Source organism: Candoia aspera, chromosome 9 (genome assembly GCF_035149785.1).
Source record: "Candoia aspera isolate rCanAsp1 chromosome 9, rCanAsp1.hap2, whole genome shotgun sequence".
Lineage (NCBI taxonomy): Eukaryota > Metazoa > Chordata > Lepidosauria > Squamata > Boidae > Candoia > Candoia aspera.
In genome coordinates, this window is record NC_086161.1 from 18,488,811 (window position 1) to 18,632,989 (window position 144,179).

At 43.0% G+C, this 144,179-nt stretch overlaps 3 protein-coding genes across 6 annotated transcripts in view; 2 read left to right on the forward strand and 1 right to left on the reverse strand.

Annotated features, from left to right (window-relative positions):
* The window catches only part of ENTPD4 (ectonucleoside triphosphate diphosphohydrolase 4), a 23,059-nt gene extending 3,024 nt beyond the window's left edge, over nt 1-20,035 (forward strand). For 2 of the 4 annotated variants that reach the window (XM_063311590.1, XM_063311592.1), the window contains exons 3-14: nt 139-260; nt 2,203-2,382; nt 3,098-3,303; nt 3,862-4,012; nt 4,109-4,212; nt 6,269-6,328; nt 8,557-8,711; nt 10,882-11,048; nt 12,246-12,570; nt 14,271-14,356; nt 16,100-16,261; nt 17,530-20,035. In XM_063311590.1, coding sequence (XP_063167660.1) covers nt 253-260; nt 2,203-2,382; nt 3,098-3,303; nt 3,862-4,012; nt 4,109-4,212; nt 6,269-6,328; nt 8,557-8,711; nt 10,882-11,048; nt 12,246-12,570; nt 14,271-14,356; nt 16,100-16,261; nt 17,530-17,758 — 1,833 coding nt within the window. In that variant the 5' untranslated portion in view covers nt 139-252 and the 3' untranslated portion in view covers nt 17,759-20,035. The remainder of the gene's footprint in view (nt 1-138; nt 261-2,202; nt 2,383-3,097; nt 3,304-3,861; nt 4,013-4,108; nt 4,213-6,268; nt 6,329-8,556; nt 8,712-10,881; nt 11,049-12,245; nt 12,571-14,270; nt 14,357-16,099; nt 16,262-17,529) is intronic. The other 2 variants (XM_063311593.1, XM_063311594.1) reach the window with 2 other exon arrangements.
* Nucleotides 20,036-43,686: 23,651 nt separating this feature from the next.
* Nucleotides 43,687-104,481, forward strand: LOXL2 (lysyl oxidase like 2). Its single transcript, XM_063311588.1, has 13 exons — nt 43,687-44,031; nt 46,157-46,332; nt 66,072-66,283; nt 74,239-74,458; nt 81,206-81,389; nt 85,444-85,595; nt 88,156-88,323; nt 94,564-94,726; nt 95,135-95,378; nt 99,262-99,377; nt 100,163-100,299; nt 101,829-101,940; nt 104,150-104,481. Exons 1-13 carry the CDS (start codon nt 43,716-43,718, stop codon nt 104,215-104,217), a joined length of 2,268 nt encoding a protein of 755 aa, XP_063167658.1. The 5' UTR covers nt 43,687-43,715; the 3' UTR covers nt 104,218-104,481.
* A 4,250-nt stretch (nt 104,482-108,731) lies between these two features.
* On the reverse strand, nt 108,732-124,740 carry R3HCC1 (R3H domain and coiled-coil containing 1). Its single transcript, XM_063311589.1, has 8 exons — nt 124,658-124,740; nt 122,548-122,677; nt 120,150-120,287; nt 118,065-119,421; nt 115,569-115,741; nt 112,499-112,569; nt 111,478-111,573; nt 108,732-109,322 (listed from the first exon to the last, which is right to left on the reverse strand). Exons 2-8 carry the CDS (start codon nt 122,616-122,618, stop codon nt 109,174-109,176), a joined length of 2,055 nt encoding a protein of 684 aa, XP_063167659.1. The 5' UTR covers nt 122,619-122,677; nt 124,658-124,740; the 3' UTR covers nt 108,732-109,173.
* Between the last annotated feature and the right edge of the window lie 19,439 nt (nt 124,741-144,179).

Below are 144,179 nucleotides of genomic sequence, written 5' to 3' on the forward strand. Positions count from 1 at the left end.
GGAATAACTATGCGTACCACCTTGAACTTACTGGAAGAAAGGTGGGATATAAGACATGTTGGCTTCATGGCATATCATCTATTGAGCCTGAGTGAGAATGCTACCTTTTTAAATATCTTCACCGTCTTTCATTTTCAGTTCCTGCTTGTTCCATTGGTTCCAGGGATGAATCTTGTGCCTTATGAAACTGGGCGGACTATAAAAACCTAGCTTTTTCTGCAGCCTACTTGTCCTGATCAGATAGTCCCGGAAATGGGTAGGTGAGTATCCAAATGTTGGATGGGTAAAAGCAACAAAACTTGGTGGGCCCAAATAGTTGTCAAAATGTGTTTGATTTTTAAGTTTCAGTGGCCAGAAATTTAATGATTCCCCAGTTGCTTTTCCAGAAACCTATGCGATATGGGAGACCAATGATTCTTTGTTACAAGATGGTTTGTATGGCTGAGAGGTGAGCTATACAAAAACAGCTTTAAAAAAGAAATAATGATGAACTTGAATTGAGCATGCTAAGCGCTTGTTTGAAAACATATCTTCCCTGCTTCTGCCAGTCCTGTTACATACAGTGAAGCCTGTTTTATCAAGAGTGGCTAAGGATGAAACATCCAGGGCAGCAGGGGAGCTGTCCAGCATGAGCATAACAAGAAAGCCATCACTCAGCAACAGTAGCTTTATCAATATGATTGTTACCCTATTCCTTTTTGGCTTCTCATTTGGTCCCGATCCAGAGCATGCTTTTTTGTCAAATACAGAACTTAATATCTGACATACTGCCAGATATGTCTAGAAACACCAGTCTTGGTCATCTGTCTCAAAATGCTGACAGCTTTGTTCCTTGGCTTCTGGACTATCCCTGGTTGGCTTGGAGCAGTGGGATGGGACATATCCTGGAGGATGGTCTCAGGATAGATGTAGACATGTTTAACCTCCCTTGACCCCTGCAAATACTGTGGCCAACAATGTAATCTGCCTCCTCCTCCTCCTCCTCCTCCTCCTCCTCCTGTGAAATGGTCAGTTCTAAGGTAGTACTGTTAAGAAAGGGATGGGATTCTAGATAGCCAACTGTGTTATGGAAAACTAAAAAGTAGCTAATCATCTGATTAAAATAGGAATGCCTCTTCCTAATGGTATTTGAGTTCCTCAGTTTTAATAGTTGTTTTGTTTTGTTTTTAAAAAAAACTAAAATCTGCTGCCCAATTAATCAGGGACATCTGTTTAGACACAAAAAAATATTTGATTGGTCAAATATTCTATTCCTGATTAGTTCAGTAATCCTTAAACAGCCCTATAAGTCAGTGCAGTTGTCTCCATGTTGCAGATCTGAAGACTGAAACTTTGTATTGCACTAAGTCATGGTTTGTTTTAGCCATAATACGTTTTTGTGCTAAGTGGAAAAAAATAGATTTTAGTGTGGCATGCTTGCCTTTCGCTTAATTGAACGTGTGGACTCAGTTATTCTAGTTTATAAGCTATGATTTATGACTTAGCATGTTGTGTCATCTGGATCACTTTTGCTAGTTGTGCTAATTTTGTAAATTTTATTGCAATAAAACATGGCAATGCAAATTGTTCGACATTTTAGTTCTCCTAGCCAATATATAAAAGACCTTTCTTGGGTCAGAGTTCCCTTTTAAATAACATGCAGTGCCAATAACAGTATTTCAGATGTTCACATTAGACCACATTAGAAATGCTTCTGAATGTTCTGTGTTACCCTCTATGCCTCTCCCAGCAATTCCCCATCTGGCTATTTCATTCTCCAGTCTCTCCTCCCAAAGTTCTTGCATTGTTAATTATAAAAGCATAGTGCCCTTATTTTAGTGAATGCATATATCTATAAAAGGGAGTCTGCCAAATTAGTTTGCACTTGTTAATTTATTCAACCATAAATAAATGGTTGATCCTTGATTTTCATATATTTTCTTGATGCTGATAGCATAATCTTGATATATCAGCTTGGATATTATATCTGTTATGGAAGGGCCAGGCTATAAATATTGTGAGATAAGAATATACCTACAGTATGTTGTAAAGAAAAAATTCTAAACCTGGAATTGAATAGTTGCCAAGTGAAGTTTTTTCCTGAAAAGTACTCATTTTTAAATGAATGGTGATATATTGGAACATTTGGCTTCCAACAGTTGTATCTTTGGAGCATCAGCACAGAATTTCAAACAAAAGTGTTTTTTCATTTCTTCATTCTAGGATCAGCTTCTCTTGCCTTTTTCCTGCTTCGTGGCACTTCAGCTTTTCCCCTGTTGGGTGTCCACGGATATTGAACACCACATTACGGCAGATTGTTGTCACTGGGCTCTTTGCTGCTGCATTTTTCTTACTATATTATTCTGTTTTAAAATACAGCTCCCGAGACAAAAAGCTGCACAGGTAATCTTTATCAGCTGGATTAAAAACAAGCAAAGCTATATTCCTAACAAAACACCTTACATTAAGCTTATTTATTGTGTTAATATCCCTCTTTTTCTGTGTAAACATAAATTGGCATAAATCTGGGCTTCCCCTCTACAACAGCCTTTCTCAAACTTTTGACCCTGGAGGAACCCTTGAAATATTTCTCAGGCCTCGGGGAACCCCTGCACATTCAGGCTCAAATATAGGCCAGAAGTTACAAAATAATTATATTCATTTCATGGGTAGGCCTGTATATGTGCATGAACAGCTTTCTTAAACTAAAAATAAAGAATGAAACTTACCTCTTTAATGTGAAGTTGCCCGAATTTGAAATGATTGTTTAAATAAACCGTGATCTCCCAGGGAACCCCTAGTGACTTCTCACGGAACCCTAGTGTGCCACAGAACCCTGGTTGAGAAATCTGCTCTACCGTAACAATCCTATGAAGTAGGCTGGACTGAGTGTTGGGGTCTAGTCCAGTGTCACTCAATGAAAATTATAGATGAAGAGTTGAACCTCTGAATCAAAGATGTGAGACTTGACAATATCATTGCTCTTACAAATGTGTTACTGCAGTTCTAGAATTCAGTGTGATTGGCATCAGGGCTTTGTCCTATCCTTGTTTACTCTGCAGTCTTGCTGGACTCAGTGGGACTTGCTGCTGAGCAATTCTGCTGTTGTCACTCCCAGGTATCTTGCACGAGTAACAGACACCGAAGCCACGGATACAAACAACCCAAAGCTGAATTATGGCATTATGGTGGATTGCGGTAGCAGTGGATCTCGGATCTTTGTGTATTGGTGGCCAAGGCACAACGGCAATCCCCATGATTTACTTGACATCAAACAAATGCGGGACAAAAACAGAAAACCAGTAGTTATGAAAATTAAGCCAGGTATTGAGGGAAAGTCCTACTTATTCCCTGTTTGTCTGCCTATCATGAAACTGTCACACTGAAGGCTGGCAGTGTTTGTTTCTTAAAATGCAGCAGATTTTTATAAAATAGTTTGTGTGCTTCTGCCTTTTTATTTGGGATCTGCGTAAGCTGGGTCTTCCCACATTTCCTTGGAAATTGTCCCCCTGGTTTTTACTTATTCCTTAAGATTCTTAACAACACATGAAAAAAGCCCAAAGATGCAAACAAGTTTCCATTTTATTTATTTATTGTTAATATTTTATGCTGCCATTAAAGGCCAAGATTTGTTCAGGACAATTTTTCATGATAACTCCTTTGAAGTCACTGCAATCACTGCACAGTATGTAATTTTAAGATAATATCTTGCATTGGCAGGCCCATGCTGTATTTTGGAAAGGCTTTTTAAAAGTTGCAGTATTGTGCCTTTGACTGATTTCCCATCTTAGGTGTTAGGAGAGAAAATACTCTATAAAAAAGCTGGTTGTACTTTCTCATACTGATGTATCATTAAACATATTTGCCTCTGTTACTCTGTAGGCATTTCAGAATTTGCTACCTCTCCTGAAAAAGTTAGCGACTATATTTTTCCACTCCTGAGCTTTGCTGCTGAGCACATACCCCGGGCAAAGCACAAAGAAACCCCTCTGTATATTCTCTGTACCGCAGGGATGAGAATCTTGCCAGAGAGGTAACTTGAATATCTTATTTTCTATTAATGTTTAATAGAAAGATTTGCACATACAATCGATCTTAATTTATATTTAAACCATTTGAAATCTTGCAGCCAGCAAAAGGCCATACTGGAAGATCTTCTTACTGATATCCCAGTGCATTTTGATTTTCTGTTTTCGGATTCACATGCTGAAGTTATTTCAGGAAAGCAAGAAGGTAAGAGGGCATGCTGAAAAAGATAGCTTGGAACTTTAGTCAGGAGACTGGTGGAAAATGTATCCAGGGAAAGAGTGACAACCGACTGTCCATAAAAACTGGAGCAAAGAGGCTTCGCTGTTGAGGGTACCTGTGAATTTAACTTTGCTCTTTTGCATCTCTGCCTGCAACCAATTTGTTTCAACGCCTAAAAAAGAAATATCTGCAACTGCATTAACATGTCATATTCTGTAGACATTGTAGTGGCATTGCACATAAACACTCTGTGTTAGCATGGCTGTTACTTAGAATTCTGGGACTCCACACATAAGTCGATGCTGTTTCTTGCATTAACTGGAATTGGGATTGTCCTGCATTCAAGGCAGGATCCCATAAGACGAAGGTCTTTGGCAATATTTTCTGTGACAGAAATTTAAGATTTTTAGTGACTATTTCCAGGAATGCTGCAATGATTTTGTCTGCTTGTGTTTTTGTTTTATTCTGTTTTTTAAAGCAGAATGTATTTTATGTAAAGGAGGTGGGTGGATGGGAAGTAGGATTAAAGGGTCTGTGGATAGTGGTTAATTAGAACACCTCTCTTGGGGAGGAAAATGCAAACACCTTCTCTGTGGAAGAAAGCAGATGTAGAGCTTGAATAGTACACTTTTAAACGACTTAGAATAACCACTCACATAGCTGCCGAAAACTATTTTGGTTGCTAAGCAATGCGGTTGTAAACCACATGACCAGACCCAATTTTACTACCATTTTTGCAGCGGTTGTAGAGTGAGTCACATGATCATAAAGCGAACCACGATGGCCATAAAGTGAATCAATTGTTTCCAATTGATTTTTTGGGTCAGAAGCCAGCTGGGAAGGTCGAAAATCACAATCATGTGACCATGGGACGCTGCAAACAGTTGTAAATGTCAGCCAGTTGCCAAGTGGCCAAATGGCAATTACGTGACCACAGGGGTGGTACAATGATCGTAACTTTGAGAACAGGTCATAAGTAACTTTTTTAGCCCCATCATATCTTCAAACCATCGTTAAACCAATGGTCGTTAAGTGAGGAGTACCTGTACATACTGCAACTTTTCTATGCTCTTTTTATTTCTAACCCCCTTAATTTTGTTTCCCCCGCTATTTCCTCCCCTGCTTATCTGACCTTTCTGAAACACGTGCACACAGCTGGTTGTGTGTTTCTTGATTCTTTTATCTTTTTTATCTCTATGTTTCTTTGGTTTTTTTCTCATGGTTCTTGTGATTCATCCCCCTCTTTGCACTTTTACCTTTACCCTTTCATCTGACTCCCTCAAGCTGCTCTTACTGGCTATGAACAGCTCCTAACCAAAAAGGCTTGTCCTGGTGGCAGTGTTTGGAAATGCTGGCTCTTCTTTTTAGTGTTTGCAAGATCAGGAATAATTCAGGAGAGACAGGTATCTTCTGAGCATTGACTCATTTTCGTGGCCAGAGTGAAACTGTTGGGTCCAACCAAGAATATGGTACCAGCACGTCTACATTAAGACGCCCTGTGCAGCTTGTCACAGCCTATATTCAGCCTTATACATCAGCCTGAACCTGCTCATATATTTTATCAAAATGTACAAGAGAAGCAGATACTGTTAACTGCCCTGATGTTTAAGGGCACATGGGACACAAAACAAACATCTGGAAGGAACCTTCACACATGTAACTATTATGCACAAAAGTTTCCATGTGATCTGGAATCTCACTTATGCAGGATTATGGTAACATTCGCTGATACAGTCAACATGCAAATTTTTCTTCCCTGCAAATATTTGTGCTCGGTGTGTGACCTCCAGGAACCAATTTTATTAAGTTGTGAGATGTAACGGATGAGCAAAGAAGCACTCCCCTCTTCAGTCTTTATGGGATGCTTGAGCGTTTTCACATGCGTGGATGTTTGAGTTTTCAAGAAAGCTTAGTTTGAATTTTTTAATATATTTGATATATCTCTGTTTTGCTACTGTTTCGGTTTTGTTAAGGTGTTATTTTTTAAAAGACCCCTCGTGATATTAAAACATTTACAAATGTACTCCTAAATTTTACCTAGGAGTATATGCATGGATCGGCATCAACTTTGTCCTTGGAAAATTTGAACATATGGATGAAGGTAAGAGCCTTAATGCTAATTATTTCCAAGAATTGCTAAAGTATATAGCACTACTCGTAACCCACCTGATGTTGTTAGTGCCCAGTTTCCATCCTGTACTGGCTTTATTTATATAAATGGAAATAGTTCAGCAGCAGTACTTGGTAAACTGTGTCTCCATAAAGACTCTTCAAATCTGTATTTAGGCCTGGATGGTCTATATGGAAGATTTTCATAAGGACTGGACACCTTTTTTCAAATATGTGGAATGGACTCAAAAAGTTAATATGAATATATAGTGTATAAATAGTAAATTACTTAATTGTTTAATCTCTTATTAGAATCAATGAAGGTAATTTAGAGAATTAAGGAAAAAAAATAATAACATGCTAGGATGCTAAGCTGTACGATCTAGAAAGTTGGAAACTCTAATCTTTCTTTCTTTCTTTCTATCTATCTATCTATCTATCTATTTATTTTTCATCTTGCCCCCCTTTTTTCTTATTTGTTTGTTTGTTTGTTTGTTCCCTTTTTTCTTTTTTTTTCCTCTCTCCTCTTTTTTCTTTTTCTTCTCTCTTCTTTTCTTTTTTGTATTGTAAGGTTTTATTGTTTGTATGTAATTCTATGTTTATTAAATAAATTAATAAAGATTTAATATAAAAAAGAAATTAAATATTGTTTATTTTGGTGTATTTTTTAAAATCTTGGCTTAGTGTTATCATGTAACATTAAGGTGAGCAAATATTTTTTCATGGTCCTTTCACTCCCTGCTGTACAACTAGCTATAAAACTAAGAGTTCATTTTTGCTTTAAGAGTTTACTGACCTGATACATCCAATTCAGGAACTGCATTTTAAAGGAAATTCCAATCAACTGCTAGACACAGCAACAACAATCCATGGTTTCTTTTGCTAGCTTGTTTAGGTGGTTCAATTTATTTTAAACTGCTATTCCTATTTTACAAGGCAGGGATCTACTAAAAAGAAATTGAACTCTAGCTTATTCTTCCTCTTGATAATAGGGGAAATTCTTTTCTGTGCCTGGACTTAGCACCAAACTTTGATTTAATATTTTGTGCAAGCATAGTAAAGGTAAAGGTTTCCCTTGACGTAAAGTCCAGTCGTGTCCGACTCTAGGGGGCGGTGCTCATCTCCGTTTCAAAGCCTTGGAGCCGGCGTTGTCCATAGGACACTTCCGGGTCATGTGGCCAGTATGACTCACGGAACGCCGTTACCTTCCCGCCGTAGCGGTACCAATTAATCTACTCACATTTGCATGCAATCCATGTTTTATAAATTACCCAGTATTTCCTCACAGTTACTTTTTTAACCGTGCCCCCCACAAAAAATCCAAAATATGCTGTCTTGTAGGGAAAATGTTTCATTCTCTTAGTGACTGTCTCTCAAATCAGTTTCAAATCAGTCTGAAACAGTCATCATGTCAGAAGAAGAGTCCTGGGAACTCAGAAGTTTGCACTCTCTTTTATATCATTTTCTATGTTCCCAAAAGAAGTATAACCTCTTACGGATTTTGGATTGCTCTGATTGCTTTTCATTCGATTTAGTTGCTTTTTCTGTAACTTTTCCAGCACTGTGTTATTCTTCTGACGTGATCTAAAAAAATTGGCATCTCCTTATAATGCCAATGTCACACGTGGAAACTGTTTTCCTTAATATTATTAAGAATTATTGAAATATTAACATAATTAACACAAACAGATCTCCGATCTTAATTTCTCACTAAAATTTAGCTTTCCTTTTATTTTGACAGCACTTTTATCATGCCCTGCTCAGAGAGAAAGTTAACTTGCAGTGTCAACCCACCATCACATCCCTTTAAGGCTTGCTATACTAGGAAAAGCTCGCCTTGGGCAAGTTCTATTCATTTTAGCCTCGTGTTTCTCAGCGTTGACCGCTTGAAAACGTGTGGACTTCAACTCCCAGAATTCCTTGCTGGCTGGGGAATTCTGGGCATTGAAGTCCACACATCTTCAAGCTGCCAAAGTTGAGAAACGCTGTTCTAGCCTCTGAATGCTCAGGGATCCCATTGCTTCCTTGTAAATTGCTATGCCTAACAAGAGTTTAGCTATTGAGAAGAGTTTGTTTATTCAACTTGGATGGCTGCCCATTTCAACAAGTGACTCTGGGCAGCGAACAAAATCAAAAATAAAATCAGAGCAGTTACAACGATACAAAAATTAAAAATGATGCCCCTTTTTCAACTGCACACCTTCCCATCTTGTCTTCCAGAGGATGATGCAGTAGTAGAAGTACATGTTCCTGACAGTGAGAGCAAAGAGGAAGTTGTTCGAAAGAGGACCGTGGGTATACTTGACATGGGTGGTGTGTCAACTCAAATAGCGTATGAAGTCCCTAAAACTGTAAGCTTTGCCTCTTCACAGCAGGTTATTATCTGTACAACTTTCCTTATTTTATTTTATCTTCCTGCATTTTAACCCATATCCGTTGATTCATTTTCTTCCTCACGGTATGAGTCCTGTGCATCATTGTGTGACCAGTTCACCCCCCGTGAAGAGAGGAAGTTGAACTTCTGTGTCCCATCAGCTAAGCAATCCATACATGTATTTTTCATTTCATCAGTCAGTTTAATAGGAACGTGTTCATCTATGATGCAGAGCTTGCGTGGCTGAATTTTGCTGCTTAGATTATAAATGTGTATGCTGTACATAATAGACAGAAAGTTTTGCGCTGTTGCATAGCTTGTGGTTACTATTTAATGCAATGTTTTAATGGTTGGCATATCATGGAATGACTTTTTAAAAGTGTTGTTCTAAATGTAAACATTGTCAGGAATATACTGATAGAAACTGTTATCTGCTCTGCTGGTATAGCACCAAACACAAGAAAAATCCTCCTGTTTGACCTACAGTGATGAACCAAATCAGCCTTTTGAGATGAAAAAGAAAGGTTGAATTCACTCATCATGCTTAGTAATAACATGATTTGTTTGGTATTGGCTTAGTTGGATGTGTAACATCAACCATTGTAGCTTACTGAATGAATCATGGTCAAATAGCCCAAAGTTCAGTGCAGGGTGGGAGATCACATATATTTATTTTTTGCTGTTCTGAGTAGCTTTTTCAAGAGGGGTGGGGGGAAAGATCCAGAGTTTTCCTTTTCAGTACAGCAGATGTTTCTAACCTATTATTTTTTCAGGCTTCCTCTTCTATAATACTTCTGTCTTCTGCAGCACTGTGGTTTTTTTGAAATTGAGCGCAGACATGATGCTTTATTGTAAATAGCAGTAAGCATGGTGGGTTTCTTTAACTCTGGCTAAAATCTCAGATATGGAGGAAAACCCATATACAGGTACTCTGAAGACATGCTTTGTACATGATCAGTCACACCTTTAACCACTGTAAACATGGGGGTCAGTCCTTAACTATGGTTTATGTATTCAAATACATCTAACCAGTGTTCAGAAACAAAATCGTAATTAAGTACTATAGCTACATAGGGCTTTAGGATTACATCTCTGTAGAACGTACTGATTTGGGAGGAGACAACAAGAGAAATCCACAGATTTTGAATATTAAATACTGTTAATTTTTAAGATTTTATCAGGATCGATGGCTTGGGTCTGTGAAGCCTCCTCTCTTTCAGTTTCTATCTTTGTTCTGGTGCCAGGACAAAATAAAGTTTGTCCTGGTGCCAGGATGAGCGCACCAAGAATAATTCAATTGCTTTCTCTGATGTTTCTTTAAATACTAGTTTCATATTCTTGCCACAAATTAGACAGCACATTCAAGTCAGCTTTTAAAAGAACATATGTTTAAGGTGTTTTTGTTTTTTAATTAGATAGTTCTATATCCTTATGTTTTATTAGCATTGGTATATTTGGTACAGAGAGCCAGTTTGGTGTCGTGGTTAAGGCACTAGGCTAGAAACCAGGAGGCCATGAGTTCTAGTCCTGCCTTAGGCACGAAGCCAGCTGGGTGACCTTGGGCCAGTCACTTTCTCTCAGCCCTAGAAAGGAGGCAATGGCAAACCACTTCTGAAAAACCTTGCCAAGAAAACTGCAGGACTAGTCCAAGCAGTCATCAGGAGTCAAAACAGACTTGAAGGCACCAAAAAAAAAAAAAAACTGGTATACCCAGCCTTAGAAGGGCAACTGTATTCTAAAAGCAGGATATGAATTGTTAATCATAATTATTGGAGAGGAAAGAAAGAAGTAAGATTTACCGCTATAGGGTATACTGTATAGGCATATGCATAGCTACCCCTGTAGTTGACAAATGCTTGGGCATTGGTGTTGCTTGTATTGTGCAGGACCAGGGAACCAGTATCTTTCCAGATGCTGCTTTGCATCCCTCTGCATTAGCTATGACAGCTGGAACTGTTGGAACTTGTACCTGACAACGTCTGGATGGCCACACTTGTCCCATCCTTGGATTACTGCTCAGGTGTTTACCGTAAGGAACTGTTGTAGAGGACAATCTCATGCAGAGGTTTTGAAAAGCACAAGCTGAAAGTATTCTTGAATAATCAAAAACTGGGGAATGAAAAGACAAAGCAGAACTCTGCTTCTCAATCTCTTTCTTTGGTGGCTTGCAGGAGGAGGTGGCCAAAAACCTACTGGCAGAGTTTAACTTGGGATGTGACGCTCACCAGAATGAACATGTGTACCGAGTCTATGTGGCAACTTTTCTGGGCTTTGGTGGAAATGCTGCCCGACAGAGATACGCAGACAACATATTCACCAGCACAGTATTCAGAAACAGGTGCTGCAGCGTGACAAATTTGGCTTTTGCTTCCAAATCATAGCCTTCCTTATATACTTAGCATAAAATCTCACACTCTGAAACAGGCACGTGTCAAAAAATGGAGATTATATTTCCAATTTTAAAATGCAGTCTAAGCTAGAGTTGGCTAATAGTGACTTGGGGATATGTGTGTTAATATGCTTGGTTGTCACGTCAGACTGCGGAAGGGAGAAGTCTGTTTATACAACTGATTTAACACAGCTGGTTTTCTGGATCTGCAAATCCCAGATCATGCGTATGAAAATAATTCAGTGTTTGCAAGAAAGATCCAGATATTATTGTTTTTCCAAGATGTTTCTGTGCTGCTTTTCTATTGGCTAGATCCTTCCCTTTTCAGAATTAAAACTTTCATCAAGTAAGGTGTAAAATAGAGTAAAAAAACTGCATCAAACTTAGCATGGTAATCTTCATTCTAATTAAATAAATGCCCAGGAAAAATATAATAAAACTCTTTGCTGGATGCCAAAATGAAAGAACTAAGGTGGGGGCTGAGAAGCTTTTTAAATGAAAGGCCATAGTTCAGTTGGGAAAAAAACAGCTGGAAATAGGAATGAATGAATGAATAACTGTATTGATTAGTCAAATGACCATATCAGAAAGTTGGGCATCAGCCACTATGGGATATAAAATATAAAACATAATACCATAAAACAGCTAAAATACAGTAAAATTAGATAAAATATACTACGGTAAGATAAAATATGATAAAATACAGCAGGGTAAAATAGAGATAAAATTGTAAGATTAAAATGCAAGCTGTAATAAATTCGCTGGAAATAGGAGCTAATAGTGGGTGGGATCTGAGCCGCACCTTTGCATCCCTGGCATAACGTGGTTTGCTTGGTTTGCAGTCGTGTAGCCACCAGCCCGTTTATAGATCATTCTTTGTGGCTTAGAGTTACGACTAAGTCAAACCAGCATGGCTTGTTCAAACAAGAGGATTGAAATAATCCATGGCTTGGTGCTTTCCCAATTGTAACTATAGCTGAACTGCAGTGATTTGGGCTAGATGATTATGATCCCCCATCCTTCCCCCCAAAATAATATTTTTCTCAGTACAGAAGAATCAGGTTCCATATTTCTAATTGCAATATAGTTCCCTTTGGCCGTTCCAGTGATTGCCCTTTGGTGTCCTTTGATCCATCTTGCTTGCAGGCTTCTTGGTAAACAGACTGGAATGACCTCTGAGACTCCGTACTTAGACCCTTGCCTACCCTTAGACGCCGAGGACGAAATCCAACAGAACGGGCAGACTCTGTATCTTCGAGGGACAGGAGATTTCCAGCTGTGCCAGGATGTCATTCAGCCCTTCATGAACAAGACCAATGAAACACAAACGTCCTTGAACAGCATTTATCAACCGCCCATCCATTTCGAGAACAGTGAATTCTACGGGTTCTCAGAGTTCTATTACTGTACTGAGGATGTCTTAAGGATGGGGGGAGACTACGACGCTGCTCAGTTCCTCAAAGCTGCAAAAGTAAGAGCACCCCCCTCCCACTTCACCTCCCCACCCACAAGGCTTACCTTATGACCTTGAGCCAGCCATTTTTCTCTCTGTTTCATCTCCCTGACAAGGGTGAGAGGAAATTAACACGGACTCAGCGGGCTGGGTAAGGTTTCAGCTTTACCATCCCAAAGAGGATCAGAGTTGAAATACCGTCAAAATAATAAACGTTATGGTCTAGCAAAGTTTCCTTGGAGCCATATCCAGAAATGTGTAGTCAATGGAGAAGTATTTCGGCCTTGGATTTAGGGGGCCTGGGAACAAAGTCTGGTTTAATGCTTGGTTTGCAAAGTCTGCATCATGTATAACACCAAGCCATAATTTGGTTGGTTTGTGTTTGGCAGAGCAGAAGGCAAGGGAACCTAGTCTTCTGACCTGGAGGGCCAGTGGAGGCCATCTGTTGATATATCTGAAATTGTGGAGTCCTTGGAACTATCAAGGACAAAACCACACCCCCAGCAACACTGGCAGGGCAAGCTGCGGTAGATAAATGGGGGGCAAATGCCACACTCACTCGCACTGATGATGTTACCTGGTCAAGTAATGAAACATCTGCAAGCAAACAGCCAAGCTCAGAGAGCACCAAGGACTCCACAGTTCAGCCCTGAGCTGTTGTCTTCTGTTGGATATCTAAAACTTTTCAGCCTCTTTTTTGGAGGATTTTAAAGATAAGAGATGAAAATCAGTGACTTCTGGGAGGTAAACAGTTACCCCTCCCTTCTTTAAACCTACCAGGTGTGTCACCAATTGTGATGGCCATCTATAGCTTAGCAAGATGTGGACATTTACCCATTTGGACTTAAACTTGTGTGTGAAGTCGCTGAATTTAGTTTGTTCAACAAATCATAGCTTAAGAATTCTAGCTTTTTGAACTCAGCTGAGGTCTCCTGGCCTTGGTTATCTATCTGTAAAATTAGGATGTGAAAAGACATGAAAAAAATCCTGGTTGGGTTCCCCCCCACACACTTTTTTTTTCTTAATACCACCTCTCTATCCATTCCTCCTCTACACACATTTTTTCAGCTTTCTACTGTATGACCCTTGTTACTGTCCTTACTTTCACACGTTCTGCTGGATCTGAAAGTAGCTGAAAGAATTTCATAGGCAGTGAAGTTTATGAAGTTCATGTTAAATCGTAATACAAATGATAGTTAGCACCAGTTTCCATTTCCCCAATCCATATATAAATCCATATATATTTCCCGCCCCTCCATTGTACCCGTGCAACAATCTTAGGCTGTAGGTTTGGCTGAGAAATGAAGAGTTACTTCAGTGCTATAAGGAAATCTAACCTGATTCTTCCCAGTTCAAGTTGGAGATCTGATGCATAAGTGCATCACACAATAGAACCCCCAAATTAACACATTCTGTAATATCAGAATTTTAGTTGGTAAATCTCTCATACTGTAATACTGATTTCAAAATACTCTTTATTATATAGGGTGTACCAGAAGTAACATCGTAGTCAAAATTTGGCAGTAAATCAGGTAAAAAAAATTAAGGTAATAACTATATGTAGGAGATACTACTAATGATAATAAAAACAGCAAGAAGAATAAATATTGTGGTAACTGATCATTTTTGGGTGACTGCCCTATTACTTCTGGAACATCCTGTGTGTGCATTTATATAAACAATATGTGTGTGTATTTATTTCCATGTTTTTTTCTCAGGAATATTGTGCAACAAAGTGGTCTATTCTCCTGGAAAGATTTGATCGTGGCTTGTATGCGTCGCACGCTGATCTCCATCGACTGAAGTAAGGGTTCAGATTCTTCTGTGGCTGAACATGGTCAAGCCTCCTTGCCAGACAGAAACCCCAAACCAAATTCCTTAAGTAGCTTGCTCAAGGAAGCCCCAGAAATAATTTGATTTTTTAAAAAAATAAATCTTTGAGCTTTGGAGCACACTTAAGGAGAATGTAAAGATGCTGTGTGTCCAGTGGTGGGGTGCATGTGTGGGTTTGAATTTGGGAGTTGGTAGAGACCGGCTTCCCTCACTATGTGAATGTGATTTATGCAAATTCACTATTATGTGATCAATCAATTTCATCCAATAATTTGTTTTATACAAAACAAAACAAAAGTCACTATTAAACAATTTGGGTCAGCATAATTTGCACCAGAGTCTAGAAACGTGCCAGCATTTATTTCTGCCAAAGCCCTTCTTTGCCCTCCTTCACACAGTTGCCATTGTGTCATGCACTTTTATAGTTGTGCATCCTGTTTCCCACATACTTCCGTACCCGCAATAGCTACTCCTGTTCCTGTGGGGTCAAAACAAGCGTCAACCTCTTGTCCAATCCTCTGACCCAGAGTTTAAAGGAAAAGGGCCTCTCTGACAATAGAAGCAAAGTTGGGCATACTATGTTCTGCTGAAGCTGGTGAAGGATCCTCAGTCCTAGGATGAGCTTTTAACCTGGTTGAAACTACTGGGTGCAATATAGTGAAGAATGCAAATAACACTTGTAGTATTGTGATGCATCCCACCTCTTTGGTGTGAGACAGAAGTCCCTGCACATCAGAAATCCTGCTGGAGAAAAGATGGAGATAACGACTTCACTGTACACAGAACGCAAAACAAGGAGAAAAATATCTTTGAGTAATGCAGTGTATAAAAAGAAGGCTTTCAACTATTTATGAACACCTTTGTTAAAGCAATTGGATGACAAAACTTGACACCATACCCCACTGATTTTTTTCTTTTTTTTTCCCAACTGGTTCAGTATTTTGCTTTATGCAAGTTCACTTTATGCAAAGTTTTCAGGCAATATGATCCTACAATAAAGTGAGGGAAACTTATGATAGATGATAGACAGACAGACAGACACAGACATAGAGATGATGGAGATGGAGGTGGGCAGACAGAATCTACATGTATTTATTTTCCTTTTGCTACAACTGTGTCTCTTTTACATCACCAGTTGGCTTCCTTTCCCACTATACAGAAAATAAGTGATGAATGCATAGGAAAGGAATATCTTTCATCTCAGGATGACAGTGGTGTTTTGATGATACACACACATATCCTGTCTATCCACAGACTAAATCGGCTAATATTAGTTACCACAAATGATAAACAAGGGCGCGGTTACTGAAATAGTCAGAAAAACTGCCTGAACTAACCCTGTTGAAATGCTCCCTGTCCTGAAAGCCACCCCCACTGCCAGTTGTTTGCAGCAAGTTGACATGAGCAGGACTTCAAAGCTCGCACCCCACATCTTCCATTCCGTTCCATTAATATACGAGCCCCTGGAGGAGGGCTTTCTCTTTGTCATAACAGATCTTAATTAGCCCTTCTAAGGAGGCATCTAATTATTTTGGGCTTAATCCAGAGAACGTGTGCGTAAATCCTGGTAACCGCAGTGGGATCTTGAATGTGCAATTAAGTGCTTAGGACTGATGGAATTCAGCCCATTCTTTTTTGGATGGTGCTGTTTAGATCTGTTACTGCCCAAATAACAGCACCATTTCAATGTGCTGCTTCTGTTTACTCTATGCAGGTATCAGTGCTTTAAGTCAGCCTGGATGTACGAAGTATTTCACGATGGCTTTGGTTTTCCTGTAAACTACAGCAACTTAAGAACAGCACTCCAAGTCTACGATAAAGAGGTGCAGTGGACGTTGGGGGCCATCCTCTACCGGACGCGATTTTTACCTCTGAGGTACACCTGTGCGGCTTTCCCCCGTTACCTGTGCAGTTCAAAGCCAGCTGGTCACCAACACCTAAGCTTTGATCATTTTCTCCAGAAAGTTTTGCATTTGTTTTGATTTTCACGCCTAAGGTAGAACAAACACAGTGCTTCTCAGTAATGTGGATGGAGGCTGTAGCTCAGTGGGCAGGAAATTCTGGTCAGTCATCTTGGCAGGCCAGAGGCCATTCTGGTTCCTGTGCTCTGGGGACCCTTAAATGCTGCAGTCTTTACTCCTTAATGGCTGGGCATGCAAATAAGCATGAGAAGACAACGGGAATTGGTTTTCATAGCTGTTGATGACACAGGAACACAACTGCCTGCTTAAAGTAGAAATTTCCTCTATAAAGTTCGAAGACAGGGATGGCAAATCCTTTTTCTGCCAAGAGTAATTTGGAGTATATGCTGATGATTGATGTCCCACCTGTGTGGAGCTGCCTGTTCTCTACCTTTCGGGGCATGCCTTTTTTCCCCCTCACCTAACAAAGCTGCTAAGCACGGATGCAGTTCCTCTCACCAGGGGCTCTGGAAATCCGGCGACACCCAGTCCTGTGGTCCCAGGTTCCCATCTAATAGGAGTTTGAGCAGGAGGATTCTTTCCCAAATGAAAATTGGCTTGCAATAAGATTATGGGTATGATTTTAAGCAACAACTACTAAATGTCCTGGCTCCCAGGTACCTTCAGGGCCACCTTCTCCCACTGGAGTCAACCTGCCCAGTGTGTATGTCCCAGGAAAGGGGCTCCCCACTTTTCTGAGGGGAGGGAGACTGGGGCCCAGAAACCATATTTTTCAGTGATGGCTCCTGTTTCATGCTGCAGCCTTCCCGCAGAAGAAGGCTGGGTCAGCTCCTCTCCTAAAAGCATTCCAGCAGCTGGTTAAAATGTTGCTGTTCAGACAGCACGGGGGCAATAACCAGGGTCTGCTTTTTCATTGAATGCTCTATTTCTGTTTTTGCCAGGTTCCTGTTGTCATATTTGTCACCTTGCTTTATTTATTGTGGATGATTTTTGCTTGATGTTCATCACCAGGAGCCTTTGGGATTACAGTGGTCTCCGAAACAAACAAGTCAAAAAGATTCTCATCTTCTTGGCTTTCCGACAATCTCTCTTTTGCTCAGGTTGGCCAAACTGTTGAGAAATCTGTGGGGATGCTTCAAGGGATACTAAGTTGTTGTGGTTGTCAGGGTGCTTTTGTAAAGCAGAATTGTCTTCTTCATCCTCCCTTTTCCTCCTCCCGCAGAGACATCCAGCAGGAAAATTTCCGAGGCAATCACTCCCACTGGCGCAGCTTCGCCTTCGTTTACAACCATTACTTATTCTTCGCCTGCTTTTTCGTTGTGTTGCTGTCCATCCTGCTCTATCTGCTGCGGCTGCGGCGGATCCACCGGCGAATTCTGCACAGCGGCGCATCTCCCCCCCTCTGGATCGAAGAAGGTCTCCCACCGCAGAAGATCCCTGGAGGCTTATAAGCTGCTGGCTGCAAATCTAAGACTCATCTCAGGGTTCTTCTCTCTCGCCCTTGGAGAGCCTCGCCTGAGCCCCTTGCCACAGTCCTGGAGGAATTCCCCTCTCTGGGGGACCGCGGGGAAAGCCAGGTCCACCTTGGCTTGACTAGGCTGGGGGGATCTCAGCCAAAATTATTTTAAAACTCTTACCTTAAAAGCAAATGCACTTTGACTTGGGGGCAGGGGGACAGCTAGGAAAGCAGGGGAATGCAGTAAAGACTTTATGCCAGTATGTTAAATGGGAAAGGAGCAAGCTACTCAGTGTTCAATAACTGTTGATGGGCTTGCTCTCTCCTTATGCAGCAAGCCTGCTGCTAGGGTTTTCCTGGATCTGAATGCAGGCCTGCTTAACTGGGCTACCAGTTCTTTATTCCTTGCCATGTTCTTGAGCCACTCCAAGCACAGAGGAAAGGTCGCTTCAGCCTCCCCTGCCCAATCGGAACAGCCTCAGAGACTTTAGCATTTACTCCCAGATACTTATTTATTTAAAGCATTTTGACTCTTTCCTTTCTCCAAAAAGCAAAGGGGGGGTATGGTGGGGGGAATAGCTTAGATAGAGGGTAGACAGATCAGTAATAAGTCAGCCTTTGCCACTACAGTCTTTAAAAAAAAATGACACAGAAGAAAAAAGAATTGGGAGGAAAAGACGCAAACTCGGGCGTTTGTTCTTCATTTAGAAGTTGTTACAAAGACCTCTCTGTAAAGTTTGTCCTAGCCAGGAATTAGAAGTTAGCATCTGAAGAAGCAGGTAGAGAACAGGCACAGAAAATTTATTTTACTGCAGTTAAGGGTCACTGACAAAGCTCAAGTTGTGTTGCCATTTCCTGATTGAATTACAAACCCCATGCCTATGTTAAAACTCTTGTAATGCCTCCAACAGAGGACTGCAATGTTGAGATCTCTTGCAGCTCTGGCTGGGATTATCGGACAAAGGAACAACGCTATGGCTGTCCCCAGAGAAAAAACAGGGAAAGCTAAACCTGTACGTAGTCCTTCTGTTGGGGAATATTTCTGCCAGAGCAAGAAAGGTGGGCAGGGGAGAATTGGACATGTGACTGTAAAGTGGTCAGTATATCTTATGGCAGTGTTTCTCAAGATGTGTGGACATAAACTTTAAGATGTATGGTCTTCAATTCCCAGAATTCCCCAGCCAGCCACAGGAGAATTCCGGGAGTTGAAGTCCACACATCTCAAAAGTTGCTGGGGTTGAGAAACGTCTTACGGTAACTGCTTTCTTCCATGATGCTTTCTGCTGTAAAGACTGGCAGAGTCTGGTTTATATTGGACTCTGCTTCTGGAGGAAGCTTAGAACATCTCTTAAAAGCAACTTGTTTTTCTGGAAATGTCAGGAATGGCATATAAAGTAGAGTGTGAGGCAGCATCTATACCTCCCATCCATATCCTTAACGCAAATAGAGAATCTGCTGCTGTGGGTGGCACCACCCTAGGAACCTTACCTGGTTGAGAAATGCTTGACCTGCATTACACATCAGGTCCTCTGTTGCTGTTTGAGCTGGAGAGAAGAGGCCTCAGGAGGCCGGGGTAGTATCTCAGCTTGTGCAGGAGTGAGCGAGCCAGCAGCCAACAAGGCTGCTCCCAAAGCCCTTGCTCAGTTCGAAGTGTGACCCCTCATTCTGAATTCTTGATCAGGACCATAGGTAGTGAGTTTGCAAAGCTCAGTCCCAAAAGGGCCTGCAGAATTCTGAAATGTTGGCAGTCCTGTCTATTAAGATGTGAAACTTCCCATATTCGCAAAATGGTGTGTGCTAAAGAATGCCTTGCTGGCCCTGGTGGTGCAGTGCTGTTGGAAGTAGGAGGATCACGTTGCACGGTCAACCTCCCTGGAGTTTTGTGTGTGTTTGAGCAACAGCCGGTATATGTATGGATGTATGTGTGTGTGCGTGCACACCTGTGTGGCATTCAGTGGTCTGACAGTAATTTCATATGTTCGTGATAATAGAGATTTGGGGAGGGGGAAATTGGGAAAACTGAATAGCAATGGAATGATAACAATATGCTGTTACTTCCTCTTTTCTGGATAACAAAAGTCTTTTTTACTTGAAAAAAAAAATGTGTCCACAGTTGAAAACGGCATTGATGTGGTTGTCTCATGAAATACAAGCTTTATCATCCTGGAAAGCTACACCTGGTTTCTCTATTTTGTGAAATGTTGCTTGATGGTACCTCACCGAAATCTGTTCCCAGCTAATGAAGACGGGGAGAATAAAAAGACGCGTTAAAAGAACTTGAATACGTTTGCTGAAATTCCATAAAAATACAGGGATCCTGTGACCCCTATAGCTGATGGATCTCTAGGAGACAGGAGGCCTTTCCCCCAGACTTACCTTTAGGAGGGAGGGTGGATTTTGCAGACACAGAACTTCATCCCTCCTTGCAATGCTGTTTTCCTTCCCTTTCCCTCACTTTTAATTTTGTTTTGAAGTCTCTCCACCTTGATCTTAGAAAACTTGGTTCTCATGTGACTTCAAAAAGTGCCCAAGGCATTCTCCATGAACATTTCAAGCATTTGACAACAGATGTTGCATGGTGTGTGGGAGCAGGTTCTGACTATAAAAAGCTGCTGTTCTCAAATAGCAAAATAATCTATTTTTGCTCTCTTAAATGTGTTTGGCATTTAGAGCCCAAAGTGTGCACTAGGACTTATTCTAACAAACACAATGATAGTTGCTTATTTCTTCTTAGGGATGTGGTTTTCACAGCAGCTTAAATCATTTGCATCATAAAGTTACATTGCCTAAAGAAAATACAGGTAGTCCTCGACTTACAACCACAGTTCGGACCGGTATTTCCATTGTAAGTCATTGTGATCATAGGTCGAGTCACCGCATGAATGGACCGTATTTTACGACCATTTTTACAGTGGTTGTTAAGCAAATCCAGATTCCCCAATGGGCGTTTTTTGCCAGAAAACAGAAAAGTCACAAAGCACAATCACGTGACTGCGGGACACTGCAACCGGTTGTAAATGCGAGCCGGTTGCCAAGCAACTGAAATGTGATCATACGACTGAGGCAGTGCAATGTTTTGTGATGCTTGGAAGTGATTTACAGGCTGTAAAGCACCCATTCCGAGGCCATCTTAACTTCAGACTGTTAAACGAATGGTCGTAAGTTGAGGACTACCTGTAAGCAATATGTTAACTTAATTGGACAGTGGCAAATACTTTACAGGATGTAAGTGAAGACTCTTGAAGCAAAATGTTTAATGTACTGAGCTCTGTCCTTTGATAGCTCAAGCCTCTTGCTGTCATCCCCATTCTGGCTACCTCAGAGCGTGCTGGTATTTGGAGCTGCTTTCCAAGAGGATCTTTTATTTAGAGTTCTTTAGCTTATCAGGATCCAGGCTTAAAAAGTCTTCACACACTTGAACTTTTGCCAGGCATAGCACATGCACAAGCCAAAACAGCACGGAACTGGCGTCCAGTGAACTAAGCCATTTTCTGATCCCAAACCATATCAAGTGAATATCTTGAGTAGGGAAAGCCAACATTGTTGACGCAATAAGGTGTTTCAGTTTTTAGGTGGATTTCCAGGCCTTGTGATCAGGTGGCCGCCTCCCTCAAGGACCACATTTAGATCTTCAGGTATGTACTAAACAAACTTTGCTTTCTTCCTTAAGAGTCTTAAGGACAAGGCCTACGTGGAAGGAAGGATGGAATGAAGCCTTCAAGGGAGCTGTCATTCACCTGGCCTTTGCCAATCACTTTGTCTGCCAGGTTAGTGACCCTGCGGCCTCTTGTCAGCCCAGCCACTTAGCCAGCCATCCCCATCAAATGCTCTTTTTTGCCTCCTTGCTTGCAAAACAGGTCCTGATCAATCAGTGCAGACCATTTCTGCGGACAGAGCTCTGCAATAGAGGAAGTCCCCGCCCAACAAAGTTTGCTTCTCCTTCCTTCCTTTTACTCGGAGAGCCTTTAAAAAAAAAAAAGTTGTTTGAACAAAAAACAAGCTTGACTAGTGAAACCCTACCAGAAACAGCCTAACAGAAAAGCTAGCCAAAAAAAAAAAAACCTTTATTAGCTTGGTGACAAGCCTGGTCCAGGGCATGCTGCCCCTCCTTATCTAGGCCATTGTTGCTCTTTAATGATGCATGGAGCAAGTGCCACGTATTCAGTAGCAATCCCTAAAAGGAGTTTGCTCCGCAAGAGGAGCATGTTCTGGGGAGAGGAGAATAAACCTAGTACTCAGTGGAGCCGTTTTCACACACAGCTTCTGTTTCAAATGACTTTACCTAAAAATGCTGCTTGAATGTTGTGCATTCACACAGACTTACTCGGTGACTTGAATGCACCAGCTTCCTGCCTGCGACAGCGAAATAGGGTTTTTTTAGTCTTTTAGCAGGTATTTCCCAGGGCCAAGCTTAGTTTCAGCCATATTAGTATGTCATCTAATATTTGTCATCAGCAGCAGGGACCAAGAAATGACACTCCCATCTCTTTGTGTGTTAAGATCCTGGCCAGGACACAACCTTTCTCCCCCAGAATAAAATCCACAGAGGAAATTGGGATTGTCCTCACTTTAGTTCTATCCAGTTCTTGATAACGTTTTAAGAACATTAGAGAGGCCAAGCCTTTCTGACTTCTGGTTCCTCCCAGATGTGTTGAACAACACACCTTCACAGCCCCTACAGACTGGAGATGGCAGGTAAGATCCCAAACATCTGGAGGCCACCAGCCCAGAGAAGGCTAAGCTGTTGACATCTGTTTTCTACCTGTCTGAAGTGATTCAACCTAAATCCAATTTTACTGCTGTGTCTGCTATTTATGAGAGGTCCCAGTGAGTGGATAGGAACACTCTTATATTTTCTTGTTCCTGATTTTAATTGGGAATGTGGACCAGCGCACAAGTCCAAGGAGCCTTTCTCCCCTCCATGCGTTACATTTTGAATTTTGAACAGGAGGGGATGAATCAAATAGATGGGAGTTTATAGCTTCTGTGTGGATATGGTTCTCCATCTAGTGGCCAGTGTGAGAAGATAATTTAATACTATTCTGCTGCTTGAGAAACTGATCGGATATGTAGTTCCCACTATCATTTTTGCAGGGAACTGTTTCTAATGATTTGTTAAAAAGAGTCAGACCTTTTGAGCCAAATTTTAGTTTTTGTTTAACAAATATATTTGTCTCCTTATATAGAGAGAAAAGTTCCAATGAGGGAAGATTAATTTTAAGATTAAGGTTGAAAATGGTGATCATGTGACCACAGGATCCTGCAACGCTCATAAATGCAAACCGGTTGCCCAGTGCCCAAATTGCGATCATGTGACCGCGGGGATGCTGCAATGGTCATAAGTGTGAGCACCGTCACCATCACTAAACGAATGGTCATTAAGTGAAGACTACCTGTAGCAAACTGCTTCCACACTGTTGCCCAGAAAACTACACGGACATGTTCCTGAAATCACCAGGAAGCCAAGTTCTGTATCTGCTAAGCTTTTAAAAACTATAGAAATGAAAAGATGTTAAGTTACTAAGTTCAGGGGGGATACTTTGGTGTTCAGACAATATCCACAGCCATTAAAGCACATAATACAAGCACAGCCTTATCAGTTTATTTATCTCGAAGGAACCCAACCCATTTTCTTGGGTACTTTTGTCAAAGCGGAAAATCCTCTTAGGTTTGAGATTACTTTGGGACCAATGAAGATGGAACCAGCATTGCCAGCATGTCATGAATCTTGTGAATACCAACCAAACTAGTACCTCTCCCAATTAAACCCTGATTCAATCAATAAGGGGTCCAACTGTAACCAAAGCCCATGTATCCCCATTTGGGTGGCTTCGTTGTCAAGTTACAGAGTCCACCAGCTTCAGTGGAGTCTAGCTCTTGTGGTAACAGAAATATAAGCTACAACCGGGTAAAACATCCTGGAAAAAAAAAAAAGATAATACAGTGTGTGTGTGTGTGTTCTGGCCCGTGGATGCCGTTTGCTCACCATGGAATAGTGTCAACATCCACCATAACAACAAAACCACAATGATAACAGCACAACATTGCAATCACGAAGTTTTACTTTTCTGGGCATAAATACCTTGAGTCGGCACAGTCTTTTAAAATAATTAGGTGCATAAATAAAGGTACATTAATGCCAAGTGCGCACAGTGCTCAGTCTGACAATGCCCAGCTTGGGTGTTGGAGTTCAAGCACAAACAACATTCCTTCATTGCCAATTGTTACCACGTCTCATTGTGTGAAGAATTTTTTGGTTCTACTAGTGATGCTGTGGGCTCATGCTGCTTATATTATATAAGGAAATGTCTCTGCTTTAACTGGGCCAAAGATCTTGAGCCAAACCCTCATATCTACACCTAGAAGGTTACATTGACAAAGGATACAATACCCTAGCCAGATTATTTCAAAGGCATCCTCTTTTTTCCCCCTTAATACAAAGTTTCTGCTTGAGATGCAGCGTAAGCATGATCGAGATGACCCTATAGTCATCTAAAACTCTGTTCACACTAGCAATGAGGGAGACTTGCGGGGAGGGGGTGTTTACCTTCCAAATCACTTCATTTCACAGGTTTGAACTGATGCATGAGCCTTTAGTCCTTCAAAATTCACACAGTCAGAATTTTGCAATGCATTTTTCCAATTTAAAAAAAGACTGAAATATAGGTTCATCTGCACCCATCCCTCTGCATTCTGCATTGCATAAACTGGTGAGTCAGCATGCCACATGATGAACAGACAGAAATCAGAAGTCAGATAGCAGAAACAGGGGAGCAAGACTCAACTTTTCTGGATACTTGTCTTTGGTGAGATGGGGATGGATTTCCAGAAGGATTTGTCACTTGCTCCGTTGCATTATTTGCTCAACCCTTCACCTGCTGTTCTTCCACCCAGCTGCTTATCCTGCCCTGTAGCTTTCCTGGATCACACTTCCCAGATCTGTGGGGGATCTGCTTATCCTGCCCTGTGGCCTGGCCCTTTATGGGACTTTTGTAGCTTTGGACAAAGGAAGTTCTTGTTAGGCAAGGGCAGCGTTTCTCAACCTTGGCAACCTTAAGACATGTGGACTTCAACTCCCAGAATTCCCCAGCCGGCCATGAAGTCCACATGTCTTAAAGTTGCCAAGGTTGAGAAACACTGGGCTAGGGATTAGTAGCATCATGAGCTGGTTAAGTTAATATGGTGTCAATTTAAACTGCTATGGGCTTAAATGCCAGCAACCAAAATAAAATTTAAAATGCCATTGAGAAAAGGATAGCAAACCGTTCTTTAGCCACACATTTCAAAACTCGTGTTCATTGCAGCTGCATTTAAATTCATCAAGAGATTCCATTCTATCCCCAATAGATAAAACAACTTATCACCAAATGCCAGAATCTGCATCATGACCCACAACTCTTAATGAATGGTGGCTATCAATAGGTTACTTCTACCTGTCATACATTTCATTTTGCCATAAAGTTTCTTTTCTTTTCTTTTTGTTAACACTCTCCCTTAAGCCACTATGTCTGAATGTCAACTAGATGACAGCAAAGAATGAGGGATCTTAAGTTTCAGTCTAGTGGGTCTTGGGACACTTTTAGCCCAAATCAGACAATCCTAACCTCAGACTTTTTCTGTATGTATATGCACATCTATACCCTGTATGTAGAGATAGCAGGGTAGCACTCCATGCATCTGGTAAAACAGACTGTAGTCCAGAAAACTTTGTGCCAAAATAAATGCATTAATCTTTAAGGTGCCACTTGACAGTTTGATAACAGAATAACACAGCTTTCTCCTTTGGGAAGTGTATCTCCCCAGAAGTCGATGATAATCGAATTTGTCACAGAAAATCACTACTGGGAGGAATCCTCAGCTGCAGATTGTGTTTCGTGGTTTTTATAAGGGGTTTATATTTTTTTATACAGCAGGCTGTTTTCATATCATTTTTAATTGCTGTAAGCTGCCTAGAGTCATGTATTTGAGATGGGTAGCTATAGAAATTGAATAAATATATAAATTGAATAAGTAAATAAATAAATTTGCTGATGGATTGCCAGCGCTCCCTTGCCATGCATTGGAATTTGTTCACCTGAGAGTATCACCTTAGCCATCTCTCCATGGAGAGCAGCTTGCTCAGAGGACCTATTCATGTGCTTTAGTCAATATGAAAGACCGTGGTGACCGGTGTAAGTCTTGAATCTGTGGTTCCAAGGAGTCTAGATGAGCTAGATAAAGCAAAGAGGCTGCTAAATAAATCACCCCTTCCTTGTTTCTGGAAAGAGCTAACAATTGAGAGAAGAAATGCCCAGTTAGCAAGAAAGTCTAACTAGATGGAGAAAGTCCACTAACGGATCATGATCTGCTAGGCATTGATGGCCCATTTTAACCCCCAAGAACCACATAAAAAAAAAAAGGTCTGTTTCTAGAAACATGAAGAGAGAAATCAATGCAGAGCAGCAGCTGTTAAAGGCTCAGAAATCTGCAGGCATCTCTAATTGCAAGTCTATGTGCCGTGACTTGATCAAAAATCCAATTAAGCCACAGTTATCTCTTCTGACCACTGCAGTTTAGGTGATGAAGTTGACTTAGAAGCTGTAATCAGATTCCTGAATTCTAGAAACTTGGTATCTTGTTCTGAAGACTGTTTAAATGAGAAACAAATTCTATTATCTGGTAATAACAAAGTATGGTCTGATCAATATATGTATTTCCTGACCCATGAACTAGGAAATGAAATTCAAATAGATGTTTCATGCAACCCCTTAATATTATGCTCTTTCTTCTATAAATGTCCTTTCCCGTGTTCCAAATCTCTAGCTATGATGTCTCATTAAAGGTATGCCTCAGCAATACAGCTTCACTATATTTTTATTCTGCAAGATCTAAGGAGGATTCTGCACATTAAGAAGATTATAACATTTGGGAGGCAGAAAAGTACACTTGAGCTCTGAAGGGCATATCTGGTGGGACATGGCAAAAACTCAATTTGAGTTAATTTAATTTAATGTTATTTATTTCTTTGCTGGGGCTCGTATACCACTCCAATCCAATCCAGTGTAAACTTAATGAATTATATCAATCAAATACAATTTCATCAAAGAAATATGATTTGATCAGACTAAAAATGATGACTCTGCAGTAATTTGGGGTACTGGACTCTCCACTTAATAGGAGATTTAATTTTTCATGAATGAAAAAAGACTAAGATTTATTATCATACTACATATACTGTACATTCACCAGCTCATCCACACAAAAGTGTCTTAGCTATTGTTGATAATAGATCATCTCATCTCTTCTTTTATCTTGTTCCCCTTCTCTCCCTCCTCTGCAGACTGTGATTCACAAAAGCTTGTGTGATAGTAACTTGTTAATCTCTGAGGTACCTACAAGACTGTTCTTTCTTTTGAGAACAAGAAATTAACACAGCAGTCTCTCCAGAAATGTTGACTACCTGTGATTTTCCAACGTCTCAGGCACAGAAAAGATGTCCGTCACCTGCTTTAACTTGATTGCTCTAATAGGATATTCCCAGGATTAAATTTAAATTAAATTCATGCAGAGGACAGATTCTATCACAGAGCTAAAGCAGCTTTCCTCATAGAGAACTTTTATAAGAAGTCTGCGAAACTTCCCAAAACAGATTTTCATACTGATGTATCTCTTTCTTTCTCTAAAACAGTTGCAATTTTTTGACTTTTCAATAACTCTTTAACAAGCCAAAAGTCATCTCAAATGGCTCTTGGAAACTCCCTTCAGAAATGTTTCAATAACCTATTTTAAACATGATCTAAATATGGGTTGTGGAATATTCTTTCCCTTCCACCTGCCTCAAACCTTCCTGGTTAAGATGACCACTTTTCTCTTCTCCAACTGATCTGATTTTTCTCCATTTTCTTCAGATATAAGGTTGGAATGTAACTGCAGAAGGCTAGGTTGGATCCCAAGAGGACTTAATCTCTGGGATTGGTTCTTTGGCATAGAAAGGGCAGTTTTAGAATTCCCTGGGTTTTACTTTGGTCTCTATGCCCTGAAAAAGGAGCTGTTACTGCTGTCAGTTATGACGAGATTGGCAATTTCCCCTCTGGCACTTCAGTTCGTTTCTATGAGAATCATTCATTTAGCCCAGAAAGCAAACCATTCTATTGGCAGGGGTCTGCGTGCCTTATCCTTAGGTGACCTCCCATCTTACCTAGGCATGCTGCTAGCATTCCTGAGATGGGCTTACTAGCTGCTGTTCCCAGATTCCATCCTGCAGGCAGAGCTCCATTCACCACTTTGCAACCGGTGTGCAATTTGCTCAAAGGCGCCATTCCAGTGGGCTTTTGCCCACCAGCCTGCAACTGAACCAGACGGATCACCTGTTAAATTATACACCACAAGGTGGCGTTTTGAATGTGGAGAATCTGTAGATTATGACCCTCTTTTCCACATTAGGCTATATTTTTATGAACGGGAACTTCGGGACACAGTGCAAGCAGGAAGGCAAGATTTTAGCCACAGAGGATATCCGTTTCTCAGGGGTCACCATCATCATGCATTTGATGAGAACCATACTCCTCAAGGGAGCTTCTGCTGACCATCCCCAGGCCACCAGGTTCTGCTTCAGTTCTTCCTTGCCGTTGCTGCCCCTTCAACTGCTTTCTCTGAGCAAGTGAAGAGTGATCTGGGAGAATGCTTGCAAGGACTGTGCAGAGTGAGATATAATCTGTGCTTTCTGAGCTTGGAGCTCTCTGACCAACTGCAAGCAAACAACCAAGCTCAGAGAGCACCCAGGACTCCATAGTTCAACCCTGAGCTGCATATATTCTGTTCTGTTGAGGTATAATCTGTTATACAGGAGAGGTAGAATAGCCACAAAATGCCTTTTGACTGGTAATGCCATGGGCATCAGTCTGGATGTTTAGCCTGGCAAAGAGGTGATTAAGGGAAGGCATGGTAATGCTCTCCAAATATCTCAAGACCTGTAGAGAATAAAATGGTCCTTTATTGCTCCAGAGAGCAGGATTGGAAGACCCAGTGGGTGGGAATTTCAGGGAAGCAGATTTGAACCAAACTTTGGCAGAAGATTTCTAATGCTGAAAGCTGGTTGGGAATGTAACAGAACTGCTTTGGGAGGTGGCAATATTTAAGCAAAGGCTAAGGAAGCCAACTGTCAGGGATGTGGTGGTTATATTAAATGATCCCTTCCATTTCTAATGTTGTATTATATCCTGGCCACAAAGTCGAAGAGCAATTTATAAATGTGTCAATAAATAAATGAATAGATTCATGGCAGATACATAAAGGGAAGTAGATATCTGGAAAAACAGAATGCCTTGGGAAGATCACATTTGAAAGCAGAGAGGGATAAACCCTCCAGGACAGCCTTTCTCAACTTTTTGACCCTGGAGGAACCCTTGAAATCTTTTCTAGGCCTTGGGGAACCCCTGCACATTCAGGCTCAAAAATAGGCCAGAAGTTACAACATTATTATATTTGTTTCATCGGCCTGTATATATCCATTAAGAGTGTTCTTAAACTGAAAATCATGAAACTTACCTCTTTAAAGTGAAGTTGCTCAAATTTGAAATAATTTTTTAAATAAATCATGATCTCCCAGGGAACCCTTAGTGACCTCTCGCGGAACCCTCAGGTGCCACGGAACCCTAACCCTGCTCTAAGACCAAAATAGTGTGGCAAATTCTATATCCACTTAGCTCCTCTCTTAACTTCCTGATTATGAAGCGTATATGACTTTGATCTCCTCATTTCCCACTTTTCTCTCCAACCAGTCAGAGCTTGGTGTACTTCCTCCATCAAGAAATGTTAGTCTTCTGTCACAGCTTTAAGAAAAGTTTCAATTTTTCCATCAGATGTGAAAAAATGTCAGGTGACACAGGACAAAAATGTCCAAAGGCAGCCTCAATTTTCCTACCCATTGGGAAGGGATGCTAATATATGCAAATGAAAAGCTTTCTCCATTTCTGTGCCTTGCTTGTTCTGTAGAGAAGGTTGCTTCAGCATCTTTTCTGAGGAATGAGATAGTATTTTCCCCCCTGTCTGGACCACATCACAACTCACCATTCAGCCTTGTCTACACAGGCACAGTTGTTAGTACAGGAGAGCTGCCCATACCACTGAGCTAGTTATGCCCCCATAGCTGTTTCCAGCTTCAGCAGGTTGGAAAAAATTAAAAGTAAGCTTGTGTGAGATTCGCCTTAAGAAGAAATGGTAAGACATTTCATGCTGAGAAATCATGAAGTTTGGGAGCTGTTTTATGCTCAAAGAAGCAGTTTTGAATATTCTCTTTAACATATTTATTTAGTTCTGACATGTTTGGCTACCTGGTCTCTTATTAAATTGTGAAGATCTGGCCAATAATATTAATAATTTAATTGGAAGGGATGGCTATGAAGTCAAGAGTAGCACGAAGACCATCGATGCCTTAGATGGGAAATGTATGTGCTCAGAGATGGCCTCCACTGGAGCAGCTCATAAGCATATAAAATGCATAAATAAAGAATAAATTACAGTGCCAGGTTTCTCCCTGACCAATACTGGAACAAAAGCCTCACAGGTAGTGATTCAAGGACACAGCTCTTGATAAACCAGTTTGATTGCAAGAACTAGAAAAGCCATGGATGAAGAAATCTAGCAGTGGCAGAACATAAGATGCAACTCTTCTTCATAGTAGAATTGAAGTGCCAGCCTTATATCTCTTCCATCCATCCATCCGTCCGTCCGTCCGTCCATCCATCCATCCATCCATCCATCCATCCATCCATCCATCCATCCATCCATCCAGCATAACAGTGGGAAAAGCGGTTGATACCTTTGCATTATTACTGTAATGGACTCATCTAATCTCAGGGATTTTACATCTGACCCTGCCTAATCTAACCTTCATGTTTAGAAAGCACAGAAAAAAATATTCTGGGTGAGACCAAAGGCTGATCTGGTCCAGTGTCTTGTTGCAATAGTGATTTTCCAAGGGCATTTACAAAGTTCATAGGCAGGACAGGAATATGGCAAAAAAGTATTCTTTAGCAACTGGTATTCAGCCATAATTTGTTTAACCAAGTTCTGCTAAAGATGCTGCAACAGGCTGGGTTCACGCAGCCCATTAAACCACAAAACAGAGCTTAGAACCACAACAGCAGGGTTTACATAATCCACTAAGCCAAACAAGCCACATTATCGCTGAGTATGTTGTATGAACCCAGCTTTCTTTCCTCTCAATCATACATACAATTATACGTGCACAGGATCTTGGATGCCTTCTGAAAGTGGATATAAGGTGGACTCTATGCTTCAGTTTTTTCCCCAAGTCGGCTCTCTCTTGGACTTGGGTCTGGTTCCATCCATCCATCCATCCATCCATCCATCCATCCATCCATCTGAAAAGTAAGTAAAGCCACCCAACACATCAATCAGAACCAAACCAAAAATAATGAAAAACCAAAATAATCAACCACAATCACACCCATAGCTGAAACTGGTCAAAACAGATGTGCACTCTCTAAGCACAACAAGCTCAATTACTATCCTGGCCCAATGCATGGGAGAAAAGCCTTAGCTCTTTCAAAGACTACTAGGGTCATAATTTCCAGAATTCCAAGCCAGGATGGGCCATTCTGCAACCTTAGGCTACATTGCATATTAGATTAGCTCAGCCTTCTCCAAGTTGGTGCCCCTAGATGTGTCAGGCTACGTCTCCATAGCTTCCAATCATCTATGGCCAATAGTCCTATCACCCATGTTCCACATCAACTCAAGAGCTCTCGACTAAAGAAGACAAGATTAGGCGAACCTTGGTTCTCACTCAACTCGGTGATTGCACTCACATAGCTCTCTAAATCACGAACCAACCAATCGCGTTTCACTCTAACGTGTTGTAAAATCCCAACGGTATGATCAGAGGACTATGCAAATTCTGAAGGAAGGACTAAATTGAGAAAAATCAGAGTTAAATTAAGCACAAAGTATATTAGGTGAATATAATTGACTTCTTCTGCTTCCCTCCAGTGAAGAGGAGAATGAGATCTACCTTCCAGGAATTCTGAAAATCAGGAAGAAGAAAGAAATTAAGTAAACACACATCACTGAGATTTCCAGCACACCTTGCTTTTATGCCCATTGGCCTCTCCAAGTGTGCTGGGCTATAACTCCTAACAACTTCACCAGCATGGCCAGGAACTGATAGGAGTTGTAATCCAATATTATAACACAATGTTTCTTAAACTTTTTTTTCTTTCAGGACCTCTTCCCACATTTAAAAATTATGGAGGACCCCCAAAGAGCTTTTGTTTGTATGGGTTATATTGATCAATATTTACCACATTAAAAATTAAAATTGATGCTGCTTCTCACAATTAGTTGATGGCATTTTAATATTGTACTATTTTTTCAACATGGGAGCCAGTTTGGTGTAGTGGTTAAAGCACCAGGCTAGAAACCGGGAGACCATGAGTTCTAGTCCCACCTTAGGCACAAAGACAGCTGGGTGACCTTGGGCCAGTCACTCCCTCTCAGCCCTAGGAAGGAGGCAATGGCAAACCAATTCTGAAAAACCTTGCCAAGAAGTCTTCAGGGACTTGTCCAGGCAGTGTCCGAGGATCAGACACAACTGAACGGATTTTTTTTTAAAAAAAAATTTCAACATAGGCTGGCAAATAATTTGATTTCAAGGAGAGTCTTGGGTGGACCCCCAGGGTCCTCAGACCACACTTTGAGAAACACTGCTTTAGCAGGAGCTCAGCTAGAAAGAACTGAACTGCATCTCACCCTGCAGGGAAAAATGCAAATATTCTCCATACATTCTCCAAAGCAGAAAGTACATCCTCTGTTTATAATACAAGTTCCATAGAAAGCTGTTTGTTCCCCCCTCCTCTTGTTTCACTGCCTTCCCCCCATGCTTCTGAGCAGGAAGACTCTTGGGATCCACCAAGAAGTATCAGATTACCAACCAAAAAAAAAAAATCCACAAACGTCTGATATCGCCCACTTTAGCCTCCGCTGCTGAGGGCCGAGTGTGGAGGGGGTGGGCCCTGGGAGTGGTTTGTGAGGAGAAGTCCTGTGAAATATGCTAAGCCAGCTCCCACCCCGACTCGTTCCAGATTCAGTCAAGGAGAAGCGCTCTCAGCAAGCAAACTGCTTTTCCTCAAACCCAAACAACGATAGGTAAGGCAGGAAGAGATGGAGTGATTCTGGCGAGTGAGTGAGTGTGTGTGTAGATGTGTGTTTACGTTAGCCGTTCTTTTTGTTTCTCCCTTCTCCTGGTTTTTCTTCTTCCTCCAGGGGTTTTGCTCCTGTCTGAGTTGCCCCAGATTGACAGAGATGGAACAGGCAGGATTCCTTTGCAGGACCCACAACTCAGCGGTGGGGAGTCCAGCTGTGGAAGATGTCAAGTCCTGGGTTGAACTCTTGCCACAACCGGATGTGGGGCTGGAAAGAAAAGCCTTGCTTGAAAATTTGGAAAGCTGCTTCATGACAGTAGATAGGACTGGGGGATGATAGGACTGGGGGATGATGGGGAGTAGAGTCCAACCCACAAGACATTCCCATGGTGGGGAAGGGTGGTATGGATAATGCTGAAAGAGAAGACCCTTGTCAGTTTTAGTTTCAAGTAGCTTGTGGGGTTCTTGGTCTCCTGGAAGAAGGTCTTCAGGATCTAGAGGAATGAAATTAGTAAGGATCACCTTTGATCTTTCTTTCCCATTCTCACCACTGCCACTAACCCATGTCCAGCTGTGTATCGCTGGTCCTTCTGAACTCTCTTTAGCTACTTTGCTTTACTTCCTGGAGTCATCATGAATTGTTCTATGTGTGGAGATATATTTTTGAGGTTTGGGAAGAGGTGAAGAAAGTTATTGGAGTATGGTTCTCATCAAGTCCATTAAATGATCTGTCCAACCCAATAATCTAGCTCCAGGAACGGATAGATCTAAGAGCTGAAGAAAGTTAATATTACAGTTCCATATATTCTTATAGTGGACCATTCTTATGGTGGACTATTCCTAACTCTTGGACAAGGCAAAATAAAATTATATGGTAGGCTAGGTGAAGTACTATATTTGGACTCATGGGATTTGATTTCAATTCCTAAACAACCACCACATTCTTTGCTTTTCATCTTAATGTTCCTTACAAGGTCGTTGTGATGCTGGAGGAAAAAACACATATGTGCTAGCAACATTCCCCTGGACTTTTTTTGAGGACAAATGAAATATTAATGGAGAGAGCAAAGATAATTCCATTGGCCATAAGAAAAATGAACAGACCACAACCTACCAAAGGGCCTGAAGCTAAAAGATTAAAGGTGGGATGAAACCAATATTGGTGAATCAGATCTGTGTCTGCTGCCAAGAAGAGTCAGTGCACTCTGTGTAATGAAAGAGAAGGAAACAGTTGCCCTTGCAGACAACTTGAGGCAGTATATATTTGACATCTGTCTTCCTCAGCATTAGCTTCAAGGTTGAAAGCCACACTTCAGAATCTGCCTGGCACACTGGAGCCCAGCTGTTCCGATTCATGTTCCAGTAATGCTGGTTTATGGATATTAGATGCCACGTAATCATTGCATTTGACCCTTGACATCAAAGAAGTTGTGGTAGAACAATGATCTACCTGGCAGGGTTCTTGGGTCTAAAGAAGAAAAAGCATTTTGCAGCTTAAAGGAATGGCAGGTGATGTGAATGCTAACTATTTTAGCTGAAATCCTATCTGCGTTTACCTAGGACTAAGTAAGCCTCCATGAACAAACCAAGTGTTCCTCTTAAATAGACAGGCATAAAAATTGCTTGGAATGGAGGAAACTCACTGAATTTGTACAAAGCCTTAGACCAGCCTAAAATGGGATTAGGTAGTTTGTGATTTAGCGTATTGTGAGAATCCAGGACATCACATGAAGTCATAACATGAGTATTTGTTTCAGGCTTAGTATATTGTGTGACTACTGCAGTTCTGCTTATTAACCAGGCATTAGGTTTAGTTTACTTGTGCGAACCTGGCCATTGTCTGGGGAGGGGTTCAATTTTTTTGTCTGAAATTTTGCTATCCACTTTCCCAGATGGTGAACATAGTTTTTCAGTGAGCTGTAATTTAGAAATAAATACATGGAATGGAATTAAGCTAAGTTTATTCCATTTATTTAAAATGGAAAGGATCAGCCGGAGTTTGCTGTTTTAATTATTTTATTTGGGGAATGGAACTGTAGTGGAGAATATGTGGGGTCTTGGTGAACTCTGAGCTTGCTTTTCTTCCGGCAGACATTTAATTGCCAGCTTAGGTGACCTTATCAGTGCAATTCCACACACAGTTGCCAGAGCATGGATCTATCTGGCAACAGCATCTGGAAAACCACTAACTTAACGATGAGAAAAAAGCAACTACTGTGCAACTGTAGTTATATTGGAGCAGGCTGGGCATGGGAGTGGTGGATTTTGCTAAAGGAGAGACAGAACCTGGTACCAGCCAGTTTGGCTGCTGAATGGCTGAAATTCTGAGAGATCACCAAATCCTGCAAGATGTTGGTGTTCCACCCTGCCTGAAATCTTGCAAGAATGCTAACATCTAATGAAATTAAGGAGAGGAAAACCTCTTGTGAGATTTTGTGTTCTGTAAAACTTTGACAGATGTACTAGTGTAATGGTATGTGGGAATGACCTTGGGAGACAGGAGGGAGAGCTGCAGAAGGAGGGAGGACATGGGAAGCATTTCAGAAGGGACCCTCCCTAGTTTTCCAGAGAGTAGAAGGAGAGGAGGGGAGAAGGACTTTCAGTCTTGCAAGATGCTGATAATGTAAGCTTACAATAAAGTTAGAGCTAGTACACTGGTTGTGCTTCTTGTCTGGACTACCTCACAGGGCTAACAACCAGGAACCATTTGTAGTATCTATATGGACTACCAGTGATCTATTGCCTGCAAGGTGAGAACTACTAAACTAAGAAGACAGTGTTTTCAACAAAACCATCCTATATATGTTTACTCAGAGCTCCAGAAGAGTTTATGGCACATGGGTGTGCACAGAATTACAATTTTGGAAATTTTTTTCTGTGCTGGCACTGCTGTCTCTACTTCCTTCTCCTCCTCATCAGAAGACAAGTCCAGCAGGGCCATAACGAGAATTGTACACTTTTTAAAAATGGTAGCTGGAAGAACAATCTAAAAATAAACTAGAAGAGTGAATTGTGGGGTGACAGAACCACATAGGATTTCCTCCCTGCCTATAGCCATGATTTTGCAGTCCCCAGCACCTGGGTATGCCTACTAGTCACAATGAAAGCCATTTGGTTTATTGATGACTAGGATGCTTGCAAAATCTGAACACCACTCATAGAGCACTTTCTTTATTGGCTCCCAGTAGCCATTTCCTGCAAATATTAGGACAACTTAAGATGAGGGGAGGAAACCACAGCACTAAGTATGCTAGTGACTGCTGCCCAAGGAGTACTCTCAGCCAGGACGACTGAGTAACCTGTTTGTTACTAAAAGTTGGGTTTATTGTTGGAAGCATGGAAGTAACTAAAGCATCTAAGTTTTAGTCAAACTGCATGGAGGTCAAGACGTTAGCCACAAGGGTAGCTAAGTTCCTGAGTCTTTATCTGTGAGGTGAGGTTCAGGGCCCTTGCTGTGATTCTATAAACAGATGACTCCATTTCTGCAATTGAAATCATGTCTCCTTCAAATCGAGCTTCACTCTGGGTGGATTTCATGAGCATGTCCATTGTTAGCCATTGCCTTTGTTCTGGGATGTTTTTTCCCCAGTCTCAACGATCTTCCAACTAAGGATTCACCAGCTCTGACCCTGCTTACTTTTCTAAATCATCCAAGACTGGCTACATGCTGTTACAGAAACTAGGTATAAGATGGTAATTGGCAATGTCATCTTCACTCAACAGGAGAAACAGGTGAGGTTCTTGGCAGAGCCAGGCTAACTTAGCACCTTTTGATGTAAGGGAAATAATGCACATTGGCATCTAAAATGCTCCCCTTCCTCTATATAATCAAGTGGTCAAGAGTTGCAGATTTCCTCTTGGTCCCATGATTGTATGATCCTTGGATTGTTGTCTTGACTAGATCCCAAGGATAATCACTCTTCTCTGCAGGTAAGTCACTCACCCTTCGTTGAGTGAGACTCAGATATCTCCAAGAGTAGCTTAGATTCAGTTCCATTCCAACATATGTCACGAAATCAAGCCAAATAGTCCTGATTTAAGCAAAAACCCACGCTGAGACAAGAAATTAGTCTCTACTATTTATTAACTGCTCTAGTAGACAGAAAATCCTACCAAGCTGAAGAAGCATGGGAAACCCAGACAGATAAAGCCCAAAACTCAAGGCGGTTCTCTTCTGAGTTCCTTTGAAGGACAGTTCGAAGCCTCTAAACTACGCATGCGTTTTCCTGGATAGCACCCCCCCCTGCTCACCATCCGTACTCATGACACAAATAGTTTAAACTTCCTCGCCTGATGTGTATCGTAAGATAACAATAATAGCCAAAAAATGTCCATCTTAGGCTAAATAGATCACTGTCTCAAATTCCATATGGATTTTCCATATGGTTGCTATAGGAAGGATGGTCGAATGGCTCCTTCTGAGCAGATGGATGAGTCGCATCCAGTGGCTAGAATAAAACTCCTTTGCTCTCTACCCTTCATTAGGCAATTTCCCCACCCTGTGGGAGAGATCATCTTTTTTCCATTGAGATGAGAGGGGAAAATATGTGAAGTCCTTGGTGCTCTCTGAGCTTGGTGTTCATTTGCAGATGTTTCATTACCCAACTAGGTAATATCATTAGCAGAGATGATGTTACCTAGTCGGGTAATGAAACATCTGCAAGCAAACAGCCAAGCTGAGAGAGCATCAAGGACACCACAGTTCAACCCTGAGCTACAGAGATTCTCTTCTATTAAGGGAAAATATGCCCTACCACTCAATGAATTTGGTACTGTCTGTATTAATATCGTATTCTGCCCGAGCTTGCAATCCAGCTTTGTACATCCCATGTTGTTCAACCAGGCCTTTCAGGTTTCAGACAACAGACTTAATGTTTTATTGTGTTAGCAAGATTTTAAAGCAGGTGAATTTTCAAGATGTTTCCCTGCTTTTGCATTACAAACTGCTTTGATGTCCTTCTACTACAGAGAAAGACAGGATGAGGATTAAGAAACACCCTTTTCAAATTATTTGCTGCTTATATGTGCAGGTGACAGTCTTAAAATCACCATGTAAGTGGTTGGTCTCTTGATTAGGAAAAGACAGCTTGCTTACTATATATTCAAAAATCTAGTCCTAGTTGCTGGTGCCAGGACTAAAATCTGGTCTCTTCACTATGGCATATTGTTAGCTTAAATTACACTCCATACTTCTGCATTATGCATAAAGTCTTGGCTTAGTGCAGGGGATTGGATCGAAGCCCCGGTTGATTCTTCCCAGGACAATAAACATGAAGACCTAAACCCTTTTCCATGTCACCTTGGAAAGCTATTATGCCAAGTTAATCATATCCAGAAGCAGAGGGAAGAGATCTTTTCTAATGGGTTTCCAACATGTACTTCTTCATTTTCTGTGATGAAAAGCAGAGAATTACAGCAGCTAAATGCATATGTGGAAGGATCCTTGCTCTATTTCTGCTAAGGCAAATGTTCCATGATATTTATTCTTCCTCCACTTTTCTGAGAAATGGGATACCCAGGGCTAAAATGCTTATCCAGGTTTAGTTTTCTTTGGAAGGACATCCCTGGTGACCTTGTTATGCCTATTTTTGTTGTTGTTGTTGCAAGTATAAAGATTAAATAATAATAATGTTGTGCCTTCAAGTCAGTCTTGACTCCTAGTGAATGCCTGGATGAGTCCCTGAAGTTTTCTTGGCAACATTTTCAGCAGTAGTTTGCCATTGCCGCCTTCTTTTTCTTCTTTCTTGGGCTGAGAAAAGGGACTGACCCAAAGTCACCCACGTGGCGTCACGCCCAAGGCAGGACTAGAATTCATGGCCCCCCAGTTTCTAGCCCAGTGCTTTTCACCACTACACAGATTTAGTATATTGTATACAAAGGCAGTGCTTATACAGCCAAACTCTACTCACTACTGGTAATTTATTAATTTCTGTTTCTCTGTGCCTTCTTAAACTGAATTCACACATTCTACTAAACCAAGGTATGGTCTGTTTGGATTGTCTGAGTCCAGTGATTGTGGTACTAAACCATGGTTTATAGCTTAATGGTATGTGCATGCCCAGACCATTATGGCATAATCAACAAACCATAGTTAAGAAGCAGTTAGTTTCACGGTATATGTGCTTAATCCCCTCCTTCTAGTTAGATGTGTTGGCCAAGAAGGCCCGTGACTTAGTGCGAGTTGCCACCCAGTAAACCACACCGAGGCGGGAAGGTCTTTTGTCCTCTTTTCTTTCTTGCCCAGTGCAAGAGCCCAGAACCACACGCCTGGCTTTTCTTTTACACATTTTCTAGCAAGGAAATAAGGGCAACAAAATTTCTTTATTGGCTATTTCTTTTAGCACTTGCGCAGTAACTCTACATGCTACATGCTATCCCATAATCTCCCTTAGCATGTTCTATGTTTTCTAAGACCCCCCCCCTTAGGGGTGTGCATTTTACTATGTTAATTAGCCTTTAGGTTACAGCTAGGTCAGCTGTGGTCTTCTAACCAGTCGTCCGGTGGTTCCTGCATACCTCGAACCCAATCTTCCCTGCTTCCAAGTACAGCAGACTCTTCCACCTGCTGCCAGGCACCTGCTTAACCCACATCCTCTTGAAACTTAACCACAAGCATCTAATATTGTCTTGTTAGCAAGCAAGCATTGAACAATAGTTTTTTTATGTCTACCTGGGCCCTCAGATGTGGGTGTGGGGAGAAAGAAGGGGATAAGGAGAAGCATTGAGTTGTCTTCTACATCTGGCAGCTAACTTAGTTTCTTAACAAAAGAACCACTAATAACTTGGCCCTACTTGCCTTTAACCAACATACATAATCATTTTGTCTCCATTCAACGCCTTCTCTCCAAACCCTAATTGTTTTGGGGGGAAAAGTTATACATCTGTTTTATCATTGTTGATCCTAAAGAGCATGACTAGCTCTGCTTTGTTAACCAGCTCAGCTTCTTCAACAACCTCTTAACCTGAAGTTGGAAAAGAGCTGCTCTCTCTTAGCTGTCCAGGTTTCACAAGCTTGGCTAACACTGCTGTTTGGTGCTTTGTTTCGTTTTTAATCCGTTCAATCTTGTCCAATTCTCAGAGACTGCCTGGACAAGTCCCTGCAGTTTTCTTGGCAAGGTTTTTCAGAAGTGGTTTGCCGTTGCCTCCTTCCTAGGGCTGAGAGAGAGCGACTGGCCCAAGGTCACCCAGCTGGCTTTGTGCTTAAGGCTGGACTAGAACTCATAGTCTCCCATTTCTAGCCTGATGCCCTAACCTAGTGTTTCTCAACCTTGGCCGCTTTAAGCTGTGTGGACTTCAACTCCCAGAATTCTCTAGCCAGCCATGCTGGCTAGGGAATTCTGGGAGTTGAAGTCCACACAGCTTAAACGGCCAAGATTGAGAAACACTGCCTTAACCACTACACCAAAGTGGCTCTCTGCTGTTTGGTTAAGCCTTGGGAATTGGGAAACAACAACAGGAGAAGGCTATTGTTTAGGTATGGCCATTCTTGCTCCTATGATCTTCGATTAACTGAAAAGAAATTAATCATGACAATCAAATAAAAATAAAATAATGCTTAGCGAAAGAGTACCCTTTCCTCCTTTCCCTTTCTGGTCCTCACCCCCCTGCTCACATCACAACTGATGCTCAGTTTTGAAGACTTCTCTTTCCTAGGAATCTGTTTATGAGCAGAACAGATCCTTTGCTGTGTTTTGCATGTTCTCAAGGCCAGGGAAAAGTTACTGTTCTAGGAAATCAGAAGTGATGGGCTTCTGCTGCTGCCTCTTGGCTTCACTTCACATGGAAACTGTTCCGCACATGTGGCCTTCCAGACTGTTACATGTGCAGCTTGCACAGAGGATGACAAAAGGAGTAACTGTGGGGATTGGTGGAGTTTAGCTCATGTTTTAATTCTCTTGCCTTAAGTCGTTCTCCACTGAATTGGACAAGGAGCGATGTGGTTTAACAACCAGTCTCAAACATTAATCAGCTTGTTGGCTGAGCTAGAGGTCCTACAAAGATCTGCCTGCCAAGCTGCTTTCTGTGCAAGTGGGTGCAGAGAGCAAACTCCGCTGGGTCTTTTGCTTGCATGAAGTGTGGCTAAAACCAGACATGCAGTAATGGAAATATGCATTGTGACTTAATATCTGGGAGTATCTGGGGAAGGGGAAATCTTTACCATAAACAGAGGGCTGTATTACTCTCCCCGCACAGGATCTGGCATTTCTCTCTTCTTCTATAAAAATCATGACTCATAGGAAAACAAAGAGAAACAACAAGGAGATGAACAAAGACTCCCAGCCACCAGTTAAAGGAGTTTGCATGAAGACCAGGGCGCAAAAAGCACAGCATCCATTTTGCCCCTTTCAAAGCCTACTCCCTCTAGATGGGCTGCAATTAGATCTTTGACCCAGTTCCCTTGAGGTTGCCACTTCAAACCCACTGCAGTCCTTGAGTTGATGGAGGTTGCACACCTTTGTTACAGACCCTCTTAAGATGGGTCATGTAATAGGTCAGGGGTAACCCACCCCAAAATAGGACAGGTGTAACCCACCCAAGACACACCACTCCTTCCCATGGCAGTCTAGTCCTGCCCACATGCAACATTCTTGCATCCTCTCCCACGAGGCTGACCATATTTCCTTGAGACAAAAACGGGACATTGGGGTGGCAAAATGGGGCAGGGCTGGGCGATGGGCTAGATCGGCAGGCAGGAACTTCTCCAGTTTTCTCGGGCTGGGAATCTTTGGATTCCTTTGTTTGCGAGAGGCAAGGCTGGGCTGGAGGGTCTGGTGAACAGTTGTCCCCAACGAGCCGTTCCTCCTCTGGCTGTGCTTTTATGTTCTTTTCTTCCCACCATTTCAAGGCAGGAGCCAATTGGCTCGCCCTTTGATCACCGCCTATCAGCTGATCCTGTTTTTTTCTTTTTAGGTTTCCCGCTGGGTTGAGCTCTGCAGCTTTTTTCCCGCTGTTTCTGCCGAGCTCCCCCTTCTTCCACTCAAAGTCAGACTGCATTCTGACAGGTTCGCGGGAACTTTCAAATTTTTAAGTAAGGTTTTTAAGAAAACAGGACAAAATGGACATTTATATTAAAACAACAGGTTGGTCTGGAAATGTTAAAAAAACAGGACTGTCTCATTCAAAACGGGACATATGGTCAGCCTATCTCCCACCCACTCTGGCACTCAGATGCCCTCCAAAGCGCTGATCCCAGCCAGCACAGAGGCGGCTGACCCTATGTGAGAGTTGTCCTGGAGGTCGGTCCTCAAGTCTCTTGACAGAACAAGAATTCAGCCTCCAAAGCAATCACAGGTTACAGATCCCCACTGGGTAGCCACAGCCTATCACCAAAACATCTGGGAACAGGAACATGAATCTGGGGCTATGTTGTATAATAAATATACCCAGGTGAGACTTCAACCTTTAAAAAAGGATTTTGCACCTGTGTGTGTGTGTGAGAGAGAGAGAGAGAGAGGAAGATGTACTAGAACTGTTATTGCTTTGGGGTTGTTGTTTTTAAAACATCTGGGAACAGAGACATCCATGGCAAGCTGCAATGATATCAAAATGAGGACACATGTATCAGGACTTAATCATGCAAATGATGGGATTATGCCTGGGAAACAGTGGGAGGTAGCATCTAAAGCTGCAACAGAGGTGGTGATGCAGGTTTTTTTTTTTTAAAAATAAACTTTATTTTATTACAATTTGAAAAAAAATACACAGATACAACCCCTCCCAAAATACAAGAAAAAAACAACAACCGATAAACAATAGCAAACAAAGAAAAGGGGGGGAAAAACATACACGATCTAAACATATCAACAGTAGATAAAATATTAGACATAGCATAACAATTTCTGATTCAAAAGAGAATAAGAGTATCATTGTACAATACCTTGAAATCTGTGCCAAAAGGAAACATATTGCATTATTTTTTGATTAGCAGAAAAAAATGCATTTCAAAAATGGATAAATTATACCTCTCCCGAATCTAATCCTTAATATCCGGAGTAGTAATACTCTTCTGATTTCTCAAAATAATTCTCTTAGCAATTTGCCATGCCTGATATAGCCAAAGCTTGTGCCAGATTGGCATAAAAATTAAATATGCAGAGGCTGCAAGTTTGTATCTCTTTCTTGGATAGGGGTAGGTGGAGGAAATCATTTTGCTTTTCATCTAGCAGATGAAAAGATAATTATTTCTTTCCAAGGTGAATTGCGTTTCTAAGAGAAACCTAGCAGTTCAGGGTGTTCCTTGTGCCGTAAAACAGATGCTGCCGGCTGCCTGCAGCTCCTGATCCACAGCTGCCCATCAGCCATTACTTGGTGCAGAGGTCAGAAAGGAGAAGGGTGGCAAAATCTGAAAAATAAATAAATAAATTTATCAATCCAGGCTTAGTCACGGCAAAATCAGTGGGAATGTGTGAATCAGCCATAATCTGCTACCAGTCCTCAATTCTGACTGATTCCAGTCCATTCTTATTTGGACTCCTGATTCTGTTTAGAAAATCAATCTGATTTGGAGGCCAGAATGGATTAAAAAGGAATCATTTAGCTTCATTTCACCAAATCAGTTTGGAAGCATTCAATCTGATCTGGCCAATCAAATCCATCTCATCCACCAGGTTGGTTTGAAATCCATCTGATTTGGTTTCCATCAAATCCCCTTTCAGTTGGGTCTCAAAAGTGAATGTTTACATACCCCTAAGCATCAACCTTGTTTCTCAAATATCTCCTTCATTTCTTTCCTTCCAGCAAACAGGACAGCCTGCCTTCTAACCTTTGATTGAACTTAGACTTGCTTCCAAAGGGAACTTCACGTCCTCAATGGCAAGATTCCCGAACTTCCATTTGGTCCTTTTCTTCTTCTTTTTGTGCCTGGACCACCTGATCCTTGCCCAATATGAACAACATATCCATCCTCAGCCTCAGCAGCCCAGCACCACGACTTTTATCCGGCTCCGGTTGGCAGGAGACAAGAGGAAGCACAACGAAGGGCGAGTGGAAGTCTTCTATAACAAGGAATGGGGCACCATTTGTGATGACGATTTCTCCATCTACCCAGCCCGTGTGATCTGCAAGGAAATGGGCTATGTGGAAGCTATCTCCTGGTTCCCTGGCTCTAAATATGGCAAAGGAGAAGGTAAGGGGCAGAGCAACAGTCTTTTGGCTTTCTGACCCTAGTAGAAAGCATCAGCCAGATAAAGGGAGCTGTCAATATATGGTGGCATGTTTATCCCCTTCTCCCTTTTTTCAAAAGCCTCCCAACACATTCGTAAGGTATGTTAGACCAATGTTAACCTCTGGCTTCTAGGCCCAGAGTCCTCACGGTGTCCTATTCCTGACCCATCTAGGACAGACCTTCAATCCTGCTTTGCTGCAACTTTCACAGTCCATTCCTGATGTCATTTGTTCCACCCACTTGAAGTTCTTGAAGCAGAAGACTTCACTTTCTACATAGCAGGGCCAGCCCTAAGATTGGCCAAGAGAGAAGGACTATTGTATCAGGTAGTTGCCCACTGGTGCCGTGCAACAATCCTTGCTCTGGAGCTCTGTGCTCTTCTACAAAATCAGGATTCAGCTTAGATAAGATACTCCCCCGCAGTCTGTCAGTCTTTACTGTGGTCTTTGACCAGCTTGAGAAGATTTCAACAAAGAGATAAGAAATGGTAATACTAACACCCACTTTAAAAACTGTAAGATACCCCTTCATACCATACAATTTTTTCATATATTACTAAAGATACATGTATGTATATATGTATGCATGTGGACGTGTGTTATTCATGTATGTGTATATACACACATGAACTTAACATACACACACACACACACACATGCTCCAAGGTTGAAATCCTGAAATCAGCAAGGTTTTCATTTCCTTGGTGCCACTATGCCATTTTGCCTTATAGTCCCAGCGCCTCTGCTTCTCCGGAAATTGCACCAAATTTGGGCCATGTGTATATATGGCCTATTTATCAACAGATTGTTGAGTTCACTTAGGGTGCCCTATTTATGGAATGGCAACATCCTGGTCCCCGCAATCATGCCACTGAGAACCTGGCCTCTAAGCACCACAGCTCCTGAAATGAACCTTCTTCCCTTTAGATAACTTAAATTCAGACTCCTTGAATTTAATCAATTCAATCCAATCAATTCAGTCATCAATTCAGTCCTGTCCACTGATGGCTAAATAGGGAAGGATAATTTGTAGCCTGGAAAAGTAGAGGCTGTGGATTTGGGGTGGAGTGGGGAGGGACCAGTAGGCTTTGCTAGTATGGTTGCATCATGAAGTAACCCTTGAAGATTTCTTTGTGAAGAAGTTTGGTCAGTTGTGGGAATGGCATGGAAAATCACTAGGAGTAAAATAAAACGTGGGGTTTGCATGGTGTGAAATAGAAAGTGTAAGAAAGCAGTTGGTATTCTTTTGCTGTTCAGCTACTCGTCTTGGATTCCACAACAATACGTTAAGAGGTGAAACACCTTCCCTTACAAGTGAAATATTCTTACCTTAACTGCTAACTAAACTCTTATCTATTTGTCTGTTCCCTACCAGCCAACCAGTCTAATCTGTCTACCTATTTACTTAACTTACCTATCAACTTACCTATCTAGTCCTCCTACTAACACATTACTCCAAACCAGATGTTCCAAATACGTTTATTAAAAAACAAATCGTCATTGATGTAATGGTCTGTGGGAATGACCTTGGGAGACAGGAGGAAGAGGCACAGACTAGGCAATGGTCAGATAAGAGGCAGCTGAGCCCACAGAAGCAATGGGAGTATGGCAAAAATCTCAGAAAGGACCCTTCCTAGTTTCTTGGAATGTAAAGGCGAGAGGGGAGAGATGTGGTTTCAGACCGGCAAGATGCTGTTCGTGTACCCTTATAATAAAGATAGAGCTAGTAGTCCTGGGTGTGTTTCTCATCTGGACTACCTCGTAAGGCTGACATTAGGAGGAGGAGCATTTAAAAAGAAGGAAAATAACAGGAGTTCAAAAATATTTTTCAAATGTTATATAAAGGTAGTCTCTACCTTTTCTCTGCTTTCTCTACCTTTTCTCTGCTTAGATGTGTGCCATTATGGCTATTTTTCATCTGTCAGCTTTTTCTGTCCTTCGTCCTAAAGGAGACAGCTTTGAAGAGGCTTGCACATTGCCGTAGCTGGCTGCAGAGCTCCATCCTGTGAAATTCTTTCTACTCCATGAAGTGGAGACTGTGCCTCCTAAAAGAGACCTTTGGGTCTTCTGCTCCTCTTTCTCTGTAGGCCCAATCTGGTTAGACAACCTCTACTGCACCGGCACAGAATCGTCAATAGCTCAATGCAGCTCCAATGGATGGGGTGTGTCAGACTGCAAGCATACCGAGGACGTGAGTGTGGTCTGCAGTGAAAAGAGGATCCCTGGCTTCAAGTTTGAGGACCCTCTGCTCAATCAAATAGAGGTAAGCAAAACCAGGAATGAAAAGAGCTCATTCAGATGGTCTGGCACCTTTGCGGAAACTGGCAACAGCGGCACTCAGTGCATTTCACCAATTACTGCAGCTGCATGGAGGTAAAAAGCTTCTCAGTGTCTTCATTTGGACTCCCTACCTCTTGCACAAAGAAACTTGGTAAAGGTAGAATCTCTCTCCAATCACATTTGACCCCTGGTGAGTCCATAGACACTTCCATGTTTTCTTGGGTTAGAGAGTCAAGAACCTGACTTTGATGGAGATACAGTACGTGAGCTCTGTTACCAGAATGACAGAGGGTAAAGTGTATCTTCAGTCCACAACAGAATAATAGCATTCATAAACAGCTCAGGCAGACACCTCCTTGATTCACTGGAGTGTAAGAAGAGGGAGGAGGTTCAGTACAGCCCAATCAGACTTGCAAGATTCAGTTATTATAGCCCAGGGTTTCTCAACCTTGGCAACTTTAAGTTGTGTGGACTTCAACTCCCAGAATTCCCCAGCCAGCATGGGAATTCTAAGAGTTAAAGTCCACAAATCTTAAAGTTGCCAAGGTTGAGAAACACTGTTATAGCCAGTCTCAATAAAAGTAGTTTTAGCCTTGTTTTAGTAGTTTTAGAGTTGGTTTTTTGGTCTGATCTACCTAGTGGAGCTGACATCAACCTTGGAAGTCCAATTGTGCTGTACCCTTTCTCATACTTCAGGGAATTAAGGAGGTCCGTCTGAGCCACTTACAAATGTCATCTGTCTGTTGTGGACTTAAGATATGTTTTACTCCTTGTCACTTTTATAACGGAGCTCACAGACATCCATCAAAATCATATTGCTCACTCTCTACACTTGGTCACAATATGGAAGTGATTCACAATTGCCTTCCTCTGGGTTTCTTATTTATTTACCTCCCAAATATCTAAAGCCTTGAGTCTCCCATCCAGGTTTTACTCAGGTTTGACCCTGCTTAGTTATAGTCAGTTAGATACTTCACCTGCTGCCAGCCACTGAAGCTGACCTCCTAGTAAACAGAAATATGTGTGGAAGCATAAATAAAACGCTTAGAAGAATGTTTGCTAAGTGTTAAATAAGGTAGGTACAGAAGGATGGAGATGCACCTATTTTATTTTACTAATTTTTAAATTGTATTTTACTATATTTTCTTTTGATAACTTGAACGTACAACCAAGAAAAACAGCAGGTGACTGAATGAAAGAGCCAAAGGAAACAAAAAGAGATTTGCAAGCTGAATAAAACTGAATAAGACTCTTCAGAGTAACATCCAATTAATTCTACATATAAAGGTGATCTTATACCAGTTTAGCACTTTGGAAAACCATTATTAGATCAATTTTTAAACATTAGCAAAGGCAGCCAGTATAATAAACACCTCCAGTCTGAATTAACAATTAAGAGCTTTTCTCTAATCCAAGAAATTCTATCCTTATTATAATGAATCAGATAAAATCTAACTTTTAAAAACCTTATGTTAAGAGAAACCTTCACTTTGGATGTGGTACAAGTCCATGTGCAGAATTATAATCCATAAATGGTTTCCAGATTATATTAGATTCAACATCAGACTCATGATTTTTAACAAAGAATTAATTGTGGAGTCCTTGGTGTTCTCTGAGCTTGGTTGTTTGCTTGTAGACATTTCGTTGCCCAACTAGGCAACATCTTCAGCGCTGATGATGTTGCCTAGTCGGGTAATGAAACATCTGCAAACAAACAACCAAGTTCAGAAAACACCAAGGACTCCACAGTTCAACTCTGACCTACAGAAATTCTCTTCTAAAGAATTGATTTTTGACATTGACGCATACTCCTATAACTTAATCTGCATCTTTCGGTTCTGTTTGTGATCTGATGGATGTAACACAACATCAGAGACATTGACTGGTGTGGACTCTCTGCCCTCCATCTGCTTATAGGGATCAAGTCTTTCCGTATAGGAATTCCTGAAATCATTGCCATATTCTAAAGCAGATAAGTAGGATTAGCTCTCTTGATCAGACAATGGGAAAAGTCCAGGTTCTTTTTATGACAGCCCTGAAATAATCATGGAAGAATGCAGAATACTTTGGGGTAAATAGAGATTGCACTGCACCCCTGCTGTGGAAGTTCACCAAGTATTCAGAAGGAGTCTTCGTACCCTTCTTGGAGATGCTAGTATTGTAATGTCGGACCTTATACATGTAATATAATTAATTACATTAATTACTGTAAAGTAATTAGGCACCCTTTGGTGGCAAGTAAACACACTTGGGACTCTCTCTCCCCCCCCCCCTTTTCTGTGCCTTTTTTATTTTCTGGGAACATGGCATATTTTCAAGAAAAACATGAGATTGAGCCACCAATTCTGTTTATTTTATTTTCGAATATACCTATTGGGTACAGAAACTTTCTTGCACATAAAAATAATAGGGGCTGGCACTTTGCAGCAAGCTCACTACTTCGTTTTTTTCAAATTAATTTTAAAAAATAATAATAATCAGGTCAGGTGGGTCATGGAACCTAGTGAAAGCCAAAAATGATGCCCATGTTTCTCTTGCCATAATGTTTAAATGAACATAGTTAAACCTCCTGCAACATGTAGGGTTTTCTTCTGAAAATAAATTTTGCTGTGACTCCAGTGGAGATGGAGAAGAAAATGATGATGATTTATTGTCATGTTTCTTGACTTTGTCTTTCTAAAAAGTCAACCTTAAAATTGTTTTTTAGCTTGAAACTGCTCTGATCGAAGTGGTAGATCATCCGGGTGGCCACAAAGGCCATCAAGTCAGCATTCTTTATAGCTCCATGATCAGATGGGAGAGAACTGTTCTGTGACTGCCAGAAGGGTTAGCCAATCAGCATCCTGGAAAGAGAAAGACCCTGTTCAACTTAGTTCAGCAGTTTCCTTTCTGTCCAGAAAAGGACTATGTGTGGGTTCAAAGAGAATTTACCACTCAAGATCTATGCTGCTATCCACGTTCTGAGTTTCCAGCATGCACCTTTTGAGATTCAGCATTAAAGGAAAACAAAAACAAAAAAACCCAGCAAATAGAGACAGAATGATGTGTACCCATTTCTTGAATGAGTGTGAAGCCTTTCTTTCTTTTTAATTCCAGCAGTTGTCTTAAGGACAGCTCAGCATCTGGAGGTGGTCATAGGATATCTGGGATGGCTTTTTCAGTCATCTGATTCCCCAGGGCCAAAGTTTAATTTTCAGAGCAAAAGCTGGGGAAAACGTGGAACAGTCTAGACAGAGGGCCTTCACTCGAGGATGTTTCAGCCATGAATCACTATACAGCAGTTGTTCTGACTCTGCTGTCCCTTCACAAAGGTTCAAAGTGTAGTGGGTTAATTCAAGGCCATTCCTTTCTTGACGGATGAATTAGTTGAAACTAAGCTAACTCTTCCAAGGAGGTTGCTCAATCCATCAAGACTGGGGGAGGGAAGATGGGAAAGAAGGGAAATGCTTTGTGTAGGAAGACTGTGTAGGAGCAAAGAATTTGGCTAATTTATCAAGGATGGATCAACACTGCTGTACCCATGTTTTCTTAATTTTGTTTGTACCTCATGTTGAGTTAGATTGGAAACCAGCAAAAAGCCTCCAGTTGACACTATCTGCTGCTCAACTTAGTATATATTCCTAACTTTATTAGGGTTCTCATGGGGGTATTGGCTGACTTTGGCTAGTTCAACAAACATGCGTTCCTAACTCTGCTTTCTGAGTAACAGTAATATAATATGGATATTTGCAAAGGGCAATTAGTGGCTCAAAAGAGGATGTCTTAATTCTTTCCTGCCTCCTGTTTTTTCCCCAGTTGGGCTTATTTCTGGCCTTAGCATCCTGCTGGTGCAGGAGGATAAAAAGGTTCTCATAACTGTTTTGCAAAGGCAAAAATTATTCCCAGTGATCCTTCTTCTTAGTAGCCTTGCATATATTATTTATTTATTTATTTATTTATTTTCTATCCCACCTTTATTAATATATGCCACAATCAAATACATAAGAGTGCATTTGAGGCAGCCTTAAACAAAGTCAGACCACCAGTGTGAAGCCAATTAGTGGCCTGCTAGAACCACCTAATGGAGCAGTGCAGCCCATCAAATAAGGTTGGCTGTGATTCTCCAAGATCCTGGAAGGAAGCCATTCCTAGTCTTTCACTTCTTTTGAGTGGTGAAGTTTGAACTTCCGATAGGACATATGCAGAAATCAGATTTCACACATGTGACTTGCATCTTGCCTGGAAGGAGGTACATATCCTGAGTCCACAGGAGGTACATATCCTGAGTCGGCATCCTTGAGTATAGTCCTCCGGGCCCTTCCACATCACCAGTCTACAATTATTAATGAGATAAGGGAACATGTAAGTATCAAATGCAAGGGAGCAATATTATTAATTAATTTTAATCAAAGAGAAGTAATTGGTAAATTATTTTTTTCAGGCTTCATTCATTTCTTTGCCCTGACCCGCTGACATTCTGGAATAAAGCTGCCATCAGGGTGCTCTGGGGATCAAGTGTGGCTCCCCATCCCTTAACAGTTGTGCACAAGTAGCATAGATATAGGCTAGCTAAAGATTTATCTATCTTGAGTTCACTGGATTTGGTGCTTACACTTGCCTTTGTTTGGAGGAGTATTCTAGCTCTAAAACGGTGCTTCTCAGCCCAATAATTAGTCAATACAAAATAAGCAAAGTCTCCTTTGAGTTAAGCTTAACTCCATGCTGTTTTCTTGGCAATGCTACAGAAAATCTTCTTCCAAGATTATATTTGGGGAGTGTGTGTGTAAGTGTTGAATTCCCTAACTAACCTGAAGCCCTGAACTTTATTTATGTATTTATTTATTTAATTGATTGATTTTTATCCCGCCTTTATTATTTCTATAAATAACTCAAGGTGGTGAACATACCTAATATTCCTTCCTCTGCCTATTTTCCCCACAACAACAACCCTGTGAGGTGAGTTGGGTTGAGAGGGAGGGATTGGCCCAAGGTCACCCAGCCGGCTTTCATGCCTAAAGCGGGACTAGAATTCACAGTCTCCTGGTTTCTAGCCCAGCACCTTAACCACTAGACCAAACTGGCTCTTTTTATTGGTGGTCTCTCATCTGAATCCTAAGTAGGCCAACCCTGCTTAAAAGTCTGAGATTGGCCAAGGTCAACCGAGCAGCCTAAGCATCTCCAACATCTCTTTTCTATGGATGCAAGTGTTTCAGAAATGATACTGAATTTCTCATGGAAAGGGAAGCAAAAAGGAATATTTATTGCAACTGTGCAGCTGCAGAACACTTTCCTCCAATCTGTCCAGCCACACAAGCTCTTCTCCCTTGTTTTTGTCCTCATATAAAGTGGCCTCATTCCTTCCACCTCGGGAGTGATGCCCATTCTCTGGAAGCAGCTGTTTTCTCAGCACATAGTGCTGGGCTGTCCAACATCCCGCAGATGCTTGCTGTGTATCAGCATGTGGATTAAAAACAACTCTGAGTTTCTTCCCTGGACGCTACAGGAATTCTTCCCTTAATGGAAAAGCTGACCGTCTGCAGACAAGGCTGAATAAGCAGTGGTTTCACCATTGCTCTTCATTTTTCTCTAACTACAATATTATCACTAGACATACTACAGTGGAGGTTTATTTATCTAGCTTTTTATTTCTGAAGGTCCTGGGAGAGATAGATGCAAATTCAGTTGTTTTAAAATGCTATTGGCTTTACTTAAAAATGAATCTTTAAATGGAACTGCATAATCTTTTGAGAAATCTAATTTGTAGATGTTTACTAAGTAAAGCAAACATATTTTCATTTCAGTTACAAGATGCAATGAAATAGAAAAGGTATAAAATCAAAATACATGTGTAAGAACGCAACAAAAGGTATCTGCGTTCTTCATCATGGTCTAACCTCTAACAACACTGTCTCTTTCCTTCCTTCCTTCCTTCCTTCCTTCCTTCCTTCCTTCCTTCCTTCCTTCCTTCCTTCCTTCCTTCCTTCCTTCCTTCCTTCCTTCCTTCTTTCATCAGTTTTTGACTCCTGACAACTTCATTTTTTCTTGGCAAGATTTTTTGGAAGTGGTTTGCCATTACCTGCTTCCTAAGGCTGAGAGAGAGTGACTGGCCCAAGGTCACCTAGCTGACTTCATGCCTAAGGTGAGACCAGAACTCACGGTCTCCCAGTTTCTAGCCTGGTGCCTTAACCACTACACCAAACTGGCTCTCAACAATTCTGTTCTCTTATATTAAAATTATAAGGACAGCCATGCCAAAGCAGTCTAAACACCTGCAGTTTCCAGCTGTCTTTGGACCTTGCCATAATGAAAAATACAGACCATCCTTCCTTAATCTGGTGCCCTAGAACTATGTAGAATTATGATTCCCATCACCCTCAGATACTATTGCCATTGGCCGTACTGAATGGACATAATAGAAGTTTTAGTCCAGCATATGTGCAGGAGACCAGGGTGTGCTAGGCTATTTCAGATTAAAAGGTTTAGGGAAATGAGTAGATTTTGCAAAGGGACAAATGATAGTAAGCTCCAGTCAGGACTTCATGGAGAAAAGATCCCACCATTAAGATGCCACAGCTGAAAAAGCCCTTTTTCTGGAAAATGTCAACCGCACCTTGAACTATAAGCATCTCTTGCTACATTTATAGCTGTCTGTCTTCATCTGATAGAGTCCTTGCCCTATAAAAAGTACCATCTTTTTAACCCCCCATGACTTCTTAAGTTCAACTCCCATGACTTCATGGATTCACTCACGGAGTTTTCTTGGCAACAATATGTAAGTGGCTTGCTTTATCTTCTTCTGCGATGTTTTTCTGATTTCCCGTTCTAGCCTACAATCACAGCATTCTTTGGTGGCCTCCCATCCCATCCAACTAGACCTGAACCTTCTTAGTTACTGAGCTCAGCTGAGCTCAAACAAGGTCAGCTGGGCACTGCCACATGCTGAGTGCCTATAATGCAAACCCAAGGCAAAATCAAGTGTGTGATTCCAAAGAAGCACCATTTGAGAATTGGACCTTATTGTGCTTCATCCCATAATAACTGTGTGAGGCAGGGGAGGCTGCACTTGGTGAATCTGCTCTGTAAGTTTAATCAAATTTTGAACCAACCAAATATCAGCTGGTAGCTGGAATACTTAATTCTACTTTCCCCAACCCTGGCACCTTCCAGATAAATTGGACTACAACTTCTGTAATTCCAGTTAGTCAGCCCAACCATTAATAGTGCTGGCTGAGAGTAATAGAGCTGATAGTACAATACTGTACATTTGAAGCTGGGCTATCAGAGTTTGCATCCGAGACAGAATTTGGACGCAAGCTTTTTCACAGTGCTCAGCTTATCACTCAGCATTGTCCAGCAAATGTAGTTTAAATATATTCATTATCATTTTGCCATGATATCCTGCAGCGTTATGGCAGTAGGAAATAGGAGCCTATATTTTTTTTTTTAAAAAAGATATACAGCTGCTCATACACGATTTCTATAAAGAATTGCTTCAAACATTCCTTTACAAATATTTCATGTTGACTTTACGCTTTTCTACTTAATATAGCCCTTGCTACTAGCTATAACAAGCCACTGTGCAAACAGAATGTTTCTGTGGCTTTGAATTTTAGCATCAGTTCAGCTATGAGCAGAGAACTTGTGCGTGAGCAGGTGGCATGCATCGAGGCCCCTCTCATATGCTGAAGCCTGGTTGAATAATACTTCCATTTTCTATATTTTGCCATCGAAAATATGCCACCCAATTAACAAGGGCCACAATTTTAATTATGCCAAACGTTTCTGATCTAGTGTCTATTTTAATTAACTCACTAGACTTTGCCACTGCACCCATGAGTTCTACTGGAACAGGTCTCAAAGTTTAAAATGTGCCCACTGATCCCTCGAAATGGTCTGCCTCAGAAACGGGGGGTGCCTAATTCCATCATTTGAGCACTGCTGCACGCTTATCGCAGCCATGCTGTTGGATCCAAGCTTGCCACAAACGTGTATTGTGGAATGTTAACAAAAGATTGAGATTATCTTCTGGTGGTCATTGTGAGGGAAGTCATGTCCTAAATGAAGGTCAATGGAAAGCCTGAAGGATGTTGGCTCTGCCTTCTGATGGTTGTTTATCTTCAAAATTGATTTGGGTTAGGAAGTTCTCCAGGCTAGGATTTGCCTTGGGATAATAGGATATATGGCTACTCCTAGTACTTCAGCAGGCCCATTGCCTGGAAAAATCAAGACATGCAGATCGAAAAGAACTCTTTAGCAGTACTTAAGTACTCAGTCCAAAGGGATTCTCAAGAACATTGCCAGTTGCTGCTTCCAATCCTTTTGCATATTAGATTGAGCTCCACGCAAATCAGTCAGCATTGTCACTGATCTCTGCACTTGGACCCACTGCCTCCTGCAACAATTGTGAGGCTTTGTGGAAATAGAGAACATCCATTTGCAAGCAACAGAAGCATCAGTCATTCACAGTTGTTGCTTTTCATGGGGTGACTTGTGCTTCCATAGGAGGGGACACGGGGCCTATCCTACCTTTCAACTCTTGCACTGCTACCAAGTGATGAGGAGGCCAAAAGACAAAACTGGCATATCAAGAGTTATTCTACCCCCTTAAATACCTTGGTGGCTTATTTCCTTTTACTACTTTTGTTCTTTTGGGGGAGAGGGGAAGGATAGATGATGATGATGATGATGATGATAGAGTGCAAAACTAACGGGGAAGTTAAGAGACTTATTTGTTAGCCATCAGCTGAGCACAGATTGGTAGAGATATCTCTATGCTCTGCTACTAACCAAGAAGAACAACTCTGGCACTCAGTCTCTGCACAGTTCTCTCGCACAAAAGTAAAAATGGCAATTCCTGTGGCATTCTGGTAACTTAATGCATCAGACCAGCATGTTACTTTTTTCAGTTTAGAAAACCAGACCAGCTTGAGCAATGAAAACTCTGGAAAGTACCCCACTGCCACAACTGGGGCAGCATGTGTTTTGTGTTGACAAATAGCATCTCCAGGCACTGATTGCCCTGTTGGGAGTAGGGAAATACTGGTGTGCAATGGGTTGTGTATAGCCTCCATAGCCTGACTTTGCCTAATCCTTGGAACAAATGTTTATCTGCAGTGGAAATATCCTGCCAGGCCTGGATATTTTTCCATGGATGTAATTAAGTAGGTGTGCCTACTTTAACACAATCATTAAGATTCCCCTCTTAAGGCCATCTGCTGTGCTTTATTAAGTCCATTCAGATAGTTCTGCAGTCCCACAAATGTTGTTTTATGGGTGTCTGTGTGTAAAAAAAAAGGGACCGGTCTGCGTTCAGATCAATTGCACTGCTGTGGTTTTGCATACAGAAGCACCCTGGCTCTGTTTCAGCATCTTCAGCTTGATAGGAGATCTAAAATAAAAGCTGAGGTCCAAACTAGATGAAGCAGTAATGGTGTGTGACCAATTAGCATACAGAGTTTAAACATGTTAAATGGCTACCCTGCAGGGGTGGAATTGGGTCATAGTGTGCAAAGAGAGACGCTTTATCCTTCTTCCCCACAGTGGTCTCATTAACCTCCTTGCACTCCAAAGCTGTTCTGTCTTCAGAGAAGACAGGTCCCACTGGGAGAAGATGGCCTTCATACACTGGCTTGTGCAGCCTCCCATCAAAGAGAAGATGTAGCTTGGGGCTAGTGAGCTCACTTTGCATACGGAGACCTCTATATTTGTCATCCCTCCCAGGTAAACCGGACAGGAAACACAACCAGATGAGCTACTTCTACTTCATTGTTAGGCTACATTAACAGAATCTTGCAAGTCTGAAAGTACAAATCTTCCGCCCTCCCCATTTACTGTCTGAGTAGTTAGGGCAGGTCCTTCCTAAGTTTCTTTCTCTGGCCATTACTCCGTTGTGGGCTCCTCCCCCCTTTATCTGATCATCCCCTGGACATCTCCCTCCACCACCACCACCCCGTCTTCAAAGGTCATGCTCACATTCCTTTACAATACTCAATTCCTGTCCAATCTGCTGCCAGTGCTCTGATTCTGATCCATCTCAGTCACTATCAATCTGAGCAGAGACAGCACAGAACCAGACAGGCCAGTTCTTTACTTCAGTAGAAGAAAAGTCCATGTGTTCATCTGTCAAGACACAAACCACCCCGTAGGTGCTGTCTTACTGAACTTGTCAGACAAGCAGTAAAATAAATCCTCTAGAGCTGCCTGTGGGGAGGGAATCCCTCAGACAGGGCTCAGCAGTCTTTTGGAATTTAAAGGAGAAAATCCAAACAATCCAAACTGCAGACTGTTTTCAATGATTCGTTGGGTAAATCAAACAGAATGGAATGTTGCACTGGCCTGGACCGGATTTTCCTTATCTCTATCCTCTCATACTTCTTTCTGTTACGCACAGGCATCTTATTCATGAGCTTTAGTTTTAACAGCTGACTGCTAATGGCACTCCCCCGGTCTTTCCCCAGCTTTGCTTCCCACCATGTTTGCATTTCTCTGGGGCCTCACATGCCAAGAATGTGGTTTTTTTTTACCCTACTGAGCAGTTGGAATATTCATGATACATTCCATAACTCCTCACCAGCTGAACTGAGAAGTTATGGAGCTTCCATTTATTTATTTATTTAATTTTTATCCCACCTTTATTATTTTTTATAAATAATTCATGGCAGCGAACATACCTAATGCTCCTTCCTCCTCCTATTTTCCCCACAACAACAACCCTGTGAGGGGAGCTGGGCTGAGAGAGAGGGACTGGCCCAAGGTCACCCAGCTGGCTTTCATGCCTAAGGTGGGACTAGAACTCACCGACTCCTGGTTTCTAGTCCAGCACCTTAACCACTAGACCAAACTGGGTCTCAATTAACCAAGCCTACAACTTAAGAATGTAAGTAGTGTCCTGCTGGATCAGATCCCTGGCCCATCTAGTCTAGCAGTCTCTTCTCACAGTGGCCAACCAACTGCACAAGGAAGCCTGCTACAGATAGTCCTCATTTAGTGACCATAATTGGACTGGCAACTCGTTTGTTAAGTGAAGCAGACACCAAGTGAAACCGCAACTGTGCTTATGATCTTACTTCAGCTTGCTTTTTATGTATAGACCTGTGAAGGTCATAAATGCGAGGACTGGTTGCAAAGTTACTTTTTCATCACCGTCGTAATTGCAAATGTTTGCTAAATGAGGACTACCTGTAGTCTCCCAGCAGATGACCTTCAGAAGCAGCCACACTGCCATCAAGCCTAATAGCTATGGATCCCCATGATCAAAGGGGTTGGTCCACTGATGAATTGGTCTTTTCTTTTTTAATCCAGCTGCACTGCTAGCCAGCATCATATCTCGTGGTAGGAAATTCTAACATTTAATGTGTAAAAGAATATTTCCTTTTGTTTGTCCTTATTCTTCCAGGATTCTATTTCATTGGGTGACCTCTAGTTCTAGTATTTTGGGAAGGGGAAAATAGCTTCTCCTTGTCCATTTTATCCACGCTATCCACAATTTTGTTCTCATTTGCCATCAAGGGCTGAGGTTACACATCTCAGGAAGCCAAGTTTTTTAGCCATGGCTTGATGAGTAAATTACCAAAGACTGGGCTCACACATTGAGTTAGGCTATAAACCATGGTTTAGAAACCCACAGTGACTGCTTTCACATAATCCATTGATGAAAAACCGAACAAATCATGTTATGTCTGTGTTCACATAACTCTTGACAAATGAACTCCTTGCTATTCTTATTCATATTATTCAATTTATATAGCCACCCATTTCATATATGTGACTCTGGGCAGCATGCAATAAAAACAGACCACAAAAAATATTAAAATTTATACCATAATAAAAACATTAATATTATTAAAAAGACTAAAAGAGAGCATCTTTGATATTGTGTACCGCAGGGTTTCTCAACCAGGGTTCTGTGGCACCCTAGGTTCCACAAGAGTTCACTAGGAGTTCCCTGGGAGATCACAATTATTTAAAAAATTATTTCAAATTCGGGCAACTTTACATTAAAGAGGTAAGTTTCATTCTTTATGTTTAGTTTAAGAACACTGTTCATGCATATATACAGGCCTACCCAAGAAACGAATATAATAATGTTGTAACGTCTGGCCTATATCTGAGCCTCACTGTGCAGGGGTTCCCTGGGGCCTGAAAAATATTTCAAGGGTTCCTCCAGGGTCAAAAGGTTGAGAAAGGCTGATGTACAGTGTAGTCATCTCACCAGTTCTTTCTCCCTGTCATGCTTAGCCCTGACTGAAGTTGGTGGTCTACTGTGCATGTCGCTTCGGAGTATCCAACATCTTGGATGTCTGGAAACATGTCCAGCTCCAGTGGGCCAAAATACTTGCTCTTCTGATGAGGAAGCCCTGCTCTTTAATAGTTCTTGTGCTTAGTTCGATGCTGAAGATTGGAAGTTGTTTCAGGGTTGGCTATACGAGCTGGATCACAAAAGTGTACAGCCCGGGGCAGATCTTGGTTGGAACAATAGTTATGAGTTGGATGAGCAAATGCAGCGTTACTGTAAACTGCTTGTGGAATTCCCAGGATCCCCCCACCTTCCAAAAAATTAAAAGCTTAATATTCCTGGTGCCAAAAGTACTGCCAGAAAAAATGTTACGCATGCTGGGAATGAGTCAAGAAAGAAGGGAATTCTGTGTCCAAAGATTGTGATGTCCTCCCAGACCAATGATGGAGCTTTCAAGCAGATGCTTCTGTATGTGGACCTGTCTGTCTCATCTGAGATTGTACATACTGAGAGTATGTGCCAATGCATTCTTTGGATTGTTTGGCTTCTTGAAGGAAAACTAGATTACTGTGGTGCTCTAGGCTTACAGGAGAATTTTAACAGAAGGATGGGCTATCCCAAGGAGAAAAATAAAAGCGTGGGAAAATCTGCACAAAGCAGAGGGTCAGAAAATGATCTTAGGGAGGGGGACCTTAGCTCAATGACAGAGTATATGTTTTATTTCAAAAGCATTGCAAGTCTGATCACAGCACCTTCTGGCCATGAATAGTTGGCTAAGAACTAGAATGTGAGGAACACAGCCAACCCTATCTGACCAGAGTCAGTGCTTACTGCATACGTAACCTTTTGAAGAGGGATAGTGACTCAAGATACTAATTTTTGCTATTATCCAGGGCTGAAATTTTGGTCAACAGTATGTGTTTAATAGGTTAAGTGAAAAAAATGGTACAAGTGTAACTGAATCAGAGTGTCATTGTTTCTGCAAGCAACAGGGAAGACAAGATTTCCAGGTGAAATAAGTTCAGCTTCTCCCAATCCCAATTTCCAATCCCCCCCCTCCCAATGGGGGGGGGGATCCTCTTCTTAAAAGCATTTACTTCCAGAAATTCCTCTTTAAAACACTTTTTATGAACCTTAAATATTATCTGCAGTAATATTGATACAGGCTTACTAAAAAACCATTGGGAGGGTCCAGTCTTAATCAGAACAAATGCATCCCATTGAATCCAGAAGTATAACTAACTCTGGATCAATCCCTTTTGACCTAAGTATCTAACAATCAGCTTTTTCTAGTTGACTGTGGTCCTTTCCACACCATCAACTTAAAGCATTTTCTGAAGTCATCAACCTTTCTTGTGTCAAAATTAAAAGAACGAGTAGAGGCCTTATGTCATTTTAGTGATGGGCCATTCTATTAAGTCACTGGTGAAGAAATGGTCATGCATGTTTTGTATTATATTCTACTTGTCAGATGAATTTTAAAGAAGGCTGTTATCACCACAGACTACAGCAGGTGATAGGACCTTGCCAACTGCTCCTGATCTTTGAAATCTAAACAGGATGGTTAGTACCTGGGTGGAAGACTTACCATGAAATCCCAAGGCTGTAAATTAGATTGGGGAATTTAAAAAAATAACTTAGAAGAAGGCACTAGCAAAATACTGTTGTATTTTAATATTGTTGCCAACTCCATGGATGTGACGATGTGGAACTGAGTTGAGAGAAGTGTTTACTTTTATCTTCTATTTGAGAGCATTGTGTTTTTTCAGGAACTTACCACAACACTCCCTGATTGCCATCAGTTCATAACATGACTGAAACTGTGTCTGATTATCTTTTATTTCCTTTGGCTTTGTACCAGACTAGTTTTTCCATTTGCCCACTGTCAGTGGAAAATAAAAGCTACTTTTTCTTTATACATTATAATACAAAGCTTTCAGTTCAAATGCCCCTTAATGATGCTTTTTTATTATTATTCAAACTTCCTAAAGACTTGGCAATTCCTCAAAATACTTTTCTTTTCCCCAGAGAAAGATATACAATGATAATTTTAACTCGCAGCTGGTAGGAAATCCGAGTAGCATTCCTGCATCATTCCTTCTAATTCTATTAAAAGGACGGGGAGACCCCAAGACTTTCAGAAAAACAAAATTCTTTGGGAAAAAATAGACATACAGGCAGTGAGTGTTTTGTGGTCAGCTGGGGATGAGTTAGGTCAGTGGTTCTCAGCCTTTTGTATCTTAAGTCCCACCAATCATTCCATCAAAAAATTGGATCCCACCACCTTTCTCTGAGAAGGATATTTAGATGTTCAGAGGCGTTCTTAAATTTTGCAGATATAAACATTGCAGTAATTCTGATAAAGAGAACCAATCTGGTGTGATGGTTAAGGCATCAAGTTGGCAACCAGGAGACCAGGAGACCATGAGTTTTGGTCCCACCTGAGGCACAAAGCCAGCTGGGTGACCTTGGGCCATTCCCTCTCCTCTAGCCCTAGGAAGGGGGCAATGGCAAAGCACTTCTGAAATCTTGCCTAGGAAACTGCAGGGACTAGTCCAGGCAGCCTCTGAAAATTGGACGCAATTGAACAGCAGGAAAAAGAAAATAAAAATCTGTTGATAATATTTGTTACTTCTGTAAGTGTAAAATAACAACCAAGAGCTAACTTGGGCTGAAGTACTGTTGGCTGCTGTGGGAACAGATTTTCCCTTAACCGAAATCAAGAGATACATCCAAGTAATGAAAGAGCTGGTGAGCGCTCTCTTGTTTTAATGTAAATAATGGACAATAATGCAAAACGGTATTTAGTCACCATAGGCCATAGAGACTGTTCCAGTCTCGGACAACAGAAAATGCTTTGCTGCGATGCTCAGCTTATTTGTCTAAGTATGCTTGACCAAAGAATGACTTTTGGCTCTGATTCCATTGTTGTTCTCCTCTCACCCTTGGGTGAGAGTTTGGGGTGAACATCTCCACACAACTGGCTGAGAAACTCTGGATTAAGAGGAAAAAGTAGCTGGTGAAGTGAACTCTCTCTTTCTCACTTTCTGTTTGAATACTTCAAACAGAAAGACTGGTAAAATAGACCCAGGAAGAAAAAAGGGTTAGGTCAGAAAAAGAGCAACTAGTATACTCAACTACTAATTAAATCTATCCAGATTTGCTCAAAGAAAATGTAATACTTCCAAAGGAAGAAAATGTATTTGCTTTGCTTTTAATTTTGCATATTCTATGCACCCTAGCCAATATCTGAATAGGTCCCCCATCTTTCTCACAGTTGGAAGGGAATGTCCTTCACGATGGGAACTTTTGAGTCACAGTTTTAATTGAAACTTGCACTGAACGAGGAACAATTTACTGCCAATGGAGTCAGTCATCACTTTTTATTCAGTCCAAAGGTTTTTATTCGGTCAGCCAAGGCTAGTAGCCAGCAGGAGTCACATCTTGTAATAAGCTGCATTTTGTTTAATTATGGTTTGTGGAATAAACCAGCTCTGGTTTCCTTTGCAAAACATACTAAAGGTAGTCCTCGATTTACGACAACAATTGGGACCAGAACTTCTGCCACTAAGCCAGATGGTCATTAAGTGAGTCACACCTGATTTTATGACCTTTTGCCATGGTTGTTAAGTGAATCATGTGGTTGTTGAGCAAATCTAGCTTCCCCCATTGACTTTGCTTGTCGAAAGCTGGCTGGGAAGGTCGCAAATGGCAATCACATGACCCTGGAATGCTGCAACCATCATAAGTGCGAGTTGGTTGCCAAGTGCCTGAAGTTTGATCACATGACCGTGGGGGAATGCTGCGATGGTTGTAGTGCAAGGACCGGTCATAAGTAACTTTTTCCAGCACCATCATAACTTTGAACAGTTGCTAAATGAATGTTCATAATTTGAAGACTACCTAAGCCATAAACCTTGGTTGACAAATGGCTAGTTCATTCTATACCACAAAGTGGAACTAACAAGCCCATACGACAGCTTAATGCAAGGTGGGAACTCAGCCCCTGACAAGAAGAACCATTCTTAATGAATAATTGTGCTTCCCGTCACGCTCAGCTCCTGGTGACGTCAGAGGTAGCTACAGGAGGGACGTGGTTTTTCCACTGCTTTCTTTCATGATGTGTGCCAAAATTTGGCTAAATGTTGCTCAACTGTTCTTTTGATATTAGTCGGTTTTTCAGGATAAAGTAGTTCACATTTTAGTCTTTGTAACACTACACAAAGAGATACAGACTATTGTTTCAAGGGGTACAAAGTCCAGGTTATGAGGGAGCAGAGGAGGAAATGGAATGGAGTCTTAAATTGGCTTTTCTGCTAAAACGCATTGACCTGATAAAAATCGTTAGAAAATTAGAAAATCTTCAATTTTTCAGATTGGCTGATTGATTATTATACTTTATAATACCCAAGAAATTCAGTGTTTTCTAAGGACTATAGAAAAGAAAGAGAGGTCTGTCTTTAGACATTGGTTAGAAGGTACAAAATTTACATTAAAAACAACAACAACAACAACAACAACAACAACAGGAATAATTTTGCTAACAATGGATCTGCTCAGTGGAGGAAGGAATGAAAAAGATTCTGTGTTTGGATTCCCACATTGCACTAAGGCATAATTTCTGAAACCACAATTTATCACATAATCGAAAATTGGCTGGATTTGCAGTTCATTAAGCCATAAACCATGGTTTACAAACTATAATAACTGGGTGCATATAACACACTACACCAGAAACAAGCAACATTTTGGCTATGCACAAGTGATGCACCAGGTCTGATGGACTGAAGTAAAAGAGAACCCATCCAGTTTAGACTTACATTGTAAATAAAAATTTATTTTGTTGAGGCTTTCCCAACAGAAAGTGATATATTTCCTCTGCACAATGGCTGCTGTCTTGGTTAAATGACACTTTTTGGCTCCCAAAATCAGCACTGACAGCTTAGCAGAAGCTTCATGTGTTCTGTCTATTGCATGTGAGCCCAGATAAACTGTGGATGGGGTCAAATTCAACTTCCATTTTAAAACTTTTCTTTCCAATTGACTATAATAATCATTTTAAAACCCTGAGCTATCATTTTCGCCTTTGGAGGTATTGCATTTATAAATGGGAAGAGAAGAATTCCACAGTACTGATGTAATGAAATAGAAACAAAGCCTTGCGGGGGGAGCGGGGTTGTAGGGAGAGAGAAACAGCTTATTTCGAAATCTTTACATAAACCTTCCCTGGATTTAGTTCCCTTTTTAGCTGCTTATTGGTACAGCAAAGAACATTTTTTCCAAGTAGGCTTAGCCTTCCCTGAATGAAAGCCCTGTGGGATTGGCTCTGTTGTAAGTCTCACGTAGGCAGGAATATGGAAATACATCACTTCTGTGACTCATCCCTCATATTTTCAGCTGAAAGGGCACTCCAGGCAGTTCTTCCAAAGAAAATATGTAATAAGCACAAGAGTGTTAGAAAACCATGGAATAAAATTCTCTACTGATGGTACCTCTACAAGAGGTAGCCACAGATGTGAAGGGTGGAAAACCTCTGGGCCACAGATGTGAAGGTTGCTCAGCTCAACTCCCAGGATAGTAGTAGCAGCTGAAGTCATGATTCAGCAACCTTCTGAGGAACATGTTCTTTGTCCAGCGTTACCAGAAACAAATTGACCGTTTTTAAAGCACATACTTGATTTATCCACTTTTGTATTTTGTCCTTCTAGATTTGTTTGTTTGTTTGTTTGTTTATGTCGCCCAACTCTCAACGACTCTGGGCAGCTCACAACAATCAACCTAAGGAATTACAATAAAACAGAAAAAATAAAGAAAAAAATATGGCAAGCACAATGAAGTGAGGGGCCTCTCTCTCGCTGAAGTATGATTAGATAAAGTGTTAAACCAGAGCAAACCACAAATAACGTGTGTGGGGCAGTCCCAGTTGTACTTTTTACAGCTCCTGAAGCCAACCTTGTCTGGGCTCAGAAGCTAAGCAGGGTAACCGGATGGGGTATCATTATGAAGTGCCATGGTTGTGGTTGAGACTAACAAGTCAAAAATCATCCTAGAAGATGGCAGTGACAAACCAAGCAACCAAGCTCAGAGAGCACCAAGGACTCCACAGTTCAACCTTGAACTATATATATTCTCTTCTATTGGAACCACTTTTATATTGTTGCCAAGCAAATGACATGATAATGTCATGCAATCTCTGGGAATTGAGCTTGACCTGAGGGTGTCTTTACCACTAAAACTGAATCTGCCAATATTATGACACACAGATTTTTTTCACTTTTAATAGAAATATTAAGGTCCAAAATTGGATCCGTAAGCTTCCATTAGACTTCACTCAGAGAGTTTGCCTTTCAAAACCCAACTTTACTCCCAGGACCAACAACCTGCTTCAGACATGTCATGCCATGTTCCTGTAACATGTCCCATCCCTGAAATTGAAAGGTCATTAAAGCAGCTGTGCCTTTTTTCAGAAGCCTGAAAAACATGCAGGAACTTTCAAGAGGTTCTATTCTTCATCTTTTAAATAATTTGTGATCCATGAGTAGCCCTATTATTATACTTAGTATTTATGGTAAGTTTTAGATGCTTCTTTGAAATTTCAATGATTTACTTTGCATTCCACTATTTCTAAATTCTTCTTGTGGTATGTAGATTATTGGCAGAGAACCAACACTGTAGGTTGGTTCTGTAGAACATCTTCCTTGAAATGTTCCTTCAACATTTTGCCAAAGTTAACTTTGATAGAAGTTGCCATGGCTTAAAGAGTACTAGAACCTGAATCTTTCCATTCCTGATCCAACACCTTCACCACCCTGTCTATTACATCTGGAAGATGCCACATTTTTAAGGAGGCAACTCTAAGCATGTATCTGCATTTCCAGATACACACCAGAGTTCTCCTAATTTTTACCCATACAGTATGTAGTTCTGTTTCTAAAGTTTCCCTGAGCTTTAGATCTGGTTTGTTGAACAGTATGGCATTTCTGAATATTTATATTCTGCTTTCCTCTAACAAGCTCATAGTAATAGTTCTGCAGAGTCCTTTGTTATATTAATAGATTGAGGAGGACATCAGGGGTACTTTCTGATGAACACCTTTTAGCACTGTCAAAGCAAGAGCTTTGGGCAGTTTGTGGGTTCCAACCTGGGACCAAAGATACCTCCCTTGGTGACCACTAACCTCCCTGCCCCATCTGATGTTAACAAGGCCCTTTTAAAAACATTCACACAGCCAAAAAGTCATTTTACGTACATAGGGGTCAATCCTCACAACAACCTTGTGGTGAAGGTTGGGCTGAGAGGGAGTGATTGGTTCCAAGTCATCCAGTGAGCTATGTGAAGCACTATGCCACAATACTGTGCAGTTTTTCACAACCCTGAACTCTAGTTTAAGTGTTTGTTTATTTGTTTGTTTGTTCTAAAGGATATATTTATTCTCTTTTATCGGGTCTTTATACATTCTTGTGGCCAGTACCTAAACAAGAAACTCGCATCTTCCTTACAATCCTTAGAATACAAACATCCAAGTAGAAGATGTCCGGATACGTCCAGTTTTTTCAGCCTCTCGCAAACGCATCCCTGTTACGGAGGGTTACGTGGAGATAAAAGAAGGTGGCACTTGGAAGCAGATCTGTGACAAAAACTGGACTGCAAAAAATTCCCGTGTTATCTGTGGCATGTTTGGATTTCCAGCAGAGAAGAAATACAACGTCAGAGCCTACAAGTAAGAGTGAACTTTTCAAAGGGGTGGTTACATTTTTGGACTTCAAATAATGCAATACACATGCAGATCTATTTAGAACCAACCATTTCCAAACTGGAGTTGGAAAAATGCTGGTAGTTCTGTGTGTTTTGTTGTCAATGTCTGAAGTACTTCAACTCTTAATTCCCTTCACCGTTTTTGACAAAAGAAGGCCCTTGGACAGCTGTAAAACATATTCTCTTGAGCAATAATTTGAACCGTTTGTCCTGTCCAAAGATGGAGGGAGGTCTGAAGGCACAAAGTCTCTGTTCCTCATGCTTGCTCTTCAAGTTTCCATGAAGGCTTCTTTCTAGAGTTCCTTCTTTATAGGATTTCATTGGCCTTGTTTCAAATACTTTGTTAGTGAAAGATGGTGAAATCAAAATTAGGGAGGAAAAGAAAGAAGAAGGTTCATAGAATGTATTCCTTAAAAACCACGTCACGGTGATTTCTTTAAAAGCCCATCCTGGATTCTTAAGTATAATATACTTACACATCATCAGTATGTAAGTAATTCCAGATGGCCTGCCATGTTTTGTTTTGCACATGGGGAAGAAACAATCACATGTTTATACCAATGTTCTGGCTTTCTTGGGGTCTCTAGACTCCACACTGCTTATATCTCTGCCTGCTTAGCTGCTCACTCAGAGTTGATCTGGTTGTCTGCTCTTCAACTGCCTGTCCTGAGGGAATGGGCTTCAGGCTTGGTGACTGAGTTTTTCCTCTCTTCCATGGGGTCATATGGGTCAGTTTAAAGAAGGAAAATGGCTACATCCTGTCAGTGTGATAGATTTGTTTATCTTCTTTTCTTCAACCCAAAAACTCCCAAAAATTGCTTACAAGTAAAAGCAATAGCTTAAAAGGAGATGATCATCACCAATAATATATTAAATAGAAGTAGTCCTCGGTTAATGACGACTCGCTCAGTGACTGTTCCAAGTTATGACAGCACTGAATGAGGGGGACTTACAACCAGTCCTCAAAGTTCCAGCTGTTGCAGCACCCCCTCAGTCGTGTGAACAGAATTCGGATGCCTGGCAACCAGCTCATGCTGAGGACCAGTTGCACCATCCTGCGCTCCTGTGGTCACCATTTGCAACCTTCCCAGCTGGCTGCCCACAAGCAAAGTCAGTGGGGAAGCTGGCGGGGGAAGTCACAAGTTGCTCTGGTAAGTAACTCACACTCCTGCAACTTTTTCTCTTGAGGGGTCTGGCTACGGAGTATGAGATCCCAGGGATCTCATACTCCATAACGCACACCCAGAGCACCACCCCCCATCGACAGTGGCCACCTGCACACCCAACCCCACCCAGCAGCAGCCACCCCCGGCCCCACTGTGTTTGCATGGCGCTGCACCAGCCATCTGTGCAGCCTCCCCACGCCCCCCACACCCCAGTCACAGAGGGTCTAGGCTGGAAAAGCCCAATTTAGAGAAATGAAGATTTCACCTGGCAACCAGAAACTGCGTGAAATACCTTTGATATTTCCAAAATGGGGCATTGTATCTCGGCACTGAGACAACCTGCTGTGAAGAGAATCTAAAGGCAGAGCATGCAACACTATCTGTGGCAACAGCCACACCTGGCCTTCGAGGAGTGTGTCCAAAGAGATGATGGGGCCAGGACAAAACTAAATTTGAAACAGTTTAAGTTTAATTCAGTCTGAATCCAGTACATTAACCTGATTGTTTTTGTTGCATTTAGTCATTTCCCCCTTTTGTCATATTAACCGTTACAGTTCTGGGTCAAATTTTGAAAGAATGCAGAACTTCAGGTTTAGTACCAATAAGGTCAAACATTTTAAAGCATGCGGCTTCCAAACTTCAGGGTTGATATAATGATAATTTTTTGTTCCACAGAGTGTTTGGGAAAGGGAAGGTCTGTAGTAAAAAATTTAGTAACTGCAGTCCACTTTCCCTGAAAAATGGCATGTCTTCCACATCTATTGTTTATTGCATTGTATAACCACATGAGTGTATACTAATCTTTTCATTCATCCCCAGGAAGGTAAAAGCAAAAACTCCCTTAGATCAAGCTTGACTCCTGGTGACTTCATGAACACACCCATAAAGTTCTCTTCACAGCATTATGGAAGTGATTTGCCATTGACACTTTCCAACATATTTTTATTTGCCAGGCTAGCCTACAGCAATAAGATTTCCAGATCTGCCCATGTTTAGACTTTTGAAATCAGCTAAGGTTGGTTAGGTGCTACCAGCTCCTTGTGTCCTCCATTAAACGTACCATTTGCACCGTAATATGGACTAAAATCTTCTGTAGTTTTCTGACTGCATACTGCAGAAGACAGAGAAAAAGAGGTCCTTGAAAGCAAAACAGGGCAGCCAACCATCTCCCCACAGACCCTCCTTGCTACTCAGTTTCAAAATCAAGGAAAGGAATTTATAAACCCCTCTATGTTGGGAGTCAGCCAACAGCATCTCCCTTTCTCCTTTACGAAATCTGCTGCTGTTGTAGATTCACAAGCTGTCAAGTGAAAGCTAAGATTCATTCCCATGAATTCGCCAGTCACTTGGATCCAAGTCTTTTCACACGTGACTCCGGAGGCCCTGTTAATCTGTGTCTAATTCCTCCAGTCTCATTCTACACAGTGCCGTCATAAAGTGCTACACGCACGGATGGGATCTCCCGCTTGCCCTGTGGTCCTGCCGCTGGGAAGCCAGTCTCCAGATGGGGCTCCCTTTCAAATAAACTGACTTCATGCTTCTGTAGGCAGTAGATGAACAAGGCAGCCTTGCCTGCCCAGCCAAGCGTTTTCATTTTTAAATCTGACTGCAGCATTTATGTGCTGAGGTAACCCATGTGAAGCTGGGGAGCGTCACATTGGTGGGAGGCAAAATGATTCACAGATGGGACATTTTGCTAAAGCAAACAGCTTAGTTCATCCCGCTCCTGGCTGCCAAAACGTGCTGTTTAGAATGTCACTTGATTTGTGCTTGGAGTACAATTTATGTTAAAGGAAAGATCAACTTGGAAATTCTGATAGTTTGCGTTTGTTCCATTTTCCTACTTCAGCTCAATCAGCTATGCTGTTCTAGCAGCAGAAACATGTAAGAATGGTCCTGCTGAATGGACCAAATACCATGAGCTCTGAATTTCAGGTAGTCAATATATGCTTTTAGGAAATCTACAAGGCAGTTTCAAATGTGTAAGGCCATGGCTTTTATCATTCCAGGAAGCAGAAAGGGCCATGGAGAATGGTTGATGGAGAATGTAATATTTTTCTGAGCATTTTTCCTATAGCATCCTCTTCCACCTTCTGATATTTTGGGATTACATTTCCTCAAATTTCCAGCTGGCATGGCCAGTTTGGTGAAAACTGCCCCATGTTGACTGACTTCATACATTATGCTTAATCAGAGCTTGGTTTAAATCACAGTACAGGTAGCCCTCGACTTATAGTCACAATTGGGACTGGAACTTTCATCGCTAAGCAAAGCAGTCATTAAGTGAGTCGCACCCAATTTTACAACCTTTTCTGCCATGGTCGTTAAGCAAATCACCATGGCTTTTAAGTGAACCACATGTTCATTAAGTAAATCTGGCTTCCCCATTGACTTTGCTTGTTGGAAGCCGGCTGGGAAGGTCGGAAATAGTGATCATGTGATCCTGGGATGCTGAAACTGTCGTAAATACATGCCAGTTGCCAAGTGCCTGAATTTTGATTATGTGACCGCAGGGATGCTGCAACAGTCATAAGTGCAAAGACCAGTCATAAGTCACTTTTTTCAGCGCCATCGTAACTTTGAATGGTTGCTAAACAAATGGTCATAAGTTGAGGACTACCTGTAGTGTTTGCATGTGATGCTAAGTGAAAACCAAGCAAATCATGTGATGTCTTAGCACAACGTGTGAAATCACTTTTTCTCTCTGATATTCAAAAGCATAGCCTGATCTTCCAAGTGTTTTTTAGTTATCGTGGCCACTTGACTAGACATGAGACAGAAGTCTTTCAAGCCAAGCTTAAACCTCTAAAGTAGAATTAGGGGGTGCTCACTTGTAGGTATAATTGAATGCCAAACATTACTTACAAGCTTTGACAAAAAAAGATTGACTGAGTACTTACAAGCTGAAATTGGATGGGGGTATCTTTCTTTTTTTAGCATGACAGAACTGAACTAATTTAGAAGTTTCCCTTAACTTTCATGACCTCTCAATTGCACTTTTTGTTGTTCTTTAATCATTTTTTATAAATCATTTATAAATTTTATAAACCATTTATCTGGACAAAGAAGTTACAGAAGTTGTACAGTTAATGTTCAGTGTATTGTTGATGAAAATTAACCATAAAAACAAAACACATGATTATTTTTAACAATAAGGAAAAGGATTTTAGTAATCTTTTTGAATCTCTGAGCTGAGTGCCAAAGTCTCCACTATTTTGTTATTTTCAAGTATCAATAAAAAAAGGAAAACTACTAAAACATTAGGTAAATAGTTTCTAACTTCCCTTTTGTGGTACTCCAACTGCTAAACAATATTTTTAAACATTTAAAATGTTCATATATTTCTGATTTAAATTCTCTAGTCTATTCTTTTTTCCCCTTAAAAACCATACTGTAAATGCTTAAATCTGCCTTGCTGCATAATATGTAAGGAAGCGATTCTTGCTTAAGAATATTCTTGCATATTCTCCAACCTTAAGTTCCCAGTCTGATATCAGTGACCGTATCTCTTTTCCAATGTTATGCTAAGTTGTGCTACTCAGTTGCATTTTTCAGATACCATCTTAGCAGGTAGTTTCAACACAAATTTACTTTAAATATCTGGCATTAGAAATTTAAAATAATGTTACTTGCATTTATTGCACTTTTATGCCATCTTTTTTCTGAGCAGTCAAGGTGGCTTTCAGAAGCGATGTTTCCTCTGATGGTATCCCGTAACAATAATTTTGTGTGATCAGGTTGGTTTAGAACAGGCTTTCTCAACCTTCTGACCCTGGAGGAACCCTTGAAATATTTTTCAGGCCTGGGGGAACCCCTGCGCATTCAGGCTCAAAGATAGGCCAGAAGTTACAACATTATTCTATTTGTTTCATCGGCCTGTATATATGCATTAAGAGTGTTCTTAAACTGAAAATCATGAAACTTACCTCTTTAACGTGAAGTTGCCTGAATTTGAAATATTTTTTAAAATAAATCGTGATCTCCCAGGGAACCCCTAGTGACCTCTCGCAGAACCCGAGGATGCCACGGAACCCTGGTTGAGGAACCCTGGTTTAGAAAGTATGGCTGCCAAAGCCACCAAATCAGTTGCAGGGTTGGGATCAGGCCTCAGACTTGGGTCTCTCTGGACTAAGTCAAGCACCTTCACCAAGGAGGTCTTGTAGGTCTTGGATGAGTTCTACATCTGCAAGAAAAACAGATGACTCGATGACGAAACGAGCCAAAAGTGATTTATTCTTATTTTCTTATTTACAGACGCTTATCATTTCAGTTGCAGCATGATTTTGAACCGTACAGTGTGCTAAAATGCTCCCTATCAGTCAGAATGGTCAACCTGTGTAATGGTTTGTGAGAATGTCCTTGAGAGAGAGGAGGAGGAGGAGGAGGAGGAGAGCAGAGTTTAGGCAATGGTCAGATAAGAGGCAGCTGAGCCCACAGAAGCAATGGAAGTGCAGCAAATGTCTCAGAAGGGACCCTCCCTAGTTTCCTGGACTATAAAGGCGGGGGGGGGGGGATGTACATTCAGACTTGCAAGATTCTGTTCCTGTAACCTTGCAATAAAGGTAGTGTTAGTAGGCATGGTTGGTGCTTCTTGTCTGGACTACTTCTAAGGTCTGCCAACTTGCAATATTGATGCCATATTTAGTCCTTGGGTTAATTTCAAAATCACCAGAGTGGATTTCACATACAGGACCTAAATTAAGGCCATCTTACTCCCTTCCATAGCAAAACTATTGTTGGTTTTTAATAAATAGTAATCCATCCTGATTTACTGCCCTCTCCCATGTCCAGGAATAGTATGAAAGTTTGCCACAGACATTATGGGCAGGGCCGTTGTGTCCTTTCAAATGGTTCCTATTAATCCTTTGAGCCTGCCAGAGTTGTTGACAGTCTTTTACTGAATTCCTCATCCAGATGCAACTTGGAGGTCTGGCTTGTGTCCTCAGACTGGTGGAAGAGCAGCACTGATTTCTCTCTTTCCTCCTAGCGTTATCTGAAGGACTTGGAAGCTGTGGAAGGAAATGGTTGCCTAAAGTATCCATAACATGTCACAGAGGATTTCCTTTACCTCTTGAAAGTTTCAGCAGTGAGGCCATGAAAGGTTCTGTTCTGAACTAGCAGATAAACCAAAGGGATTGTTCCCTCAGCTGATTTTTTTCCCCATCAAAACAGGCTGCATGGCTTATTGCTTAATCCTAGACTAGGAATAAGGAGGCCCAGGTTGAAATTTCTGTCCAGCCATAACATACATCAAGTAACTTCCATCCTTAACTATCTTTGCTGTAGAGCTCAGCTGGTTTAACACAGAAGTACAGCTTATTAGCATCTCCTTTGCAGCCTCCAAAACCTCCCAGAATGCGTACAGCCAAAATGTTCAACCCCTTAATTTCTGCATTTTGTTTTCTCTGAGAAAGGAACTAAGGGGCCAGATGAATATCTTAAGACTTTGGGGAGTCTAAGGTAGCCATTTCCCCCCTTAAAACTCATCTCTGAAACCATTTTGTGGCCCCTGGGCATCTGCAAGGGGTGTAGGGGAAGTAGTGATATCACACGCATTATTATGCGATTAATACAAATTATATCATTTGTGTCATGTATGCAGTGACAACATTGTGTGCGTGATGTCATCATGGCTTCTACCAGAGGCCTATCCCACCCGTTTCTTGTCCTTGACTTGTCACCCACAATCAGATTCAGCCCTCAAACTGATATAAATCACATATTCCTGCCTTAAGATTATACCATTGTCATGTTCCCCATTGCAAGGCATAAGTGCATCACAACGGGGAACATGCACATTAGGAAAGAGGAAGGGATAATCATAATCCCTTAATCACTCACATATCCCTCAAGCACCCATATCCATAAAGGAATCACCAACATAATAGAAACGCCCCTCAGACCGGACTTGGCACTCATTGAAAGATTGGGGGAATGCCTTCCCATTACCCCGGGGGACGCACCTGCACCAGACGAAGGCGAGGAAACAAAGGAGAACACCGGAGATCGCCGGAATCGCCCATCAGCAGACGCATCACAGTCCCAAGCACCCATCCGGTCCTGGCTCAAGGGTCAATGGGGGGTGGAGAAGGACAAGGTCCGCCACCGGAGTATAAACAGGACACCCTGCCAACACATAAGGATTCCCGTCTTTTTCATTGCATGCATTCTGTTCCAATAAAGCCGGAAATCCTTAGACCCTCTAAGTGAGTCCGTGTCTTCTTTGGAGCAAGGCTGCCCTGACAACCATTCTCCCTTAAGGAATAGTGAAAAGTATAATTCGACTCATTGCAAACAAAAGGTGGGATCTTAATTAAATGGTGGAGAAACCGAATAGATTGCCCTTTGCTTTTCTAGCATAAGGGCATAGAGTAAACATATTGGCCAGATTAGTTTGTTTACTTGATTTGAATTATTTATTTTATTTCATGATCATTTGCAAACCTATTGGGTATGAATGTACACGCAATGGCATGATTTGCCCTGATAACAAATCCATGTGGTTTCTTTCAAGGAATCCTCCCCTGCTTTGGGCATATACCCAACATAGTCTAAGCCAATGTTACTCATGTTTTCAGATTATTATGCTTGCCTGCTTGGTTGTGTGAACTCATCTGGCCTGGATGTGAGCTGTGTAGGAAACGTCCTGGCCCCCATGCAGGCAAACAACTGCTTCTGCTGAATGATAGATCTTCCCAGTTCTTACCTTAGTGGTGGGTTCTTAACAATTGTGGCATTCTTCCTTCTCTTCCAGGACATCAGCAAGCAGGAGAAAGCATAAATACTGGGCTTATTCTGTGAATTGCAAAGGCATTGAGTCACATCTCTTTAGCTGCAAAATCGGTGATCGTATCAGCACATTTGGTGGGAACATTACCTGTGAGAACGGAATGCCTGCAGTGGTCAGCTGCAGCCCTGGACTTGCCTTTGTCCCTGGCAGTCACAATGGCTTTGGCAAAGCTTTCCGTCTGGAAGTAAGTGGAAGAAATTCTCCTTGGTCTTTTAGGGAACTTGAATTTGGTATGGAGCATATTACTAGCTGTGAACATTCAGGCAAGGTTTGGGTTCACCTTCAAGATTGAGTACCTTGATGCTAACAGGGCCAAAGCCCTGATTCCCTTTCACTGTTTCATTGCATCAACCTGGATCTGATGCTTGACAATTTGTAAGGTATTTCTTATTATTTATCATATTAATTTCCCATCTTTTCTCCAGAAATAGCAGATATATTCATGGTTCTATCTAGTTTAAAGACCTGAAATGGAGTCAACTGAGAGATACAAAATCACAGCCAATGAGTTTCATGGCTGACTAGGAATAATCTTTGATCTTAGCAAGACGCTAATTGATCTTAGCCAGGTATCTTAACCCAGCTTTCCTCAACTCAAGTGCCCTCCAGTTGTGTGGACTTCATTTCCCAGGATTCTCAGCAGTGGCCATGTTCACTGGGGAATTAGGGAAAACTGTTGTACTTAAATTAACTATGGTACTTCATTTCTCAATAGCAGATTGCTTTCCAGGTTATTCTGCTTGGGGTCAGGGGCTGAGGTAAGGTAAAGGTCTCCCTGGTCAATCTGTTGAGACCAGGCAATGCAAGAAGATTTCCCAACTAGGAACATTCTAGTCTCTAAGTTGCTTGCCAAGAAATTCTTGTGTTGATGGCTTGCAATAATGCCTTCCTTCAATGCAAATATCGGCACTGTAGCAAATTTCAAAAATAAAATATTCTGGAAACATTTACAAATGTAAAAAGGTTAGTGGTTCCTGAGATTTCACTTTTCTCACATGAGGTCTCAAAAGATTTCAGGCTAGAACACAAGAGTCATCTGAGGTTGGATGATCCTATTAAATTTTGGCCATTTGAATTTTAAAAAATGGTGGCACCCACACTGTGATGTGGTATCACAGTGATACTCACCCTCTGAAAAAAGTAACTGATTGCTCTGGTCAATCTAGAATGGGCTCTCATTTTCTAGCCTTGAGAATGGTAGATCAGCAAGAGATCTACAAGGTTGTGGATCTCTTGCAAAAAGCCCATAGCACTGAAATCACAAATCTTCCCATTTCAAATAATCTCAGGAAAAGTTGTTACAGGGAAATATGCTTGAATCTGCACAGTATCATTACAACCCGGGTAAGTTTATACACTCACTCCTTGGCTGTATTTCTGTCACACCAAAAGTGAGCAAAAGTCTGCACAGTCAGGGGCCAAATCCTATTGGGATAAAATACCCTAGGATGGCTGATTGCAACTAATCATGGATTCTTTGTCCATCTTTGGTCACTATTTACAGAACTGTGAACGTAACTGGCTGGAATCCAATGATGGGATAAGGCACCCATTAAGTTTGTACAAGATAGTATTCTTTACAGTGCTTTATGATTGTATACTAATAGTAGGATACTACTAACTCTGCTTCTTAACTTGCCTTTTCTGTCCATGAATTCCAGCAAGTTTAATGCTGGATCAGCCTTCCATCTCAAAAACTGTGACACACATTTAATGATAAGTTTATATTTTCTCCTTAAGAAGATGATAGCATTAAAAAAATTGTGAAAATGTTTTGGGATTTAAAGGATAGGAGACATTTAAGAGCCAGTCATAAATAGTTTTTCTCCCAATTCCAAGTAATTAATGCCCCCCCCAAAAAACACATTCTCCTCTGCAGATCCTAATTTCCCAAAGTTCAGCATTCCAAGCCATACACTTGTATCTCCTGATCCCCCCAAGGAACACTATCAATATTTTCAAGCCACCACCATCATTCTTAAAATGTTGCATTTGTTTTTTGGCTGCAGTTGCTCAGAGCATCATATTTACCTGGAAAATTTTAAGAATCATATTCTGCAGAGCCTTATTTATAACTTTCTCCAGCTTTGACTCTGGATGTTTTGGACTTACAGAACAGCACAAGCTTCATTTATTGCTGGAAGTCGTGAAGCTCTTGGCAAAAAGTTGGAACTAGAATTTGCCAAATGCTTGTTCCAAATTCTTTTGTTCAAGCCAGCTGAGCGCTGCTTTGTGTTCTTCCAAACAAACAGCTATTGTTATTATGTAAATGTTAAATGTGGACAGTTGTGCATTAGAATTCCTGAACTTTACGTAAGAGTGGACTTGTGGCTTATTAGCCCACAGTGACAGCAAAAGAAACATGGGAAAGACGTATTTGTTTTTAATTTAGATGGATATTTGATGTTGCCAACTGTGTCTGGGTAAGCACCATTTTTGGATACTGCAGATCTGCACTCATATTTAAAAAGCTGAAAATTGCTGCGTTTGACCTCTTAAGTTAGTACCAAAGATAGTGAGCACAGACATCGTGGTACCATTTAGGTTGACTGGATCTGGAGTTGTGTGCCAACTGAGAGACTCCAGATTGAGAAAGTATAGTAGATCCTGATTCTTCCTATATATAACCCTGTTATATAATCCAATTCTTTACCTGGAGATGTTTACTCTTGCTATTAGTCTTGTCTTGTGATCCCAACTGTGATGCTAGTGATGGTGGATCTAACAAGGTATTCAGGTTTTGGCTGCCAGAACTGTGAATAGCTTGTAAGGGCTTTTTCACAGGCTGTTGTGCAATAAATTGTCCCATGCTGGTTATGCATATCTGTGGAGGAGCTCATAACTGCATTCAGTGTCCGGGCAGATTTGTAGGACAGCTAGGAACCAATATGACTTTTGCCTTAGTCTGTACAACAGTTGATGTTAGCGAAACGATCAGTCAAGAGCCAGGGCCTATAAAAAGGCACAGCATCCATCCCTTATTAGAGCAGAGACTTATCATCCTTATAGGGACTGAGGTTTTAACACACTTTTGTGAAGAGGATTTCTACATGTTGTAAGTGTCCTATATGATCTGAAGCCTTGGCTTACCTGATTACTTTTCTTGTGGAAAGTGATAGGAAATTGTGCAGCTGTTTTTCAGCAACTTGTTGATGAATTGCACAGACATGATCTTGGAGGGCTCCAGGAGCTACAATAAAAGAGGTTCACAGGCCATAAGTAGCCTTTGGGCCATGAGTTGACTCCCCTTATTCAAAGTGGAGCTTAAAATTCAGCTGTGGTCACCTCTGCACCTGGGTGATCCCACAATGTCATCTGTATTTTGCAGTTCAACAGGAAGTACGCTCAGCTTATTTTTCCTGAAGAAGTCCTGGAGCTCTGCAGAACTTTGGTTCAGGTTGTTTCCCTACTGGTGGGAATTCTTAGCTTGATTACCTTCAGCTCCTGGGTCTTCCTCCTTCCTCAAAGAGACTAAGCCCCTGTAGCTTTACACTGTCATTTTGCTTTTTGAGAATCATGCAGAGAAAAGGTCCCTTGATAGCCTTCTAGGTCCTCCTGATTCTGACTGTGGAAGTATCCTAAATGCCAGACAAAACCAACCATGGATGGGAAGGTGGTTAGGTGCCATTTTTGTGAGGTCCTGCACTGATTGTCACATGTGGCCTTCTCTGTGTGGGAGATGGGGAAAACACTTGTAGGTAAATGAAAAGAGTGGCAAAAGGGAAGGATCTTTTGCATTCACTTTTTTAGTTCAGAATATAGCTCAGTGGCCTTCTGTAACAGACACCATTGAGTCATTTAACTATCAGGGCAATGCAGATTCACTCCCAAAAGGTGATTATGGAAGCAGGATAGCTCTGCATTATAGGTTCCACTTCTGACATTTCTGTAGGGCTAGAATGACAAATTGGAATGGAACCACTTGGAGGAGGGTTTTAACTCTCTGAAGACCTGGGTGGCACAGAGCACAACCTTTAAAAAGAAAAGTAAGTCACTGGCTTGCTAACAATGGCATTAGCAAATGACATCCCATTGGTCCAGAATGGACGTCTTGATGACTGTAAAGTGCATTATCCCTTTTGTCTTCCTGCTCACAATACCTTTGGAGGTAACAGATAGGATGGGAGCTACAGATGAAATACTGTTGTGTTTGCCTGAATCCACCCTCCCCTCTTGGAAGGTGGGAGTGGGAGTGGAATGGAGTGGGAATTTTATGGCCCAGATCTGAACTCCAGTTCATGCTGACCTTCCTTGAAATCCAGCAAATAAACATACAAAACAACAGGGGGACTTTCACCATTCATGTCCATATGTGATCATAGCAAAATTGACCTCGGTTATCCACAAGACTCCTGAATTGTAAGATCTTCTTTTCTGAATTAAACTACAGACCAGGGTACCAGGGAGAGAGTTCCTGGAACAGCCTGTTACCATGCAAAATCATCAAGAGATTGCTTTTATTCCAGGACCAAGAATTGGTAGATCTGTAATATTTTTCTTAGGACCTTTTCTTCCCTTTTAGCCATAGAGAATGTATGCACATAATGTTCTTGAATGATGAAGCCTCTTCAGTTATTTAAAATATTTCCTATGTCCTGTTGACATTCCAGCTGGGGTTTGGAGGCCTCTGAAACCATCAGGAAAAGCCTTTTTTTAATCCCCACATTTTAAAAATGCAATCTCCGGATCATTAAAATGTGGAATGGGTGAGATATGTAAATAGGAAACAAAATTCTATATGAAATTGAATTCTGTGTCAGTTAAGACTGAATGATGCAATTCCTCCCCCCAGCTTCCCAATCCTAAAATATTTGCATAAATGTGCTTATATCACATAATCTAGCCCATTCTTCTCCAATCTGGCACCTTGAGAACTACAATTCCCACAATGCCAAATGCCTAGACTTTAGCTCTCCTGACTGGGAACCTGGAAGTTAATAGCTACAACATACCTAATAGACACCAGGCTGGGGAGTGTGATCTGACCTGCTTTCACTAAACATAATGAGTAGCACCAAAGTTCAACTTTGGACTACTGAAAAACCTAGTTTGTTTCTTTAGAACAGTGTCCAATGAGAGGTATATTGATATTTATAGAGAGTTTGCTGGATAAGTTCCAATAGATAAGCAAGAATTTCTGACTTTCAATGGTTTGATAAACAGTAACACAGCAATAATATCTACCTACCTACCATCTATTATCTATCTATCTATCTATCTATCTATCTATCTATCTATCTATCTATCTATCTATCATCTATCTTTCTATCTATCACTTAAATCAGTGAAGAATGTTCTCAACCCCTGGAGCTTACTGCAGAATGTTCAAAAAAAGTTGAAGAGCACTGAACCTTCCCTTAGCATGTACAAAGATCAATTTTAGACCCATATCTGGGTTCATTAAAGCACACAACCTGATATCCTTCAGGTGGTTCAGAGTTCCTACCGTTCCTTGCTGTTGGTCATGTTGGCTAGGAGTAATGGGACTTACTCCAAAATATCAAGAGGGCATGAAATTGTCCATTCCTGCATCAGAATCCAAATATTTAACCAGTACAGTATACAGATTATAGAGGTAGGGCTGGAATTGGTTTCAAATCCTTTACAGCCAAAAGTTCAATATATGCTTTATGGCAGGAATGTTCTATCAGCAGGACCCCAGAGACTGGACATGGTCCCTTTAATGAGACCCAATTAAGTAACTTTGCAGAAAGCAATCATATTAACTGTGTTTAATTAAATTGAATTTCAATTAAATTCACATGTTTTTGGAGTGCAGCTTCATGGGAAAAATGAGAGAGGCCCTTGGGTCAGAAAAGATGAGCAGCTGGGGCTAATACCATTGCTTACATGGTGCTATGCTGGAGAAGAGGGGGATCAGTGCTAGCCTACTCAATGAGAGGCCCATTTTTCAGTAACAGAATGCAGACTTTGCCCCAAGGAGTCCCAGATTCGGTCTCTGGAAATTCCAGCTAATAGGAGCAGAAAACATGGTAGCGTTTATACCTGGGACACTGGAGATTTTAATCTTTAGACAGAAAATTAAAATGAACAAATAGCCTCAAACAAAGCAGTACCATGTTCCAGACTCCACATTTGCAACTTTGAGCTTTTGGAAGGAACCCCTACATACAAATGCAGATAGATAATAACATTAATATTATAGAATATACAGCATTACAATCAACTTCATTACACTGAAATAGATCAGAAATGGTTTGCAAAACGAAACTACCACACGCATGCCTCCTCTTTACAATTAACTGAAATCATATATTGAAAACTATTGTGGGACTTTCTGGGTAGTTTAACAAACAGTGCAGGTTGTGGCAGTACCTAGACAATCTTGGCTGAACTCATAAAAAATAAGCAGGTCAGACCTGGGGTGTCCTTGGATGGGAGACCAGGGGGAAATGCCAAGGCTGAAAACTAGACTGGGAAAGCAGTGGCAATGGAAAATAGCAATCGTTTCCATATTATTGCTTAAAAAAATCCCCCACATGGCTGCGTCTGTGTAATCCCAGGAGTCATGCTCAAAACAAGAGAGTCTTTACAATGAAAAAGAAAATCTTATATATGAATGATATTATCACTGCGGTAGCATCCATCAGATCATACCACTGCTGAATAAAATAAGGTAAGAAATTAGTTCTTGGGTTGAAATGTTTGTCCAAAAAGTAAACAATGCAAATTGCTGCATTGCCACGAATACACTCATGGTCAAACAAAAAAGTAGACAGCATCTTCTATCTGAAAGAGTTCATTGCTGCAGCATGGAATCTTCTCCCATATGCCTTATTTCTTAACATGCCATCTTGACTTATGCCAAAAGGTGCATATATGTGATTGAGTTGACTTAAAAACAAACAAACAAAAAATTGCCTCTGACAATTACATCGCTAAGTAATAAAGGTTTACTGTTCTCTTTTAGCACCTTCTGGTGAGGCTAAAGGGTGGAGCCCAGATTGGAGAAGGTCGCCTTGAAGTGTTGATGAATGGCGAATGGGGAACCATTTGTGATGACGAGTGGAACCTACGTTCAGCCAATGTCGTATGCCGAGAAATGGGCTTTGGAACAGCCAAGGAAGCTATTCTGGGTGCAAGACTTGGACAAGGTAAGTTTGCTTAAAGTTAAGGAGTTATTAGAAAGGATGAAGGAGCAATGAACACGGGGAGACCAAGAGCTGAGCCCATGCTTTTTATGTAGAAAATCCCACAATCCAATCATTAGCATCTTCAGGTTCAGCTGATAGGTTAGACAAGCTGTCTAACACTTGGGAAAGCTGCTATTATTCAGTGACAGTATGTCAGCCCTCCCAGGTAGGCCAGACAGGAAACACAACCAGATGAGCTAATTCTACTTTATTGTAAGGCTACATTAACAGAATCTAGCAAAGTACAAATATCCTGCCCTCCCTATTTACCACCTGAGTAATTAGGGTGGGTCCTTCCTAAGTTTCTTTCTCTGGCTGTTACTCCAGAGTTGTGGGCTCCTTTCTCCTTTACCCAATCATTCCCTAGGCAGCATCTCTTCCCTCCGTCTTCCAAGATCACCCTCATATTCCATCACACAGTATGACATCATCCAAAGGATACTACGTCACATCATCCTTTGAATGATGTCATCGTGTCACTAATGATGTCTTGAGATAGTAATAGGTGGAATCAGGGTTTCTGGGCAGATTGAGTTTTTTTTTAATTGTGCAAAGCCTTTTCAAAAGGTTGTGCATTTTTACTGTTTTCTAGCAAAGATGGACAGGATATTCTGCCAGCCATTTCCCCCACTATTTTCAACAGTGTGCTTACTGGACCTGCTGGAGACTGCATACAACCCATAGTTCTCCACACTTGAGTTAAAGCCAATGGTAGCCATACTGAAGCACATTGTGAAGTCATAGAGATGAACAGTCTGACCTGCTGGGGGCCATCTTCCTTTAAATAGTACCATAATCCAGACTCATATCTAGGTTCAATTACCAATATTTCTTAAGGGATCCTTAAAGGAGTGTGCAGTGTGAGAAATACGGCACATTTTGATAGGATCCCTGTTGATAAACATTTGGCCAGCCCATGTCAGAAAAATAGCTCTGACTTATTACCTGAATGGGAGATGGTCAGGAAATCTCAGGTCTATCGATATCCTGGAAGAAGACAATGGCAAACTAGTTTCATACCATGCCAAGAAAACTGCACAGGTGTATCCACAAAGTTCCTGGGAATCAAGCTTAGCTTTAAGAGTTTTGATACAAGTTGTGCATTACAACCTATAGGTTCCTTTAAGGCAGCAGTGGGCAATCTTTTAGTAACCAAAGACTATACCAAACATTTGCTGCAAAATGGGTAGAGCCACATCACACCTGTACAAGGGGATGAGTTTGGGGGAAAGTTTTTTTTTTCTCTTAAGTACAATCTGTCTACAGTATTTTAGGACTTGCATTAGAGCTTTCATCTGTTTGCCACATTACAATGGTAGGAAATTGTGTCTTCAAATTTAGAGGCAATTTGAAAGCTATGGAAGGGGGACTTTTGGGGAGCGGGCCCCCTGTCTCTCTGGGATCCAGGACGCACATCCCTGCTAGGAATGAATGCCAACCATTCTTTTGCTCAACCTGTTAAGCATATGACTGTTTCCTTTAATATTACATTGCAATGTACTTTAAGGCAAAATGTGGCTTATTAAGAGAGAAAAATAATATTCTATACAATCAAAAATCTGGGATTTAAGTTTCTTAATGCTGGCAATGGTAGCATCTAAGAAATGCTTTGTGCCTCAGAGAGGTAGGGAATCCATGGCCAAGCCAAAAACAACACTATAAAACCCAAGTAAAAAGTGAAGTAACTCCAAAACGGTGTGGTTTGGAGAAAGAAAGGGAAAATAATTTACAAGTATGAGACACACTGCAGCTCTCTGGAATCTTAAAAATGTGAACTTGCCAGCCAAACTGCACACAGAGGGCTCTGATATGTATTTAATTGTGGTAACAGCACTAGCATCACATGAAAATAAGTCCCTGCAACGTGATGGGGCTTGAGCAGGTTCCCACATTACCCAGATAGAAGCTAGACATTTTGAAAGACAGCTTCAGTTTTGTTGCGTTTTCTTTATTGAAAATTGGAGACTACCAAGAAAAACGACTAGTATTTCCCTGAAGTATATTAATAAAACAGAAGGTACCACCTCCAGCAAAAGGTGTTAGCATTATTTTCTGTCTGCTTTAGAAAAAAAAGTATTGCTTGAGAAAATGCAGACTACTGCTTAATGAGAACAGCAACAAAAGTGACTTTTTCCATCTAAACTTGGTTGTTGAAATTTGGGAGAACCATGAATGGTCTTTCCGTTTAATAAAATACAAGTCTGTGCAAGCACACAGAATACTGGTAGTCCTCACTTAACAACCATTTGTATAGTGATGGTTCAGACTTACAACGGTGCTGGAAAAACCAGCTTATGACTAGTCCTCACACTTACAAGTGTCACAGCATCCCCTCAGTCATGTGATCACAATTTGGGCGCTTGGCAAACGGTTCGCATTTATGACCATTGCAGCGTCCCATGGTCATGTAATCACCATTTTCGACCTTCCCAGCTGGCTTCTGACAAGCAAAATCAATGGGGAACAGGTTTTGAAATATACTCCCTTAAGATTTGTGCTTGGCCCCCACTCTCTCAGTGTCTAGAAAATCTGTAAAGACACATCTCATTTACTAGTAATAGTTAAATGATTTTAGGACCTACTGGATTATTAGCTTTTAATCTGCTTTTTTAATTTTTTAGATTCTGTATTTGACTTTTGTTTTGTTTTGTTTTGTTTTGTTTTGTTTTTTTTCACCTGCCTTGAGTACCTGCTGGTATAGAAAAGCAGGGTATAAAAGACAGACGGCATCTTTTGACTGTTGACAGCAGCACTGTCTATCTGCTAGCACCCTAAGACTCCAATTCCATACGTACCTTTTGAACAGTGGGAGTATTTAATAAATATGCATAATATCAGACTTACTAGGGAAAGGGCACAGATATTTGTTTGTGTATTTATTTATGTAATTATAGGCTGTCTCGCTCCATCCCAACCTTGGGCAGTGTTCAGCATGAAACAATTAAAAGAATATAATACAAAACGATACGAAACAAATGTGTGGGAAAACAATACCAATTCTACTAGACCAACATCCCACAGAGGTCCATTATTCATTCTAGCCCAAGACTTGTGAGAAGAGCTGGATTTTAAGAGCTATTTGAATGGGGTCCAGGTAGGGGTCATATGAATCTCTGGAGGGGCATAATTAGATCACAGAGTTCTTGCATTTCAATAGAGAAGCATAAACCATTCTACAGGACATAATATTTTTTGTAATTTTGTAATGCCGTGGCCTCCATTAAAGCTCAAAGATTTCTTGTAAATCCTTTTATACCCCTCCGTTTCCTTGCAAAAGTAAAACTAATGTAGAAATCTTCAAATAGCCCACGTTTATTTGAGACCTTTTGTCTTTCTCTTGCCCTGCAAAAGAATTATTTTTATCCCTGAAATGTCAGACTTGTGGGATGCCAGTGGCAAACACTGTCAAAAAATGCCAGTTATATATTTTGCTCCCAATTCTCCAGATGAAATTTATGAAATGATGGAGAAATGGAAAATTGGCCTTCATTCTGTTTCTAACAATTAAAAGAAATAAAGAAAAAATTACTGGAAACAATATCCCAAAGAATAAAAACAAAACCAATGGCAGAGAGGCTTTACTAAAGCCCTTGATAGTTTTAACTCAGAGGTCCCCTGGACCTCTATCTGGATTTCGGAGGGATCTGGGGAGTTGAGATGTCCAGTCTATGAATTATTACACACTTTCCCTATGTGGTGTTCTCCAGATGGAGTGAAGCTGTTAGGACAGGACTCTGGGGGAAAATACCAGGGTTCTGTTGAGCTGAATGAAAAGGAGGGAGGAAACAAGAGTGGCTTACAACATGTTAAGAAAATGAAGTCATATGCTTTACCCTATGAAAGGGGGATCGTAAGATCTGTACACTTCCTAATTGGACAACTATGCAGATGTGTTGCGTTGAACTGCTGTGGTCCCCAGATTGGGGTAGTCTGAAGCAGAACATATGAAATACCAACTTTCCTCATCTGATGTATTGTGGAAAAGTGACCTTGTGAGCGTTCCTCTCTTCTTAAGGCATAGGCCCCATCCATCTCAACGAAGTGGACTGCACAGGGTTTGAAAAGTCTATTACGGACTGCAAATTCAGCAAGGAGATCAGGAGCTGCACCCATGAAGAAGATGCTGGTGTGAGATGCAACATTCCAGCCATGGGTTTCCAAAACCAGGTGAGAAGAGTCAGGATCTCCTGTAACGGGAGAATGCTTTTCTTTTTTGTGTAGAATGCACTGTGCACTTCATCTTAAGAGCTGGAACACTGAAACAAAACCATCCTTTCTTACTACTTTTCCTTAAGCTCCAGATCAAGAAACCAGCAAAGATACAACCTCTTCTACTTTGGAGGTTATTGGGTAACATTGGGCCAGCCACTATCTCTAAGACCAAGCTACCTCACATTGTTGTTAGTGCAGGGACATAATGAGGAGAGACCCACAGAGAAAAGTTAAATGCTATAGTAGTCGTGGTAAGTAGAAGTAGTAATACCACCTCTTCCTCAGGACCAGTCTTAACATTAGACAGAGCAAAGGGGCTGTCTCTGGTGTTTTGGTGTAACCTGTTTTTATATCTTGGTAGCACGGTCACTGCTTGTGAGAAACTACTGATGTCAGCTACCAACCTATGGTATAAAATTCAACTTTCAGCACAAACAGATGTTAGAGGACCAGAAACACCAGCAGGCGCCTCAAATAGCTGCTGTGGCCTGAAAAGGGTCATGTGAATCAGACTGTTGGTTACTTCTTAAAATGTTTACTGAATTTGGGTTTTGAACAGGAGGAGTTTTTCCTCAACCCTCCAGACTGAGGTCATCTTCAGACTGCTGGCTCAGGGTCCATCCTGGCAGGCAGTTCAGTGAATTTGTAAGATTTACATCCCAGGATTTGGCCAAACTCCACAGGTTCCATTCACTTTAACATCTGTGTTCTTTTAAAACCAATGAGCGCAATACGATTTGAGAAACATCCTAGCCTTTCTCCAAATAGTTTGCTCCATAATTTCTACTAAGCCTCTTGCTAATGGTGGCATTAAATCAATTACTCCATCTTAATTATCAGTTTGAATTTATGCTCAGGCAATACTTCATGTCGGGATTAGCTTTAGAAAGAGACTGTGCAACCTCTGATTTGAGGCCCTCAACCCCAAGAGATTCTTTTGCCAACCTGATGCCTTCCTGATGGTTTGCACTACAGTGCACATCATGTCCTGGCACCTTGGAGATGATGTGAGTTATAGTTCAATACATCAGAAGAGCATCAGGTCAGAGTAGAGTTCTTCTAGACTGAATTCATTTTGGGTTGTCTTTTCTTTTCAGTCCATGACCACATGAAGATTATACTACTCACTTTTTCCTGAAGTTGCTTCTACCTTACTCTGCCGCTGTTCTACCCAGTGGACCACCTTCAGCCCTGCCTTCCTCTATTAAATGTTCCATCTAGGAAGGCTGCTTTAATTTTGCTGCTTGTTTTCACGTAGGCTGTTCTTTTAGATAATTTTGAATTCCTATTAATATTTAGCAAAAATGAGTTCAGATAAATTAACCGCTCCCTCCTTTTCTCAATTTGCAGAGCACTGCCACTTAAACCTTTTTGGACAAACACAACACGTCAAAATCAACACAGAAGTAGAATTCTAAAGATTTATTTTCCCCTTTCTTCTCCATATAAAAATTATCAGAGAATTACATTTTAAAAAACCTACATATAGGTCTGTGAATGTTTTAAATTAGCAAAACAGCAGCTTTCATATGTAAACATCATGCACAATGGTCAAGAACTGGTAGAAAGCAAGAATGTGAATGTAAAGATTGCTTTAAAATAATGAGTTCCCATTCCCCCAGACAAAATTGTTCATGTCTCAATACTCTTCATTAGTATGATCTTCACAGGTTCCTGGCAAAACCTGTGAACAATCAAATCAAGCACAGCCCATTATACCCTGCATAAAGTTGGATAGCCTATATATAAAAGTTATTTTGGAGTTCTGGATTTCCGAGAATAAGAGGAGATATGCTGATGTTATGATAGGTTGCCATACATCATTGATTATTTAAGGTCATCTTGATGGACATAGGAGTAGAAGGTTAGAGTAGTGTAACTTCTTCTGGTAGGAATTATGGGGATTGATTTATAAGGAATTATTTGAGCCAAGATCTTGCTGAGAACTCGGACTAATAGTCTGAAAATAACTGATGAGCGCCAGGTTGGGGAAGGCTACAATATAAATTGAACATCAGATATTATGATCCAAGTGCTAACGAGATGTTTCCCGCTAAATCAAAAGTACCAGGGACTATATTCATTATTATTTAGGGACCTGGGGCTCTTTCTTTTCTTCTATATGAATATTTTTTTCTCCTGGACATGAAACATGGCTTTTGATATCATTGTGATCATGCTGATGGGAGATGTGGTTGGGCAGCAGTTCAAAACTTTGGGGTAGGGTGAGCTACGTCAATATTCTTTTTTCATGCAATTCCGTTTTTTAAATGAATGGAGTTTAAACAATCTAAGTTATGTCCAAGTCGGCTGGAGGCAATCCACTTTCAAAAGCCAGCCAGATAATTTTAATAAAGTGACTTGCTAAACACTGACCTTGTTACACGTCTCATTTCCCCAGCTAGCTTTCTATGTCCTCCATGAGCAGAAAATGCAACATTCTTTCTCCTTTGTGGAATGAAATTGGAGCGTGACAATAACCATGACTTTCATAGCTGTCAATTATCCTCCGCAGATACGCTTGAGTGGTGGCCGCACACCCTATGAAGGCCGCGTGGAAGTTCTCCGGCAGTATAATGGCACGTTCATATGGGGGTCAGTCTGCAGTAACAACTGGGGTATGCCAGAAGCCATGGTGGTTTGTCGCCAGTTGGACCTTGGCTACGCTAACCATGCTTTCCAGGTATAGTAACTTCTTAATTCCATGGGGAACAAACAAATGTTCAGTGGTATTCATTGCAGACTTCAAAGTTCTTATTGAAAGACATATTCTTGAGCTTTTCAGGCCAGGAGTTACTGAATCCCAACTTACTACATACAAATTCCTTGTTTACTTTTCATCATATAGGACTTTCTTCTGCATCTGTCTTTCTGCTTCCCTCTGCTTTGGCCTCCCTTCTCCATATCCCCATATTTTTGCATTATCTACTTCCTTTCTTCCCTTCCTGCCTCCTTTAAAAAAATATGAAGGAAAGATAAAATAGTCATTTGTGGCCTTATTTTTAACCACATTAAATTGGTCAGTAACTTGGGGCTATCAGCTCATGACAGCAAAGGGAAATCTTTTTACAGCCCAGAACAACCAGGAGCTACACTTCCCAGTCAAAGATCAGTAACATGAGGAGGATGAATTATGCCTCCATTTATGCTCCATGGAGCATCAATATTTATTTTAGCAACACCAAAGCACATAAGCACAAGAACTGCCTTGGGAGACCAGATCAAAGGCCCATTAGGTCTCATGTTTTATTAGTGGACACTGAGATACTTCAAACAAAGGATGATGGTGATAGCCTATTTAGATCATTGGTCCCCATCACCTGGTATTTGAAGGTTCCATTTCACCATGTTTTAGAGATACATTAAAAAAAATTATACTGTGTCGGACCAAAGGGTTCCATCCTGACATTACTGAACTCCTGGGCGGCACATAATTTTGGCTCAAGAGCCCTCCTTTCAGCTACAGAAACTCACTGGGCGAAGTAAATACCCATATAAGCTACACTGAGTTCCTGAAGAAAAGGTGGGACATAAATCTAATAAATAAATGGTACATCCATATTTTGCCTTTCCTCTGGAACTCTCAAGCTGTGCATGAACATTTCCCTTAATTTTAAGTTAGCACTGAATTGTAATTTTTGATGTGACAGAAAGAAGAAATATTAAAGACATGTGAAAACGTGTGTGATTTGAATTACTTTTCAATTCAATTAATTTAGTCTTAGCAATGGATCCATTACTCTGGGGGCCCATTTCAAGCCACATGTCATCTTGATCTAAAAAACATCCATCTCTCTGTTAAGCCAAGCAGTTGTGGCTGGAACCACATAGCATAGTAGCTTTGCAGCAAGAAGGGGAGTGAACTTACAGATCAAAGGCCCCAGAAGGATATTTAAGATGGCGCCATTTTCAACCATTGAAAAATGGACCACCCGTATTTCAGAGGGTGTAGTTAGATGCAGTGGTGCTCTGGGTTAAACCGCCAAGCTGCTGAGCTTGCCGATCAGAAGGTTGGAGGTTCGAATCCGCGTGACGGGGTGAGCTCCCGTTGTTAGTCCCAGCTCCTGCCAACCTAGCAGTTTGAAAACATGCAAATGTGAGTAGATTAATAGGTACTGCTTCGGCGGGCAGGTAATGGCGTTCCGTTTAGCCATGCCGGCCACATGACCATGGAAGTGTCTACGGACAAACGCCGGCTCTTCGGCTTTGAAGCGGAGATGAGCACCGCCCCCTAGAGTCGGACACGACTGGACTTAATGTCAAGGGAAACCTTTACCCTTTACCTAGTTAGAATGAAGATAGTAGACATGGTAGAAATTAAGCTGTAAGGCAAGCCATATAGAACTTGACACAAATTGGTTAAGAGACAATGCTCCCTCTGGAACAGCAATTTTGCTAGGAGTCCCATCCCTGCTGAGTTTACTGTGATCGGTTTTGATGTATGATATGGACCTCACTAATATATCACAGTTACAGCCCCCTCTTTTCCTAAGCTAATTCTTTTGCATAAGTTAAAGATCAAAGAAGAAAAGGAGATGGCACTGCTGCCTGGTAAAGTGTGAAGAGGACAAGCAACGTGAGACAGGATTAGGAGGGGAGACGCAGAAAAGGAAAGAGGTAGGAGGTGATTGCACTGAAATTCATGTCCCCGCTCCAAAAACAAATATTTTACCCAGGGCCTCTCAACCTTGGAAGAGAGAGCTTCTGTGTCTGTCTGAAATAACCACTTTGAGAATCACCTCCAGAAAGGCAAACAGCAAGCCAGATTATTTAGTAGTGAATAGATCTCACCCTTAGCGGGGCTCCATTTCAAAGGATAATTTAGAGCCCTCTTCTTCTATTTATCTCCTCACATGTAAGTTCCCCATCCTGTCACTTCATACGTAGGTAGGTAGGTTGGTAGATAGATAGGTAGGGGGAGTAGTTGATGAATAAATTTGTGGCAGGGAAGGGAGAGTGCATAAGTTTCGTGGGGAATAGTATCTCTGCAGAAAGTGGTGGGGAAATGTGTTCTTTGATGAGGACCTCAGTGCTCCACCTATGACTTGTTGCAACAAGCTTCATTTCCTCCTTCAACCTTTCCCCAGGAAATAGGTTGGGCCAAACCCACAAGCCAAAAGGGAAGGGCAGTGAAGGGAACTCATGCTGTTGCCTATTACAAATTCAGCTTAGCTGAAAACTGCCACCTCAGAGCTCTGGTTTATTTTCTTGAACTGCAGCCAGTTTTTGGTTCAGGAGGTGAGGACTACTATGTCCGCCGAATGCCCCCCTTTCCAATCTCTCTACAGTGTTGACATTAGCAGCCCTTATGCTGTTTGAGGGGAGGCACTTCCCTGTGCTGGATCTGCTCACACTGGGAACAGAAGTCCTTGTGTTTGCTCCAAGCTGCACCCTTGGTGAAGCATACAGCCCCTCTGTATATGTGGAACAGGCTTAACCTGTGGATATTTGCATTCAGAGAAGCCGTTGTTAATGAGGTTGCGCCAGTGTGTTGTGACCGACAGAGGGTATATCCTGTTTGCTCCCCCCTTAGCAGCATTTTCTTGAGGGGGAATATGAAGAAGACTTCCAAACACTGGACAGTCATTGCTAATCTGTTTTTCTTGCATTATTCTTATATAGAATCTGATTATAGTGGAGTATTGACATATTCAGGGTCCCACTGGCATCACCGAACTGTTTCCAAGATGAGCTGTTTTACTAGATTCTTTATCTTTATACCTTCCAAAGCAGGCATCTTCATTCTCCATTCTGTTTCCATGATGAAAGTTTATGGCCATGGTGTTAAAAGTGCAGTGTGGTTATGGAGCTGGTGTTCAATCACACTCTGAGATGCATAAATCTAGCAAGAGATTATTTAATGGGTAACAGCACTATAATGGCAGTAATTCTGTCTCAAAACAGATTAAGCAGATAGATTAATAATTGAGCTGTGTTGCCCTGAGAACTGGAGCTTGGACATAACACACTTCAGCCAATCTCAAATCAACGCCCTTTGCAATAAATTGATTTGTCAAGAGACTGGATAGAGAAAGGAAGGTGCTAAGATGGCTGCACTGATTTCAAGAATCGCCTGTATGACTTCTCAGTTTCCAGAGTATTTGATGGAGCTAATCCAGTCCCCAATAGGTCCCTCTTCTGCAGCTAGTCCAGAACAATGTTGCTTCTCCAGATCTGAGGTGATCTTCCTGTTGATGCTTGAGTAGTTCTCCAGCATTAAAGATCTGTTGTGTAAATGCCTAGGCTGGCTATTCAGTAGCAAATGCTGATGTGGTCAGTCCTCTGCCCAGGGCAAGACAGCTGTTGATGGAAAAGGCATTCATTCACAGTAGACAGGATCTTTGGCTCCTGCATGACTGGGGGGGGGGGGGGGGGGAGGAGGAGAGACTGTCAAGAAGTTTGATTTGCTGTTTATTGAGTAGTTATGTATTTTCTGGGAAAGGTGCCAGGCCTCAATTGCTCTGTGAGCTCAGGAAAATGGCATTCCAATTTGCTCATAACTCAGTTAATTTCTTCTCATTAAAGGCCAGCATGGATTGGGAGGGGGGGCAGAAAAACAGGTGATCCAAGTGCTAACGAGATGTTTCCCATTAGATCAAAAGTGCACAACCCATAGGATTGTTTGAAGGCTCCTCCAAAGCTGCCCTTGAATTTTGACCACATGCTTGGTGTGCTACCAAATTCAGCAGCAAGCAAGAAGCAAAGGGGGAGTGGATCCATTTCGCCTCTCTCCAGATACAAACCAAGGGCTGCGTAGAAGCAGGATAAGGACTACAGTGTGTCCCACCTCACTTTCCTCTGTACCACCATCTGGAGTCCTTTACTGCCTGACCTTAATAATTTCTGCTAGCAAAGCTGGTTTGGAATGGTGGGTCATCTTTCACTCCCAATCATTGACTGCTCTATTGATCAGATCTGGAGGCAAGGAACTTAAGCAGCTATTAGTAGACCTGTTGGGCTGGCAGAAGGTTCCGCCTTTTTCTTGGAAATATGAAGTCTAACACATGTGTTACATGGCCCATCCTTATGTTGGGTTCCCACTTATTGTCACAGCAAATGAAGTGAGGGAAGAGCAGAGTATGAGAGCATCTGCCATTGCTCTGCATTTAAGTGAGATGGGGAGAGTCAAGTCTGTGTCTTTTTGATTGATTGATTGATTGATCAATTTATTTCATTTAATACCACCAACATAAAACTCATGGCAGCTTCCACTTCTGAAGAAGTGGATTTATACTTCTTACATCCTGGATTTCTTTTAAGTTGGGTTGAATTTTGCATAAAGTGTGTATTGTGAATGCATGAGCAAGATATGGAAGGCATTTACAGGCTATATTATTGAGCAACTTTCCATACAATTGAATTGATGATATCAGTTCACTTGAGCTAAACAACTTGTTATGGCCCTTTAGCTGATGGCAAAGGCTTCCTGGCTGCCAAAGGTTATTCCAAAGATGAACCAAAAGCCATGTTGACCTCCAATCCTCTCCAGCCAGTGATATGTTGATAATTTGAAGTAAACAACAGTGTGGAACATGGGCAAATAGTTCTTTTAATGGGTCAAATTATTAATGACATGAGAATGTTTTAATGAGGTTTTTTCTGGCCCCATCTACCTTTGGAAATCTGACCTCTGAGCCTGAAAAGCCAAGTGCATCCCTCCACCACAAATGTTTTGTATCCCTAATCCAAATATTGGACTATTCCAGCTCGAATCTTGGGGAACATATTACAACTTTCTAGATGTTGGCCTCGTGGTTCTCATGAACCTTTATCAGTTCGTCAATCAGCCATTACAGTTGCTGGGATAGTTTATTGATGGAAAACAACTACCAGCCGGAGGGAAGGTTTTGACAATACAGGCAGTCCTCAATTTACCACCACAACAGGGATTGGAAAATTTGTCATTAAGTGGTACGATCATTAAGCGAGGTATCATGTGACTGCACCAGATTTTACGACATTTTTTGTGGTGGTCGTTAAGTGAATCACACCGTTCCCCACTGATTTTGCTTGTCGGAAGCTGACTGTGAAGGTTGCAAATGGTGATCACATGACCCTGGGACGCTGCAACCATCATAAATACATGCCGATTACCAAGCACCTGAATTTTGATCGCGTGACTTTGGAGACACTGCGACAGTTGAAACTGCAAGGACCAGTCATAAGTCACTTTTTTCAGCGCTGTCATAAATATGAATGGTCACTAAATGAATGGTCGTAAATCAAGGACTACCTGTATCCCGTATTGTGAGTGCTTTTATATTTGCCCACAATGTGCTACTGAGTCAGTTGCTCATGTTTTTACTCTACTGCCCCCTTTATGATGATTGGCATGCAGCCTTTATATATCTACTTTTTACTGGCTGTGCTGTTTGGCCAGAACCTGGAAATTGTTCACTTTTACTTTCAGACCTTTCATTGAAGATTTCCAGGAACATTGCCAAGTTCTGCTCAATCATTATTGCCACTAGGAGGTTTGAGGCTTAGCTTTTATTTTAGAGGGTTGTATGGAGAATTTCAACTCTGCTAGAACATTTTCTTCATTTTCCTTTATTTTATTACTTCTTTATCTTGCTTATATTTGTGCTATTTCTATTCATATTTTTGGTCTTTGACCATACATCATTAAAGGAAGGAAGGAATTGCCTGCTCCGAAGTATTCAGGGAGCCTGTATTTGAATTACATTTGAATTTGAACCCTGGCCTTCAAATCAGGAATTCTCCTAAGCTATCTGGCGTGCATGCTGAAAAAAAATAGTGGGCCTGCCAGGCAATGAGTTGGTCATGAGGCCCCCAGGCTGGAATCCACAGAACTAAAATCCAGCAATTCCGGAGATTACTAAAGTGGGGAAGGTGGTTTAAAATATATTATATTACAAAGCATCTATACTCAATCGCCTTCCTTTTTTTGGTATTTCTTTAGGAGACCTGGTACTGGTATGGAGACACTGGGGCAAACAACGTGGTCATGAGTGGGGTGAAATGCTCTGGGACAGAGATGGCCTTGTTCCACTGCCATCACGATATCACTGTGTCCTGTCCCAAGGGAGGTGGACACCATGCAGCCGGCATTTCCTGTGCAGAAAGTAAGCTATTCGGCTTCCTTTGCTCAAAATCTAGACAAATCAAAATAGATTTGTTCTGAAGAGCTGGGCTTTGAAATTAAGTATGCCTTTTCATTTTAAATGGCTCAGCATTCGGTGTTACTCTGTGCTTTTCGTCTTTAGCTCCGTTCATTCCTGCTTGTTGGCTCCTGCAGTGTGGTGTCCATTTTAATTATCTGCATTTGGCAGTTTTGTTATTGGTTTTTTTTTTCTTTGCTTTTATTTCTCTCTACAAACATTTGCTTTATGCACTTGCTTTAAATATAACTTAGGACGCACACTGGTCTTGGGAAACCTTCCATTTTTTAAAGCAGCCTACAAATCCTTCCGAGGAAATAAGCCGAGGATAAAAGCAAAGTCTTACTCTCCGTTGACGGGTCTTGTCTGCAGCTGCAGCTGATCTCGTCCTCAACGCCAAGGAAGTGGAGTACACCTCGTACCTGGAGGATCGCCCGATGCACGTGCTGCAGTGCGCCATGGAGGAGAATTGCCTGGCCTCCTCAGCGGTCAATACCTTGGTGACCAGCGGCTACAGGAGACTCTTCCGCTTCTCCTCCCAGATCCATAATAATGGGCAGGCTGACTTCCGCCCCAAAACTGGCCGCCATGCTTGGATCTGGCACGAATGCCACAGGCAAGTCTTGCTTTACACCTCCACCTTTGCAGTTACCCCAAAGGAGGAAAAAAGTGAAAACCAATGAATGCTGACACATGCAGGGGCACCACATGACCTGCAGGAAAGGCTTCTTAGCCCAGGTAAAATGCTGGTGGCCCTTGGCCATTGGTTCAAAGTCAAACTCATGAGCATATCCCTGGCTTGTTCACATCTCATGCAAAGCCATCATTTAAGTAATTGTGATTTATCAAATAAACCACAGTTGGGTTTGCCCCGGTCCCTAAGCAAATTGGGTTACGCCTTAGCACGGGGGAATCCTGTCATTTTGTTCTGTATGAATCTATGCAGCCATTTTCAATGAAGCCAGATTTTGGGTCCATCTCACTCTGTTGACTCCAAACTGGCAGATCCTTTCCAAAACCACTGAGCTGATTCCAAGCCTTGCCATGCAAGATATATCAAAGAGGAGACAGCAGTGGCTGAATCTGGAATGTACCATCTGGGGAAGAGTCTATGGAATGATAGTTGCCTATGAGCACCTCAGGCAAGCTGGTAGCACCAGTTTATCAAGCCCTCTTGGACCAGCAAACCTGGCTGGTTGCCCTCTTGTTCTGGCCTCTTTCTACTTAACCTCACAATGTCGCTTCCTATCATGGCCAGTTTCCTTCCTGGCATTTCCGAAAAGCTCAAATTAAGTGAGGCGGCTACAACTCATCAGTCAGTTGAAACCAGTTTGTTTATAGAGAGGAATACAAGCTCAATTCCTCTACAGTATTTCTGGTCTATAAACAGTATAAGATAAACACCTCTCTGAGCAGGCAGACATATTTTAGGAACATAGTCAGTCCTACAGTTTGCATTTATGTTTTACTTTTTCACGTTGGAAATAGCTCAAGTGTCCAACTTCAAAGTAAATAGTTTGGATGTCTTAAGAGCCCTCCATATTTTCCATTCCCAGACTGGAATTCTATTCATGATATGGAATGGGTGGGTAGCAGGGTGCCACTTAAAGGCTGGTAAAGAGAAATCAAAGAATGTGTGGCAAAAGAAAATTATTATAGCAACTCTGGGTCAGTTTTTTAAAAAAGGGTTCCTTAAAAAAAATGCTTTCCGCATATGCAAGTAGAATAACTAGATGGGTGTATTAGGAGTCTCTACCTGATACTGAATCCCAGGTGTTTAATGTTGCTCTGTGGTTTATTTTCTCAGGTGCAAAGGCGCTAACTAACTCTACTTTGCAGTCCCTTAGTTTCCCATAGCTTAAACCAGGACATGCCTGTTTTCTGGATCTGAACTCTGGTTTTGCATGAGCAAGTCTGCCGCTCACAGTCTGTGGGCACTGATCCTGGGTGCTGCACAAATTAAAAACTAAAAGCCCTTGCAGGATGCAAGAGTTTCTGTCAACATCTTGACAGAAAAGCTTATTACATTTCACCTGATGCTTATGATCCCACCCTTGTGGGCATAAATTCCATGCTGACCAGAAAGGTTCAGTGTTCATACAGTACTTCTGTTCTTGGGGAGGAACTATAGCTCAGTGGTAAAGTCCCACATTCAGCTGATGTTCTCTCAATTTAGAAGATTCAGGTATCAGGTGAGGGGGGAAATTATTTTCTTCCTGGGTCCCTGGAAAGTGATGTCAAGTCAGAGAGGAGGTAGTGTCCTGGACAAATAGGCTAACAATATGAGAGAGCTTCCTATGTCTTAATACCTGCAACCCTTCAATCTGTGAAACCAACTCAGATTTGTGCAAGTTGCCAGCAATGTAACACTCAAAGATGGTCACCACCCAAAGCACCCATCACCCTCTAGATGCTGTCTATAAACTCTGCCCCCCAACTAGGGACAAACTATTTTGAAAAACAAAATTTAAAGGACTGCCAACTTGCAAGACTGCCAAATCTTGTAAAATGTTGGGATGGTTTCACCTCATGAGGTTTCAGGAAAGAACATCAAAATCTTGTTGGATTTCAGTCCAGCATTTCCTGCCAAGTTAGAGTGGGTTTTTTTCAGTTGCTTAGTTGTTTTCTTAGTTTCTGACTGATTTATTTGAAGAACCTGGTAATCCCAGTCGTGCAAAGGAACTTGATTCAGTCTCAGTCATCTCAGCACAAGAGGAGTGGACAGTGTTCATTTCTTTCCTTAAATATTTCTGTGCCATTCCATAATGAAAGTTCTCTGGGGCATATATTATAGAATTAGTCTTTGACCCATAATCATAATGTACAACACACATAGCAGAAATATAGCAGAAATATATAAACATAGCAGAAGTATAAGTAAACAAATCCTAATGCTTACCGTAGAGATCATACAAATCTCAGCAATGCCCTAAAAGCTTTGGAAAACAAAACAAACAAAAGTATTGTCTTCTGCAAAAAGAGTACAAGATAGATTGTAGGGAAGATTGTAGATCTGGGAAGAGATGCCATGGCCTTATAACCATCTGCTAAATCTCACTTGGGATAGGGGTACTTTGATGAAAACAAGACCAGGCAGGGCTAAATAGGAGCAGATGGTTCTTCAAGTTGTCTACCCCCAAACTATTATTTAAAAGTTTTAAAGCTTAACTAACACTTTGAATTAGGCCTCCCACAAAGTGAAGAACTGTGGTAGGATGATCTCCATGGAGGTGAGCTCATTGCTTAGTTTGATAAAGGCATTGTGGGGCACTATGGCACTGCTGGATTAAGTTGGTTGCCGAATTGTGAGTTGAGCTTTAGGAAAAGCACATCCATTCCTGAGTAGGTCAACTGCAACTGTAGCAGGCACTAACCTTTGTGAAAACTGAGACTTGATTTATTGGCTCTTATCAATTCTATTGCTTATGCATTAATTTAGAAGAACTGTGTCTCCTGGGTTTAATGGGAGAAAGAGCTGTAACTACTGTATGTTAAGGTTCTCGACCCAATCTCTTTATGATCTTGCCCATCAGGCCAAAAAGTCAGACTCATTTGTCTGGGATCTTCTAATGCAGTGTTTCCCAACTGTGGCAACTTTAAGATGTGTGCACTTCAACTCCCAGAATTCCCCAGCCAGCATTCTGGGGGTTGAAGTCCACACATCTTAAAGTTGCCACAGTTGAGAAACACTGTTCTAATGTATGATCCTCTTAGTTCTTTATTTAGAACACTCAGAGGATGACAGGAGTGGACTTGAGGCTATCCGATGTCACATGAATTCAATTGCATTATTGTTTGGAACAAAATAACAGGATTCCCCAGAAATGGATTCCATATGTTATTTTTTTCCTGCTTCCACGCTAATGTCACAAAACTGGAATTTGCTTGGTAAATAGCCACAGTGGGGAGATATTCTCATCTAAATGAAAAGCACTGATAGTTAACCAAAGTTTGGGTGAGCAGTGGATAGGGCTTCAGCTAGGCTAATAAATATAGTCCTTTAGGAAAAAGGTATTCCCTGTATGAGAACCAGTTTGGTGTGGTGGTTAAGGCACTGGGCTAGAACCTGGGAGATGGTGAGTTCTAGTCCTGCCTTAGGCACAAAGCCAGCTGGGTAACCTTGGGCCAGTCACTCTCTCTCAGCCCTATGAAGGAGGCAATGGCAAACCACTTCCAAAAAACCTCACCAAGAAAACTGCAGGGACTTGTCCGGGCAGTCTCTGAGAATCAGACATGATTGAACGGGTTAAAAAAAAAATCTCTGCATCCATACCTGGTTGAGGAGATACCACAATCATGATAAACTGCCATTCTGGCATGTTTAAAGCAACCAACAACCAGATATGGTACAGCCAATAAAGGGCTACAATTATATAAAGATAATGGCTGGATTCACTAGCCATAACCATGGTTTCCTGACACAAGGGGCTGAGTTTACGCAAGTTATTAAATCTTCATTTACAACCTTCAGAAATTTGCTTTCCTTCTGGCTTCTACAGGCATTACCACAGCATGGAAGTGTTTGCGCATTACGATCTGCTGGATAGCAACTGGACTCAAGTTGCTGAAGGCCATAAGGCCAGCTTTTGCCTGGAGGATAGCGACTGTATAGATGGTACATATGTTTCTAATGTAATTACAGTGCACTAACACTATGTCAGTGATTCCTAATACTTTGAACTAGCACTCCTTAATCCCCAGCTGTTTTCCCTCTTATAGCCAGTACAGAAAATATATTGATGGCTGAGACTCCATGGGGAATCAAATGGAGAAGCCACCTTCCACCATCCACCATCCATTAGAGGCTTAGAATTCTGGAAATATTCCACCTTATCCAGAAGTCAGGTTGAAGAATGCCTTGAGGGCCCAGGGCATTCCTTGGAATAAATCTTTGAAAATGGTACTTTTCCCTCCACTCATTCCTGTGGATATAGGAAACTGCCTTATGTTAAATCAGAAGAGTGGCCAGTCTGGCTTAGTATATCTTGATTGAGTTTAGCAACATCTAAGGCTTTACCCTACAAGTTCCTTCTTTGGTTGGAGATGTACCCAAAAACATCTCCTTCCAAGTCAACTGCCATCATGTTGCCTCTCTTTGGAGATGCACATGGAATAGAATACTTAATTACATGATGTGCTTCTTCCATTAGGAAAAAAAAATCAAAAGGACATTACAGGACATTCCCATAACTTTTAAAAAATGGGGGTCATCAGTCCTTGCACAGAGGTGTGTTTCCAGCTGCACAGCCCACACTTCTGTTGGTGTGCTCATCTGGAAGCACATCCAAAGCCCACTTCCCTTATTGCTATTTAGCTAAAACACAATCATCCCTTCCAATGTTGTAACCAGAGTCTTCTTGTAAAATGTTGACACTACTTTTGTACTGACTTCCTTCTTAGCTGTTCAGAAGCAGTATGAGTGTGCAAATTTTGGGGAGCAAGGGATCTCTGTTGGATGCTATGATGTGTATCAGCACAATATTGATTGCCAGTGGATTGATATTACAGATCTCAAACAAGGAGACTACATCTTCCGGGTAAGCTGTGATTCCACAAGTGAATGGTAGCCACAGGCCCTGTTTACAGAGTACACGCAACCCAGCCTCTCCCTTTGCCAGCCAGTTGACCACCTTAATATGCCAGAAGTATATCATCAGAATAGTGGGGCCTGTTCTGTGCCGGTCAATTTTACAAGCCTCCTAGCCACCACGAAGGAGGCTGAGCTGTAATATCCTTGCCCGGTTTCGGCTTTGTCATGCCCACAGGAGGGGAAAAAGCTTATGTGACATGATCTGAATGGATTTCACTTTGGAAAGCTCAGGAGCTGTTAGCCCTTTAAGGTAGTCCAGACAAGAAGCACAGCTATGATTACTAGGTCTATCTCTATTGGAAGGTTCCATTAACAGAGTCTTGCAAGACTGAAAGTCTTTCTCCCCTCCTCTCCTTTTACTCTGGAAAACTAGGGAGGGTCCCTTCTGAAACGCTTCCCATGGCCTCCCTCCTTCCGCAGGCTGAGATAGCTTTTTGCATGATGGTTGTCTAGTCTGTGCCTCTTCCTCCTGTCTCCCAAGGTCATTCCCACCATTACAGGAGCCCGTATCCATCCCCATATAGTTATGCTCCACTGGCGCTTACTCGTAACTGCAAAGGGAATGAAAAATAAGAACAGTGGAAATGACTTTCTTGCAGAAGCCCCATTTTCCCAGGGCCCCTCTTGAACCTTGCCTTGATCCCAGAATCCTGATCACCCAGTCAGCTGTTCAGGAGGAGTTAATTTAATCAGGTCTGTTTGAGGCTAGAGGCAAGCCTCTAAGGTAAAAATGACTGAGTCAATTAACCCATTTCTCTTGTATTCTATGACACCCTAACCATGTCCCCACTAGGCAAAGAAGCCACAGCCTTCCTAAAATGCAAAAATAAGAGGAGCTGAGACAGCTACCTGCAACAATCTGTTGTTCTCCAGGCTGTGTAGGCTGGGAATTCTCAAAACTATCTGACATTATCTGGAGAGTACGAGGGTAGGGATGGGTGGAACAAAGCTTTTTCTGGATTACTGCAATTCAACTGCAAGTTTGGGGGGAAATGCATTTTTCAAAATCCTTTCTCATGTAGAAAAATGTATCATGGATATATTGCTCTTCCACTGCCCATCGTTAGGATTTCCTGTAGGAATCTTGCAATGAGATAGGTGACCCAGGGGTAGGGGGGAGACCCATAATTTTACTTGCATAACTAAGCATAATTTGAACAGGTCTGAAGTCTAAATCTGTAGCTTTGATCTTACATAAACATTGCTCCTAAGGAAGATCTCTCAGGCTGTTTTAGTGCAATTGCAGCATCACTTTGCGCTGGAAAGGAAGTGGTGTCTGCTGGGGGGGAGTTCAAGATGGTGGTTGCACAATCGAAACTTCCCTTTGTTATGTACGATGTGTAAAAAGAGAAGGGGCTTCAATTGCATGATCCCAGCTACCTTTTCTTTTCTTTTTACACCCCAGCCCCCCCCCTCAAATCAGGAGTATATCTTCAATTAGATCTCAGTAGAATTGCTTTATCTATCTTTTCCCAGATCATTGTTAATCCAAACTTTGAAGTTGCAGAGTCTGATTATTCCAACAATGTTATGATATGCAAGTTCAGGTATGGATTTCAACGCGTGTGGGTGTACAACTGCCATATAGGTGAGTTTGGCTTCTACTTTTTTTTTAACAAGTACTTGCAGAGATCGGCTTGTATCAATAAGATAATTGTCAGCCCTTCAAGGTAGGCCAGGTCAGGAAATAGACTTCACTAAGACTATTGGAACTCTACTTTACAGTTGCAGGGCATAACAACAGAATCTTGAAAGCCGAACAAACTTTCTCCCCTCTCTTGTACCAAAGAGAATCAAGGCAGAGCAGTCTTGAGTTTCTTTCTCACCCCTACCTCTCTCTCTCAAGGCTATGCTGGTGTTTATGGCACTGCCCTTGGGTTCCCCCTTCCAGGCTATCTCTGTAGTTCTCTACAATAATCGAATAGTTTGTGTCCAGAAAGTGTAAGAAAAAGATTCTCATCTTGTGTTTTTACTTAAATATTCCACTTATTTCACTGTTTATTTGTTAAATTGTGATAGTTTTGTGATCGAATTAGAAATCTGTTTCTGAAACTCCCATGTAGAAGCTCATCCTGGAATCCTGCAGGTTCCTTTGCAGAGGCTACTGGAATAAATTTCCAGGATCCACAGCACGTCTCTAAGACATCAGAACTCCCAAACATCAGCCAGGACAAAATTCTCCTGTTTTGAAGGCAAAGTTAAAAATGAGCTTTATCTGGAGGTTTCCACTGCTTTTAACTGGAAACCCAGGTGGTCTTTTCCTGTTTTCAGCTTGTGTTTTCCATCCAACTGACATAAATTTCCAGGTGTAGCACTATCCCCCTTCTTTAAATTTGCAAATAAACAGAACTGCCACATTTCAGTAACACAAAACATCCAGTTTTACAATCTGTAAAAATCTGTGCAACAGTCTCTCCTCCCCCTGCCACCCCCAACCTGTACAGGACGTTATTGCAGGACTTCAACTGAAATCAGTGGGCTTCCCTTTGGAACTCATTCACTGAATTTTCTACTTGTTTTTACAACGAAAACGCATGGCCATACTGAGGCCAGGAAGAAATTTTTCTTTGTTAAGGGCCACATAATCTTGATTGGTCCCCTGTGCTGACCCTTTGGGGGGACGCCGCTTTTGCGACGTTTTCTTGGCAGACTATAGCGGGGTGGTTTGCCATTGCCTTCCCCAGTCATCACTTTCCCCAGTAAGCTGGGTACTTGTTTTACAGACCTCGGAAGGATGGAAGGCTGAGTTGACTTCCGCTGGGATCGAACTCGGGTCGTGGGGAGAGTTTCGGTTGCAATATTGCCGCCTGCCACTCTGCACCACACGAGGTTCTTTTAATCTTGATTACAAGCATTCAAAGTCATCACTGCAGAAGCAGGCAGATTTTGAAATGAAGTTGGCTGAGGCCTCTGATGGCATCAGTCTTCCTTCAACAATAGTACTTCCCTTTGCTGAGATGACCAAACTGACTTCTTTGATTAGAGAAAGGTCATTATTGGCATTCATCAATGACTAGAAACCCCTTATGGACCTTTTGCGTAAGAAAGAAAATGATTTTGTGACTTATGGTTTTGATGATTAGAAAGAATAAGTTATACAAGTAGTCCTCACTTAACAACCATTCGTTTAGTGATGGTTCAGACTTAAGATGGTGCTGGAAAAATCGACTTATGAACAGTCCTCACACTTACGACCATCACAGTGTCCCTGCAGTCACGTGATCACAATTTGTGCACTTGGCAGCTAGTTCACATTTATGTCTCTTGCAGCATCCTGTGGTCATGTGATCACCATTTTCAACCTTCCCAGCCAGCTTCTGGCAAGCAAAATCAATGGGGAACTACGTGATTCACTTAATGACTGCACGGTTCACTTAATACCTGCGGTGATTCACTTAACAACCAAAATTCTGGCCCCAATTGTTGTTAAGCAAGGAGTACCTGTAGACAGAACAGAATCATAATGTAATCTTGGAGAGAAAGGCTTGGTTAGAATTGTGTGTATAACTGCTGAAAGGAAGATCAGAAGCCACATCCATCCATCCATCCATCTTCATGTTTTCTGTTCCTTTTCTTTTTCTTTTTTTCTATCTTTTCTCTCTGTTGTTTCTTCTTTCTTTTTTTCATTTTCTTCAGTATATATTTTTTTCTTTCTTTGAATGTAGTTCTTGTGCTCTATGTAAAAATCTTTTAATTAATATAAACTATTTTTAGAAAAACAGTAATTCTTGCCTTTAGGAGATGGGTATCCCAACTGACAGTAACATTAGATTCTTCTCTTTCCTCCCTTCTCACAGCCAACTCTTACAACGAACCAGAACAGCCAGAATACTTCAGTGGACTCATAAACAATCAGGTGTCTTAACTTGAGCCCCCCTGTTTAAGAAAGGAAGGGCTTTCCCCGTGATTTCCCTAACCACTGCTCGGAAAACTGAACTATCAAGCAGCTGACCATGAACCTTCACGTTAGCTCTGTAAGTTATTTTTCAAGGGTGTTACTCCAAGCCTATTTTGCAACGTGTAGCAGAAGAAGACACAACGGCAGACTCACACCGTTCCAACAGAAGGAAGGTTTTGCACTAGCTGTATGACTTGGCTTCCCTCCGCGTACTTCACCAATTGCAGACTCTCATGCCCCCTTGGTCCACTGCAGTGTACGAAGAGGGCTACAGCTGCCCGTCTGCAGAGCCGCAACTGGGGGGGCAACCGGGGCACGTGCTGTGGGGGGCACCAAAATGGGTGCGGAATCCATGTTTGCCCCGGGTGACACAGACCCTAGTTGCGGCCCTGCCTGTCTGACAACTCAGTAAGGATGTTTGATGTTTGCTCAGAGTGATATTTTCAGGCGACTTCTTTTTCAGCCTTGGTCGTTTCTCTCGCAGACGTTTGAAAATCCGACTCTGTGCCACTGATGGGGAGGTTTCTGCTCTCTGCTCGTGACCCATGGAACACTCCCGTTTCCTGGAATGTCACATGGCTCCGTCTTGGCATGCTCACTTCTCCAAGAGAACTGGTGACATTTGGTTTTGAAAAAAGGTGGAACTATCATTGGGGGAGGACTGTATTCATCATACCTTTCATCTTGGTTTTTAAAACCACTACACTGTGAATTTTTCAAAACACAGAGAGCTGTTTACCTGCCCTGCCTTCTATTCTGATCCATGTCTTTTCCATCTACCCCCCCAGCCATCCACTTCCGTCCTGTTAATATTGCAGATAAGAAGTACATCACATATACTGAGCTTTTCCAGCAATAGGTCTCTTCCCTACTCCTTACAAAAACTATTCTACAGTACCTTTTAAGACAGAAAGAATTTCTTAGGACACACATTTTACATGGGAGTCCTTGGGGGTTCAAAAAAGTCAAGATGGCAACTCCCAACTACAGGTAGTCCTTGGCTTAGGACCACAATTGGGACCAGAGGCGATCATTAAGTGAATCATGCCCGATTTTATTACCATTTTTGCTGCAGCCGTAAAGCAAATCACATGATTGTTAAGTGAATCTGGCTTCCCCCATTGACTTTGCTTGTTGGAAGCCAGCTGGGAAGGTTGCAATTGGTGATCCCGTGATATTATAAATACATTCTGGTCACCAAGCACCCCAATTTTGATCACATGACAGCGGTGACACTATGACGGTCGTAAGTGTGAGGACAGGTCATAAGTCATTTTTTTCCAGCACCATTGTAACTTTGAACAGTTGCTAAATGAATGGTTTTAAGTCGAGGACTACCTGTATGTGACTGCAGCCATCTTGATTTTTTCAATGACACCCCTGCATTAGTAAATGTATGATGGTGCTAAGCACATTTGCCTCTGTTTGTTTGAGGCCATGCATTGCTGCAGAAAACCATCCCTACTTGAATTTTCTTTTTTAAGGAAAGGCCTTTATCCAGGGAGAGCTGACACAATTTGTATACAGTATTTCCAAAGGAAAAAAAACCATAAGGTTCCGATTTTCTTTATCAAAGGGTACTGCAAAATCAAGCTATATTTGCTGCAGTGGATCAGAGTACCACATTCAGCATTTTGTTTCCAAAAAATAATCAGTGAGGTGTTTCTGGAGGCTCAAAAAGGTGAACATGCACAGGATGGACTTCATCTATTGTTTCTTTTAAGCATTGGGTAACTAAAGGTAGATGTCTCTGACCATGGAGGTTACTAGCTATGGCTACATCAAGTTTTTAAACCCATCTTATTTTGGGACTGTAAGAGGGAATTCAATGTATCTAAACATTAAAGAGAAAATATAAAATGATTTAAAACCTCCCCTCCTTGAACACTCATTCCTTAGCTACTTCTGTAATGTATGAAAGGGGAAAAAAATCCATAACTGGAGGGATGAACCATGTTATCAAAAGTGTCTCGTCCACAACTGTAGAGATTTATGCCAGCTGAGTTCACACATCTCTTCTTGATCAGGGATACTATGATTTTTTTATAGCCATCCACTCACTTTCTCTCTCTCCCTCTCTCTCTCCCTCACTGATCCTTGCTTGTTAAATGAGAACCAGACCAGACACATTGGTCGGGAGGATAAACTAAGAGGATTATAAAATGTTATTTTGCACAGATAAAAGTGTTGAATGAATGGACTGAGATTATGCTGACCATTTGTAAGTATTTTTTTTAATTGCAGTAACAAACTTTCAGAGCGAGTTCGCCACTGCAGCGGTAACTCTACCTCACAATGGGCATGGCAAGGCTAATGGCCCATTCACAAAACCATGCTTGGACTGGCCAGCCGGCCGGCCTGCCTGCCTTCCTTCCTGCTATAATACAGATGTCATGGGCCATGTGTCTTATTTCTCAGTGCTCTCACCCCAACCTGTTATGAATCTGCTGTTTATTTATTTAATCAATTTGTGTAGCCACCCATCTCAATAAGTGACTATGTGTAGCAAACCATATCAAGTAAAACCATAAATAAAAAAATTAAAACGCACAGCAGCTGAGGGACACATCCCCACCAATGACCACCATGTGCTGCAGGATGCAAAGCCAGCAGCTACTACTGTAACACTCTGGTCTGAGAGCTCAGGGGTGGGCAACTTGTTGACAAAGCCTTCTTCGAACCTCTTCTGACCAGGACTGCTGAAATTGGAGAGCGGTTTCCTGCCATTTTTTTTTTCCTGGTGGGAGAGATGAAAATTGCAGGGTTCATTCTGAAGTAGAACTAATCTTTCTTCCTGAAAGTTAAACCCATCCACTTTGCAACCCTCAGCTTCTCTCCCATTTTCAGCATGGTTGCTAAAACATTGTGCATTTCTGCAACAAACCCAATTTCTTCTGAATGGGTGGGCTTGAGCAGCCCTTGGGCAGAAACATTCCCTTTCATTCGAGCCTTTCACCTAGAGATGCCAGGGGTTAAGAGGGGATAAGATCCTGAAATGTAGGAGGTGGTGGTGTTGCTTACCTGGATTGGGGACCAAACACCTTGAGGTAGCTACAATCACATTTCCTGGCTATGCGGCCCTTCAATGTGGCCTCAAGATTTCTAGAAGTTAAACAATGAGGACATCTCCTACACTGTGACAGCAAAGAGGGAGGGGTACATCTAGCTGAATCTTTACTTAAGCTTACTTGCATTAATAGCAATAAAAATAGAAGCAAAGGATGTGCTTCTTGGCTGAGAATCAGGATTTTTTTTTCCAGTCATGGCTGAGTCTTGATTTGACCAAGGACTGTAGCTCCTAAAGCTTGTAACAAGGCCTCCGCATAAGAAAAAGGCAGAAAAATGCATATGATAGAGCTTTAGGAGCTACAGTCCTTGGTCAAATTAAGTCTCAGCCATGCCTGGAAAAAAAATCCTGATTCTCAGCCAAGAAGCACATCATTTCTGCACCCCTGAAAAATCACAACCAGTCCCAGCAAATCCAGGCTGGGAAGTCCAATGGGGCCAGTGGACTGAAGCACCACAGTAATTAGTCATTACCCACTGTAGAACGCACATCACAGCCCAAAAGAATGGCCCCATCTCAACTTTTCTAAGTTGTTAAATGTAGCGGGCAAAAGAGGATTTGGACAAACCACCATGCATATTGGCTTGGATGTTAACACCTTTAAAAAAAAACAGAAAAAGTTAGTAAACAACTCATTGGCTCCCGCAGATGTGCGACTTGGTGCCTCCAGTGTCTTCACCCCTATCTAGACTTAGTCCCGTAGTCCAGCATGGGTGTGAAGGGTGGGAACTCATTCCCCCACATTAATTTGAGACCAAAGCTTGCAGTTAAGTGCTTATTCCTTTGGAAAACAGCCCACAGGTAGAAGCAAAGCAATACCACTCGATCAGCCTCATCCAAGCAGTTACACAATTTCTAGGAGAGAAACGGCAAGAGGGTGTTAACTACTTTTCAGTCCTCCTTTTTTCTGTCACTTTTCCCCAAAGTGGAACACCACCACCTAGGGCAAAGCAGCACTTTAGATTAAATTCACGAACTTGCTTTGGAGGGCACAGAGAGGCAAACATTGCACCCATCTAGAACTTAAGGCATCCACATATTCTGGGCTCAAATGGTAGCTGCAGAAACAGTCCCAGGTGCCTGGGGAAAAATACCATTCTTTGACGGAGCTGCAGAGAAGCCTTCATTCACATCCCGACATGCTCCAAAGGACCTCTTGGGAATCAAATCCAAAACCCAATCAGCTCGAATCCCAACATGCATTTCTTAAATGTATTTCGAACCTGAACTGGGCAAGATAACAGCTGGGTGTTGTGGGGATAGTTATGCAACTAGAGTGATTGGTGGACTGATCAGAAGCTAAAGTAGGTTCTTCCCAGCCAAGGAATTCTCCTGGCTCCAGCCTGTAACCTGAGAATTACCCAAGCTTTGAAAGGGGAAGAGGGGGATACAAAAGGCACAAGGAGGAAAGTAGAACGTTTGATACCAGTTGAAAGAAGTTTAATTCTATCTCTTGACAGGAATGAGATGCTAGTTCCAGCCAACTTTTCAGAGAGGTTTAAGAATAGATTACAAACATTAATCAGCCATATCGTTTCCATGCTAACAAAAGGTGTTCATCAAGGTGTTTCTGGCAATATTTTGAAACAGCTGACGAAGCTCTCCTCTGGTGCTACAGTGCCCCCTTGTGGTGCCTTTACAGATCAGCCTCCGTTCCCATCCATCAGTTCCAATTGATTAACCAACTTGGGAATGTTCCCAGTTCTAACATCTCCAGTCGTTATTACCACCAGCCTGTCGCTACTTCAAAAAACAAGAACACAACACAACCAAAAAGAACAGATGAGACCTGCCATCATCACACTGTTGTGTACATTGTTTTAATGCCACCCCAAGTCACTCAAACCAGTCTGGTTTTAATCTGGCAGGTTGGTGGTTGCGGATCCCAGTCCTTGGCAGTCTGAATTGTGCTGACATTTGCGCTGTAATCCTAATGCCCTGGTCACCAGCCTTCTGGCTACTGCTGTATCTGTCTGGGGTCTTTCTTTAGCCAGCTGAAGGAGCTCTGAGGATGAAAAAAGAGAGAAAAAAATGGCAGAGAAGAAATGCAGGAGTTAGAAAGGAGCCTTAAGAAGTCTGGCCAAATGGGCTTGAAGCCACAAATAATTTTATTGCACAAAGTAGACCAGGGCTAAGCTAGACACGCAGAGGACTTTGGGGTTAGATCATCTGTCCCACTAAAGGGGAGGGATGACAGGTTTACAAAGTTCTCCTGTAGCATGCTAAGCTCAGGTAGTAGCAGCTAACCAACTTTGGCTGATCTTGAAAGAAGCCAAACAGGATTTGAACTGGTTGATACTTGAATGGGAGACCATGAGCAAATCCCAGAGCTCTGGACTAGACTGCAAAGCCAGAAACACATCCCAGAAGAAGGCAGTACCAAACCAAGTCCGTATTGCAGCCAACAAAGCTATATGGGTGTGTTCATGGAGTGATTAGGAGTCAGGTTTCAAGGGAGGCTTTGCTACCACGTAACACAGAGAAACCTTATGTGATGGACAGAAGAAACGATCTTGAGGAATGGGAGAAACAGCCGCTACCAAGACAATGGTCAGATAAAAGAAATATGAGTCTGGGCCAGAACTGTAACCTGAGAAAGCGTCTCGGACAAGACCCTCCCTAGTTCTCATGAAGATAAAGGGAGGGAAGGGGGAAGCACATTCACTTTGGTATCCTAATCTGGTCTGCCTTGGAAGGCTGACACCTTATCATTCAATTCCCTTCCTTCCAAGATGCTGGGACAGTCCAGGTATAATGTTTATATCATTACTTCCTGCTATACAAACAAGCACAGTGAACCTTGGGTTCATATAATTCCTCCATCCTCTGGCAGTTTTTTTTTTAAATTAACCGTACACTTTTTGGCAAACTAAGTTTACCATTATACTCATAACTCAAGGAACTGTGGCTTGTATAAATTCAGTTGTAACTAACCAAATTAAAACGAGACTCAGCTTTGATCCTTGTTTGGTCACTAATCAACAAGTCACCGTTATCCTATCTTCTGGTTGTTATAGTTACCAATGAATATGTGCAAAAAAATCTCAAGTCACAGTTCTTCAAGTCTTGATAGTAAACTGCAGTCCTTCTTCCTGACACTAGTTTCAAAAGGAAGGGCCATGACATTCAAGGCTTTAACATAGCTCATTTATGTAGCAGGAAAGTCTGTTTGCAGGGATGCTAAAAATAAATGGCCTTTCTGAACCAGTCTTACCATATTGTGATCATCAATACTCTCAACAAATCCTAACTTCCTTGTTTTTCATTGAAACTAGGCCTAGCTACTTTCTAAAAATTCTGGATGTGAGACCACCTTGTAAAAAAGAAAGACCACAAAGTAGCTAGCCTGTTCAGAGGCTTACTAGTCATCTATGTTTCCATGCCAGCTGTGAAAAACCAATGTGACCAGCATCTCACATTTGCTAGACAATGCTAGAGGTTTAAACTTGGCAGATCTTTAAAGCTAAGCAGGATTGGTGCTGGATAATATTTGGATGGAAGACAACTGGAACATCCCAGGTCTGTAGGCTAGAATAGGAAGTAGGCAAAACAAGACTTGGAAGAAAGCAATGGTAGATCACTTCTATATTGGAGAGCCAGTTTGGTCTAGTGGTTAAGGCAATGGGCTAGAAACCAGGAGTCTGGGAGTTCTAGTCCTGCCTTGGGCATGAAAGCCGGCTGGGTGACCTTGGGCCAGTCCCTCTCTCTCAGCCCAACTCACCTCACAGGGTTGTTGTTGTGGGGAAAATAGGAGGAGGAAGGAGTAAAAGGTATGTTCCCCACCTTGAGTTATTTATAAAAATAATAAAGGCAGGATAGAAAATAAATAAAATAAAATCTCAAATGCAGGACATTATCAGCAGAATAATTTTTACATTGTCACCTTCTACAAAAAAACAGAGAAGAAGAGTGTACTTTCCCTTCTTTGAACACCAGCACAAAAGCCACACAAAGGAAGGAGAGAGAGACTGGTCCTTCCTTTGCCCACCCACTCATTTGCCCACAAGGAATTCCCTGATGCTTTCAAGTTCTGGGCAGACAGGTAATTGCAAGGCTATGCTAGAATTTAGAAGTAATGTTCCATCTCCATTTGCAAAGAAGTCAAACAAGACCTCCACCGCTTTCAGGAGGAGGCATTCCAAACTGATTACACGTCTTACTTGGCCGCTGAAGCGCCTTGATTTTCGACTGCCTTGTACCATGGATCAGAGGCCGGATCTTGATGGAGGTATAGCTCTGTTCTAATGCTTGGGATGCTGAACAATGAGAGAGAATTCTTTGAGACAACAAACCACAGCAGGTACCTTTGAGCTCAATGCTCCCAGAGTTGGTCTCATGTAGGAGTATTCTACATTAGAGGTTGACTTGGGGGCAATAACACTGTATGGCCCTTCTCTGTCCCAAGTACCTGAAGAGAGGCCAGATGGTCCATGCACTCAGCTGCAGTAGCCCAAGAATGCCAATTCAGACAGAAGAGCAGCCAAAAGTTGGTCCCTTCCCAAATTGTCACAATTTTTTTTTCTGCTCTCCTTGTTAGCTAGTCCCCCATTTACAGTGGAGAGCAACCCCAGTTGCCACATGCAGCCTGGAAACCCCGTTTTTATGGCACCCTCCACATCCTAAAATTGCATCACCAAAATCTGGTTAACAAACCCCTGAAGAGCAGAGATACAATTTTCTGAGGATCTTTGGCAGAAATATTTTAAAATATTTAAATACAAACACTCCATTCCATTCAGTTCGATGCGCGCAGTGGCCCAAGTCTGCTAATACAATTAAGCCCCTTCCCCCCAAATCCCAGCACTGCATGATTGTCCTGGCCTCCAACAAAGTAATTTGACCCACCCTAGCTTGTAGCAACCAGCCGGGAAAGGGAGAAGACAAGAATAGGCTGCTAAGAGGAGGTAAAGACATGAATGGCAAAAGATGGAGCTGAACTAGCTTCTTTGCTCCCTGCACTTAATTTTAATCCTCCCGAGCAAGCCCGGCCCTTCAGTGGAAAACAGGCCATAATGCATAACCAAGCAAGAGCTGTGTGATGGCTTTTAAAGTTCTTCCAACCCAATTTGCAGAGGGAGAGGGGGGGGATAAGGCACCAACACCCAGGAAACAGAAAGCAAGGGCAGACTTTATTTTGTGCACCAAAGGGGAAAACACACACATACAGACAGACAAAATTACCTGCTGCCAAACTGGAAAAGACCCCGAGGGCATGAGTGTCATCAACCCACTGAAGCTTGAATCCACTCTCTCTGAAAGAGACAGATCAGAGTTACAATTCTTTAAATGTCACGGTTTCACCAGAGCCAGATCTCATGCAGAAGCAGATCTGAAGCTTTCATCTCCAAGTGCTTTCTGTATCCCTGCCGGTCAGCAGAATAGAACGTCCTGGGTTGGTTATATACAGGGAGTAGCACCAAACGCAGTGGTGTGGGGGTTTCAAATGGGGTGACACATATCCTTCATGCCAGGCTGTCTTTGTACAACTTCAGCAGGCATAACGCACCTGGTGGAGTGGTTAGGCCAGTATTTCCAAACTTGGCCATTTCCAGTGCGTGGACTTAGGATCCCAGAATTCCACAGCCAGCCTGGCCATTGATGAGAATTTTGGGAGTTGAAGTCCACACACCTGGAAGTTGCCACGGTTGGGAAATACGTGGTTAGAGTATTGGACTGGGGAGAGCCAGATGCAAGCCACCACTCAACCATGGAGTTCCTGGGTGACTTTAGGCCAGTCACACTCTCTCAGTCCAATCTCCCCCACGGCATGTTAGGGAATAAAAGGAAGACCTCTATGGAAGCTGCCTTCAGCTCTCAGAAAAAAGTCTGGAATGAAATGCAGTCACTAACATAATAAATCATCTTCCCTAAGCATTCTAGCAACACATGGATGGGTGGCCAGGCAATCCTGATTCAGACGATGCTGGGGAAAATGAGCCTGTCTTATCTCAGTGCTGCACTTCCCAACAAGGTCTCTCTAACCTCCCTTCATGTGTATTAATTAAGGAAAAGTATTATGCCAGCAACATAACCAAACCTTTGGTTTGGCCTCCAATTCTCTGCCAACTCAAAGAGGCATTGCCCTAATCAAGTGATGCCCAGCAGGTGTCCTGAAGAATGTATCCTATTTAATCTCCATTTTTCCAACGCCATCAAAGAAAAGACTGCATAAGCTGCATAATTAACATTGTGAATCCGCCGTTGCATAATGCAGTAAAGACTATTAAGTGAGACTGTTTGAATGTTTACCATATTCATGCAGGGCTGGTAGGGATAATCAGAAAGAGAATGTCCAAGTTCATAAATAGGGGGTTTTATTTCTAGCTACAGGAAGCAAACCCAGCTTAATGATTATTCTCTTCTTAACCTGCTTGGGAAACATTGGTTTGACTTTTGTGCTAACTCAGGGAAGGCAATTAAGGGATCGATCATGGAAATCACTTGCTGTGATTGCAGCTGATCCAGTCACCTCTTCTGCCATTCAGATAATCACAATCCATGCCTCTGAATTGCACAATTTGAGATGACTGGATCAGGTATGTATCAACCATTTTTTTAATCCCCCCTTCAAGAAGTCTAGCGTTTTCTTTTCTTTTAATGAAAAGGAAAAAGGTAAATATAAGTTAGTAGCATGTCTAATGTTGCAATATACCCTGCAGCCCTGAACAGGGTGGGGGGGGAGAGGAGACAGAGGACCTTCTACAGAATTCTTCTGGGGCTTCTCTAGAACTTCATCTCTATCTTAGAAGTGAGGAAGGAGCAGTTAACTCCCAGGTAAGTTGTCCATACAACTTAATCGAAAAGATTAGTTTTGCTCCAAACAGTCCTGGCTGTGTTAGGGTAAAGCTAGCCTCTCTGGGTCAGCTATTGGGGGTCAATAAACTGCATTAGGGCTCATACATGACTATGCCTGTGATGCCTATCTGTATAAAGATTTGGCATCTTTATACATTTGGTCTGGAATATCTTTTGGAGCTTCCTGAGTTAGGGGCCAGTCCTCCAGTCATTGTACAGTATTCTCTTTCCTTGATATAAGTTGCTTCTTTTTCATTCTCTTCTCACTGTAAGCAGCCCAGAGTCGGGCAGCCCCAAAATTGAAAAATTAAATTAATATGTAATACGTAACCACCCTTTCCCCCAACCCGGTAAAGCACCTCATGCAAACAGGGCCACTAAGTTTATATGTTATAAGAACTAGGAACATGACCGAGTCATCTTGTTAATGAGTCACATAAGGATGGTGCATTATTTGAAAATGATTCAGAAGGGCTCTGGACCTCGGGCGAGTTTAGTAGCCTCCCTTCTGCTTCGGCCCAAAGAAAAAGGAACAGCTGCTTTCAGAGCCACTCTGAATCAACTCACATAGCATCAAAAGCGCGTCTTCCAAACCAAGTTGAAAACATGCAAAGGTCTGCCTCATATATTGATTAGCAGTCAGCACTAGTATTCAGACCTGGGATATTAGAGTGATCTTATGAATATTCAAATGGGCTGAGGGTTCTATCCACCCAGCAGATGCTTAATAGCCTCTAATGTTGAAATTAGCTTAATCAACCAACCAGTGATCGATTTGCCCAATCCTAGCCACCCTGCACACCACAAGATCTTTACTAACTTTACAAACTTTACAGAGATGTAAAGTTTTGCATCTCTGAGAAGTGCCCAAAGCAGAATTCTTGACGTAGCTGCCTCAGGACCATCTCATGGTGTGCAGGGTGGCTAGGATTGGGCAAATCGATCACTGGTTGATTGATTCAGCTAATTTCAACTTTAGAGGCTATTAAGCATCTGCTGGGTAGATAGAACCCTCAGCCCATTTGAATATTCATAAGATCACTCTAATATCCCAGGTCTGAATGCTAGTTACATTTACATCTCAATACTAAATAATAAGTCTAAATACTAGTTACATTTACATCTCTGTAAAGTTACATGGAGAGCCAGTTTGGTATAATGGTTAAAGCATCAGGCCAGAAACCGTGAGTTCTAGTCCCACCCTAAGGACGAAGCCAGCTGGGTGACCTTGGGCCAGTCACTCTCTTAGCCCTAGGAAGGAGGCAATGGCAAACCACTTCTGAAAAACTTTGCCAAGAAAACTGCAGGCACTTGTCCAGGCAGTCTCCGAAAATCAGACACAATTAAATGGATTTTTTTAAAAAAGTCCCCTCCAGAAAACCATCTTCTGCTTTAGGTCCTTAAATACTGGGACAGTCCTGAACAGGAAACACCAGCCGCTTAGCCTACCACTTACTGGAAGTCTGCAAAGGCCTCTAGCAGATGCTCTGTTTTTAGCGAAGGTGAAAAATCATAGATCTCTAGCACATGGCCAAAATCTCCCTCGTTGATCTGTGCCTCCCCGTAACCAGAATAATCAAACTGAATTTTCTCAATGCTTATGTCCTTTATGGTCAAATAATTTGTGATCTGAAAAAGAGAAAACCAAGGGTTTGCATGAGAGCAAAAAAATCACCTTCACATGTTCACCTCTATACAGTAAGAGTCAGTACAAACCACCATCAGCAGAACCAGGTGATGTTCATTCTGGGTGAACTTTTCAACACTTTAAGCAAAAACTAAAGTGCCACGATGGAATTAATCTTCTATCATTATAATTCACATGGCCACCTCCCAACGAATAAATTCCTGCTAATTTATGTTCGCAGAGCAATTCTCAAATCCCATGGAAAGAATTCATTCATTCATTCATTCATTCATTCATTCATTCATTCAATTTATATAGCCACCCATCTCAGACCAGTGACTCTGGGCAACTAACAATCATAAAAAACAAAGAATTAAAGCAATACAATATAAAGACAGCCAAGAGAGATTAAAATCTGTTGGGGTCAACAGAACCATGTAACGGAGCCCTTTACACACTTGGGGCCCCAGGCCAGACACAAAATCAGGTCTTCAATTACCAGTGGCACAGCCCAGAAATCGCTCTGCAGGCATAAAGGATTCTACTGATGAGGTGGACTGGCCACAGTGATAAAGCCTCTGCAACGTTGTTGTAAATGTAGAAAGTTTAAAACAATAAACTTACACAGAACTCAAACAAACAATCAAAAACATTTAAAAACAGCAACAATATTACTAAAGACAGTTCTGCTTTCCCTGTCCTTAAAGAGTAAGGACAGTTTCATATCTGATTTATTTATTTAGTTATTTAGTTATGTTGCTTGAACCCCCAGGGAGAAATTGTTCATTATCAAGAGCTGTTCAACTCGCAGTGGGTAACAAATGGAATCAAATCAAGAAAGACAGACTCACGTTCACTTGTTAAGTATTTTGCCCTGCTTTTCACTTCCAAGGAAAGGGGATTGTGAGGATTGTGTCTGCAACAATGCAAGCAGCCACGCTGAGAAACACCAGGTTCGTCGCTCACACTAAGCCAAACCCCGATTTGTTTGGGGTCAGGAAATAACTAGCTGTAAACAATGCTTATTGTGGAAGTCTATTCCCGTTGGGAAGGGCAGAAAGCCAGACATGCACTGAAATCAGACAGGCACTTTAGCAAAGTATCATGGATTTCATTTCTCACGTGTGAAACCAACCATTGTGGTGTATTCAGCAAACAATGGTTTATGGTAATGTGGCAACTCAGTCGGTGAATGGTTGACACACACACAAAAAAGGCAGGAAACAATGTGAAGGAGGAACTCGGGTTTCAGAGCTGTTTGTCCGCAAGTAACTTCACAGTTAGATTGCTGCAATTTTTTATTTCTCAAATTTAGAGCCCCCCCACCTCACGCTTGTGGTTCTGCAATGTGCCTGATCTGGATCACACTTGGCTGGTCCAGATGGCCGAGGCCAGGCTGCTGAGAATAGGCCTGGCCGTGCACTTTATGCCTTTGTAGAAACCTCTGAGCAAGCTGTGGAATAGCCATCAAACCTGGTTCAAAGGGCAGGCTGTACGGCCCCAAACCGCTTGGATGCCTGTTGGATCACCTTCACGAGGGGCTCTGAAAGGGCCCGGTGACCTCCTGAGACACCCTCCAAAACCTGCTTGATACTATCAGTGCTTCTCTGTGGTGGCCCCCGTGCTCTGGAATCACTTTCTCCCACGACAGGTCCACACTAAAAGACTTCATAAGCACCTTCTGAAACGTTATCACTTCCCCCAAGCTGTCCCAAGATGACTGTTGGAAGAATGTTCCCCTCTCCCCTTATTAATGCACCTATTTTATTTTTTATTGAATACTGTTTGATAGTGTTTTCATGCATTGTTTATTACGGACTTTACTGGTGTTTCTATTACAGACCACTCTGAAATGCTTCAAAGGGGGTGTGTTAGTATACAGGTAGTCCTCGACTTACGACCATTCATTTAGTGACCATCCAGAGTTACAACGGCACTGGGAAAAGTGACCGGTCCTCGCATTTACAACTGTCGCGGTGTCCCCACGGTCACGTGATCAAAATTCATGTGCTTGGCAACCACCGGCATGTATTTATGATGGTTGCAGCATCCCAGGATCACATGATCACCGTTTGCGACCTTCCCAGATGGCTTCCGACAAGGAAAACCAATGGGGGAAGCCAGATTGGCTTTAACAATCATGTGATTTGCTTAATGACCGTGACGAGAAAGGTCGTAAAATTAAGCACCGTCACATGATGCCTCGCTTAACAACCACATCGCTTAGCAACCAAAATTCTAGTCCTAATCGTAGTTGTAAGTTGAGGATTACCTGTATTAAATAAAGTCAGGCTCTCGAAAACAAGTAAGACACGAAGCTGTTACCTCTTGCAGGAGTTCAGCCCCACAGTCATCTTCAAAGATGCTGCTCTTTTCTTCTGCTGAAGAAATGCCCATGCTTCTATCCCCAGCAGACAGCTCCACCCCAGGCCACCGGTGCCCCTCCAGGCCTACAGACTCTTTCTTCTGGCTTTCAAATTGCACCTTGGCTTTGTTGGGATTGGAGACAGAGGTATGCAAGTAGGGTTCAGCCTGAGGATTAAGCAGAGATGGAGTTTTGCCGCTATCCAGTACAGGAGATGGTACCTGCCCCAGTAAGTCCTCCTGAATGACTCCGGATGCCTGGGTTTGGCCACATTCTGATGGAAGTGCAACAGTGCAAACTTTAGTTTGGGTTTCCACTGGCAACTCAGTGTTGTCCTTGGAGGCATCTACAGTTCTCCTTTCCAGGTCTGGGAGCAGCTTACACTCCTCCCCTCCATTGGCACAAGCACATGTCCCATGCTTATTTTGCAAGAGGGGGAAGTCCTTACTAGATTTCAACAGGAGAGCGTTTGAAACATCTGTCCCACTGTTTTCAGAAAGGGACAGGAATGTCCCACTTTCCAACGGAATGGAATCCTGGCAGCTGTTATCTGTATCTTCCAGAATGGGTGGTTTTGTGTCCAACTCCTGGACATCTGGAGCTCTGCACGTTTCGCCTTCTGACAAAGGTGAATGTCCACTTGGTTTTGAAAGAGCATCAACAGAAGGTTCCATCAGTCCTTCTGGAAGACTGGAGCTTTCACAGCTTTCTGGGACCAAAACATTTCTACCGTCTTTATAGTGGGTACCCATTTCAGTTAGGTTTGGACTACTTTTTGATGCCAACAGGACCTGCTGCACATTATCTTGCTTTTCCAGGTCAGATGCACTGGGTGCGTCCTTCAAAAGAGGGGAATCTGGGCACCCCAGGGCACCTTTACCACCTTCATTACCAGACTCCACATTTGAACGTCTTTCCTTCGGGTGGCTTTTGGCCTCTTCACATTCAGTCTTGCTGGATAACCTGCTTCCATCTGTACTCCTTTCACTACGGTAAGTGGCCCTGGATGTTTGACATTCCTCCTTGTTGCTGCCCAAAGAATGCAACTCACTCTCAAATGCTTCTGTGGAGCCACCTTGTCCCAAGCCCTCTGGCTTCTTCCGCATTGCCCTGGGGACATAGAGGGCTCTGTCTGGCTTTTTCTGGGGCTGCCTTCTACCCCGGCCATTTCCTCTTCGGGCTTGGGAACTGTTGGCCAGGGTTTCTATCTGCCGTGGGCCTCCTCTGGATCGACTCCCTCTGCTTCTTGCATGGGGAGGGTGGCTGTAGTAGGAGGCTTCAACAGCACCATTGGGGTCATCTGGCTCATCAGGCAACCTAAACCCAAGAGAACAGCCAGAAACGCAAGAATAGGCAATTCAATGTTTTGAACTCCAAGACCAAATGTATCCAATTTTGGCCACACCATGTAAAGACAAATTCCAGAGCTTGCCTTATTAAAGAATCCAGTGTAGATGTTTACTCGTCACCATCCCTGATTTCAGGGACTTCCTTCCAAGTGCTAAGGAAGGTACGAAGATGCCAACAAGGAAGTCATCAATCATGTTGGAGTCATGACTACATTTGGAATTTTGAGGACATGTTGTGGGACTAACACAGAATGGCTGCCACACTGTCTTTTGGGGGAACTTAAGAATTCCTTGCTTGTCAAAAACCTGGCATACCTTTAATATTCTGAATGCAAAGAACACACAAGCTGTTCTGAAATGTTAAGCTCTACAGAATGAAACGCCTCCCACCCTCTTCCTGAACGGTCTTGCTTTCAAAATGCAATTGAGCCCATTCTGCTGGTTAATGGTTCTTGAGCTTTTATCACTTATTCCAGTGCTTCTCAACCTCGGCAACTTTAAGCTGTGTGGACTTCAACTCCCAGCATTCCCCAGCCAGCATGGCTGGCTGGGGAATGTTGGGAATTGAAGTCCACACAGCTTAAAGTTGCCGAGGTTGAGAAACACTGCCTTATTCAGTTCTCAAGAAAGTGAGCGATTAAAAGTGCCTTATTCAGTTCTCACTGAAAGTGAGCGATTAAAACAGGACCTTCCTACCTGACTGCCGAATGACAGACCACTGTCCTCCTCCTCCACCCTTCTCCGACAGAAAAGCTGCTCAGGAGATCAACGTCATCAACGGTTCGGTGGATCAAATATCTCAGGCGACTGGACAGAGGAGGAAACAAGAGGACCCTGTAAGAAAAGGCGACAGGGAATGAAATCAGCCACTCTTAAGAAAGGGACAGTTCAGCAGCCACAAGGAAAGAGGAAGAGAGATGTAAGAACTTATAATTTCCTGTAGGCCTGATATTCTTTTTCTGATATCCCAAGGTTGTGAGTGCCATTCCTTAAGGGAACTCTGTTCCTGGCAAAATATTAGTCTTGGCGGGGGCAGGGGCGGAAGCATGCAAAAGGGCTTTAAAATAGCTCTTAAGAAGAGACCATGCTTTGCAGCAACAGAATCCTGCTGGATGGCAGGAGGAAAACAGGAAGAATGGAGCAGTTCCAAACTTGGGGCTTCAGGCTGCAATGTTGTTGGGAGTCCCACTCAGAATTCCTGAAGTGGTTGAACAAAGGGCAGGAAGGCCCGTGTTCTGGTCCATCTTCAGCCAAAGAAGTTCCCTGAGCGATTCTGGGCTAGTTGCTCTCTCATAGGGGGATTGTTGTAGTGACAAACCAGCAGACCAACTAAGGTCTGCGTCACCCGGGGCAAACAGGGATTCTGCACCCATTTTGGCACACCCCCCACGCTCATTTTGGCGCCCCACCAGCGCGGTGCCCGGGGCGCATGTCCCAGTTGTCCCCCCCCAGTTGCAGCCCTGCAAACCAGGAGGAAGCGTCATGTATGCTGTCTTGAGCTCCTGGAGGAGAGGCAGGGTTTAAATCTAACAAATAAATGAATACATTATAAATCATTATGTCAGCCCAGCCTTTCTCAACTTTTTGACCCTGGAGGAACCCTTGAAATGTTTTTCAGGCCTCAGGGAACCCCTGCACATTCAGGCTCAAAGATAGGCCAGAAGTTACAAAATTCTTATATTCGCTTCATGGGTGGGCCCGTATATATGCATTAACAGTGTTCTTAAACTAAAAATAAAGAATGAAACTTACCTCTTTAATGTGAAGTTGCCCAAATTTAAATAATTTTTTAAACAAATCATGATCTCCCAGGGAACCCCTAGTGACCTCTTGCAGAACCCCAGGGTGCCATGGAACCCTGGTTGAGAAACCCTGTGTTAGCTCAAGGAGTATCAAAATCCAGGAGCAGACCAGCACGCCGGCAAGCGTACTTAAGCATGCTATTACATGGATCCTGGTTAATAAGAAATAAACATTCTAGTGTGTTTAAGGGGCTTCCTTTTAACTATGTACAGAGCCAAATCCAGAGGGCATCAAACTAGAGAAAGCTGGTGGTAAAAAAAACAACCAGCAAAGAAACAACCCAACATTGTGCTATAAAATGACGTTCACGCATCCTGCTACGGTATGGCTTCTTAAACAACCCAATGTTCGTCTAGGTTTGCACATCATGCTAAGCTGTAACCCAAAAGCTTCAAACTACGAGGGCTGGTTCATCATCACGCTAAGCCAGAACCAAGTTCTCCTATTCCCAGGGCCAACAAGCTTTAACAGGTAAGATCTGTTGAGGTTTTCCTACTAATAGATTAAGACTGCTATTGTGCCTAATCATTTTGGCCGGGTTAAAAGGTTGTATTAGATTGTCTCCTCTCACCTGCTTCATGCAAATCACCTGGGGGGGGAAACCTGCCTGGACTTGTTCTCACTTCCTCTTTTTTCTCTGCCGGCAATGTAGGCAAGCAAGGCTTGCTCCAAAGGGAGCTAAGTCCTTTAAATATGTTTTGTTTTTTGTTTTGCTTTCTGTAAATAAATTATTTTTATAGAAATGCTTGGTGTGTGACTTTTTTGACCTCTCCTGGGCTAAAGGCTTTCCCAGCATCTGCCAACAAGATCTGCTTATTTGTCTACCTAACCAACCAAGATTTACCCGGAAAATTCTGCTCTTCAGGGTCCCAAACACCAAAGGTCTTTTCTATTAGCTGCCTCTGCTCCTCTGAATTGACCATGCCTGAGACTGAACACGAGGCCTCCATCAAAAGCAGAAACTCAGCCTGAGTTTCCTCTTTTCCCTTTTGGGATTTCCAGGAAAAAGCTTTTTTCATCCACCTGCTCTCTGATTCTTTTGATGAAGTCTAGGATCTCCCGTATCAAGTCACATTTTCTGCCCCTGAACTAAGCATCCAGATCCTCAAAAGGCATGCACGTCAGAAGCAAAACCCAGCCTTGGCGGGAGAGGAACATTTCATGCACAGCCGCACTTTAAAAGTCTCTAAGGAAAAGGTGGAGCTAAATTTCATGGATCTACAGATCAGTCCCTTTGTAAGCGACCTCCTAGCTCAGTTTGAGTTGGGGTAATGGGAGAGAAGCTTCTTACTTTTCCAGCTGGTTCTGAACCAGGAAGTGGTCCAGTTCCTCCATGATCTTGTCGACAAAGTCATTCTCCATGGGAGAAAGGAACACGCCATCCAAACAACGCAGCGCCAGGGTGACAGTGGGGTGGTGGCCTGTCAGAGGGGACAAAATTGGGCAGATAATTAGACTGGGCCAAAATGGTTTGCTCCATTCACCAAGAACTATCTTACTTCTACTACTGCTCAAAATATATTTTTTTAATTTAGAATATACCTATAAAATAGAGCAGTGTTTCTCAACCTTGGCAACTTGAAGATGTGTGGACTTCAACTCCCAGAATTCCCCAGCCAGCATGGGAGTTGAAGTCCACAGGTCTTCAAGTTGCCAAGGTTGAGAAACACTGGTTGTTGTTTATTCGTTTAGTCGCTTCCGACTCTTCGTGACTTCATGGACCAGCCCACGCCAGAGCTTCCTGTCGGTCGTCAACACCCCCAGCTCCCCCAGGGACGAGTCCGTCACCTCTAGAATATCATCCATCCATCTTGCCCTTGGTCGGCCCCTCTTCCTTTTGCCTTCCACTCTCCCTAGCATCAGCATCTTCTCCAGGGTGTCCTGTCTTCTCATTATGTGGCCAAAGTATTTCAGTTTTGCCTTTAATATCATTCCCTCAAGTGAGCAGTCTGGCTTTATTTCCTGGAGGATGGACTGGTTGGATCTTCTTGCAGTCCAAGGCACTCTCAGAATTTTCCTCCAACACCACAGTTCAAAAGCATCGATCTTCCTTCGCTCAGCCTTCCTTATGGTCCAGCTCTCGCAGCCATATGTTACTACAGGGAACACCATTGCTTTAACTATGCGGGCCTTTGTTGTCAGTGTGATGTCTCTGCTCTTAACTATTTTATCGAGATTTGTCATTGCTCTTCTTCCAAGGATTAAGCGTCTTCTGATTTCCTGACTGCAGTCAGCATCTGCAGTAATCTTTGCACCTAGGAATACAAAGTCTTTCACTGCTTCTACATTTTCTCCCTCTATTTGCCAGTTATCAATCAAGCTGGTTGCCATAATCTTGGTTTTTTTCAGGTTTAGCTGCAAACCAGCTTTTGCACTTTCTTCTTTCACCTTCATCATAAGGCTCCTCAGTTCCTCTTCACTTTCAGCCATCAAAGTGGTATCATCTGCATATCTGAGATTGTTAATGTTTCTTCCAGAGATTTTAACTCCAGCCTTGGATTCCTCAAGGCCAGCTTGGAATAGATGCATTTAGTTTGATTGCTCCGTGCATTTTAAAGGTTAGAACAACTAAGAAAATCAATGCAGTTTACGTAAAGTATCTGCTAAATATAAATACAGAATGCTGCAAATTTATCAAGGAGCTCTTAAGATGAAGTTTTTAAAATGAAAAATGAATCCCATCAGTTGGGTAAGGTTTCCATACAGGTCTCACTAAATACGCTTTTCTTTTCCGCTCTTCCTGTTCTAGGACCCTGTGGCATCTGAACAGGTGCAAGATTACTGCGGTTGTCTTAAAGGGCAGTGTTGCTGTTGTTTTGTGTGTTTAAAAAGAGATGGACCACCGGGCACATTTAGCAATACTGACCCAGGAGCTCAAGTGCCCGTCCTCGGGCCCTTGTGCCAATCTAAGACAAAGAGGCAGCCGGGGAAACAAAACCACGGCACATCTGGAACCAGCTCGCATCGGTTCTTTTGCCAGGATCAGAAAAGGATCCCATCGGGCACACCATCCCACTTCCAGCGGGCCACCTAACGTGCCCGTTGCGCGACAGCCATCTCGCAGGGCAGAACGGGGCGCGCGCGGGGTCGGCTGGCCTGAATCTCCCCGCGCCAGGGCGGCCTCGCTGCAGACACCCTCCGGCCGGGTTGTGCCAACCGCAGGGGGGCTCCGCCGCCCGGCATCGCGCCAAGGACCTGCAGCCGCCCCCGAAGCCCGCGCGCTCCACGGAGCGCGGCGGTGGCCGGAGGGTCCGCGGCGCGCGATGCCCGGCGCGAGCCAGCGGAGCCCCAAAGCCCCCTCCCCGCGGAGCCGGACCGCCCGCGGCTTGAAGGGGCGAGTCGGGGGCGCGCTCGGAGCGGCCCGGCCGCCCCCGACCCCCCGCACGGGACCCCGCACGTACCGCGAGGCCCGGCTGAGCAGTCCGTCCTCCTTCCCGGCGGCGGGCGGCCTCGCCAAGCGGCGGCTCGGCTCCTCCTCGCGGCCTCGCCGTCCGCCCCGCCCCGCGCCCACCCTCCGTCCACGTGAGCGCTGCCAACTCGGATTGGGCGGCGCGCTTCCGCGCCGGCCACGGGAGAGGGGCGGACCGGGAGGCCCGCCTGTCCGGCCCCCTCGCGCGCCCGTGCCCGCGTTTAAGCCATCCAGGTGGGATGGGGCTCAAACCGCACGCTGGACCGAAGTTGGGGAGTTTGGGGTTTAATGCGCTGGGGGCTCCCGGCCATTGGTTGAGCCGAGCCGTCGCGGTGAGCCGACGTTGGTGGCTGGCTTGAGCGGCGCGCGCGCCGCGAGTTTTCTTAACCCGGGTTTAGCAATGCTGTGTGAACCCAGCCAGGTTCAGACAACACATTCGTTCTTGTCCGACAGCTTTAGAGTTTCCAAAATAAGCCGCCCAGAGTGGGTGGGAGTTGGACGGCAGATGAGGAGGAAGAGGAGGAAGGGGGGGCTGGTGATTCAACCGTGTCTATATGGCTTTACTCACGGGTCAGGTTTACCCCTGATTAAATGAATTAAACTGCTGAAGGAACTCTCCTTGCCTGGATTTGTACAAGAGGAGCAGAAGTCTTTTCAATATAAGTCAACTCACCAATCATACAGGCAGAGTTTATATGCGCTAGCATGTTTTTTTAAAAAATTCGCCAGCTCTCTACTCATGCGCAAACCAGGGCAAGCATGGCAGATGCATCAGGTATGATATTTTTCGTCAATTTAACCAATTCAGCTAATGAAAAAGTTATTGACAGTTGCAAAAACATGGGTGCTGTTGCTTTTGGAAACCTTTAGGGTAGTGTTTCTCAAGCTTGGCAGCTTGAAGATGTGTGGACTTCAACTCCCAGAATTCCCCAGCCAGCTATTGAGTTGAAGTCCACACATCTTCAAGCTGCCAAGCTTGAGAAACATTGCTTTAGGGGATTCTGTCAGGCTGTTCACCCAAGCAGCCTTCTACTTTGTTTATTTCACAGGATCTTAATTTTTGGCCATGCCCACCGTGCATGATGGTAGTTGAAACTGAATTGGACACATTAGGAAATCTCTCATCTGGGGAAGGTGCTTCACACCCACTTTCCCAAAATACAATGCAGTGCGGTGAGTTACAATAAGAGTACAGGTAGTCCTCACTTTACAACCATTTGTTTAGTGATGGTTCAGACTTATGATGGTGCTGAAAAAACCCGGCTTGTGACCAGTCCTCATACTTACAACCGTTGCAACATCCCCACGCTCACGTGATCATGATTTGGGCGCGTGACAATCATTTCGCACTTATGACCGTCGCAGCATGCCGTGGTCACATGAGCGCCATTTTTGACCTTCCTGGCCAGCTTCTGGCAAGCAAAATCAATGGGGAACCGTGTGATTTGCTTAACAACCACATGGTTCGCTTAACTCCCATGGTGATTTGCTTAACAATGCCACAAAAAAGATTGTAAAATTGGGTCGGATTCGCTTAATGACCGCTTTGCTTAGCAACCAAAATTTCGGTCCCAATTGTGGTCTTAAGCAAGGACTACCTGTAGATCTGTTTCTGCTGCTTAATTTCCCTGTTCATTGAGAGACTGTTTTGGAACTTGTTTTAAGACAAAGGTGGGGACTAATTCCTGGGAACTGGTGATAAATATAGAGTTTTAGCATGTTGGTGTGGCAGCTCTATCTGCTTGTCTGCGTGCCCACACAGCGCAGGAACGCCCCATCTGTCTTGCATGCTTGATTTCACAAGGCAAGGAAGGTTCGTTGGGGGCGGGGGGAGTAGGGCCTGCAGGAAGAATGGTGTTACTGCCCTAGGCCACATGTGGGGCTGAGATCCAAAGGGATCACTTCTAGCTCTTAACTGAATAAACCCTAGTTTTTTGTTTTTTAATCTGTTCAATCACGTCCGATTCTCGGAGACTGCCTGGACAAGTCCCTGCAGTTTTCTTGGCAAATCATGGTTAGGTGTGAGCAAACAGTCATGAAAACCCCACTTTCCTCTAGCTGTAGGAAGTGGGGAAGGGAGGGAGAACATTCACCCGAGGCCTGTTCTCCTGCAGAGGGCTCTGAAAACAGGCTGAGGACTCTGATAAAGTAGACCCTGGGTTGTATATAGACATAGGGCCATAGGTCACCCACCCTTGCATCAATCAGGAAAGATGGTGTGATCTATGGCACACAGGGGCTTCTGAGCTCTGAGCATTAAATATTTAATAGCAATCACCTCCTTAAGAGAAAACTTACTCGATCTTCAGTTGGTAAAGGGTCGTCCCCTAAGCTGTTCAGATCTTTCTAGTTACTGATCTCAGAATTGTTCCTGGTTCTAGAAGTCCCATTGTCTCTCTTAAAGGGCCATCTCTGCATTCTCACAAAACCAACTTCCCAGCAACTGGGTTCAGGTAGCCATAGGTAAAGGTAAAGGTTTCCCTTGACATTAAGTCCAGTCGTGTCCGTCTCTAGGGGGAGGTGCTCATCTCCGTTTCAAAGCCGAAGAGCCGGCGTTTGTCCGTAGACACTTCCGTGGTCATGTGGCCGGCATGACTGAACCATGTGCTAACTGCATTATTGGATTTGCTCAATCTGCTAGAGCGGGGTTTCTCAGCCGGGGCTCTGTGGCACTCTAGGTTTCCACAAGAGGTCACTAGGGGTTCCCTGGGAGATCATGATTCATGTAAAGAATTATTTCAAATTCAGGCAACTTCACATTAAGGAGGTAAGTTTCATTCTGTATTTTTAGTTTAAGAACCCTGTTAATGCATATATATATAGACCTACATGTGAAATGAATATAATAATTTTGTAACTTCTGGCCTATATTTGAGCCTGAATGTGCAGGGGTTCCTCAAGGCCTGAAAAAAAATTCAAGGGTTCCTCCAGAGTCAAAAAGTTGAGAAAGGCTGTGCTAGACTAAAGTGTGCTTAACTGTGTTGTGGCTGGATAGCCACAAGCAAGAGGTTGCCATGTGGTCTTTGGAAAAAGCATTCTCACAGGCACGCTTAGTTGGTTACTGTGGCTTAAGGTGTGTCTGACCACAATCATTGCATCAAAAATGTTTGCTCATTGACTTAGTTAGATTTAATCTTTTCCATCCAAGTACCCTTTCTTAGAAAAAAAAAAATTGTGCTCCATCCCATGGTAAGATCTTGCTCTGAATATTTCGGTGAGAGTTTGAGAAAACAGAAATGTACACTAAAATTTCACCGCAGTTTAAAAAAAAACCTGTCATACTAAAACCAGCTTGTAAAAGTGTAAAAGAGCCAGTTTGGTCTAGTGGCTAAGGTGCTGGGCTAGAAACCAGGAGAATGTGAGTTCTAGTCCCGCCTTAGGCATGAAAGCCGGCTGGGTGACCTTGGGCCAGTCCCTCCCTCTCAGCCCAAGAGCCAATCAGGGTGGTATGAGAGTTCTAGTCCCGCCTTAGGCATGAAAGCCGGCTGGGTGACCTTGGGCCAGTCCCTCTCTCTCAGCCCAACTCACCTCACAGGGTTGTTGTTGTGGGGAAAATAAGAGGAGGAAGGAAGATTATGTATGTTCGCCGCCATGAGTTATTTATAAAAATAATAAAAGCTTCTTCGTTATATTCTCAGACTACAAAATCTTGGGAAGGTACAAGATTCTCTAACAGACCAATAATAGCTAACATCTCCTCTGATGCGCCATGACAGAAGTACAGCAGATGTCATTGTGGATCAACAGGGGCTGAGCAAAATAATTCAGTGAGACAATCAGTCCATTTGCCAGGCAATCCAATTGCCCAGAGAAGGGCCATGTAGCTCTTTCAAGTAGGAATCAAACCTGAAGCATGTCATGTGGTTTCCATGCATTAAAAGACAACAGGATTTGGCCCCAGGTAATAAGGCTGAAGGCCTGGGTTCCATGCATATGCTGAAGTTATGAATGCCTGATTTCATTTCCAAGTTAGCTCTGAGGAAGCAAAAGTTTCCATCCTGATTCTCTCTTTGCTACTCAGTGAATGTATAATAAAGTACCAGATCCATAGAGAGGATGGGCAATCTATAGCCCTACTATCGTGGGAGTTTTTCCAGAAATAGCACCATGGACATCTGGAGTGAGATGGGAGAAAGGGGGCAAAACACACGGGGCATGTTGCAATGTTACAACTTACCTCTGCATCGTTCATCCTTGTGTTGTGACATCATGATGTCTTGTTTGTCATTTTTGCTTCACCAGTTCCTGCTGGACACTTTTGAGTAGTGCAAAACTGGTTTGTCCTTGACTTTTGGTTTTTCCACTGCCCAGGATAATCCTGGTGGCCTTGCCAAGCCTCAGACAACATTGGTCAGATGCTGCCTCCTACTGACCCCTATTGCAGTGCAAGAATTTCGTGCTCTCTTTTAAATGTATATATTTACATCATTTGCTTCCTGCCTTTCTTTTAAAAAAATGGCTTGGAAGAATTATAATAAATTCCATAAAATATGGAATGAAGGCAGCAAGGATAGAGGAAAAAACCAGTAGCAACGAGGGAAACCTGGACAAATAGGTTTTCAATTTCTAACCAAATGGGAGCCCTCTTAATCTCCAAGAGAGGTTTATTCCACATAGTAAGTGCTACTACAGAGAACCCCTGCCTTTACACCATAGCTAAATATGTTATCAGCAGGCTGTGATATCATAGGAATATTTTTTTGTTGTTTAATTTAAAATTGTGGGCACAGGACACCAAGGAACTAGTAGGGTAGACTTTGCCTTACTGATATCATGTCCATGTCTCCCAGGACTATCTTCTCCAATCTCTTGTTCTCTATACCAGTGTTTCTCAACCTTGGCAACTGGGGAATTCTGGGAGTTGAAGTCCACACATCTCCAAGTTGCCAAGGTTGAGAAACACTGCTCTATACTGTATGTTTGGGATTGTAACTCTCATAATTTCCAGTCTGCATAGCCAAAGGCCATGCTGCTTTAAAATTATGAAAGTTGTCATCCAACACAAAAGGGGGAGGGGAGTGAATTGAGAAATCGGTCCTAGGATATTAGAATGCATCAATCTTCTTTCTCCTATTGATATCTTGCTCTTATTGTGCCTTGCTTCCAATATGCACTTGTTCCACCTGAATCTCCTTCACAAGCAATGTCCTTAGCTGTCTCTGAGTTTAGTGGAACAATAGGATTTGCAAAGACCTTTGTCAACAGGGAACCATGATCCCTAGAGGGCCCACAAGCGAACCAGATCTTAGGTGAGGAGTGCTCTTTATTCTCCTGTAGAACCAGAGACGAAAGAAAGTAAAAAAAACACTACAATTTACAGAAGTTCCCCAGTCGCGGGACGTATAAGAATTGCAGCTTTCAAAATCCTGGAATCACAGTCCCAACATATAGGGAGCGCAACTGGTTAGGGAAAGCTGGATTAGAGAATATTGGCAACACATTATGGGAGTCCTGGAAGAGAAGTGGGGGGAAAAATCACATACAACCTATTTGAATACACCACCACCTTCTTCTGACTAGCGCCTACTTAAGGCTGAGTAATTACCACTTAGCACACTTGTATGGTATGGCTAATTTTGATAGGCAAGGTTTTATGACTGCAGGCCTAGAGGGAACTCTTTTAAAACCAAGGGTGTGGCATTGTTTCTGCATGGACAGTCTTATGTAGACAAGGTCCAGAAGACAGCAGTGGTGATAGACGTAGCAGTGCCAAGTGACAACAACATCAGGAAGAAGGAGTGTCATGCGCTGCCTACCTCTGAACAACGTTCAGACGCTGGTTTGCAAATCAGGTTCTGGTTTATTTCAGGGTAGGTACAACGTTGGTAGAAAAAAGCTGAGAGTGACAGGAGCGCGCCGGTGCGGGGTTTAAATATCCCGCGCCGGTCAGCGCCCCCTCGCTCACGGTCACGTCACCCCCCTTTGTCCCATGCGTTGCCCTGCCATTGGTTGAGGGTTTCCAGGATCGCCCATCCTCAGGTTTCCATTCTTCTGCTGATTGCTTTCAGCTGGGCGATCCCCGTTGTATTGCCGCTGATGGCTTGGGTGGCTCCGTGATTCGTTTAGCTATTGTTTGTTAGCCGTTAGTCGTTGTGGGTTGATGGCTACTTAACTTGTGCCCCTTCACTTATTTCCTTGTCATTGTCATGAGTGCCATTGCGCTGATGACTTTAGCTCAACGGCACTCATGACATACTGCCCCCTTTCCGAATAGTGTTCTCCCCCGGGTTTCTGGGTTTTCCCCGTGGAGCTGTCAAAACGCCACATTTTTTTTTTTTTTTTTTCAAAGTTCCCGCCGGAGTAGTTGTCGCCCCTCCCTTTGCTCCTCCCTCTACCACGTGCCTTCCCAGGGTGTGTCCATGGTGCGCATGCTCGGGTTCTGACCTGGCGTGCGCATGCTCCAACCACACCCTGTTTGTTTGGCTCAGTTCGGCGAGGCGAGAGGCGTGGCTGGTCGGGTGCTGCTCAGCTCCAGGTAGGGCCCTTCTTTTCTTATTTAGAGTGCGTCGCCTTTGTTGTGTCTCCTGGGCGTTGCCCCCAGGTTGCCCTGTTGACTTGCTTGCCACTCCCCCGCGGCCGGGGGGCGGGGGGAGGGTGCTGGCGACCGTTTGTCACCACCCCGTGGGCCCGGGGCGGGGGGAGTGAGTCCCGGGGGGGGGAAGGTCCACCCAAGTCGCGGGCTTGGGGGGGGCCCTTTCCCTTGGGGCACGGGAGGCGGGGGGGGCCTGCGGGGGGGGGGTTGGTTTTGCTGACCTTGATTGCGGTTTGTCGGGGTATGCCCGGTGAAATGCTCTGGTCAGGTCAGGCGCGTTAACGTTGTGCGCCGCCACCCATTCCGGGTGGGGGAAGTGTTTCCACCTGACCAGATAGTGTAGAGTTCCTCGTTGCTTGCGGGAGTCGAGGATGTCCCTGATCTCGAAGTGGTGTTGCCCGTCGATCATTAGCGGTGCGGGCTGTGGCGTGCTTGGGTGCCATCGGGAGGTGGTTGCCGGTTTTAGGAGGCTGGTATGGAACACCGGGTGGAGTCTCCGGAGGTTGTGTGGCAGGTCCAGGCGTATTGCTACCGGGTTCACTATTTGCGTGACTCGGAACGGCCCGATGTACTTAGGCCCCAGTTTTTTCGAGGGTTGGGTTGACTTTAGGAACTTGGTGGAGAGATAGGCCATATCCCCCGCCTGGAACGTCGGTTGTTGGCGCCGGTGCTTGTCGGCCTGCTCTTTGTAAGCAGCCTGTGCCTCCTTCAGCGCCGCCGTGATTACTGGCCATGCTTCCGCGATCTTCCGTCCCCAGTCGCTGGCGTCCACCTGGGGTTCCGGGGGTTGAGGTAGCTCCGGTATGGGGACGAAGTCGCGCCCCGAGACTACTTCGAACGGGGTTTTCCCCGTGCTCGTGTGGACGGCGTTGTTGTATGCGACTTCGGCGAACGGGAGCAGTTCAGCCCAGTCGTCTTGGTGGTAGTTCGTATATGATCGTATAAATTGCTCTAAGGTGGCATTAAGAACCTCAGTGGCTCCGTCCGTCTGCGGATGCCAAGCCGTAGATAGGGCCTGTTGGGTCCCCGTCAGCTTCAGGAAGGCCCGCCAGAATTTGGAGGTGAACTGTGTGCCCCTGTCGGTCACCACACGTGCGGGACATCCGTGTAGCCTGTACACGTGGATGAGGAAGAGTTTGGCTAGTTGTTGTGAGGATGGGACCGACGTGCAGGGGATGAAGTGGGCCTGCTTAGAGAAGTAGTCCTTCACCACCCAAATGGCCGTTTTCTTCTGGCTGGGTGGGAGGTCCACTATAAAATCCATAGAGATTTCCTCCCATGGGCGGGAGGGTTCTGCCACCCGTTGCAATAGCCCCGCGGGTTTGCCTGGTGCCCGTTTGGCCCTAGCGCACGTTGGGCAGGACGCCACGTAGGTTTTTACGTCTCGCCTGAGCGCGGGCCACCAGAATTGGCGCCGTGTTAGGTGTAGGGTCTTGAGGAACCCAAAGTGTCCCGCTTGCTTGGCGTCGTGTGACCTATGCAAGATCGCCTGGCGTTGCGAGTCCGGGACGTAGATTCTGCCTTCCCCCCATGCCAGGTCTTGCGCCATCGTTACCTTGTCGGGGTTTGCCAGGAACCAGGGGTCGGTTTTGAGGGCGGCGGCGAGGTCCGTGCGCATTCCCCCTGGTAGTTGCGGTTGGCTTCTTTCCGTCTCCGGTTGTCCCGCCGTCGGCTGCGCCGTAGCGTCGAGCTGCCTCCGTGCGCCGCTTCGGGTGGTCACGGCCATTCCCAGTTGCGAGGCGGATAGGACCGTCCCAATGGTGTCTGGGGCGGGCTCTTCGTCTTGGGGCAGCCGGGAGAGGGCGTCGGCCAGGAAGTTCTTCTTGCCCGGCATGAACTTCAGCTGGAAATCAAAGCGGCTGAAGAATTGGGCCCATCGGACCTGTTTTGGGCTAAGGCGTCTAGGCGTTCGTAGGGCCTCGAGGTTCCGGTGGTCCGTCCAGACCTCGAATGGTTGGGTGGCTCCCTCGAGTAGGTGACGCCATGTCTCTAGTGCCGATTTCACCGCGAAGGCTTCTTTCTCCCAGACGTGCCATCGCCTCTCTGTCTCGGAGAACTTCCTTGACAGGTAGGCGCATGGTTTCAGGAGCCCCGTGGAGTCTTTTTGTAGCAGGATGGCTCCCAGGGAGAAGTCTGAGGCGTCGGCTTGGACCACGAACGGCCGTTCTGGGTCCGGGTGCGCGAGGATTGGCTCCGTCGTGAACAGCGCTTTCAGCTTGTCGAATGCGGTCTGGCACGCGGGAGTCCAATTCAGCACTGTGCCTGGGTTCTTGGCGCGTCGGGTGTCCCCCACCCCTTTGGTTTTGAGGAGGTCCGTTAAGGGGAGGGCTATCTCAGCGAACCCCCGGGCGAAGGACCTGTAGAAATTCGCGAATCCCAGGAAGCTCTGTAGTTGCCGTCTGTTGCGGGGCCGCTCCCAGTTTAGCACCGCTTCGACTTTTGCGGGGTCCATTTCGATGCCGTCCCCGGAGATTCGATACCCCAAATAGTCTAGGCGCTCTTTGTGAAACTCGCACTTTGTAGGCTTTGCATAGAGCTGCGCCCTTCTGAGCTTGTCGAGGACTTGCCTGACTAAGGTTACGTGTTCCTCGTGTGTTTTTGTGTAAATGAGGACGTCGTCGATGTAGACCAGGACCCCTTTAAACAGATGTTCATGCAGTACCTCATTGATGAGCTGCATGAACACCCCAGGGGCCCCCGCGAGTCCGAAGGGCAGTACCTTGTACTGGAAGGCGCCTAGGGGGCAGTTAAACGCCGTCTTCCATTCGTCCCCCTCCCTGATTCGGATGCGATAGTACGCCTCGCGAAGGTCCAATTTGGAAAAGACTTTGCCCGTGGACAGGTGGGCGAGCATGTCCTTTACCAGGGGTAAGGGGTATTTGTTGGACAGGGAAGCCGCGTTTAGGCCCCGGTAGTCGGTGCAGAGCCGTAGGGTCCCGTCTTTCTTCTCCCGGAATAAGACGGGGGCTCCGACCGGTGAGCATGCTGGCTCTATGAATCCCCTGTCTAGGTTTTTATCGATGAACTCCCGGAGGGTTGCCATCTCCTTCGGGGTCATCGAATAGATCTTTGGTCTAGGTAAGGGGACGTCGGGCAGTAGGTCGATCCGGCAATCCGTCTTGCGGTGGGGGGGTAGTTGGTCTGCCTCTGCCTCTCCGAAGACCTCGGAGAAGTCGGCGTATTGTTCTGGTAGGTCTGCTGTGGTAGCGGCGTTGTCTTGTGTGGTCGCCTCCGCTCGTCCTACCGTGGGGTTGCTTTTGCCAGCTGGTACTGGTGCTCGATACTCGCCGTCGCCGAATGTGAAGGTGCGGGTCGCCCAGTTGATCCGCGGGTTGTTTTTCGCGAGCCATGGCATCCCCAGGACTGCAATGGGCCGTCCGATGGGCGTGACTACGAACGATGTGCGCTCGGTGTGAGTGCCCATTTGCAGGGTGACCGGCTCGGTTTGTAGCGTGGCTGGTTTCCCTCCCGCTGTAGAGCCGTCCAGCTGGTGGAATGCCAGCGGCGTGGGGAGGGGGAAGCAGCGGAGGTCGAGTTTGGCGACTAGGTCGGGGTGGATGAGGTTTTTTGAGCACCCCGAGTCCACTAGTGCCGCGGCCGTGGTGGCTCCGTTGCCGGCAGAGAGTTGGATTGCTGCCAATATTACGGAGCTTTTGTCGTTTCGTTGAGGTGGTCCGCGTTGCTGTCCCACCGCCTGCCTCGCCACGCGTCTCAGAGCAGGCGGGGAGCATTTCCCGCCGGCTGGTCGGGGTCGGTATTGTCCTCTTCCCCCCAGTACGCGTCCCAGCCCTCTTCTGGTGTCGCTGTGGCCACGGTCATTCGGCGGTGAGGGGGCGGCCCCGGGTTGGGTGGTTTGGGGCTAATTTTCGGGGCGGGCTTGGGCGCGCTGGTCGGCGGTCGGATGGCGAAGCAATCCGCCGTCTTGTGCCCTAATTTGCCACACCTCCCGCAGGGCTCCCGGTTGAACTTCTTTTTTGGGTATATGGGGCCGGCCATCCCCCCGTGTGGTGCGGGTACCTTTTTCCCGACATAGTTTGAGTCTTCCGTGGTTGTCATAAGGAAGGTGCGGTGCGCGTGTTCGGCTTTCCCCGCGAGGTGGATCCACCCGTGTAACGTTTCTGGGTCGTCGCGGTAGAGGGCCCATTGGAGAACGTCGCGGTTGAGCCCCCTTTTGAAGATTTCCAGCAGGGTGGTCTCAGACCAGTCGCAGACCTTTCCCGCGAGGGCTTTGAACTCCAGGGCGTAGTCAGGGACCGTGCGTGTGCCCTGTTTAAGTCTCTGGAGTGCGCTTTTCGCCCGTACTTTAGCTAGGGGGTCTTCGAAGTAGTTTTTCATCTCTTTGATGAAAGCAGGGAAGGTGGCGAGGGCGGGGGAGCTGGACTCGTACAGTTGGACGTACCAGTCCGCCGCCCTGTCTTGGAGTTTGATCGCCACGGCGGCGATCTTGTCGGCCTCGGAGTCATAGGAGTGTCCGTGCCTCCCCATGAACTCCCTAGCGTTGGTAACGAAAAACGAGAGTTTTGAGGGGGTCCCATCGAAGAAGATGGGGAAGTCCTTTGGGGCCCGGGCGTTTTGTGCGGCCCCGCCTCTCGCTTCCCGGGGTGTGGTGTCGGCCGCCTGTGCCGTCTGCTGGCTCTCCGCTGGCCCGTGTGGGTTCGGTGCTTCGCTCGGGGTGTGGGCTTGTGCGGGGACGTCGTTGGGTGGCGCGGGGGGCATAAGCGCCTGGAGCATGGTCCGGAGTTCCGTCAGCTGAGCCCGCATGGCCGCGAGTTCAGCTCGTGCCTCCTCGTCCACAGCCCGCGCCGCCGCTGGGGCCGGTTCCGTTGGCGCGTCCTCGGGGGTGGGTTGCCGGTGGGGTTCATCGTCCCTCCGCCGCGGGTCCGCTTCCTCCTCTGTCTGATGGGTGTCTCCGTCGTCCTCCTCCGTGTTGAGCACCGTGGGGCTGTCGCTCCACGCCCGTTGCTGGGGTGCGATGTGGGGCGCGGGGTCCTCCGCTGGTTTCGGAAGTCGTGCTGCTCCCTCCCGCGGTCGGGTTGCCTCCGTCGCCATCTCCCCTTGGGGTTGGAGCTGAGGCTCGGGTCGGGTGGGGTGGGCGTCCATGGCTCCGGGAGTCCGCGGTGCCTCTGGCCTCGGTCGGTCCTCCTCTGTCTCTTGCCGCGCGGCTCGCCCTCCTGGCCCGCGCCGTTCCGGCCTCATCTTGCTGGTCTTCTCGCCGTCTACTCCTCCCGCGGCTCGTTGTCGTCCGGTGGGGCTCGGCGAGGCTGAGTTTATGACTCTCAGCTTTATGTCATGCGCTGCCTACCTCTGAACAACGTTCAGACGCTGGTTTGCAAATCAGGTTCTGGTTTATTTCAGGGTAGGTACAACGTTGGTAGAAAAAAGCTGAGAGTGACAGGAGCGCGCCGGTGCGGGGTTTAAATATCCCGCGCCGGTCAGCGCCCCCTCGCTCACGGTCACGTCACCCCCCTTTGTCCCATGCGTTGCCCTGCCATTGGTTGAGGGTTTCCAGGATCGCCCATCCTCAGGTTTCCATTCTTCTGCTGATTGCTTTCAGCTGGGCGATCCCCGTTGTATTGCCGCTGATGGCTTGGGTGGCTCCGTGATTCGTTTAGCTATTGTTTGTTAGCCGTTAGTCGTTGTGGGTTGATGGCTACTTAACTTGTGCCCCTTCACTTATTTCCTTGTCATTGTCATGAGTGCCATTGCGCTGATGACTTTAGCTCAACGGCACTCATGACAAGGAGCATGAGAAGCTGGAGAGGTACCAGGGCCTGAAGGAGGAACTGGAGAGGATGTGGAAAGTGAAGGCCAAAGTGGTCCCAGTGGTGGTAGGGGCACTTGGGGCTGTGACTCCCAAGCTGGAAGAGTAGCTCCAACAGATCCCAGGAGCAACATCAGAGCTCTCTGTCCAGAAGAGTGCAGTGCTACGAACAGCTAAGATCCTGCGCAGAACCCTCCATCTCCCAGGCCTCTGGCAGAGGACCCAAGATTGAGGAAGACACATACCACCCATAGGGGTGAGAAGGGAAATTATAAATGTAAATATAAGTATAAATGTTTCACTTTTCTTTTAAGAGCAATGTGGCATATTATTAAGGTTTTGGACTAAGAATAGGAAGATCCAGATTGGGGTCCACCTTCAGCTGTGGAGGCTTGCTCGGTGACTATCAGCCATCCTCTCCCAGCCCAATCTATCCTGCAGGGTTGGGACAGAGAATAATTGGAAAAGGAAATGCTCTATGTGCCACCTGAGCACCTGCAGAGAAATCAGGACAGAAATACAATGGCTGAGTGACTCATTAATACTCCTCCTTCCCAGCCACCCTGCGGGCCTTTCAGAGCTTGCAAAGTAAATACGTGGCATAGCTGGGCCTTTTTATGCTGCCCTGCTGCTGCCCTACCTCCCTATCTGAGGCTCTTTGCTCCTTGCCCTCAGTGGGTTAACTGTTCCAGCCCTTTTCCTCTCCCTGAACTGAAGCTGATTGCCAAAAATTAACATACAAATTGAGAAAGCCAATCTTCTGATTGCACAAGAGTCTTTCCTTCAAGTGGTCAAGACCTTCAGCAACTCCCAGCTTGGCTTGGCCTTCCTAGGGTAATAGACCCTCCGTGTAGCACCTGCTTTTTTCCTTCCTGATGAGAATAACCTCTCATGACTCCAGTTTGGAAAAAGAACAGAAAGATAATGAGAGAAACTCAGTGGCTTCTGGAGAGCTACTTGATTCCCAGTGCCAGACAATATTGTTTGTGCTCTTCTAATCCCAAATCTCAGGAGAATGGGCTTGTGCTGATTGGGACTTATGGGCACTATTACACCTATAAGTCACCCAGTTGGGAAAGTAACTTTCAAATGCCCGAACTGCTTCATAAATACTGGCTGAGTTAAGTCATGGTCCTAAGCTATGGTTATAGAATAAGCTACAGTAATCAAGATCCCACATAATAATACACCATAAAGCATAGGTTGCTAACCACAGTGGATCAGTTCACCCATTGCTCTAGGTTAAAATTATATAAGCCTCAATATAGCTTATCATGATAGGTGGATGTAGACACCGAGGTCGGTATGATGATCTTGAGAACCAAGTTAGAGATGTCAAAGCTGGCCAGAGAATTCATGACAGGTATGTCCTTTGAATGAGCAATTTCCTCAGTTACTTCAGCTCAACCAAATCTGGCATCAGATCTCCAGCTTCTCTAGGTGCAAAATGAATGAATGCAAGGTTGCATCAGCGAACCACGGTGGTTCTTGATGTATTTACGAGAATCCTTGGCTTAGGCTTCCATTTTAATTTTATCCTGAACAGAAAAGTCCCAAAGTCCCTTCTCACTTCCCCAGATGCTGGGCCCCACATTCCACTTTCTGGGGCAATGAGAAGGGGCTGTGTGGAATCACCTTTGCAATTCATCTCTGGTCAAGAGGAATGAGTCACAGTCTGACCTTTGTGTCTCTAATAGCATCTGGTTCAGCGTCTTAAATAGCAGCAGCCTTTCAACCTCCAGTCTGTTTCCTGGTAACTGGGGATGTTACTGAAAATGTCAAACTTGGTTCATTTATTATGTATTCTACCCCCAACCCCCCCCCCCCAAGAATCAAGCTGAAAACCAATCTGTAGATGCTTAAAGCTACTCCAGCAAACAGCTCTTTTCCCAGGTGAGAAATTGTTTCAGTATCTTCCCTCCAGTTTTGAAATGAGCAGCGGTTATGTCTTTATAGACCCTTTCTTTCTCACCCAGTCCACAACTTTGTTATCTAAGCCACTTGCATGCATTAACCCAGCCAGGTAACTCAGTAAATGTTCATATATGTGTCTAATCAGCAATCATTAATATTCACGCCGTTTTTGGAATCGACTCGGAATACGTTAGGGATTCTGCAAATTGGAAAAGGAAGCCCAGCATATTAACACAAGGCTGGGTATGTGGCTTGGGAGGGGGGGACACGTCCAACCACGCGCAGCTCTTTAAATATCTTCCAAGGAGATCATCTTTGATTAACTTCATAGTTCACGTGAGCTGCTTATGTAAAACGGGCTGCCAGTTTCCTGCACCGTTGGTCAGAGTAGGCTCTGAAGGCTTCCACAAAAGGGAGCTAAAAGTCACCAGCCCCTGATTTAAATAAAAGGGAATTCTGGTAAAATGTCAGCGACTGTTTCTTGTAGAGAGTGCAGTTGATATTAAGGGTGAATGTATGTTTTAATAGTCAAACTGTGCTAGCTGAGCCTGGATTACAGGGCAGGAGGAAAGAAGCTTCTTTATCTCCCATCGTATCTCAAATCTGGAAGATGGAGAATGGCTCTGTCCATCTGCCCAGTGACAGGACCTTCAAAAATCCTAAAAGCTAAAATCTTTCTCTATGGCTTGTAAAGCAGATTATTTCCTACACTGGCACATGTAAACAAAGCACAATAAAGCCCAAAGCACACAGCTTTGCTCCTCTAGCTTCATCATGCCATCAACCATTTAATGATCTCCTAATTTCTTAAAACAATATTGTCTTGTTCTTATTCTTGGAGTGCCAATTGTCCTCTTCTATCTATAAAAAGGATCCAAGTTTTTGTACAATTTTTCCTGTAATTTATTCCCTACTACTACTGTAACTAAGCTATATACTAGTACGTTCTGACATAAACACACCTTCCTCCTACCTCCAACTTCCCGCCCTCCCTCAGATTTGTAGACTTTGGGATGAGACCCTTTCTTCAAGTGCACATAAGTGGTGCTATGTTATGAACAAGACCCTTGAAAAATAGGCAGAAGCTGGCTTTCAGTGAGGTCTAATGGCAAGCTAGACATCCCTGAAGGAGTGGGGACAGCATTGAGATCGGTGGCCAGATGGTGAATTCTGGTCAGCGGAGTCTCTCTGGACAAGGAGAGATGAGATTGCCCACCTGCACTCTGGACAGCTGCTTCTTGTGAGGAGACTGCAAGACCCATGGTTCTTGTGGTCATCTTGTGAGTTGAGCAGCTGGGAATCAAGGGCTTTCAATCATGCTCATAACTGCAATGCAGCCTGTAATGGAGCTAAGGTTCACAAAGCCCCACATTCTTAATCACTGTTGGATATAATACATTTCAAGTTAAAGAGAGATCTTCTGATTGGCAGGATAAGGGAAAACCACTTGGTGAGTCAACCATCTTTCTGGATCAAAGAAAGTGAAAGAAATAATATTTTAAAGGATTTTAAACTACTAGCAAAACCTTAACAAGGATTTGATGTAAGGACGAACAAAGGGAACAGTAATTTTAAAATATTGGCTTTTGGCAAAAGTGCTTTTGAAAATACTAGAACTAAATAGTTAAACAGACCAGACTTTCATGGGAATGTTGTTTGCTTAATATTAAAGAACGCAGACAATTGGTGGATTTTACAAAATAAGATAAAGGTAATATGAGACCGACTGTATGACTATAACTGCAGAGTGTCAAATGAGACTAAAGTATTAAGGACATACTGTAGAAAGGTAAAACAGAAAAAAGAAGGGAAAGGCTGTCTTTTATTTTTTCCCTTGTAATTGAGACACTTTTGCTTTTGGATTATAATATTAAAGTGGAAACCACCAGAAAAGTGACAAAAGCAGGAGAAGGGATGAGAAGGTCAGTACAGCAATGTACAGAAAGGGGGATTACCCCAGAAATGTTGCAGAAAACGTTTGAGGAATTGGGCAAGAAGGTATCTGAATCACTTAATGCTAATTTGGCAGCTTTTGAAGAAAGAATGGAAGAAAGATTTGGAAAGAGGAAATGAAAAGAAGTTAAGAAGATTGGAGAATCTGTAGGACAATTAACTGGAGATGTAAAATTAATGATAAAGTGGAAATTTTGGAAAGCAAGACAGAAGTTATAAACAGAGGTGGAAAAATATGTAGATAATTTGGCACTATTGGAATTAAGAAAGAATTCTGCTTGAGATTCAGAGCGATTCCAGAGGATTCGAGAGAAAGGGTTGTTAAAGCCTTATCAAATTTTTTGGAATGGGATGAAGATGATAGGGGCAGAAATTGACAAAGTTTATAGGATAAATACAAGATTTGTGAAACTAAGAAATATTCTAAGACTGATGGATAAACAGAAAAGAGCCATGGAACACTGTTTCTTATATATGAACTGCAGCAAAATTATTATACGCACAAAGATGGAGAGATTTGGCAATACCCACAATGGAGGAATGGTGGGTGAAGATGACATGACTTGCTGAAATGGCTAAACTGACTTGTTTGATTAGAGAAAAGACAATATCTACATTCATCAGTGACCGGAAAACCCTTATGGACTTTTTGCATATGATCAGTCTTATTTATATTTATTCATTAGAGTAATTTTATATTTGTATATTCTATTTATTGTATGATTGTTGTTTTAATTAATTATTGTAAACCGCCCAGAGTCCCCTGATCAGAGGAGATGGGCAGGGACAAATAGAAAGAAAGAAAGAAAGAAAGAAAGAAAGAAAGAAAGAAAGAAAGAAAGAAAGAAAGAAAGAGAAGGAAGGAAGGAAGGAAGGAAGGAAGGAAGGAAGGAAGGAAGGAAGGAAGGAAGGAAGGAAGGAAGTTGTGATTTATGGTTTTGATGATTAGACAGGATAGACTACAGAAAGAAGAGAGTCATGATGTAACCTCAGAGGTTAAAATATAATTGTACTTATAACTGCTGTGAAGAAGATTGGAAGCTACTTCTTTATATCTTTATGTCTTCCTTTTTCTACTTTTTCCTCTTTCTTTCTTTCTCTTCTTTAATTTCCTTTCCCTTTTCTTTTTTGCACTTTTAGCTTTTTCTTTTCTCCCCTTCTCTTTCTTTCTCGTTCTACTTTAGTTTGCATTAGTTCTTACTATTGTTGTTAAAACTCTCAATAAAAATTATATGTATATGTATAAAGAAAAATAAGGCAGCAGCTCAGGGAAAGTGATAGGATGACCCAGGTTGCTGACACCACAGCCAGAGCCCTGAACTGGTGCCAGAGCACTAATGGGGTAGTTTTATATACGGGTGCTCTCCTTAGTCCTGAACTTACTACAGTGGATGTCCTATTCAGGTTCATGACTGTCAATCCTCCCAGGCAAACCAGACAGGAAGCACGACCAGATGAGCCAATTCTACTTCACTGTAAGGCTACATTAACGGAACCTTGCAAGTCTGAAAGTACAAATCTCCTGCTCCCCCCATTTACCGCCTGAGTCATTAGGGTGGGCCCTTCCTAAGTTTCTTTCTGTGGCCTTACTCTGTTGCGGGCTCTTTTCTCTTTTATCCGAGCATTCCCTAGGTGGCCTCTCTTCCCCACCGCCATCTCCCAAAGTCACTCTCACATTCCATCACGTGAGCCAGAGTATTAGAGACTCATTTGGGTTGTCTGTCCTATGTTGCGTACCCCATTGAGCCACTAATCATTGGGATAACGTGTTGGTGGAGCAGGATGTCAGATGCATAACAAATCACAGCCTTTCTGCAGCCGTGCGTCAGTAGCCACCAGATCCCAATCCCAGTGTGCGTATGCTGACATGGTATCTATTTATATTTAGGACCTTCCGGCAGATAAACTCTCCAAGATGACATACAGTTGCCAAATGCTGCTTTCGAGCTTCAAGAGCTCACCACCTTATACTGGGGACAGACTAAGGTGCTGTATATACAGTAAGTGCAGCAGCACTGTCATGTGTGCTGTCATGCTCTTTGGGGATTTTTACTGCCAAGCTCTCTGGTTCAGCAAAAAAGAGGCAGTTTTAATACTTTGAATTATGTTTGATTCTACATTTGGTCATAGATGGAAGATAATGGTGGTGGTGGTGGTGATTGCCAGTGCCAAGTACAAGTGAGTTGTATCCTAGAGAGTTGGGCGAAAAGTACTAGTGTGATCCCCTGCACCCCAGTCTCTGTTGCAGCCTTGTCGGCCAAGAAGTGTTTTGGGTTGGTGCAGAAACTCAGGGCTATGGGTAATCAAGTTTATGCTATAATGGATATTCTGGAGCCACTGGGCAGATTCCACACGAAGCCCTTTTGCTCAAATCAGCTGTCTGGGCTGCCATTGTCGCTGACACATGCCTCCTTCCTTGAGCTCCTAATTTCCATTTAAATCAGGGATTTCATCGTTTTGTCCCACCAAGCCACTGACAAGGCCCCACTTGCACTGAATGGCTTCATCTACTTGAGCAGCGTCCATGGGGATTTGGAACACAGTGAAGGCAAAGGGGCCTCTCTGCACTTAACTGCCTACGGAATGATGTGATATGATGAAATGATACAACGGTGCCTAACAGGTGTCACCCGACAACAGTGTTAAGTCATCTTCTCTTATGGGTGGACCTCTTGGGCAAGGTGGTTTCTGAAGGAACTAATGTAATTCCAGTTCAAGGAATCCTGCTCTTTATTCTACCAGCTATGCAAATTTAGAAGGTCAAGACTGGTGGCCAAAAGACCTAATATTTAAAAGAATTCACAGCAGGATGTGTGCATATAATATGTGAGTATGTATGTATATGTATGTGTCTGTACATACAATGTGAATATGTATGGGTATATGTCTGTACGTACAGTATGTATAGGTTTCTGTGTATAGATACTCTGTGTGTGTGTGTATTTCCCACCACAGTTTGAGTCCCTTATCCCAACTTCAAAGTGGATTGGGACAATGACAAGTCCCCTATCTTTCTTATTGTCGAAAAAGGCATCTCCAATCAGGTTTTTGGATGTTCCTCTTACTGTTTTAGGCCAGTTAAGTATGCTTTTAATTCCCCTTTTGATTACTCTGTTTGTTTTCTTTTAGGAGTTTCCTTGAACACCCTTTTCAGATGGAAAGGTGGGAGGTGGGATTATATACATGCAGTCAACTAATAGTAGTGAGGCTGATGTCAAGAGTTCCAGAAATCAGGTGAGGCGACAAACTGGCACCCTCACTTTCTTCAGCAGCTAAGTGGATTAGATCTGTCACAGTAAAATACTGGAGCAATCTCTACAGAGTGCCAGAAAAATGCTTCACCCTCACACCCAA

Bases quoted from the DNA above. Each gene is read 5' to 3' on its own strand.
- LOXL2 (XM_063311588.1), top strand. From the start codon at position 43,716: ATGGCAAGATTCCCGAACTTCCATTTGGTCCTTTTCTTCTTCTTTTTG. The intron at 95,379-99,261 runs GCAAGTCTTGCT...TGGCTTCTACAG, and splicing joins ATCTGGCACGAATGCCACAG to GCATTACCACAGCATGGAAG. The intron at 100,300-101,828 runs GTAAGCTGTGAT...ATCTTTTCCCAG, and splicing joins AAGGAGACTACATCTTCCGG to ATCATTGTTAATCCAAACTT.
- R3HCC1 (XM_063311589.1), bottom strand. From the start codon at position 122,618: ATGGAGAATGACTTTGTCGACAAGATCATGGAGGAACTGGACCACTTC. The intron at 111,574-112,498 runs GTAATTTTGTCT...CTCATTGTTCAG, and splicing joins CTTTTCCAGTTTGGCAGCAG to CATCCCAAGCATTAGAACAG. The intron at 109,323-111,477 runs GTAAGACGTGTA...TTTCATCCTCAG, and splicing joins CAAGGCGCTTCAGCGGCCAA to AGCTCCTTCAGCTGGCTAAA.